General features: G+C 53.9%; 3 protein-coding genes and 1 long non-coding RNA gene across 7 annotated transcripts; 2 read left to right on the forward strand and 2 right to left on the reverse strand.

Annotated features, from left to right (window-relative positions):
- The first annotated feature begins 1,456 nt into the window (after positions 1-1,456).
- Positions 1,457-61,380, forward strand: CAMK2A (calcium/calmodulin dependent protein kinase II alpha). Of its 2 annotated transcripts, XM_017642819.3 has the most exons (19): positions 1,457-1,700; positions 15,919-16,013; positions 22,578-22,637; positions 28,618-28,672; positions 29,523-29,588; positions 29,701-29,773; positions 32,643-32,745; positions 34,050-34,133; positions 34,263-34,357; positions 35,387-35,509; positions 35,869-35,952; positions 37,350-37,392; positions 39,791-39,831; positions 44,358-44,390; positions 45,362-45,410; positions 51,335-51,410; positions 53,978-54,072; positions 57,761-57,989; positions 58,268-61,380. In XM_017642819.3, the coding sequence occupies exons 1-19, from the start codon at positions 1,639-1,641 to the stop codon at positions 58,269-58,271; spliced, it is 1,470 nt and encodes a 489-aa protein (XP_017498308.1). In that variant the 5' UTR covers positions 1,457-1,638; the 3' UTR covers positions 58,272-61,380. The 2 variants fall into 2 exon arrangements, with proteins under 2 accessions (XP_017498308.1, XP_017498309.1); XM_017642820.3 differs by lacking the exon at positions 44,358-44,390 and having other exon boundaries at positions 1,459-1,700.
- Positions 61,381-70,267: 8,887 nt separating this feature from the next.
- SLC6A7 (solute carrier family 6 member 7) lies at positions 70,268-87,778 on the reverse strand. 3 transcript variants are annotated; one of them, XM_017642821.3, is made up of 14 exons: positions 87,570-87,778; positions 82,580-82,763; positions 80,766-80,897; positions 80,368-80,602; positions 79,815-79,953; positions 78,273-78,407; positions 77,391-77,494; positions 77,144-77,309; positions 76,394-76,474; positions 76,008-76,139; positions 75,446-75,545; positions 75,138-75,238; positions 74,510-74,677; positions 70,268-71,217 (listed from the first exon to the last, which is right to left on the reverse strand). In XM_017642821.3, the coding sequence occupies exons 1-14, from the start codon at positions 87,600-87,602 to the stop codon at positions 71,008-71,010; spliced, it is 1,920 nt and encodes a 639-aa protein (XP_017498310.2). In that variant the 5' UTR covers positions 87,603-87,778; the 3' UTR covers positions 70,268-71,007. The 3 variants fall into 3 exon arrangements, with proteins under 3 accessions (XP_017498310.2, XP_017498312.2, XP_017498311.2); XM_017642823.3 differs by having other exon boundaries at positions 70,269-71,217; positions 76,394-76,506; positions 77,144-77,229; positions 87,570-87,777; XM_017642822.3 differs by having other exon boundaries at positions 70,269-71,217; positions 76,394-76,506; positions 77,144-77,268; positions 87,570-87,777.
- LOC140848302 (uncharacterized) lies at positions 85,446-92,720 on the forward strand. The gene is made up of 3 exons (XR_012128887.1): positions 85,446-85,609; positions 86,542-86,659; positions 92,403-92,720. It is a non-coding gene; the product is annotated as an uncharacterized lncRNA (long non-coding RNA).
- Positions 92,721-92,926: 206 nt separating this feature from the next.
- On the reverse strand, positions 92,927-109,380 carry CDX1 (caudal type homeobox 1). Its single transcript, XM_017642809.3, has 3 exons — positions 108,856-109,380; positions 94,463-94,608; positions 92,927-93,915 (listed from the first exon to the last, which is right to left on the reverse strand). The coding sequence occupies exons 1-3, from the start codon at positions 109,298-109,300 to the stop codon at positions 93,712-93,714; spliced, it is 795 nt and encodes a 264-aa protein (XP_017498298.2). The 5' UTR covers positions 109,301-109,380; the 3' UTR covers positions 92,927-93,711.
- Positions 109,381-117,860: the final 8,480 nt, after the last annotated feature.

The following is a 117,860-nucleotide window of genomic DNA, read 5'->3' on the forward strand; positions in this document are numbered from 1 at the left end:
GCATGTTGAGGTGACCACTAAGGCGATCTGGGGGTTCAGAATTCGTGGACTAGGAACCCAGAGCGTTTGGATCCTGGATCCTTTTATCTGACCTGCGCTCATTGTAGGCAAGTGCTGGCTTGAGACCTCAGCCTGGTGTGCTTTGAAATGAGCTTGGGCGGGGGGAGGGTATGATATTCTAAGTCCAGGTTGGAGTGATGGGGGTGGCACAGTCCCACTTAGGACCTTCCTTTTCCTCTTCTGGAAACTAAAAAGAGGCCTAATGTTCACATACTTCCCAAAGGCCTCTGCAGTCCTTAGCCTACTCCCTCTTCACAGTCTTCCTCTGCAGTGGCAACTCTGTTCTGTTTTATAGAAAAGGAGCTGGAGGCTCAGAGAGTGGCAGTGACTTTCCCAGGGTCACACAGCTAATACATGTTAGAGCTGGCATTGAACTCAGCCCCTTAAACTCCAGTCCTTTTCCTTCTTAACCACGCAGGTATTAGGCTGAGATATTGGGGCCATAGATATGGCTGCTGCCCTGAAGGGTTGAAGTAGGTAGGAAAAGTGCCCACAATTTGGGAATGAGGATTTCAGGACAGGTCCATGGCCCTTCCCTTCCTACTGCTGCCTTTGCCTCTTTCACCTTGACTTGAAGCACAAGCAGAAACTGGGACATGAGCCCCAGGGGACCAGATTTCCATGGTCCCTCTGGGAGAATGGGGGTTGGGGGAGGTTGCAGAAGGGGTTTCAGGAACAAACCAGCTGTCATAGCTGTGAGGGCTGGGGGTGAGCCGCAGCCAGGCTGTTCTCTCCAGAATCCTGGTGTCTCCTCTGCACTTCTCCCCAAGCTGGAATGTCAATGCGATGGACAAGGTGGCAAAGAGCAGAGGGACCAAGGGCAAAATAAAGAGGCAGTGGAGAAAAATCCCAGGATACAGAAGGGGCAGAGAGACAGTTACAGAGACTATGGTCATCCACTGAGAGAGAGATCCCAATGAATTAGCCAATGTTTCCCTGTAAACCTTAGATCCCGTTGTTGCCAGGGCAACAGGGCAATACCTGTCTTTCCAGAGGAGATGAAGTTGCCAGGGTAACTGCATTCTGTCTTTCCTGGGGACCATCCTGGAATGTGGCACCCACTGGCCGTTACCATGGCAACTGTTATTTTTTGCCCCACTTAATCCCATCCTGTCTGCTACAGGGGCCCCACAGTTGGAGGTGGGGGAGGTGGGAAGAAAGAAGATCTCTTGTGGACTAAGTTTGTTCTCCTCCCCCTCGGTCCCTCACCTCCGGGGTGCTGGGTCCACTGGCCCCCAGGCCCACACATGCCTGCAGTATTGTGTTCGGTAGGGCCGGGTGTCCTGGAGCAGGTTTTGCAGTGGAAGGCAGGCAGGTGTTGGGGAGGCAGTTACCGGGGCAACGGGAACAGGGCGTTTTGGAGGTGGTTGCCATGGGGACCTGGATGCTGACGAAGGCTCGCGAGGCTGTGAGCAGCTACAGTGCCCTGCTCAGAAGCCCCGGGCTCATCAGTCAAGCCGGTTCTTGGTTTGCACTCAGCAGCACGGGCAGGCGAGTGGCCCCAGTTCCAGGAGCAGAGCAGCAGTGCCCCAGTCCTGTCCTCCAGCCCATAGCCTTGCCTGCCCACCCAGTGCCAGGATGGCCACCATCACTTGCACCCGCTTCACAGAAGAGTACCAGCTCTTCGAGGAACTGGGAAAGTAAGTTGCACCTCAGAGTCCTGGAGGGCACAGGGGGTTGGTGTCACAGGCGGGGTATTTGTACCAGCAGCGCCCCCGGTGCACACACAGGGAGGAAGGCTGCATGTGTTCGAGGGCGCCTGCATCTGCAGAGTGCCCAGAGCCGGGTATGGGCATGTTTGTGGGTACACAGATATGCCAAGGTCAGCAGGGCGAGTGTGTGTGGAGGGGAAGGGTAGATGATGCACACCGGTGCATGCACACACACACATAAGTGTACATGACCCAGGCACACACAGCTTCATAGAAACTTATGCTTAAAAAGGGATTTTCCCAGTCAGCTGAGGCCAAGGCTGCAATCCCCTGTTGAGTTTCTCTTGAGGGGGCCATCTGGCCTCAACTTGGATACTGCTGGTGACAGAGAGCTCACTGCCTCTCAGGTAGCCTTTTCTGACTTTAACCACCTGCAGTGACCGTGCAAAGGGGCCAACTTCTCCCTGTAAGCAATCCCCCTCCTCGCTCCTCTAGGAGTTGGGGCATCAGTACAGCAGGGGTTAGTGCTGATGGCTGGTGAGCCTTCCTGGCTGCTGGGCAGAGGAGGCAATCAGGCAAGTTGTGGGGCACTGCTGCTGCAGGGATTAGTGGCTTGAGGGCGCACCAGCTCTGATCCCTTAGCAAAGTTGTCCCGCCCCAAGGCTCATTTTCTGCCTCTGGTCACTGGTGTGGAGAGAGGGGTGGGAGGATTGGGGAGAGGAGAGCCCCTTGGGATAGCCCAGTGGGCTTGGAGTGTCAGGGAAACATTCTTGACTGTCCCCAGCTAGATTTGTGGAAGATCCAGGGATGGACCCATGGTAAGGGTACCGTTTGGAGATAGAGATTGCCCCGTGGGCAGAGCAGCTCCAGTGCCCTGGATGGTCCCTGCTGTTGCAGCAGGAGCATACGGGAGAGGGGCTCTGTAAGTAGGTGTGTGCTGGTGTGAGGTCTGGATGTTTGCACAGTGTGCATTTAGGTGTGTGTTGTGTGAGGACTGACTCCAGGGTATACTGAAAGGGTATGCAAGTGTTCATGTGTGGCACCAGGAGGAGGTGCTGGTGTGTAATTCCTGCATAAGGCCTGAAAATGCAAATGTGCACTGCAAGGGGGTATGTCTGCAACTGGCACAAGGGGCACCTGTGGCTGATTTGCATGAGAGTGGAGGTGTGAACATGCATCACTGTGGGTGCACATGTATGGCAGGTCAGAGCTGTATGCACATCATTGGGCAAAAGTGTATGAGGTCTGGGCATGTGCAAATATATATATATATGTGTGTAAGGATGCACTGTGGGACTTGGGCACAGTGGTGTCCCTATAAGGTCTGGGCATGTTCATCCATGTGAGGACTAGGGGGCATGCATACGGGAAGGTGTATGAGTGTGCGTGTGAGGTCTGAGTCCACAGGCTCGGTAGGAGTGTGGGTGTTGTAGACATGTGTGAGCTCATGCTGGTGTCTGCATATGTGTGGGAGTTGGGCCTGTGGCTGTGTACAAGTAGACTGCCTGCACACACACACACATACACACTCACACACCAGGCACACACCAGCTCCCTTGTACAGACACATACCCATCTGCAGATGTGTGCTCACTCTCTCCTACAGACTTCCTGTCTTGCTGAGTGTGTTTTTTGGGGGTGAGCAGCAGGAACAAAATGTTTAGGGCTGCTCTGGAGGACTGAGGCTGTCTGCCACACTTGTGCAGAGACCCTTTGTCAGCTGGGCTCGAGTGGGTACTGGAACCCAAGGATTCTCTGATCAGCTGGGAGCTGCCTTTCAGGCTTGGCTCTGGGAGGACTGCGTCACAGAGTGCAGTGAAATGGAGTTGAGATGTGACTCAGGCACTCAGAATGAAAATAAAAGTGGTATTTTGCCCCAAGAGGAGATGGATACCATGAAGACTGGGTGCTGAGGGGCTGACTTGGCAGAGAGAGCCTTTATGAGCCTTCTCAGCCCCACTGCCTGCCAGGGCACGTGGAGGGACTGGGGCAAAGGCAGGATTTCAAGGAACATGGCTGGCATGGCTATAGAAGCAACACTGAGGATGGCAGGCATGGCCAGGCTTTGTCTAATCAAGTTTAGGCCTCTTTCTTCCAGAACCATTGCTCTTAACCTTTTTTAGGTTACATATTCCTGCAGGAATCTGACAAAAGTCTAAATCGACATTCCCAGAAAATGCACAGACCTACAAAATGTTGCATGCAATGTTAGGACACCAGGAAGGCTGTGGCTGGGCCTAAGGTTAGGGATGCTTGTGCTGGAAAGGAGACGAGGCTCCGCACCTCTGATACCTGGGTTAAAAAGGCCAGGGCACATCACTGAGGAGGCAGGCCTACTCTGCATGGCGGCTTCAGCCCAAGTGCCCAGGGGGGCGGGGAGCAGTAGCAGCGGGCACAGAACATAGGCTCTGGCCCTCCCCACTCACAGCTCTGATGCCGGGCTGGCTATGACTCCTCTGCCCTCCTCCCGTAACCTGGGGATAAACAGCGGGTATGAGGATGAAACGAGATGGTGTGTGTGAGGATGTAGTGACAAGACTGGCACACAGTGGGCCTTCAATAAAGGATCCCTGCTGGGATCACCACTGCCCGCAGTCTGGGCAGGCTGAAGCAGTGGACTAGGGCCTACCACATGCCCACCTGTTGTCTGGAGTTTGTCCAGCTTGAGGCAATAGTTCCTCTTCCATCAGAAGAAGCAATAAAGGTCGCTGCAGGGCCCATCATTGCAAACAATGACCTACCCAGCCAGCGGGGACACTGCAGCCACCACCTGGAAGCTGAGCTGCTGTCCCAGGAGCCCCTTTCATATCACTGGCACAGGCAGCTGGGTCAGCCCTACAAGGGCACATGGCAGCCTTTGACCTCCTTCTTCAGGGCTGAAGTGTTCTCTCCTGGGCTGCCCAGCTAGAGACAGGGGCACTTGCCTCTCAAGGGCTTCCTCATGTCCTGTCCAGTGAGGCCTGACTTGTGACTGCAGACCTTTGAGGGGCCCAGGGTAGGGCTGCCTTTGGATGTGAGAGAAGATGCCTCTCTCCTGCCTAGTAGACAGCCAGCTTTGGGATGTGAGCTGCAGTCAGGGCCCGGGCAGGGGCTCCCAGGACCTCCTAATGCCCCTGGACAAAGCCCCAGTGCAGCACATGATTCAGAGAAGCCAGGAACTTGGTTCCAGGTCCCCTAGAGGGTTGAGGTGGAACTGTCTCTTGGAACCTGGAGACTAGCCACCTCCCTTGACCCCAATCCTTCATCCCAGAGGATGAGAGAAATGAAAGCGCAGACCCTAGGAGCACAGAAGCTTGTCCAGAGGCAGCCCGCAGCCCTGCTCCAGGGGCGGGGTGGGCCTGGGCAGTTGGGCCAGCATTCCAGGCAGGCCAGGCCTTCTCAGACCAGGGCTGGGGAAAGGGTTGTGCTCCCAGAGGTGGAGAAGGGCATCACCTCCAGTCTTTGACATTCTCTGGGCTTTGGGGCCTACTTCCGAGAGACTTAAGGAGGCAGAGAATTTTGCCTGCGGCCTGTGTAATCACCAGGCTGTTCAGAGAGAGAGGTTCCGAAGGAGATCTTACCCGAGAGAGGGCGAGGGAGAGGGAAGGGGAGAGACTGGAGAGGGAGCGCAACCCCCGATTTTCCCTCTAGAAACAGGGATCTGGAACTGACTCAGGGGCGGTGCTGGGGCAGGGGAGGGGTTCAGGGGCCAGCAAGGTTGGCAGTGGGGCAGAGAGAGCTGGCTCTGGAGCTCCGGCCCCCTTTTGCGGCTTTGTATCATGAACCAGGCTTGGGCTGGGCTGGTCCATGGGGAACACTGGGGCCCAGAGGCAGCTCCCTGCATTGAGAGGCCCAGGGGCCTGGGTGCTTAGGTTCCCCTTCGGACAGGAGCTCTAATTCCTGCAAAAATGTGTTTAGCAATCCTGCCCTCCCTTGGCCAAGCTGCAAAGAGGGTCGGTGGTGTAATATTGGAGAGGGAGAACTCCTGGGCTTCTGCTCACCATCCAAAGATGGGGATTAGCTTTTACTCTGCACATTCTCTCTCACATTACCTCTCACATTCTCAGCAATTGGGGCCGGTGAAGCACTTCTCCATCTGTTAGCTCATCTCTCAGGGGGCAGAGGGCTTACTCGTCCATCCTGCAGATGAGCATACTGAGGCTGGAGGAGGGAGAACGGCCAGCCGGGGGACTGGAGGCAGCCTGTAGACCTGTGTGCGGTTCTCTAGCACCTGCATGCGGGGAGAAGGTTGATGAGAAGGGCCACTCCTGCTGCTGCATCTGGGGAACACAGGGAAGAAGGCCCGTGGCCTTGTGGGTGAGGGAACTCTGGGCTGTCCCTTATTTTCCAATCATAAGTCTGCCTCTACTGGGCCACCTGGGTGGATCCCTGGGCCTTTGTGTACCTCAGCTTTACCATCTGTAACATGGGGATCAGATGCTGAAATGTCCCATTAGGATGCTACCTTCTTTAGCCTCCCTCTGTGAAAGGCACCCATGGGAAATTCCAGACTCACAGAATATCGAAAGTGGAAAGACCATAAACACGGTCCATTCATAGCATAGATGGCAGAGCCTACACCCGGAGAGAAACAGTTTGCCCAAGGCCACAGGGAAGAATGGTGGCAAAGCCAGGTGTGGGCCCAGAGGCCAAGGACAGGGAGCTGTGGGGCAGGTCCTCAGTGAGGAGGTAGTGGGGATGGGAGGGGACAGCCTTTCCTCCCCACCGTGGCATCAGAGCGGCAGGTCCGCACATGTTCTGGTGCATGCCGCAGCCCTCCACCCCTGCGCCTCTGCCCCCACACAGGCTGAGGCGCACGACACTACTGAGCCTCCCCCTGCCCGCCTGCCTCCCCGCACAAGCACACAATGACACTGTTGCCAGCACCCCTGCAGTTGGCGCCCCAGCCTTTTTGGTGGGTGAGGGCAGAGCCTTGGAAGGCAGTGCCTGCAGCCTGTTGCTGGTGCGTGTATACACACACTCACACACACACATGCTCACGGGCATGTGGACAATCTCACACACGCCAGCTCTAACAGGACATGGAGAGCAAGTCTACCTCCTGTGCAGGGAGAGCAAGACGATGCTGGCTGGGCTTCTGGGCCTGCTCTCTCTCAATCTCTGTTTCTCTCTCCATCTCTCTCGGCCCTCCCCCTTCCTCCTTTCTCTGTGTCTCTGTCTCTCCCCTGCCCTCTCGGTGTGCAGGTCCCCTTGCCACAGGCCACCTCCCTTGCATGCATGCTGCTCATGGCACATTCTCCTTGGGAAGTCTCCCACCCCAGGCAGCCCAGGGCAGCCCCTCAAGCATGTCCCAACCTGCTGCAGCCCAGCCCATTCACTCTAGTTCCCCAAGGGGCCTGGCTGCCTGCTAAAGCATCAGATGGAGCTATGAGGATAGTGGGATTTTCTGTGCTGGAGAAGGTTCAAGGACTTGGTGTCCTGGGTCATGTAAAAGGAGGAACATGTCTGTGACTCTTGCATCCATTCAACAAGTATTTCCTGAGCACGTACTCTGCTCCCTGCTGCAGGCTGAGCCCAGCAGATACCACATGTGAGACTTACACAGTCTCTGCCCCTGTGGTGCTCACCATCTAGTGGGGAGCAGACATTAATTAAATCATTTCAGAAATTATTTTTAAAATGCAATGAGATAAGGGCTGTGAACACAAACATGGATTATGAGCTGCAGAGAACTGTCAACTAGTGGGAATGAGGGCAGTATCAGGGAAGGCCTCTCTGAGGAGGTGACACTGGGAAGCTGGAGGATGTATAAGAGCTTATCAGAGGGAAGAGGGTGGAAGGGTGTTCCTCAGAGTGGGAACAGCACAGGCAAAGGCTCTGAGGAGTGTATTTTGATGAAGCATGTCAGCCCTGGGGGACTGGGAGTCCCACTCTTCTTAGGCCTACCCCACCTGCTCCTTGCTTTTGGATGCCTGAGGTCTAGAAGGAAAATTAAAAACCTCTAGATAGTCTAGGAGATGGAAGCCAGGCAAGGTGGTGAAGGTCTGGGAGCCAAATCAAGTGAGAGAGAGCTGAGGAGCTGTGGGACTTTAGTAGGAAGAAGAGACCTCTTGGGATGTGTGTCCTGCCCCTCACCTCTGCAGGGCTGTCCTGGGGCCTCAGACCAGAGAGCAGACAGGCCAAATGTGTAGAATACATGGGAGTGGATTTAAGCTCAACATAAAGAAGAACTTTTTGATGGTATAAACTGCTCTTCCGTCCCCAAGACGGACACCAGCTCAGGAGACAGCCAGCTCTTTGGTAGCAGAGAGATGCACATTCACAGCCCTCGCCTCACTCCCGTGCTGCCATCTCCCTCCTGCCCTGTGTCTCTGTCTTCACCCAGTGAGACGCTTTGCTGCAAGCACAGAGTGGGAAATAGTTTAGGGGTCAGAATACCACTGGTCCCACTCAGAATGCCTGGGTGAGGAGTACTCCCTTGTCTTACAGGTGGGGAACAAAGGCCTAGAGAGGCCAGGGCCTTGGCTGAGGTCATACATGGGCATTAGGCACTGCAGGCTCTTTCCAGTCCAGTGCTGGGCTCTCTCACTCTCACCCCTTGGAGCCTCTCTCTAGCCTCTGAAAGCCTCTGGGCTCTGCTGGTAGAGGCAGCAGGGCCAGGAGGCCTTCTGAAGCTCGGGAGAAAGCAACCCTTCAGCACCTCCCCTGCTCGGCCTGTTCTGATCCTGTCTCCAAGCTCTGTGAATATTTTTCTATTTTCTTTTTTGTAACCCATTCAAAAACACCCATGCACAGCCCAAACAAGGAATATGTTGGGACTTCTGTTGGTTCAGTGTTTCCTGCAGCAAACAGAATCTTCCGGTTCCCAGACCTTCTGTGTCCCCCACAAGACTTCTGCTGGGTTGGCGCCGGGCAGGCCTGTGGGGTGCAGGACAACTCAGAGACACAGCGTCCCTGCAGGATCTTCTGGAGTCCGGGAGTGGGCAGCTGCCCCAGGGGTGGGAGGGGAGGAGCTGTGCTGTTTCAGTAACAGGTCCTAGGATTTTCCAGCTCTAAGAGGTTGCAGTTTGTGGAGTGCTGGCACAGCTGCTGCAGTGAGCTGGGGAGAAAAAGGAAAAAAACAAGCAAAGTGGGTCCTGAGCCTCCAGCTGCTATTTCCTCTGATCTATTTGCCTTTTGGGGATCTGAATAGCTGTGCTTTGTTATTTGTTGTAAAAAAGGATGTGACTGCTTAGAAAGAAATAGACGGGACTTAAAAATGATGGATCAGCTGTTGATTTCACAGATGGGTAAAGTAAGGCCCCAAAAGGTGAAGGGATTTGTTTAAAGGATGCGAAAATGGGTCTTATGGAAACAGGATATTCCTTTTGTTTCTGAATAAATCTGACTTCAGCTTTTTAGCCATTTTGGAAATTTAGAACTTTTTCTAGATTTCTCGGAGACTCCCCAATGAGCCACAGCCACTCTCCCCAGAAAAAAGTGCACACTTACTCCAACTCAGATTGCTGCATATTATTTTCCACAGATCCTTCTACCCTGAAGCCCATGTGTGGACCCCAAATTAGGGCCCCCTGGATCTCAGAGTATGGGTCATGGGAAAGAGCAGTGGATGATGAGTCAGGAGTCTGAGGTTCAAAGTCTTGGCCTCAGTGTCTTCATCTGTAGGATGGGGAGAGGGAGGGCCTCAGGGTAAGGTATCGCTGGGCCCACCAGCTTCTGAGGCAGCTGCATGGGGCCCACACTCTGGCCTCTTGGATGGAGCTGCTTTGGTGGCCAGCAGCTTTGTCATTTCCCCCAGACATCCCAACCCCTTCTGCTCTGGGTCCCAAGCCCCAGACCTTGCTCCGGGCTGAGTGCTCAGAGTGGCCAGCACGGGCTGTGACTTCCTGGCCACCGAGAGGTTTTAGATGCTGATCCTCTCACAGGGGCTGTCTGCACCTGGCCAGGAACTTTCTGAAATCACCCAGCTCATCTCAGAGAGGTAGCGTACTTAGGAATCTTACCTGAGAGTGGGGAGACTCCTGGGAAGATGACTTTGATTATGAGGGACTGTCCTGTAGCATCCAGGCAAAACGGTGAGTAGCTAGAAATTTGGGACTAGAATTCTGAATGGAAGAAGGGCTCTCTAGAAGCAGATATCAATCTTGGGTGACTGTCAGTAGCTTTCACTATTTAGGGAGAGAGGGGTCACAGAATCCTTTGTGAAGCTGATGAAAATATGTATAATCTCCCCAGAACAATGCCCAGACCTATTTTAATGGTTTTATTTAAATTTTAGGTGTGTTCATGAACTCCCAGAGCCTCTTCAGAGATCCCAGTGCATGTCCCAGGTAGAGGGGACGGAGGGGGACTTGGTAAGAGACCGGGTAGAAAATGGGGGTGAGGCACAGATGTTGGATGGAAGATGAGAAAGTGAAAGCACCATCAGCAAAGGGGGGTTGCTAGGGAGGGGGAGCCCCCAGAAACTAAAGAGATCATGGGCCTGGAAGCTGGGTGCTCTGTGGGTCCCAGTGCCACCACGGCAGGCGGATCAGGCCCGATGGGGTCTGCAGGGGTGGGGGAGCAGTGGGTGGGCAGGCCTGGCACAGCTTTTCTTCCAGGGAGCCCGGGGGTGGGAACCAGATTGCAGTGGGTTCATGGAGCGGGGGAGGTGGGAAGAGGAGGCGGCGGATGTTGGACACTCGTTCTGGGAGTTTGGCAGCAAAGAAGGGAGGAAGGAAGTGGCCCAGGCTGCTAGGTCGAGAGAAAGGTTCTTGGTTTCTAATATTTTTAAATTTGAGGGGGAAGATGGGAAGATGGTTGTTCCAGAATAAGAAGACCTGGGTGTGTTTGCAGAAGTGGCCAGTGGAGGGAAGACCTCATGGATTGTTAGGGCCCCTGACCCTCAGACCTCCAAGTAGTCCGGAGTGGAGGGGGGCCTCAGTAACTATACTGTCTCCAGCAGGCCCCCAGAAACAGTGCTTCTGTCTGCTGATACCATGGCACGCCCTGGGCTCTGGGCCAGTCAGGGTCAAGGTGGGAAGATCCTTTAGAGGAATGGGCAGTGACCAGTCTAGGTAGCAGGGGCCACTTCCCATAGCAGAGACCTCTCGCAAACTGCCTAGGAGGGAGTGGGGCTTTGGCTCCTCATCTCCAGTTTTCAAATGGGGAAACAGGCCCTGAAGGATAAACAGGCTGGCAGCCAAGCTGGGTGAGGACCCGGGCCTTTTGACTGTTCATCTAATGCTTCCGAGCTGCACCGGCTTCCATGACTTCCCAGCATTTGTGATGTCTCAGGCCACTCAGAGCCCTGTGGGCTGGCAGCCAGCAGTTCCCAGGACACCATGCCTGCCAGGCATCCAGAAAGCAATTTCCCAGTGCAAATCTTGTTTTTCATGGCCCATTAGCACATTGCTGCATTCTCAGCCACGCTGGACCCACTGTGCCCTCTCTGTCTCTCTGCCTGGGAGCTGAGTGTGGCCACCCTGACTGCTCACACCCATGCCCTGGGGAGCAGCCCCTTCTCCTCACAGTGGTCCCCCTGTTTCTTCCCCGAGGTTGGCAGACAAGGTCCTTTTTGTTTCCAATGCCTCCAGCTCTCCTCACCACTTCATAGATAATGATGCCTGTACAAGGCATTGTTTCTTGAGCATTTACTATACTCCAGGGATTGTGCTAAGCCCATTGCATACCTTATTATCTCACTGAATCCTTCAAACAACTGCACAGGGTGAGCATTGTTCTTTTCTGTATTTTATAGGGGAGGAAACAGGCTTCCAGAGGTTAAGGAACTTGCTAGTAAGCGGCTGGATGCAATTTGGTGTGGCTCAGGAGTGCCTGTTCTTATCCACATAGAACTTCACTATCCAGTGGGGTGGTCCCTAGCCACAGATAGATATTTAAATTAAATAACATAAAAAATTCAGTTCTTCAGTCTACTAGCCACATTTCAAGTGCTCTATGACGATTTGAGGCTAGCTGCTGCCATATGGGACAACACAGACCCCTGCCCAAGACCTCCCAGTGGGGTTGAGATCTGAGATACCAACTTCCAGCATTTGTCTCACACATACCCCCCACCCTGCCCATATCCAGAGCCCTCTTGCTAACACACTTCACACCCAGGGTGATTCACGTGTGCCTGTCCTGCCCAGAGGCTCATGGCATCACATAGAAGGGCACCAACTGGGCTGACCACACACAGCTGTGGGCAGGCATGCCACCGTGACCCTTTTGCACCCAGAAATGCTTTCACAGGTCCCCCCTGGACCCATCCACAGACATCCACCACCCACCCAGGGCCCTTACATTCAGGCCTCACCCCTTCCTCTCAGGATCCCAGGTCACTGCCTCCCGCCCTGCCCTCCCTACCTGGGTCTCCTCCCCTCTCCTTCCCTGTCCTGCTCCCAAGCTCCTGCCTATCCACCTGCTGGCCTGCAGCTCAGCTCAGGGCCACAGACAGAGTGACCTGGCTCTTTTTGCCAAGGCTGCTCAGGCATGATCTCATGCTCATACAGGACAAGAATACAGAAATATGCCTTTTTAAACAGGAAGTTAGGGCTGCAGGCTTGTGGCCCCTACTCTTATTTTTGGTGCAGATTCTCCTCTCCATGATCCCCAGCACCATGGCAGGCAAGAAAGAGCCTTCCCTGACCTTGAGGCTGTACACGTAGAATGAGAGCTTCCCTGGCCCAGGCCACTGCCTCACCGCATTCAATACTCTAAGTGCCTGGAGCCATGCTGGCATTTTGCACTTTACCTCATCTAATTTCCCCTAGAAATCCAAGGGACAGATGCTTTCATTGGCCCTGTTTTTACAGGATAAAACAGAGAGGTGAAGTGCTGGGTTCAGTACCACACAGTTGGGGGTGAGTCACGCTCAGACCACGGAGCCCAGAGGCCCTCTTGAGAGTCATACTCCTCTGCCTTTGGTGGGGCCAGAAGGGTGTAGGTGCCTTGGACTCTCCTCACAGCCTCACTGGGAATGTGCTTGCTCACTTGACACCTCAGTTTCCTGATTTGTGAAATGGAGGATCATAATTCCAACTTCGCAGGGTTCCTGTGAAAGCCAATAAGTAGCTTACTGGTGAATATGCATTTGAAGGGAGGATGACTTCTGGGTGGAAGGTGGGTGCCCTTTAGATCAGTAGCTCTGACCTGCTTTTGCTGAACTGCTCGCTCTGAGCATAAAGCTATGCATCCTTACCCCAGAAAAAATGCACATACCTCTGCTCAGAGGCAAAGGCTATCCTTCAAGGGGTGTAGGCTTCCCCACCCATGTTAGAACCTAGTTAGAGAGTCTGGGATTCACACAAAAGCCTGGTGCTGTGTTCCGAGGAGTAAGTTCTCTTGCTTCTACAGAGCGGCTCTCAGGTCTCCTCATGCTCCTGGGGCAGAGCCCAGGCTCCTGGGGCTCACTGAGCCTCCCTGCAGAGCCCCACGTGACACACTGTCAGGCCCCCAAGCAGGACAGCCCAGCTGGCTGGGGCCAATCATCTGGATAGCATGTTAAATGAAAATACAGATTCCCTGGACACCCACCCAGAGGTTCGGGTTTAGTAGATCTGGGCAGGGTCTTGGAATATGTATTTTTAAAAGATCCCCAGGAGATTTCTGAAGCAGCCAGTTTGATAACCACTAATCTAAGAGCTTTGCCTAGAATGGAGTTTTGCTTCTCTAGTGGAGAAATAATATCCACTCCTTCCTCTCTCTGCCCTTACTGCCTCCTCTCTCCAGCCCTCCATCCTGCCATTCCGTATTAAATGAACCCCAGCTCTGGACAAAGCATGTGCTGGATGCTATTGAGAGAACCAAGACCCAGCCCCTGCACTTAGGAGCTTATGGCCTCTTTTGTGCTCTTCCTGCATTGAGTTCTCAGAAACTTCCCTAGAAGTGGCCACTTTAAACATTCTTTCCCCTGGGGCCTTTGAGAATCATGGCCTCCAGCTGGACGGGGACCTGAAGTTCTTCTGGTAGGGTGAGCACCTTTGAGAGCCCAGTGACGCCCTACAGCCTTCAGAAGCTGTTCCTAATCCTAACGCGCCTGATGGAAAATCCTCTCCCTGGTCTGGTTCAGGCCCCCTCACTATTGAAGAAATCCACTTTTTGTCCCTGCAAGTAACATTTATGGAGGCCCTGCTGGCCACAGACCTGGGACACCAGGCACAGGGGCATAGAAAGAAAAGGTGAAGTCTTGGCCCTCAGAACTCACTGTTGGGGTGGGAGAGCCAAGCAGAATGAGCAAGCGCAAACCTGGGCTGGTTGGGCAGGTGCACAGCACCCTGGGAGCAGAGACAAGGGGCCTGGAGCTAGAGGTTTCTCAGGGAGGGTGACCTGGGTCTTGCTGCTTTCCTCCAGATCAAGGACAGCAGAGGTGCACAGTCCAGGAAGTCCACTGCTGGGCGGACGATCCGCTTACCCATGAATTCTGGCCTTCTCCTGCTTTCCTATGAGGCCCTATTTCCTGGTCTCTTGCCCCTCCTCATTCTTTTTTCCTCTTCCTTCTCCCCCGTTTCCCCCCTTCTCTCTTCATGCTGCCCAGACATGAAGTCCATGACAAAGTGCCTTGAGGTGTATGCAGAGTGGATATCTGTGCCAGCCTGCAGGCTTCCTAAGTGCCTGCCAGCATCCTCCCCTGCTCCCACCAGCCACCTCTTTGTGGCTTGGACCTGTCTGTATACTTAGAAGTGGGGATCAAAATTTGGAGGGTGTGACAGGGTGTGGCCACATCAGGAACCTAGACATGCAGGCCAGGAAGTGGCAGGCTCACTTGGTAGGCGAGAAGCCAAAAGCCTGGGAATGCAAATATCTGAGTTCTGGATGCACACAGTCTGAACTGTGTGACCTTGAGCTCCACTCCAGACTTAGGGAATCAGAATCTCCACTTTAATAAGATACCCAGGTGATTCCTACACACATCAAAATTAGCCTGTGGTTAGGACAGGAATGCTCGTGATGGGGCTTCTTCTGTGATGTGAAGGGGTTGGGCCAGATTAACTTTGTGGTAGGGGCTACAGCATGGTGCCTAGATGCCAGATCTAGCCCTCAAACTAGTTTTGTTTGGCCCACTACTATGTTTAAAATTTGGGGGGAATAAGTTTCCAGTGTTTAAAAATTGGGAAATTTCATATAAATATCCAGGCTTCTGGCTTTTCTTGAAAAACTGAATAGTTTGGGAAATGGACTGCATGCCACATGGCCCCATGATCCGGCAAGCATGGAGACTCACAGCCTGTGCCCCAAATGCTCTTCCAACTGCAGACACTTTGAAGATCAATCCCAGTAGCTTCTTTGAACATGTGAAAAGATGCTCAGCTTCACTTTTAATGTGAGAATAACAAAGCAAATCTATACCAAGTCACTATTTTCCACCTGCCTCACTAGCAAAGATAAGAAAGTTTGATAAGCCACTGTCTCAACAAGGGCAGAGGAAGGTGGCCCCTCATATGCCGGGGGAAGGCAAGTTGATACAGTCTAAGATGAACACACTGCCAGAGTTGCCAAACAACACCTACCCTTTGACCAATCAATACCCATTCTGGAAGTTTATCCATAGACATTTGACACAGAGGAGACATAATTCTAATCCACACATAGAAGATCAGTTTGTGCAGCACTGTTTGTAATAGCTATAACCTAATGGTCTAACCTAATGGTCCATCAATAGGGGACTGGCTAGGTAATTATAGGACAGCCACAAGATTAAATAGTTAGGGGTGCTTTATGTTACAACATGGAAGGAGGATCTCCAAAATACCCACTGAATAAAGGAGAGTGCAGAACACCATTCAAGGTCAGGCACCCTTTGTGTAGAGGAGAGTATCTGTGCAGAGATGCTCAAGGGCCTGTAATACTGGCTGTCTCTGGGGAGGGGACCTTGGAAACTGGCGTACAGGGAGGGAGACTTTTCACTATCTATACTTTTGTATCTTTCGACCTTTGAACCAGTGTGTCACACTGTCACTGTGTTACCTACTTGAAGAAAATACTAAAAACTTTCAGGGACTTGAAGCCTATGATCTAACACTACACGATTCAGGTGTTTTACCATCTGGTGAGCCTAATTCATTGGGACTTGGGAAGGCTCATCTCTTGTGAGAAGCTACCAGTGGCCCTTCTGGGTTTCTGGTCCTGCTCTGCCCCTGAGTTGAGCTGCAGTGGTTTCTGGGGCTCAAGCAGCCCTGAAGGAGGGCTCCCTACCTAGCTTCGTGTGGCTGCATGGACTTGGGCAGCTCCTGCTGATGCAGCCCTCGGGCTTCCCCTGCCTTCACCCTCTCTGTCTTCCTAGGGGAGCCTTCTCGGTGGTACGCAGGTGCGTGAAGGTGCTGGCTGGCCAGGAGTATGCTGCCAAGATCATCAACACCAAGAAGCTGTCTGCAAGAGGTAAGTGGTGGATCCACACCCTGCCCACCCTCTGGGGCTCTCCTTACCCTCCACCCTCCCTCTACCCCTTGGGCCAGAAGCAGGATGTGGGTCTATCCCCTGGTTGGTGCTGCTGGTGGTGGGGGGGGCTCTTCTTGCTGTGGGCATTTTGACAACAGAGCTCTCCTCCTTCCTTCCTTCCTTGGGGGATGTAGGCTGGAGGCCGCAGACTTCCCTACAGGCCAGGCTCTCTGTCCCTGCACCCAGAGGAGGGCTGATGGGCTGGAGGGACTTCCTTCCCCAACTCCTCCGCACATATCTGCTCTCACCTCCATGTGTCTGCGCCCACCACTCCCTCTGCCTGGGTGCCGTCACCTGGCTCCTTACAACACTGGCTCTTTCTAGACCTTCAGGTCTCAGCTCAAAGTCACATCCTTAGAGAGGCTTCCCTAACCCTCAAATCTGGGGGTCCTATTTTATATCTCTCATTACTGTTTACTTTCTTTGTGGCTTTACCCTAACTAGACTTAGCCCATCCAGTGGCTTGCTTCCTTGTCTGACATCCACCCTCCCTCTTGACTGTAAGCTCCAAGATGGTGGGGATGGGTCTCATCTCTGTTGTATGCCAGTACCCAGGGCTTCACACAGTGGTGCACCTGAAGTGCTCACCAGTGGCCAGGGAACTCCAGGGGCACTCTGAGTCAAATACGCCAGTCCACTGTGATTCCTAAATACTCCCCAGGGGACAATAACACCTGCCTCACACTGGAATCCCCTAGGGAGCTCAGACACTACTGATGCCTGGGCCCCACCCCCAGAGGCTGTGATTTAATTAATATGGGGTGTGGCCTGGGTTTTGGAAGAGATCCCCAGGTAATGCTGATTTGGAAGTGGTCCTAGACCAGCACCCTCCTCACCACCAGGAGATAGAAACACAAGTTCTTGATTCCAGACTTAAGGAAGCAGAACCTGCCGAGGAAGACACCTGGGCGATTCTTGTGGACATTAAAACTTGGGAAACCTGCCCAGGAGCCTTGCTTCTTGCCCTTAGCATGTGCTTAGGGTGGTAATGGAGGTGATCACAGTTGGTGTGTTGGGAAAGGTTATCTTCAAAGGTCCAATCCCTGCCCTGAACAGTGTCTAAGCTGCCCTGGGGCCCGCTGGGGGTGGAGGGAACTCAATTGGTTGAGGCAGGTGCAGGTGCGGGCTATGCAGCCCGTGACCTGTGCAGTGTGACAGGAGTTGTGTGAGGGGCTGGCACAGTGTCCAGGTGTTTGCCTGGCCTCAGCAGCAGCCATGTCCGGGCCCAGGGCCCAGCAGGTATGGGGCTCATGGAGGCTGATCTAGGATGTTCACACTGTCCCCCACTGGCCTCCCAGCAGGCCCTGTGTTGGACTGTGTGTTGCTGCCTTTCATCTCTCTGGCTTAGTGGTGCTGGGAGCCCAGCACTTTCTCCTGATTACTGAACTCCCCCCAGGCAGGCCGGTGTCCTCCAGGCAGAGGAGGCAGGGGGCCCAGGGGGTCTCTGAAGGCCCAGGGCCCGTGATGGCACAGTGAGCATGGAAGTTGGTGTGGAAGGACAAGACCCATGGAGGGTCTGGAGCTAGAGACTAGAGCAGGGGGCCTGGGCAGGCAGGAAGACTGGCAGGACATGAGTGCTGCCTCATGTCCAAATGTGGGGCCTCGCCTTGCTGTGGCTGAGTGGCAGTCTGACACTCCCTCTGTGCTTTGTGATCAAAGAAGATGCCCCAATCCCTGAGACACAGTGGGGACAGGACTAGAGCCACAACTTGGGGTGACAGGTTGAGGTTGGCCCCAAATGAGGGAGGTCAGGGACCAAGGTCCTCCCTGGCTGGGGGGGATCTCGGGCCTGTTGACCATACTCTCAGAGCCCCATCTACACACACACATACACATACACATGCACACACACACCTGCACACACAGACAGAAGGAACAGATGTGTACGGGAGAGAATGGCAGAGCATTGCCTCTTTTGCGGAAGGTGACTAAGCATTCCTGGGGCAGTGCAGACTGTGGGCTATGCCAGGCAGCCGCCACCAAGCCCCCTCTCTGGCAGTTTGCTGAGCCTCTGGCTTCCTGCGAGTGAGGCGGCCCAGGCCCAGGTGCGTGCAGAGGGTGAGAGCTGGGAGGCTCTCCAGGGAGCCTTCCCACAGGAGTCTGCCAGGTGCCCAGCTCCTCTCCCAGCAGGAGGGTGGGGGACAGAGCTGCTTTGAGCAGGGTTCTTGTTTGCCACTCACGGTGCCTGGGGTGGGCAACTCTGGGTGGCGGCTGTGCCCACCGCCGGCTGGCTGCCCCATAGGGAGCTGCACTTCTCTTCCCCAACCGGGCCAGCCCCTTCTGTCCAGTGGTTCCCAAACCCGCGTGATAGTTTTTGTATATATTTTTAAACTAGTCTTTTGAATAAAATGCCCATAGTATAAACAAATCCAAGAAGCCATAAAGACATGAAATGGAATGTAAACATTTTGCTGGTCCAACCCCTGCCACATCCCCTCAGGAACCTTTAAAAAAAATGCAGCTGCTCTAGGTACCCCCCGCCCCGCCCTCGCCCCCACAGAGTTTAATTCATTAGGTGAGGATGAGGCTCCAGCCCTGAGAGACTCCCGGCAGGCAGCGGTGATGAGAGCTGTGCATGCTCAGTGCCAACGCCCTGCTAGGGTATGGTTCCCAGCCACAGGCTTACCACAGCACACACGGAAAGAAGTCGTTCACATTTTAGGGTACGCTGGCGCATGGATGCAGCTGGTGCAGCCAGAGGTGACTACCGGAGCCAAGACCTCCCTATGCCCTGCTGCCCACCAGCGCGCAGAGGAGTCATTTCCTTGCTTCCTGGCGACTGGTCCCAGGACACTGGCTGGGCAGCCGGTGTGAGCTCCTTTAGGCTTCAGGTGCACAAGAGAGAGTCCGAGAGGAGGCCGTAAGACACATTTCTCCAGTCTTCCTCATCTTCCTCCCACCCCTGCCTGGCACTCTTGGTCCTGAGGATTATTTCTCCAACCTCCCAGGATCAGGAGCCCTGTGGAGGCCCTATGGAGGAAGGGGGCATTTCCTGTGCCAAGACTGTTTTCCCCCCTGCTTCCTGTGCCTTGGCCAGAATCCCGCTCCCTGCCTGCTGGAGCCGACCCACTCTGCAGGCAGAGGCCCCAGGCTGCCTGATTGCAGATTCCCCCTGCTCTGCTCTGTCTCACTCCGCTCCGCTGGCACTGTTTGGTCCCAGGAACCTCATCCCAGAGTTCCCACTACCCACACCTGCAGAGCTCTGGACAGGGCCAGCCTCCTTAACCTCAACACCCTGGAAGCCTGCCCCCCAGGGAGGGAGGGAGAAGGTTTACAAAATACCGTAGTGGGCCCTGGGGCCAACCCTTCCAGGTACCCAGGCAGGAGGCTGCAGGCTAGCTTCCCTCAAACCTCTCACCACGGTGGGACTCTACTGAGCTAGATGGACTGATTTGTCAATTTATTGATTATGAGAATGGGAGGCAATATAGTAGAGAAATTATAAACACGGGCTGAAATCCCAGCCCTTCTTAGCTGTGGGAGCTTGGACAAGCTGCTTAGCAGCTCTAGGCCCTGGCAACACAGCAGTGACTGACAGTGTCTTGCTTTCATTGCATTTGTTTTCCGGGAAGGAAGCTGAAAAGAACATTAAACACCCAACTAAGCTAGGTAATTTCAGGTAGCAAGAGTGTTAGAAAGAAAATAAGACAGAGTAATGGGAAGATGATGGGGCAGGAAGGATACTCAGAAAAGGCAGCTGGGGGAGCTCTCTGAGGTGACACTGTGACCTGCCTGAGAAGGAGGCAGCCATAAGAAGACCCAGGAGAAGAGCATTCCAGGCAGAGGGCACAACAAGTGCAAAGGTCCTGAGGCGGGAAGGGATTGGGTATGCCTGAAGCTGGAAAGGAGGCCAGCGTGGCTGAATTCCAAGGCCAAGATGAGGCAGGACGCAGCAAGGTCTGGGTCTTGCTGGCTGTGGTGAGGACTTTGGATTGTATTATAAGTACACTGGGAAGCTGTTGGAGAGTTTGAAGCCAGGGAGTGACAGGATCTAATTTATATTTTAGTAAGGGGTCTGTGGCTGCTGAGGACTTTTGGCTGGGGTGGGGGTAGGGAGGACCATCCTGGAGTGGTTCCTCAGAGCTCTGAGTTCTAATAAGGCTTGACTACACTGATGAGAGATCTTGATAAAGGGATTGCTCCTTTATCACTGGGCCTCAGTTTCCCAATCTGCATAGCCTTAGGTCAAACACAGCCTCAGAGGTCCCTCCATTTCTCGAGGTTTTCTGTAGATTAGCAAAGGAAAACATTTCAGAGTTACAAAAATTACTGTATAATGTATATGTTTACATTCAACAAATTAATGCTTTTAGCACTGAAAGTGGCATTGCAGTGTAATTGTACTATGCACAGGATGATTATAAGATTTATAAAAACAATTAGCTCCTAGCATTTCCAGCAGTGAGGTCTGATAACCAGGCATAAGTTTGAAGCTGTGTGACCAACATATTCTTCTTTCGATCTTATCAGTGTAACTCTGCTCCTGAAGGTCCCCAGTCTGCCTCTGTTAGGCCCCATTTTGACCTGTCTGATTTCTGGTTTTGCCAGGGTTGGGTGGGGTGAGGGACAAAGTGTGGAACCAGGGGAAGGCCCAGCCTTCCTTAGCCTACTGGGGACCCTTGGCCAGCCCTGGATGGGGATCCCCCTCCTGTGCCCAGGAATGGACCTCCCCCTACCATGAAGGATATGGAAGGAGGCAGTAGGGGAGGGGGAACCTGCGTGATACCCCCCAACCAGGGCTAGCCTGCAGCCTGCCTTCAGCTGGGGAGTTGAGCTTATACTCTATGAAAACAGGTTTGGACTTAATTGTTTTACAGATGGAAAAGCCACATTTCAGTATTGATCTTGGCTTCTGTAGCACTTGGAGGATAGCGAGTGATTGCTCTAATGGAGGGTGCTGGGGTCAGGGGTGCTAGCTGCCTGGAGACCAGGGCTGGCACTTTCTCTGTCCTCAGCACCCTCCCTGACATCTGTCTGCTCTGGAGGGGCCTTTCAGGGACCAGGGTTCTAGTCTAGGCTCTGCGTCTGAGTGTCTGTGTGAGTTCCCTCCTCTGGGCCTTGATTTCCCCATCTGGGAATTGGGGACAGGTGGAGGTGGTGGTGATAAGTCAGGGTGTGGATAACAGTACAGCATGGGGTTTTAAAGCTCACCCCTGGATTCTGACTGCCTGGTACAAAGGGTGGCTCCCCTGCTCACCACAGGTACTTAACCTCTCTGAACCTCTGTTTCCTCCTCTGTAAAGCCGGAACAGTGAGAGCACCTCCCTTGAAAGGTTGTTATGAGGACTTGAAATGCATATAACGTCCTCTGCATAGTGCCTGGCATATAGTGAATAGTCTACATTTGCTACCGGGTCCTTTTTTACTGTTTTGTTTTTTAAATTAAGGTATTAACTACCAAATTGTGAGAGAAGCACCAAAAAAGGAATTGAGAAACACATCTAATGGGGACAGTGATATCCACAGCCCCAGGGGGTTGGGAGGACTTCATGGGGTCCTGGGTGCGATCATTCCCAGCAGCCTCGGAGTCAGAGACCAGGCCTCTCTTCCAAGGCCTCCCAAGGTGGGCAGGGAGATTCCAGGGATGTGGATAAAAGTCCTGGGAAGCAGGTCTGAGAGTTCTGGGTAAGCCCCAAGACTGCCACATACCCTGCAGATTCTTTGGGGTTCTCTGTGTCTCTATAAGGAAGGTGGCTTCTGCAAATTAATACAGCTCTTCTACAGAGAATAGCCACTCCCTTAGAAAGCTTCATTCATTCAATCATTTGATGTTACATTCAGTTTTGTGGGGCTTTTATTGAGCACCTACTATGTGCCAAACATTTGGGTAGGTGAGTCTAACAAAGATCAAGTCCTTACCCTCAAGGACAAAGATGTCCATGAGACAGAGTGAGATATGCTGCTCAGAGGCCCTGAGAGCACACAGGAGGCGCCCCTACTGGCCTCGCAGTCAGTCACCCACCAGGAGACGGTGACGTCTGAGGATGGGTAGGCATGAATGATAGCCAGTGAAGGAGGGGGGAGGTTGAGAGGGTTGAGAGGGAGCGTTACACACTGAAAGAAGTGTGTGTGTGAACGCCCCAGTGTGAGAGGGCTGAACAGGGTTTGAATGGAGAAAGGAAATTCCGCAGTTCTACCCGGCTGGAGGAGCAGGGCTGCAGCAGGGACAGCAGGCGCCTGACCTGGCAGGACGGGGGGTGGTCCAGCTCCATGGAGCTTGGGTTTTATATAGGAAGGTGCTCAGGGACACCCCCTCATTTGAAAGCCCTGGAAACTGAGGCCCAGAGAGAGGAAGAAGCTTCTGGGTCACAGCAACCCTAGCCCTACCCTCTTCTACTGCATCCCACTGCCTTCCTGATGAGCCCAGGGGCCCTGTCAGGAAGGAGAGCTTTCCAGGGCCCAGCGGCTACCCTGGGAGGTGGGATTGCAAGAGGCTGTGAGGAGCAATGGAGGGGGCGGGGATTCCTCCCTGTGCTAGGGCTCACCTGGGCATCTGTGTTTCAGACCATCAGAAGCTGGAGCGTGAAGCCCGCATCTGCCGCCTGCTGAAGCACCCCAACATTGGTGAGCTGTGGGGGATGACTGTGGGGTGTGGGTGAGGCCTGGCTCTGCTCCCTGCCCATCCTGGTGGGTGTTTGGGGGTGAGGGGAACTGCTCTCTTTTCTGCGGATGGCAGCAACAGAGATGGGAAAGGGGGTGTCTTTCATGGTTTCCACATTCCTTAGAGACCAGCTTGGTTGTGGGGAAGGTGAAGAAGGGGCCCTTCCTCCCAGCCCACGCTGCCGGCAACCTCCTCCAGAAAAGCTGTTTTCAGGAAAACTCCCAAAGATCTGAGAGAGACAAAAATAGGCCAAGCTTGGCCTTGACCAGCACAGCCCACTCCCCAAACCCACCCCGCGCTGAGTCAGCCTGTTGCCAGGGCCCCGCCCACCTGCCTGGACCAGTGGCCTGCCCGTTGCTCTGAGGCAGGCTCCAAGGCAGCCCCTTGTCTGGGAGAGACAGAGTGCAAGATGGGCCTAGGGCATCAGCATGGTGATGAAACAAGGGGTCACTGCCTGACCTCCCTCCCTGTCCCCTGCACAGCTAGGAGGCTGCCGCTATCAGGGGTCGAAGTCATGGCAGGGAGAAAGTGCAGGTTCTGGATATAGTCTGTCAGTGAATGGCTGTGTGACCTTGGGTAGAGGCACTACCCTCTCTGAGTCACTTTCCCTTCACAGGAGTGAGGAGCAGGCTGGGCATCTTGTTAAATGGTAGATTCTGGTTCAGTGGACCTGGGTGGGGACAGAGATTTCGCGTTTCTAACAGGCCCCAAAGCGGTGCCAAGGCCGCTGTTTTGCCGAGCCCACTTTGGGGAGCAAGGTCCAGGTGTTCCCTAAGGAGTATCCAGACTGCCACAGCCACCACACCCCCTCCCTGGAGAGGGAAGCATCTCTGGGTACACAGGGCCCCAAGGGTTAACTCTCCTGCTGGAGAGAAGTACCTCCATCTGCTATTTATACCCAGCAGGCCACCTCCCCTTCCCTCTGCCTGGGAAGGGAGCAGAGCTGACAAGCAGCAGCCAGAGGCTCCAGGGCCAGAAGCAGAGAGGGAGCAGCAGGGCAGGCGGCAGGGAGCAACCCTGGCTGGCACTGTGCCCGACATGCTGACGGCCTCACTGTGTGGCCATGGGCAGCTCCAGCTCCCTCCGGGCCTCCAACTCCCCAGTAGGCTGGAGGGGGTTGTGAGTGATCTGTAACTATAAAATCCCATGATTCTTATAAAGGCTGTCAGCTCCGGAGGAAGGAGGCAGGGAGTGTGTGTGTGTGTGTGTGTGTGTGTGTGTGTGTGTGTGTGTGTGTGTGTGTGTGTGTGTGTGTGTGTGTGTGCTCGCGCACAATTGCAGCTGTCTCAGGTCAGCGCTGCCTCCTTCCATTTGTGCTGCCCTCTCCCTCTCTTTTCTGGCTATAACGGGGAGCAGTAAGTTACGGGCTCTAGGGCTAACAGACTGCAGCTCAAATCCTGGGTTTGCAGCTCTAATTGCTGTGTGACCCTAGACATGTTGTGTAACCACTCTGAAGCTCAATTTCCTCAATCAGAAAAGGGAAATAATGGCTACCTCATAAGATTGCATGATTAAATAAAGCATAGCACAATGACAGTCCCAAGGTAAGCGCTTTATTGTCATTAAGCTGCCCCACCTTTTCCTCAATCTCCGCCTTTCCACAGAACAAGCTTACCTGAAGACTTATCTCTTGCCCAAAACTCCATATGATTCTCATTCCTCTGAGGCTTCAAGATTTTTGGTCATCAATTTTGTGTACCTGGTGGTTTACATATAGTACATACTGAAGTTTACAGTCAGTCATATCTGGGTTCAAATCCCAGCTCTGCTGTTCACTAGGTGTTTGAACTTGGGCAGTCTATGGACTTTCTAGGCCTCAGTGTCCTCTGCTGTAAAATGAGAATAATCATAGTACCCACCTCCTAGAACTGTTGGGAGGGTTAAGTGAGCTATTGCAAGAAGAGCACTTAGCACAAGTCTGGCGCAAAGTAACATTTCAGAATTGGCAGCTTTCATGTCCACCATCATCATCATCATTAGATTATTTACTCCGTCATTCATTCATTCATTCATTCATTCATTCATTCATTCATTCATTCATTCATGTGTTGTCCACGGCATATAAGGCCCCAGCATATGCCAAGGCCTCTGCTAGGCACTGAGGGTGTGTGGAAGAAACAAAAGTGGGGGATGCAGGGGGACTGGCTGATGCTCAGGGAAGTGGAGAGCAGAGCTGAGATTCAGGAAGAGTCTGAGGAGCTTGAAGCTAATGTTGGGACTGGAAATGTCTTGGGGACACTTCCCGAGCCTCCAAGCATCTCATTTCAAAGTAGATTGCAATCTGCCCAAAGAAGGGCAAAGAGGTGCAAATGCAGATGAAGAACTGAGAGGTGAGTCTGTGCCTGGAGAAACTAGATTGAGTCCTATTCAGGCTGTTTGGTAAATTTAGCCAAGGAAACTGGCTGCAGCCCATGTGTGGCCAATGTCCAGCCCCATGGGGACCAGGTCAGGGAGTTCCCTGGCTCAGCACAGGTGTGCCAACTGTGCTTTGCACAAAGAATTTACCACCCGGATCCTGCTTGGGGGCAGACAGTAACCCACTTTCTGTACCATTACCACCTGCTGATGGGGCAGACCCCCGAAGTCCACTCCAGGGAGCAAGGGGCAACCTGAGAGGTTAGCAGGTGATTTGGGGTAGGCAAGGGAAGTGAGGCTGGTCAGTGATGATGATGACTTCCTCAGTTGTTAAGTTCTTCCTAGTGCCAGGCACTGTGTTGAGTGCTTCAATCCCCTGCATCAGTCCAGTGGTATTGGCACTACTGCTAGGAAAGGAAGTTCAGAGAGGTTATATAATTTGCCCAAAGTTACACAACTTGGAAGAGGTGGAGCTGGGAGATGAGCCCAGCAAGTCTAACTCCCTCCAGAGCCTGTGCTCCCAGTCGTTCTATTTAGCTTCCCAAGTGGACATCATGAGTGTGTTGTCAGGGGGCAGTGGATAGGGTAACAAGTACTACCCTTAAATTCCAAGATGCCAATGATAACTGTTGGCAATATGACAGGAATGCCAGAAATTCATAAGTTTAGCTACATATATGGAAACTAGATTATAGGTTTGTTTGTTCTACGATAACATTTTAAAGTAAAAAAAATGATAGCGTAACTCAATGGGCACAGACCTGTCAATCTTCCCACAGGAGGTGAGACCTTCCCATAGCCCATGGCCCTGGAATCCTGCCTTCCCTCCTTGGCACTGGTCTGAGTTTTTCCTCTGGGAAGCCTTCACTGATGGGAGGGAAGGTTTTTGTGTGTGAAAACAGTGTTGAAAGGAGACCTGTGTCCCAGCTCGGGGCTGTGGTGCAGCCACCTCTCAGGGACTGAAGCATCTCCAGTCCCCTCACGCAGGTGGGGGCTGCAGGCCAGCCTGTGTTCCTCTTAGCCTGTCAGCTCAGAGGGGCAGCCTTTTATGATCAGCACAGAGGCACCATCTGAGCTATAATCAGCTCTGGAGACCTGCCCCCCAATTCCATCCACCTCTCTGAGCCTTGAGGGCCTTCTCTAAAGGGATGGAGGCTCCTGGTCTTCTTGGAGCTCCTCCCAAATGGCTGTTGACCTGATTCTAAAAGCCCTTGCTGAGATGATTTTGGCCATAGTTTAACTTCTCAGAGTTACTCACACTCAGGGAACAGAAGTTTAAAATTCACATGCTTACCTGGAGCAGAGTACATGAAGGAGTCCACTCCCTAAGAGTCAGCTTGGAGAAAAGGATCTTTTTCAAAACCTTATCTTGATACACTAATAATCCAAGTTTATTATAGGTAAATGAGAAGACAATTTTAAAACTGTCTTCTATAACTTCAGCATCTAGTGCTAACATTGATTACCTATGATGTATGATGCCTGCACCTTCTCAAGTATGCCTATGCATATTATCTCAGGTCAGGTTCCTTAGAAGCAGAGCCTGAGGCAGGGATTTGGGTGTTCATGTGTTATTGAGGGTATGCTCCCAGGGGAGACCACTAAGGGATGGGGTGAAACAGGGTGGAGAAAGGGAGGGAACTCAGGAGGGATGGGGCCTCAGGTCAAGTCAAACTTTGACCTGATCCCAGGTTGGGGAGTGCAGTGGGAAGGCCTCTGAAACATAAACCCTGTCTTAGAGTTGCCTCTCCTTATGGTAAGGAGACTGGCCTTTTGCACTAACCCTGACTCCCCACATCAGTCAGTTATTGGCTGAAAGCTGCAGGTAGCCTCATGGGCAAGGTGGTCCAATCAGCAATGGGCAACTCTCCAGGGAAGAAGCAGCTGTGAGCTGTTAGCAGCCAGCCCTCCCGGTAGCTGGTAGCTACGAGATGGTGCACCATCTTACTGGGACCTGGGCAGGGCACCACTGTGGGGTTGCTGGATTCTGCACACAGAAAATGCAGGATGCTCAGTTCAGGACTCACAGACATTTAAAAAATCAAGTCTATCTTTGCTTTGAAATGCATTAACAATTTCAAATAAATTAATGGATAGAAATGTAGTAAAGCAGGTATAAGAAAAGACTAATGATAGAATCCAGGTGGTGAACACATGGGTGTTCACTTGACTGTATGTTTGAAATTTTTAATAATATTATGTTGATTTTAAAAAAGTAAAGGCAGCAGTGTATTACAGGTACTGGGCAACCTGCTTTTTCGTTTTGCTTTAAACTCTATTTCAGACATTTTCCAGTCATTATTCATAAATCTGTATCATCATTTAAGAACTAAAAATGTTTTTAAATTAAATTTGGGTCCCCTCATCCACTATCCTATGGGCCCCATCTTCCCTCCCTTCTAGCAGGCACCTACTCTGGGCTATTTGATGCCTGCTTCTCCAGGCTTTCTGTGAGATAGGAGAGCCATAAGCAATTTGTGGGATTCAATATTGAGTCAAAAATACATGCGCATGGAAGAATTCAGCTGGCACTAGGGTTTAGAGTGAAAGTGAGCCTCACAGACCCATGACCCCTACTCTCCCAGTTCCCTTAACCAAGGCACCCCCAAAGCCCACTGCTCCATATCCTTTCAGAGAGACTTACGCCTTACACAAGCTTAAATATGATATGTCCTTTTAAAAAGCACACATACTCTTTTGTACTTTGCTTTTTTATCAAATGCAATTTAGAGATGATTCTGAACCAGTGGAGACATAACTGCTGCATTATTTGAACAGCTGCGTGATTTTCCACTGTGCAATGTGTCATTATTCTCTGAGCCTGCACCCTGCGCTGTGGACGTTTTTAGGTTATGGCTCATGGAAGGATGTGGCCCTGTCCTGAGAGAACCTGGCCTTGGCTGGCAGGGTGTATGCCCCTGGAGTCAGCCCCATGCCTCAGGCCCTTCCTTTCAGAATCTCAGGGGGTAATTTTGAGAACTCCAGGCTCCTGGGAGCCTTGCCTCTGTTCTTGGTAAATGAGGCATGAAGAGATGACTATTTGTCCCCATCTGAGAACCCAGGGACCAACTGCTGTTACTTCTGTCTCCAACCGCTCTGTTATCTCCTCAGACCTGGAAGCAGAGTGGGGATATTCACTCAGGGCCAGCTTAGAGTGAGCACCAACTGAGGGACTCATGGAATTCTTACAATACACCTGCAAGGCCAGGAGTTTCATGCTCATTGGACAGGCAAGAAAAGAGAGGCTCAGAGAGGTGTAGCAACTTGCCTGAAGTCACACAGCTAGCAAGTGGCAGAGATCTGAATCACAGGCTCATGCCATGACACTGGCCTGCCCAGCAAGGCAACCGAAGGTCGATGGGGAGGAGACCGAACTTTGACCAAAGCAGAGGTCTTTGGTCTTCAAGCCTAGGCCTCTTTTAGTGATGCCCAAGGTCGGTGAGCCCTTGTTCACCTGTGTGTCAAAGCACCTGTCTTGTTCGTGCTGTGACTGAGACATTGGAAGGGTGGTTATATGAGGGGGGAAAGGGAGGCTGGGGATAGGGAGCAGTGTGTCAGGGCTTAACTGCTGCCTCGGCCCCTCCACAGTCCGCCTCCATGACAGCATCTCTGAGGAGGGACACCATTACCTGATCTTCGACCTGTGAGTTGGGGCCATCCTGGGAAATACAGTGGGTGTCAGGGCAGCCTGAGCACCTACCTTCCTGGGTGCCTTGGCCTGATTCCCAGGTTCCTGGCTGGGCTGAATTCCCTCTTCTGATACAAATGTTTCCCGATGTGGTAGGCGTGCTGCCCAAACCGTGAAGGTCAGTTTCCCTCACACACCAACACACACTCTTCACTTTCATTGACAGGTCTTTACTTTTGTTTCCATTTGTAGCCAGGGATGCTGGTTTCCCCTTTCTAGTGGCAATATAAAGTTTCCTTGTGGAATTAATTTAAAGTTTTAAAGCCAGTCAGTTGAACCAAAACAAGCAACAAAATGATGGGCCTTGGTGGTTCTGGCCTGACAGAGGGACTTGTGAGGACTCTGATCTCATCTGTAAAAAACAGTAGACAGTGGCAGAGGCTATGCCTGTGGGGAAGTGTGGGTATATGGGAACCTGTACCTTCTGCTCAATTTTACTGTGAATCTAAAGCTATGCTAAAAAATAAAGTCTATCTAAAAACAAAAATACCCTAAACTATTAGGCTTCCAGGAGCCTAATGACCCTGAGTGATATGTTCTGGGTGTCCCACTCCCAGTCCCAGCTCCAGCCTGGGCCCAGTGAGGGGGTGGGGCAGTGGATGGAGGGGAGGGAAGTCAGCAGAAGGGTGAGCTGCAAGCCAGAAAGGGGGATGCCATAAGGGGGATGCCTGTGGCCCCTGGGCCCCTCCCTTTGCACTGATTTTCCGAAGTCTCCAGGCCCCTGACCTTAGCTTTCTGAAGCCTCCTCCCAAAGAGGCGGCATCCGGGCCTCTGCAGGAGCGTGACTCCATGTCTGTCTCCCCAGGGTCACAGGCGGGGAGCTGTTTGAGGACATTGTGGCCAGGGAGTATTACAGTGAGGCTGATGCCAGGTGAGTGCCAGGTGCAGCCTGGCAATGGCTTTGCGGGCAGGGCGTCTCACCTGCTGGCTGGCTTCCCAGAGGAGGCCACCCTCTCACCATGACCCCTCCCCTCTCTGCCCAGTCACTGTATCCAGCAGATCCTGGAGGCTGTGCTGCATTGCCACCAGATGGGGGTGGTACACCGGGACCTGAAGGTGAGCAACCTGCCCAATGGTGTGGTTCACCCGATGCCTGCGCCTCTGCCCTCTGCCCTCTGCCCTTTCCTCCACCTGCAGAGCAGGGATATTGTCAGAATCCCTGTAATTCCCTGAATTGGGCTTGGAGGGCAGTACTTCCCCCACTGCTCAGATGAGGAGACTGCTCAGGAAGGTGGAGCCTCCAAGCATAGGGCCCAGGGCTCCTGACTCCCAGCTTCACGTTACAGGGCCAGGCCAGGCAAGATGCAGTTAGACTTCCAAGGCTGGCCACGGCAGACTTCAGATCCCAGCCGGGCCACTTTCTAGCTGCATGGACTCAGCTTCTTTACTGGGGGGTTGTCATAGCAACCTCTGCACAGGGTTGGTAGGGATGTCAAAGGAGACAGCAGAGTGCCTGGGACACAGACTCATTGCTTCTCTTGTTTTCTGGTCTCTGGAAGATGAGGGAGAAGGAAACAGGCTTTGAGGCCCTCAGAGTCCTCCCCCTTCCCACCTGAAGAAGGAGAGGGGACAGGAGTACATAGTTGCTGAGTCTAAGGTTGGCACCAGCCACACACCCTTCCTGGTCAGCACAGTCTTCACGGCTCTCGTCTGCCGGGTCTGTAGCTCGTAACATCACCGCCGATTTACAGAGCAAGAAACTAAGGCCTAAATAGAGTTCAAGGGACTTGCCCAGGGGCATGCAGTTCAGCTCTGCTTGAGCTAGGCCTGGAACCCTGGCCTCCTGACCCCAAGATATCATGTCCTCCATGATCTGGGACCAAAGGGCCACACCACCCAGCCCCTGCTTCTGCAGTAGCCCCTTCTAGGTAAGCCTGCTGGGTGTCTATTGAGCCTCTGCTTTTTGCCTTCAGTGACTATAAACTCTTTGCATATGGGCTAGCCCTTTGCCCCACTGGGGAATGCCCCTTCCATCTTACTTGCTGTGGGAGTATCACCTGTGAATGCCAGTTCTACCCTTTGGAGCCACAGAGACCAAGCCCCCAGCTCAGGGCAGTCCCAGGGGCACTTGGGCAGCTTTGTCTTCTGCAGGCTACTCTTCACTGTGCCCACCCAGGACAACATCTCCAGGCCCTCCTCCTCTTGGGCACCCTCCCTGAGCATCCTCCAGTTTGGTTCAGGTCCCTCTTTGGGGTGCAGTGTTCTGGCCAGAACCCTTGCCCACCTCTGACTGTCACAAGCAGTCCATGGCCTCTCACCTGAGCCCAGGTGAGTTCCCTGTGACTCAGTCTAGACCCACAGGCAACTGTGCATTCAAAGAGGTCCTGGCCAGACTGCAGGGCAGCTCTCCCAGAGGGCCTGTCCCCTTTATGGCTAGAGCCCCTGTGTGGGAGGAGGGAGGAGGAGAGGCAGCATAAATTTAGGCCATTCTGGATAGATTAATTAGTAGCATATTCTTCAAACCAGGGCAGGACCGCCACTGAGACCCAGGACTTTGGGAACACAGTCCCCAGAGGACAAAAGAGACCTTAACGAGGGGCAGATGAGCTATATTTGTTTGAGTCCTGCCTAGCTTCGGGCAGTGAAAGGTCAGATGTGGGACCCTTGGAAATCCCAGCAGGGAAGGGGGTTAGAAAAAAACAGCTGTCTCCAGGGACTTTGAGCCCAGCTGCTTCTGAAGCAGAAAATTTAAGTGCTAATGCTTACCAAGCACTTGTGGTGGCTGTGGGAAGTGCTTTACATGGATTATCATAATTAGTCTGTATGCCACCCCATGAGATAAGCATGATCCCCATTTTCCTGGGAGAAAACTAAAGCTCAGAGAAGTGAAATAATTTTCTGAAGTTCCACAGCACAGATGTGGCAGTGCTGGGACCAGAAGCCAGGGCTATATAACTGGAGAGTCCATGCTCTTAACTCCCCCCTGCTCTGAGGAGGGGAATTGCCTGTCCTCCAGACGGGGCAGAAGACTGCAGCCTCAAAGCCCCAGAGGCCAGATGGCTTGTGCGAGGCCCACACCCTCCCTCAGCCTGCAGTGGTGAGGAGCACGGCTCTGAGCCAGGCTTTGCCAATTCCGGCTCTGTCGCCTCCTGTCCATGTGATCATGGTCAAGTTACTTAACCTCTCTGAGCCTCAGTTTCCATGTCTTCATACATGTGACAAATACTTAATAAGTGCCTGCAATATGCTGTCCATGGTTGTGGGTGCTGCTGGTGGTACAGTGGTGGACAGGACAGATAAGAAACTCACAATCTACAGGAGTGACAGATAATGAACAAACACACAGACAGATGCAGAACAACTTTACAAATCGTGATGAGCTCTATGAGGTAACAAGGGGTAACAAGGGGCCAAGACAGCATACCTGGGGGCTTGTCCTTCAGGTGGAGTAGTCATGGAGGGCTTCTTTGAGGGAGTGACATGAAGGTGAGAGAGACCAGGCCTGTGAAGCTCAAAGGGAGAGCAAATTCAGCAGGGGGAGCAGGAAGTGCAAAGGTCTTGAAGTGGGAACAAGCATGCAGAAGGGAATGAAAAAAGGCCACTGTGGAAAGCAGGGATAATAATGCCTACCTCCAAAGGGCCACTGAGAGGACAGACGAGATGGTGCATGCATTTAGCACCTACACAATGATGGTGTCTCTTCCTTACTGTAGTGGCTGTCCCCCACCCCTGCCTCACCCCAGCTCCTGCCCACACCCTGAGGAGGGTGGAAGGAGGGACAGCTCTCAGTAGGGTAGTTGCCTTTCTGGGGCTAAAACTCAGGGCCTGCAGCTGGAGCTGGAGGTGGGGACAGGGCCCCTCTGGATTGCCCAGCTGCTCCTCCTGGAGGCCCAGGCTCCCCGAGGTGAGGTTCTGAATCTGCTCACTGTTCTCTGGCCTTTTCCCCACCCCCTGCCCTCTTCCTCTTCTCTCTGGGCCTGGGAAGCCGGAGAATCTGCTGCTGGCCTCCAAGCTCAAGGGTGCAGCAGTGAAGCTGGCAGACTTCGGCCTGGCCATAGAGGTGGAGGGGGAGCAGCAGGCATGGTTTGGTGAGTGGGGCTGGCGGGTGGCAGGGATGTTGGGGGTCAGACTTGTATTGACACATCATCCTCTAGGAACCCTTTGCTCCAGTAAGGGCGAGTTGGAGATGACTGTTGCACCAGCTAGGGCTCAGGTAGCAGAGGCCCCCACCCAGCCTCAGGTCTGTGGGTGCTGCCCATCCTATCACCTTCGGAGCCAGATGCAGGAACATGGTCATCGTTAAGACCCTCCTGGCTCCTTCCCATGTGCACACGCTGTCACTGTAGGCAGGGGACTGCCATGGATCTTTCCTTAGCTGCCTGAATGTTAAAGATTATCATCCTGGTTTTACAGATGAAGAACAGAGAAGCTAAGAAACTTGGAAAAGGTCAAGGGAGATTGAAAAGGGTAGAGTCAGGGTTTCAACTCAAATGATCTAGCATGCTCCGAGATCCTGGCATAACTGGAACCTTCCATCTATCTGGGGATACTTTGTAGTGAGTGGTAGTGTTCAGTGGTTAAGAGCTAGAGTTCTGGGTTCAGGTCCCAATTCTGTTTCTTATGAGGTGAGTGACTTCGGGCCAGTCATTTCGCCTCTCTGAGCCTTCGTCTCCTCATGTGTAAAATGGGGATAATCATAGTATGTTCCTCCAGGCTGTGTTAGGATTAAATGAGATCAGGTGTGCTCAGCCCCAGGCCTAGCACACACTCAGTAAATTATAACTGTTCTTGTGGTTACTTGTTGAAGAACTTTGGGTGCCTGTTTATTTCAGTTGAGCCTGCCAACAATGCTGGGAGGTAGGTAAGCTAGGAATCTCTCACTCCTCATTTGACAGATGAGAAAACTGAGGCCTGGAAAGAAAAGAGACCCACCCAAGGGACTTACAGCAAAGCCAGAGTTAGGGACAGGCCTCCTGCCACCCCAGGATCAGCTCCGAGAAGCCAGGGGAGTGGGCGAGGGGTCAGCTCGGCTTGGGCTGCTGTGGCAGGGACATTCTGTCTTGATAGGTAATGGCTGCAGGAGGGCTGTGTTAGAAGTTTATGGCTCTGAGTCAGAACCCCACAGGGAGGACTCAGGCTGTTCGGTGACTTCAGACATAGGCTCTGGAACGAGGGTGGTGACAGATGCAGTGTGTGTTTCTCCACCCTAGTCTGGAGGCTTTGCTGGCTTCCCAGGCCAGGGCTTCCTGCCCTCGGCCTGCTCTGGGGGGCAGGGGATGTTTTCCCCATCTCCAGGGCAACCCTTATCCCTCTTCCAGCAGGATCTTGCTCCGGGTTACTTATGTGCCCACCTCTGTGTGTGTGTCTGCCTGTCTGTGTGTCTGGGGAGCAGGGTTCGCAGGGACACCTGGATACCTCTCCCCAGAAGTGCTGCGGAAGGACCCATATGGGAAGCCTGTGGACCTGTGGGCCTGTGGTAAGCCCATCCAAGAGCCCCTTCCCCCTGGCTGCCAGCTCCTCTGGTGCCCTCTCTCCTTCCCAGTCCCTCCCCTGCTTCATGGCTCCTGCTCACAGGGGACTGGAGCCTCTTTGGTTCTCTCCCCAGGGGTTATCCTGTACATCCTGCTGGTTGGGTATCCCCCATTCTGGGATGAGGACCAGCACCGGCTATACCAGCAGATCAAAGCTGGTGCCTATGATGTGAGTGTCGCTCCTCTCTCGGGGTCCCTGTCATCCCCTGGGCCCCTCCAGAGAAAGCCAATACGCAGGAGGTCAGGGACCTGAGGGTGCCTCCCTTCCACCCTGCCTGCCCATTTAGGCCCCCTGCCATTCTGTAGTCCCAGGATGGGTAGAGCTTACTGACTGACAGCTGGGCGATGAGCTGGCCATGCCTGATGATGGGGGCCTCTAAGGGAGGTTTAGTCCCAGGAAGCTCAAGAGACAGAAGCAGCACCAAAGCAAGATGAAAGGTGGGGGCAGGCTGCAGGAGCCACGTGTGCCTGCTCTCTCTCTAGAAATATACAAATGACAATGATATCTAACACTGAGCACTCTCCTAAATGCTTTCCATTTATTATCACAGTTAATCCTTATACCAATCTACGACTTAGGTACTATTATTATGCCCATTTTACAGACAGGGAAGCTGAGGCACCAAGAGATTAAATAACTGTCCAGATCAGGTACCTAAGAAATGGTAGAGCTGAGATTTTAACTCAGTTAGTGCAGCTCTGGTGCCCATGGCGCTTATACCAAGCTATACCGGTTTTCTGCATGGCTATTATCTGTCAAGCTATGTGCCATGTGTTTTATATTACACTTAATCTTCACAACATCTCTAGGGGCAGCTTAAGGGGTCATGTGACTTGCCCAAGTTCACACAGCCCAGGCGGCAGAGCCAGGCCTTGAACCTAGCCTGCTGCTTCTAAAAAGTCTGGGCTCTAATCACTGGCCTGCTTCTCTCCAGATAAGGCATAGCCTCAGAACAGCAGAATGAAGGCCTCCTTTCCCTCTGGCCATTGTTGTGATTCGTCCTGGGGCCAGGGGACTCTGCCCCAGCCCTGGTTCCAGAGGGGTCCCTGTGTTGGGGACCTCCAACTCCTCCTGGTTGTGGACACTGAGTGAATGGGCAATAGGACCCCTGCCTGCTCCCCTGCCAGTCAGGGGCTAGGGGATCGCAGGGGTGGCCTGGGGTAGGCTGGGCAAACCTGGCCCCTCTGCCCCTTCCAGTTCCCATCACCAGAATGGGACACTGTCACTCCAGAAGCCAAGGATCTGATCAATAAGATGCTGACCATCAACCCCTCCAAGCGCATCACGGCTGCTGAGGCCCTCAAGCACCCCTGGATCTCGGTGAGCCTACCTCAACAGGCCCTTCCCAGGAGCCCCTCTAGACCTCAGGATCCAGACCCCCACCAGATCCCGCCTCAGGCCTGGTACCAGCCTGAAGGGGCTCAGTCCAGGAGACTTGGCTCCTGCTGTGGTTCTCAGGGGGAAAGTGGCAATGGGAGGGGCTCTGAGTTGACATTAAGCCTGGGAGTGCCACTGGCATTGAATGATGCCAGGGATGGTGAGCTCCTCCAGTGTTCACAACATCCCTTGGAACAAAGAACTGTTCCCCCCAAGGTGCTAAGCACCCCTCCATAAGACGCCACGCCAGGGGCCCTGGGTGGGCCTGCCTTCCACTCACAGACCTCTTCTTACTTCCCCAGCACCGGTCCACCGTGGCCTCCTGCATGCACAGACAGGAGACCGTGGACTGCCTGAAGAAGTTCAATGCCAGGAGAAAACTGAAGGTAACATGTCCTCGCCCTCCAGAGCCCCAAACGCAGGAAGCTGAGAATCACTCACTAGTTTTTTCCTTCATTGCATCAACAAACAATTAGGAGCACCTACTGGGCTGGGGAGTGAGCAGGGAAAAGGCAGATGGGTCACCAGAACGTTAGGGGGCACGGGTGAGTGCTGTGTCTGGCATGCCCTGAGGCTGCGGGTACACAGCAGACCATGAACCAGGTCTGGAAGGACCAAGGAAGGATCCTGGGAAGGCTTTTTGGGTGAGTGACAGGCTGAGACCTGAAGGGTAAACAGGTATTAGCAATACAGTGTCAGAGTGGGCAGATGTTCCAGAGAGAGAGAACAGCACATGTAGAAGTCTGGAGCGTGAGCTGGTCCACGTAGGGGGACTGCAAGTGTTTCCGTGTGGCCAGGAGAGGTTTCAGGGGATGAGATGTGACTGGAAAGGAGGCTGTGGGTGAGAGGCCCCATCTGCCAGGTGCCAGAGAGGAATGGCTGAGAGAACTGGACAGGGGTCATGGCCCAGAGGAAGCCCAGTGGGACCCGGTGGGCCCTGAACTGGTGGACTCTCAGCCGGGTCTGTGTGCTCTCAGGGCTGTGGCAGCTCCTGGCCTGGACCTTGCCAGGGGCCCCATGAGCAGGGACCCCAACCAGTCATAACAGAGAAGCTACCAGCACACTGGGAGACAGATGCTGAGGCCCTGGCTCATTCAGAACCTCCCCAAGAGCTGCTCCCAGGCCTGACATGGTGGCTCAGGAAGTGGGCATGGGCCAAGGGGGTGGTGGCCAGCATGATGCCAGGAGAACTGAGTCCCACCCCAAGCCCCCAATGGAACCTGTCACCGAGGAAATCCCAAGATGTTGGAACCAGGGATTCTTAAAATCGGGGACTGTCAGAATCAGGGTGTCCAAATCAGTATCAGAACCACAGGGGTCGTTGTTTCTAGCAGCCTCATTGATGGAAGAATATTTCTGCGTATTAGCCCTCCAGGGTTCTGGCCCAGGAACCCCAGACAGAGGAGTCTGTGCTGGAATGAGGGGCTCAGTGCTCCGGCTGGCAGTAGAGAAGGGGAGGGGCGGCAGGGTGCTGGGTCCATCATCCTTGCCCAGGCAGGAATCTTCCTTGGCCTGTAGGAGCCTGCACTGAGAGGTGTTCCCAGGACCTTCCACCAGTGCATGCAGGCCAGTCGCAGGAGCTGTGCCAGCTCAGGCCTGGCTTACCCCAAGCCCCCTGAGGGTATAGGGGTGGTCTCTGGACTGTGGGGGCAGGGAGGAGGGTTCGGCTCTGTGTCTGAGTGCAGTGCCTGCCTCTCCTTCCTCTCTCCCTCCCATTTCTCTGCCTCTCCTTCCCCTGTCACCTCCGGGCCTCCTCTCCCCCATACCCTCTCCTCTGTTGCAGGGGGCCATCCTCACCACTATGCTGGCCACCAGGAACTTCTCTGGTAGGTGGTGGGACCTCAGAGTCCAAATATTTCCTGCACAGGTCTGCTGGGTGCACTGCCCTGTCAGATATTTGGGTGCCTTCAGACCAGGGGACCTGGGGAAAGTGGGGGCTGCAGGGGACCCTGAAACTGGGGGCTTCACCCCAGTGGAGAAGTGGAGAGAGGTGAGAGGTCAGCAAGCCAAGGGCCCACCAGGAAGGGCTGAGGTTTAGTCTGGCTCCCCTCCTCACAGCAGTGCCAGGGTCTCAGGTTGGGCTAGTGGAGAGGAAGCCTTCTCGAATGTTGGAGTGGGGACCCACGCAGGACAGAGCCAGGCCCAGGGAGCAGCTATATTCCTCTTTCTCACCTGCGCTTCATAGTCTCTGTGCTTTCACTCAGGTGGCCTTCATGACAAGTCCATGAGGGGCTGTTGCCATTCCTGTTTTCTGGTTGAGAAAACTGAACTCTAACTTGCCGGTCACACTGCTAGAGAGGGCAGACCAACCTCAGAGCAAGTGCCCTTAGCCAGGCCGAGCCAGGGTACAAGCCTTTGGCCTTGGTCTGTGCTGGGCTGATTAAGGTGGGGAGTGCTCACTGCACATGGCCCCAGAGAGAGAAAGGAAAGGAATTAGCATCAGGGCTTAGCAAGAAGCTCCCCTTGGCACACTGGAGAGGGCCAGGGCCAGTGCCTGCCAGAGGCTTCTCTCTGGGGAGCTTGGAGAGCTGACAGGGCAGCTAAGCAGATATAGCAAAGCTCACCTGATGGGCCCTCTGATGGGGTCTGAGGCCAGCCAGAGAGGGCTGTGGACACGTGGCTGACCCCAGGGCAAGGGGTCAGCTCTGGGAAGCGGCAGCTCCAGCTTTGCTGAGAGGGTCCACCTGCTCACTTAACCAGCTGGAAGAATGAGACCCGGAGATGGGAAGACCCTGGTTCTGCAGATTTGGGCTTTCCACACTGTGCTGAATGGCACTCCTCCTCTCTCCCCAGACACAGGTCCTGCAGTTCCTTAGACTGAAAGATGAGCCGCCCAGACAGTCAGAGTCTTTTTATATCAGCTGAAGCACCTCTAGAAACTCTAGTCCAGAGCTTAGACAATGGCGCTCATGGGTCAGTTCCCATCTCTCAATGTGCTTGAGGGGCAAGTCATGTTTTAAAAACATTTTTTTGAAAGAGTTTCCAGCACTTAAAGCCAGGAGGTTTCATCAAAAAACCTAGATTTCTGTCTTGAAAATCAGAATACATGGACTTGCGGACCCACAGTCCTGCAGTAGCGAGCTGGAGCACAGAGGACCCCCAGTAGATTTAGGGCAAGCATCCCCCTGGCTCCCCCACACACCCCCAGTCCAGCCCACGAAGCCCAGGGAGGACTGAGATCCGGAGGCACCACCCTTGCACTTACTTTGCAAGAGGGAAACTTTGGATGAGAAAGCCTGGGGTGGGTCACGGTAGCCATGCGAGGGTGACTGGGACGCTGGGTAGCCACGAGCCCTGTCTGTCTGAACCTTCGGGGCAGTGACTTCCTGAACTGCTGCCCCTCTTCCTGGCTCACCATCTCCAAGCTACCAGGAGGAGTTGTAGTGGGTAGTATTTACTGAGTACCCACTGCATACAGGTCAAGTGCTATGATAAGCACTTTATAGATATCCTCTCATTTAACTTAAGGCATTTGCTTGAGGTCTAAAGCAACTGGATGCCAAGCTGCACAGGGTTGGGCATTCATGCCATTTCCTGACTGATGGCTTCTTCAATGGCTCTGGCCAAGAGGTGAAGGGGGAAGGGGAATGACAGAGGCAGGGCCTCCTTGAGAGCTGCTGCTTTGCTTTTCCCAGCCACCAGGGACACAGCCAGCCCCAGAGTGGGGCCCTAGGATTTGAGGGTGGGGAGCTTCTGCAGGGCATGGGTGCTGTGGCAGTAATGAGCCCCAGAGGGAGGCATCTGCTTCTTGTCAACGGCAAAATGCAGCTCCCAGCTGTCCAGAGTGAGTAAGCAGGGCTGACACATGACCTCTGCAGCAGCATGGGGCTAAAATTAGAGGCAGGCTAGGGTGGGGAGGGAGCCTCACAGCCCCTGGGGCCGGGCAGCCAGGCCTCCATTGGCCACCAGCAGCTCGAGCAGTGACAGGGATCCAGAGGGAATCCCCAGGCTGAAACAGCAACCCCATGTTCCTGGGATGAGCTGGGCACCTCTCTTGACCCATGGGACCAGAGGGTCACGCTCCAGACTGCTGAGAACCCGGGAAACGCAGGCCCACCTAGAGGGCCACCAGCTGTCCGGGCTGCCTGGGAAGGAGGAGGAGTCCCCCCGACCACTAAGCAGGCTCTGTGCCCTGTGGCTGCCCACGGATGCTGCTCTTCCTCTCCCTGTGGGCCCTGGTGCCCTGCCTGGTGTTGGTAACTCTCTACCTTTTCTCCTCTGCAGGAGGAAAGAGTGGAGGAAACAAGAAGAATGATGGTGTGAAGGTAAGCCCCCCAGGAGCCTGGCAGGGCCTGCCTCTGGCAGGGTTTCTGTCAGCAGGGCCTGACTTTCAGGGCTGGGCCAAGCCCCACACCTCGCTCCTGGTGTTCCGGGCAGATGCGTTCACCAGAGCAGCTGGGCCATCACCAGACCAAGTGGCCTGGGCTTCGGTGCCCACCCTTTCACGGGGATCGGCGGGGGCAGGCTGGGAGGAGGGGCCGGTTGAAAGAGGGTGGGGGAGACAGGTGGCCTGGAGTTGGGGCTGCTCTGGAGGAGGCTTCTGTGGTTCTCCAGGACTGGAGGACTGGTGATGAGACAACGCAAAGCAGGGACAGAGATGATCGTGAGGGGTGACCTCCTCCTTCCAAGTGTGGGCTGGCTGGCTGGGACCTTGGCCCAGTGCGCACCTCAGTCCAGGCCACAAAGCTCATGGAGGATGGACAGCCATTCTTCCAGGCTTTGGGATCCAGAGGCACCCTCTCCCCAGTAGGGCCTGCCAGTTCAGTGCCAAGAATCCCATCTTGCCCCAGCCCAGGCCTGCCTTCTGTCCCCACCCCTAATGCCCGAGCTACTCCCCTCCACACCCGATGACCCCTCCTTCCTTCCTCTCTCTTCTCCCTCTGCTCTCTGGGGCCTGGCCCCCAACTCTCTGCAGCTCCCTCCTCCCCTGCCACCGGCTTGCCTTGTGGTCTCTCTTCTCTTGAGACCCTGCCTCTTTTCTGGGCTAAGAACCCTGCCTGGCAGGGTCCCAGGGCTGGGCTGTGCCCAAGACACTGGAAGGTGTGGGATGCTGTCAAACATAGCCACCCAGGTAGGCTGGTGGCTTCACGGCTTCATCTGGAGTGGCATTTACAGTCTCAGGCCTGAATGGAACGGGATCTGGGATGGCTGTCCAAGAACAGGATTTGGGTCACCCCTTGGCTCTTAGCCCACTGGGGGATGTTGCTCCTTAGGGACAATGTGGGTGTAGAAGGGCTGTGACTCCATGATCTCCAAACTTTAAAAACCGACAAGCAAATAAATGAATAAAAGGCAACAAAACCCCACCTAATCAGTCTCCCTTCTCATCTTGGGTGCTTAAGGAATACATCATTATTTGGTTATCAGCCAAAGTCATTGATTTTCAAACTGAGTTACTTGGAACCCAGAGGTTCTGGGGAGGCTGAGCAGAGAAAGTTCTGGGCTTCTCACACCCACTTCAGCCAGAACAGCTCCCTGTAACAGCCATCACAGCGGTTAGGAGAGCCTGCTTGGGTTTAGCAGCTGAGCCTGTGTTACCTTATTCAAGCAATGGGGGTCAAGGGGTTTCCACCCCCCAGGGCTGTCTGTGAGGCTGAACTGAGATCATGTGCACTGAGGGCTTGGCACAGTACTGGTGTGCGGTACGTGCTCGTGGCTTTTCTGTTTTATATATTGGACTTTGGGGTAAGATTTCTCTTGGGAAGAAAAAAAAAGCTTGGTCAAGAGAATATTTGGAAACCACAGATCCAAAGCCGACCCAATTTATGAAGTTAACTTATAAAGCACCTGTCCATATCCTATAATGGAATCTGGAACTGAACCTTGGCTTCCTTGCTGGTTTGCGATACACACGAGTCAACCCCCTTCCCCACAATTCGAAGGAGTCATAGGGGTATGTGCAATGTGGGTGGTCTGGTTTGGAGCAGCTAGGGCCTCTTTGGCCCTACTGCGTAGCCCCGGGGTGCTGGGGGAAATCACACTTGAGGAATACGGGGCAGAGGCCCAGGTGCTGGTGGGCCATGGCCCACATCAGTGAAGGGGGAGGGGCAGAGGAGGGCTGCCCTGGACTGCGTGGCTCGTGGGTACAGCCCTGGCAAAGGCTGACACAGAGCCAATGGGCATGAGGTCAGGCCCCGCTCAGGCTGATGCTCGGGAGGAAGTTCTAGGCTGGCTGTGCTCTGGGCAAGGCCAGCAGATGGAGGCTGTCTGGAGACAGGGGTATTGTGCAGAAAGGCGGGGGCTCTGGCTGACACTGAAGGGCTTTCCTGTGGGCGCAGCTGACAAAATGCCACCACTTCCTGCAGCACAGGACAGACCCTGAGTGACTTCTCAGGGTGGTCTGGGTGTGGGTGAAGAGAAGCTCAAAGTCTACTCCTGGCAGGACTGCTTCTCTGTAGCTCAACCTCCTTCCCTTTTCTGGGATTAGGAGGGCAAGTGTCCAGCTGGAAGATGAAAGTAATCTAGGGGGCCTTGCCTGGGATTTGGGGAGCCCAGGTTCCACTCATGTTTTCACCATGAATGAAACCCTTGGGTCAGAAGCTGCAGGTTGGAGTCTGAGCACACCGGCTCCTCTCCTGGGATCCTGGTCATCAGTTCTGTCATCTGTGCAGGGGGGGAATGGCAGCTGTTTAAGGGGGCTAGTGAGAGGCCCACCCCAGAGCAGGCCTGGCGGCATTGCCTCGTGTGCTCCTGTAACAGACGCAGCCTCAGTTGGAGCTGGGAAGTGGTACTCTTCCTCCAGCTTGATGGAGTTCATCTGGGGCCTCGCTGAAGAGGTAGTGATCGGCTCCTGTGCTGGAGGGCAACCCAGCTGGTCGGAGCCCAGAGATGTGACGTGATACTGTGCTTTAAGGGCTTTGGGGGCTTTTCAAGGCCAGTGTTGGCCATACTCCATTCCTACCATCCTTGCTAACCTTAGAACCATGGTTCTACAGGTGCTTCTAAGAGATATGACTTTGGATAAAAGCCCTGTAAATTAAACTCTAACATGCTGGTCAGTACGGGGTTGTCATCAGTACCATCATTATCTGTGCTTCCAGGAAATTGAGTCTTTCTCTCCCAGAGTAGTGATGCCCCCTCACACACACCCCTGGGCCTCTACTTCTGTGAGGAGGGGCCAACTGCCCCCACCCCTCAGCCCACTCACCGCCCCATGTTGGTGTCCCATCCGTGCCGTTGTGACCCTCCTCTCCCATGTCCTATCCTGTCACTGTATGTCCAAATCTGATGCAGTCTCTGCTCTGTGTTCCCTCCTCGTGTCCCACCTGGAGTCTCCTGGACCCCACGCCACTCCTCAGGTTGCTGTGGACAGCTGAGCTGTGTGGGCCTGTGCCTGGCCTGGCTCCAGCCATGAGTGAGGCTGACCCTAGGAGGAGGGGTGGGGGCTGTAGCCTGCCAGCTGAGGGAGTCACGCTGTCCGGCCCAGCTGGGGTGATGCAGGGGCCTGTAAGCATTTACTCTAGAAATGCCACGAACCATCCCCACCACACCTACACAGGCCTTGGATGGAGAGCACAGGGTCTTAGGCTCCTGGAACTCAGAGAGATTCCTGGATCTTTGTGTCAGAAAGCCCAGAATTAAGCCTAAGGAGCCTCAGAGAAAATCCACCATCTCCCCGTGGCAAAGGCCTACCCCGAAGGCCGCTCAAGGCCCTCTCTCTACTCCGACACACATAGTGCAGCAGGGAGAGCCACCTCCTGGCCTCTCACGTGTAAGCATGTCCAGGAAGGGGGAGCCTGGCACAGCAGCAGGCCATGGAGGTCTGGACAGGTGAGGGAGGCCGACCAAGGGGATCCAGCCTCTGCTCTGTCAGTGGCAAGCTGAGAGATCTCGGGCGGATCACTGCCCGTCTCTGGGCTCCACTGTCTCATCTGCACAATGCAAGTGTCAGGTTTGACCTGCAACCTTCTATGACTGTGCCTTCAAGACTCCTGGGTTAGAGCTGAGAGGAGGAGGACGTAATCTTTGCGTGTCCTCTCTCTTTCTCTCCTCCCCTTGCTTCCACAACCAATAATACAGGGGAAGCTACAAATGCCCTAGAAGCTAGAAGGGGCCGAATGGCAAGGCCGGAAGGCTCAAATTCTGGGCTCAGCTGTGTGTCTGTCTGTGCCTCAGTTTCCCTGAGGAGCTGAATAGGCCAGTGACTGAGAAGCTGTGGACACAAGCAGGATTTCTGTGGCTTCTTAGAGGACAGGTTCCCACACCTGGCCCTACTTTGGAATCACCTAGGGATACTGTTTCAAGTGGAAAGGCCCAGGCCCCAACCCACACCTTGTTATCAGACTCCTTAGAGGGCACCTGGTTGTGTTTACAAGTTTCCCAAGTCACTCTGCCACTCACCCAAACCAGGAGTGGGGCCCTTGCAGCAGAGATGCATAGGGAGTCTAGGAGCAGACACTGGGCCTCCTCTCCAGACCTCAGCGCCCTTTGTACTGCAAGAGATTTGGATTATGGAGGCCTCAGGCCACAGGCCTTTGAGATCCAGGATCCGCGTCCCCTGTGAGAGCCTGGTATGGAGGGGGCCCTGGTCCAAGGCAGGCTCGGCTGGGAGCTCGGTGGCTGGCTGAGGCCCCGGGCAACTGCGGCGAGGCCCCAGGACTTTAGGCCAAAGGGGACTGGCCCTCAAACAGCTGTTGCTGGTGGCCTGGCCCCGATGCTGTCCCACAGGGACCGCAGAGGATGACCCTGAGGCCCACCCTCCTTCCAACCTCCCCTGTTGTTCGTTCCTCTGCTCCCTGCTGTTTTCACGCTGTGTCTTTTCCTGTCCCATCTCTTCTCCTTGTTTTTCCAGAAAAGAAAGTCCAGTTCCAGCGTTCAGTTAATGGTGAGTGTCTGCCGTCTCCCAAACGCCGGTAAATGCTGGGCCTTGAATCCTCACTCCTGCCTCCCTCCTGCAGGCTGCGCTGGGAACCCGGGGCAGGGAGAGGGTGCTCAGGGCGTGCTTGGTACGTGTGCCTCGTGTGACAATATGTGTGTTGCGTGTGCGTGTTGTTTGCGTGTTTCTGTTGACACTTCAACTCCATGGCCCAGACCAGCAGCCTGACAGTAGGCCTGAGAATCCCCTCGGGTCCGAGGGTAGCTCTGAACCCCATCCTGCGTCCGGCCCTTGGCTTCTCGCTTCTCCCTGCCCTCTGCTCTGGACTCATCTCAGGCCTTGGTTTGTGCCAGTTGCAGCAAGGGTGGGGGACTTGGTTTGGCCAAAGTAGTGGGTGCCGGAAGAGGCCTTCTTGAGGTTCTGCAAAGCTACCCAGGGCCCGCCGGTGGCAGAGGAGCCACCAGCCCCAACCTCTGTCTAGGGCTTCCTGTGGTGGCGTGGTGGCCCACGTCCCTTTTCTTCTGGCCCCATGGCTGTCTCCCTCAGTTGTGTGGTTCTCTGCCCCTGAGAAGCCCAGCCTCTCACGCTGGGCCTCCTTCTCTCTCTCTTCCTCTCCTGCCAGCGTGTGTGCTCCTTCCCCATTCTGTGGCCACCATGTGCCTCTCTGCTCTCCCACACCCCGTCTTTGCTCCCTCAAGCAGCCAGTGCCCAGGAACCCCTCCCAGCCCTTCCAGAAAGGCCAGGGTTCTCCTTGCATCCATCCCTTCATCCACGCCCCCCGCTGCCACCTGCTTAGCCGGGCCCTTCCCTTCCTTAGGCTCAGAGGTCTGACAGGGTTTTCGGTGTGGCACCTGGACGGCAGAGCCGGTGAGGCTTACAGGAACCGGGCCACAGCATCAGGCAGCCGGGGCAGCCTCCAACTGGCTGGGCCTCTTCCTCACTCAGGAAGGCCTCACCACCTCCCGTGTTCTCTCTGGCAGGAATCTTCAGAGAGCACCAACACCACCATCGAGGATGAAGACACCAAAGGTAGGGGGGCCCTGCCTGCAGTGTCTGAGCCCCCCAGGCCTCCCAGAGGCCCCCTTCACTGACATCCCCCAGCCTGAAAGGGCCTCTGGGCCAGCCTTAAGTCCTGCTTTTCCAGAAAGAGCCTGGCATTGGCTCTTAGACTGGGTACCCTGTCGGAGGCCATTTCCCATGTGAGGACCTTGGCCCCAATACTGTTACTGTAGGACTTACATATTTATTTTAGTATGAAATTAACATATTCAAGTCATAAGTGTATTGTATTCCTTTGAAGCAGTTTTGAATTTTTGAAAAATGAATTGATTTTTAAAACATGAAATAATAATAGTAAAGGAGGGTAAAGCAAGAATTCAGAAAGTTCAGTTGACTGGAGCATGGGAAACATGGCCAAAGACCAACCCAAATACAGGGGCTTCTAGATCCAGTGGCTACAGTCTTCTTAGCCCTCAGGTGGAGGAGGGAGCACACCCCAGGTAACTGATGGTGAGAGCAGAGATTAGAAGGACAGGAACAGGAGTGATGGTGCCTTGTTTGGGGGCACTTCTTGTGTGCTAGACCTGTTCCAAGTGCTTTGTATGTTCCGGAGCTTCACGACCACTCTATGAGGTAGCAGTGGGACTGACCCCATGCTACAGCCCAGGAAACAGAGGGCCTGAGTAAATCGGCCCGAGATCCCATAGCTTGTAAGGGTGGAGTATGGATTTTGAACCCAGGCAGCGTGGCTCCTGGGCCTGGCTGGTAACCAGCACACTTGGAGCTCGGGGGAAGGCAGGTGGAGTGCCAGCTCCTGCTCAGGGGAAGCCCAATCCTTGGATGAGTTGGTGACATCCTGCTCTCTGCCTGCACCCAGGTGTCCTGCTTCCCCCAGCACAGGGGGACGGGCAAGGGCAGGGGGCCTCAGCCCAGGGCAGGTGTCAGAGCTACCTGGGGAGTGGCTGAAGCACTGTCGGCCTAGAAAGATGGCAGCTGTAGATATTCTTCAGGAGTTTAGATAATTTGCCTCTAAAAGAATACAATGATGGGAAAAAGAGCATTTAATTAGGTAGGAAATATTTTTGCCCAGTTGCAAGTCAGGGTTTAAGGCAGTCCAGACACACTGAACACCATGACCACCTGTCTCCTCACTCTGAACGGTGCCCTGGTAGAGCAGCTCCATGTGTGTGGCCCTCTTTGGTCCTTCCCAGCTGGGGAGTGGGGGTTGGTCACTCTGTCACCATAGCCTGGCACTAGAGCAAATAATCTTCTACAAAGGTCCTGGGGACAACCTTTAAAAATACACTATCTTGAAGAATTCCCTGTTGGGGTAAAGTCAGCAGTCTAAGTCTCTCAAGTATGATTTTCTAACCATATTCCTGGCCCTTCTCCTGTGGATTCTGAATCCTTACATTTGCGGTGGACTGAGACATGGCGTTTCCAAGACATTCCCCGTATTTGAGACTCTTTGTCCTAGTGGTAAGAGTTAGGTGCTGGGATTTTGAGGAGATTCATTGTGGACTCATAGCCCTGGTCTCAGAGCAGTCAGGGTCTAGGAGGTGACCTGGCTCTGTTCTTTTTTGGTGGAGTCCATTTTCTGTGTGACCTTGGACAACTTGCTCAACCTCTCTGAGCCTCAGGTTCCTTAACAGTGAAGAGATGATGATAATAGTATCAACCTCAGAGGATTTCTGTGCAGATGAAATGAGAGGCTGCATATAAAGTGCTTACACAGTATTTGGCACATGGTAATTGTTTTAAAAATCTTAATTTCTTTTTTCAAAGTGGAGCTTAAGGTTGAATGACAGGAAGCCACATGACATTTTCTTGGAGCACCACCTTTACTAAAAGATTATTTTAAGACAAATGTTTATATGTTAAACAGAGAAATATTTGGAATAGGATGTGAAATTTGTTTGCACTATTAATGTAAAATGTGGCTTGCCATAAACATTCTCCACCTGGGCTACTGGCTCCGGGTCTCACTGCTGAGGCCCCATGTTCGCAGTTACTAACTTCCGCTTCAGAGAGATCAGGATGGGGCATTCTGTGAAGTTCACTTAGGTCCCCTTTACAGAGACGCGTCTAAAGCCCAGAATGGAGAAAGGGCACAACCAAGTCATTAAGGGATGCTCCCTGCCTCCGTTTTCCCTCATGGGAAGGGCCGTGTCCAACGGGAGAGATGCTGGCTCAGCCAATAGCTTCTCCCTGCATTTGGCAGGAAAAGGAACCCTGTGCCTCCCCCAGCTCCTCCAGGCCTCAGAGAAAGTTTCCTGAGAACTATTTTCTGGTGTTAATTTGCTAAATCTTCTTACTAAGTGAGAATAGTAGCTTGTAGGATGGATCCTGACCTAACATTAAAGTTAATTAGAAATGTCATCCTCCAGGGAACATCTTCCCCTGAACAAAGAAAGGGACATTAATATTTCAGAGCCTCTCGAGCTTAACGCATAGGCCTCTGACCCTGTGAGCTTCACAGGGCTCTGCCAGGCTTCCTCCCCACCCACCGGCCTCCTCCTGGTCATCTCCATGAACTATTAATTCCCTCTCCAACCCAAGGAACTGCCTCAGAATCTGGGCAGAGACATTTGGGGACATATCAATCAGGAATGCTGATCATATCTCATCCTCAGCAAGCTGTGTGACCTTCAGAGGGTGCCTTAACTTCTCTGGGGCCTCAGCTTTCCCATTGGCATGGGAGCACACCTAGATTGTCTGGGTGAACACCTGGCAGGTGAGGAATGTCAGAGGTTGCAGCAGTGGAACTGCTGAGGGCACGGGAGGGGCCCAGAACCAGGGTGAATTTCTCCAGGTCTAAGGAGCACCGGACCCCCAGATCTTCTGTTCCAGAGAATGAATCTAGGGAGGTTCCTGTTCACTAGTCTTCACCTGTTGACAAACTTGGTGTCCTGAGTGACTGGAGGCACAAGTGAGGCACCGTCTTGGGCTGCATTAATAGAGGTGTAGTGGCCAGAATTGGGGAGGGGATAAAGAGTGTTACCCAGACTTGATATTCTGCAATATTCAAGCCACACAAGGAATTGTGTGCTCACACTCAGAGAGATATCTAAACAGCTCAAGGACCCTAGGAAAGTAGAAGGCCAGCTTGTGTCAGATCCTGCAAACCACATCTTGGAGAACTTCAGCCTTCAAAAGAGAAGACTGGGGGTTGGGAGGAGGGCATAGAGTCTTGGGGAGCATGTGCACAATGCAGGGGAAGGCAGAAAGGGAACTGGGATGATAACTAGGGGCTTTAAGGGGGAGATCTGGACTTGAAGGAAGAAGGAGGTCGGTACAAAAGGCAAGAATTGTCCGACCGTGCCGTGGGCTGCCCAGCAGGCTGCGAGCCCCGAAGTTCCATCCAAGAGGGAGAAGCATCCCTGCTCTGGCAGAGGCCAGAGACTGTCCCCAGGAGGAACTTCCAATTCAGAGATTTCCAGATGATAATAATCACAGCTCTTATTCATGGAGTGCCAGGCACTGCTCTAAATGCCTTACATAATGCATCATTATTTACGTAAAGGAATTTGATATAAAAGACTTGGAACAGTAGCTGGCTCTCAGTGAGGACTATATATGTATTAGTTATTCTATTGATGTAGTGTTAACTCAATCCTCAGAACCACTATACATAGCTCTTTTATACATATGGGGAAACTGAGGCATGAGGCAGCACTATGCCCAAGTCACACAGTCATTAGCTTGCAAACTCAGGAAGGCTGGCTCCAGAACCCCAGCCCTTGACCACTTTGCTAGCTTCTCTACGACGGCAGTGAGGAACGGCGCACAGGAGGCAGGGCAGTAAGCACAGGCTCATGGGATATCAGGCTGGAAGGAGCTGGTGCAGAGGAGACAAGGGAAGCGGAACAGGCCCCGTGTTCTGTCAGGAGCTCAGGGATTGGCTCTGGCCTGTCACCCCGATTCTGGTGGGAGTGGCTGGAATGGGCAGGTGTGGGCTGCTTCCCTTCCTCAGTCTAGCTTCCACAAAGGAGGGCAGAGTTGACTGGGAGGCCAGACTCTTGAGCTCTTAGGGACAGGGCCACCAAGTGACTTGGGTGATTCCAGGGATCAGGGTAAAGACATCTGCTGCAGACCCTAGTTTGGTCCATTCTGTTCGTTCATTCAGTCATGCCACTTCTGCCCCATTCCAGGCAAGGCCCTGGAGTGACCCAGCAAGCTCACAGTCTAAGACGGACTCATTCCCAGTCGTGATGACTCTTAGCGGAGCTGGGAGCCAAAGCATCAGTGACTCACTGTGGTGAAGATGATCACTGTCACATCTACTTAGCACCTGCTGTGTGCCAAGAGCTGTGCTCGGAGCAGGGCCCCTGCCCTCAGGGCATGTGGTGTGGGGGAGTGTGTGATGGGCTTTGAGCTGCAGACTCTGGCTGGAACCTGTTTCATCTCTCTCACCATGTCTGACATGGAGGTGATGGCCACATGAAGTCATGCTGTGAGGCTTCAAGAGTTTGTAGGTCGAGCATGTAGCACAATGCCTGGGGCATTTATTCATTCAATAGTAAATGCTTTGGGAGCCAGGCCTGTTCCAGGCTCCAGGGGTCCAGGAGGCCAAGGGCAGCCACCAGGCAGCAGCCTCCACAGAGTGCATATTTGAGAGGGGGATGGACAAGCACACGGGCCAGTGTGCCAGGGCGTGGGTGGGGCATGGAGGTCCTGTAGAAAAGGCCCTGGGCCTGGAGCCAAAGTCTGCAACTGGTATGTTCTATGTCCTTGGCCAAGTCAACCCCTTACTGGGCCTCCATTTCCCCAAAGTTTGGTAAGGAGGCTGGGTCCCTGGTCTCCAAGGGTTCTTCCAGCCTCCTTCTGTGGTTGTGTGTCCCCTGGGCGTGAGGTGAGCTCCCAGTGTGAGATGGGCATGGGGGATGGCATGGGCAGTGGCAGGAGAAGGAGCAGGCACGGCCTCCTGCCCAGGCTCCTAGACTGCGATCACCTGAGGCTGCTGCACTTGGCTTTGTCTACCTCCCAGGGTGTCTCTGAGGCACAGATCCAGCACCTGTGTGGAAGGGTGTGGGAAACGGCGCTCACAGTGCATACCTGCTGTGTACCAGGCTCGGGGCCAAATGCATCTCGCACATCACCTCATCCCACCTCACGACAGTCCTGGGAGGAGGGCACTGCCATCTCAGCTGTCAGACCAGGAAACAACCCTGGGGCCTGTGATTGCACAGCTTTTAAGGACCAGGGCTGGGATTCACAAGAGGCCTGTTCAGTACCAAAGACTGGGTTATTTCCATGATATGTTTGGCACTAATGAAACAAGGGGTGGTATTCCCATTTTACAGATGGGAAAACTGGGACTCAGAACATCACACAGCTAATAAAAAAATTGATGTCTAACCCTCTACCAGAAAGACAGCAGCTATTCATGGTGTTTCAGTGGCAGACAGGGAGGCCAGGTCTCAGGAGCTGGGATTCATTATTCCTAGAAGGTTCTGGATAGCTCAGTGCTTGACTCATACAGGGACCCAAATGGAGCACAAAGTTCACCCAGACCTAAGGGATGACTTAGCCCTAAAACCTTCCTCACTGGTCCTAATTTGGGTCACTGGGGGAACCCTGGTTTGTGGCAAAGCAAGGTGATAGGAAAGCATATTTTGGAGTTAAAACCTGGGTTCAAAGCAGGCCTAGAGTCAGAATGTCCACCATGCAAGCATTTTGGAGGCAAAGGCTGCGGCTGAGACACTGGCTCTGCCCTCTGTAGTGGGGGGGACTTTCATACGTTTTTCACTTTCCCGGGCCCTGGTTTATTCTGTGAAAGGGGAGTAATGACACTTACCTCTCAGGGTCCACAGGGGATAAAGGAGACAGTCTGTGTGAGGCCCCCAGGGCCCAGCCCAGGGTCTGACACACAACAGGGACTCAGAAAACAGGAGTTGGCGCCTCACTACCATCACAGTCACTATTTTCTCTCTGTGTCCCTCCCTGCCTTACAGTGCGGAAACAGGAAATTATCAAAGTGACAGAGCAACTGATTGAAGCCATAAGCAATGGAGATTTTGAGTCCTACACGTGAGTTGGCCAGGCCCGTTCTGCATGTGCTGCCCGGATTGTTCCGGGGAGCTGACTGCTGACTTTGAGAGGTTCTCGCCTCTGACCTTCATTCGGCATGGCTGTGAATCACCCTGAATCTACATCTATTCTGCATTTAAATTTTACACTTTCATTAAGTTTTTTGTTCACAGTACTGTGTATCTCAGTCCTGCTCCTCCTCCTGCTCTTCAGACCTTGTTCCCCGGGAGGAACTCCAACAAGACCCCTTTGCTACCCCAGGGAAGGAAGAGTCCTCTCCACCACACACGGGTCTCCTCAGGAGATGAGCTGGGAAGGAGGGGAGGGAGGCAGGCTCCCGGCCCCCCCACCCCCCGACCTCCTCCCCAGTCCTGCTGACATGGATCCTCCGCAGGGGCCTCCTCAGACCTCTGAGCTTGGATGGGCAGGAGCAGGCAGGAATTCTAGAGTGTGTACATCCAGTGAGCAGGGCTGAGCAAAAGAGCCTCAAATAGAGCCTTAAGTCCTCTGGGGACTAAGGCACTGTGCACAAAAATAACGTACACTGAGGCAGGTCATGGGACACATCCCCTGCACACCTGGACGCGCCCTCAGGAGCGCAGCCTTGCGCAAGGGCTGAGCTGGAGCTCCCCCTGGCGGTCGCCCGCATGCTTCCTGGTCTGGCCAGCAGCTGGGCCCCAGGGAGCCCTCAGCCAGCCCCAGGGAGAGCAGGGGTGCTGGGCTGAGGCCTTGTATCCCAGCCGGGGCTAACAACGCTTGTGCCTGGAGACCCCGTATATGTTTTTTCACGGACAAAAGCTGTCAACAAAAGGTAGAGAACGACTCTTCCCTGTTGGGTTCACCTGAGGTGGGAATAACCTGGCCAGGGTTTGCTGCTTGGGCCACCTGTCCCTGGTTCCCACTGTGCCCAGGAGCTGACGTTTGTCTCCCAGAGGCTTGGCAGGCCACCTACATTCCAACTGCACAAGGGTCTCAGCAGCACAGGGCAAAGTCCCAGCAATCGACTATCTCTGGAGGAGCAATGACCTCAGAAGGCGCAGGTGTGAGACAGAGGCAGCACATACGAGTGTGTGTGCGTGCCCTGCTCCGTGTGCATGACCTGCTCCGTGCACTCAGACCTGAGACTGTGTGCACAAGCAGTCTGCAAAGCTGTGTGTGTGCACATTGCATCTGGGTGTTGCATAAACCACAAAAACGTGCTGTTAAATGGGTCTTGCAGCTAGCCCTAGAAAGTGGCTAGGAGGATACAGGCAGGGAGGTGGAGAGAGGTGTTACCTTAGACCCCCCAGCCCCCAGTGCTGTGTCTGGGGTCCCCTTTCCACCTCTGGGATATCATGTCCTCTGGCATCTGCAGCCTACTCTAGGTTCCGACTTCTTGCCATGACCTCTGGGGCTCATGGCGCCCTGAGTCTTACAACTTGTAACCCTGAATAAGCCCCTTCATCTCCATGAGCCTTACTTAGTACAAAGGAGTTGGAGCAGCTGAGTCCCTTGGGAGGCAGGGATGCCCAAACACCTCCTGGAGATGGGCTTCTCCAGTGGGGGTGCTCAGTCTCCTGGAGGCTCAAACTCAGACCCCCACCAGGCTTGGAAGGACCTGGAGATGGGAGGGTCCTGAGCACCCCATGTGATCTGAGCATTGCCCCCCAGCCCAGGCCTACTCCATCTGGAGAATTTGAGGTCCTGAGTGGAGAAGCAAGCTGTCTAGTCCCACAGAGCAGGGTCAGGCCAGGCGGAGCAGGGGCAGAGCACGCTGCACCCGCCCTGGTGTCTCCCCGCCTCCAGGGCCTCCCCAGGCTGAGATCTGTGCTTGTCCTGGGGTGCTTCCTTCCCCTGGCTTCATTGTCACAGGGGTCTTTGTCATGCCACAGAAAATCCCAGAGAATGGGGAGTGGGGAGACAGTTTTTCCTCCCCTCAACTTGCTGTTGGGACGTCCCCAGACACAGACCTGGGAGGAGCCACCCTGCTGCAAAGACAGCCGCAGGAGCCTCCTCAGCAGCCCCTGGGCTCCAGTCCTGAGTGTTCCGGGGGAAAGCTATTTCCTCACCCCACCGAAGTGAAGCTGCTGCTAACCATGGGGCACTGTTGTATGAAGTAGCAAATGCACCCCCTTTGGGGATGTATCTGCTTGGTGAGAAGTCACTTTGCTGTGAAGGAAAGGGTCTCCCCTCAGGAAGACAAAGGAGGAAGAGCCTCCTCAGGAGCTGCTGCCCTGGGGGCAGGGGTGCAGAGGCTGAATTCTCCCTGCCTGTGCAGCACGTAACTGTGTTACCATTCATGGTGTTGGGCTTAGAGAGGCTAAGCCACCTTTCTGAGGGTCTCATAACCAATAAGCGGCAGGGCCAGGGCCTGAGCCCAGTCTTCCCGGTTCTAAATGGCACCAACTAGCTATGATGCCCTGCACTGTAGGGGCTGCAGGCCCTTCCCCACCGCAAGCTGATCCCACGAGGTGAGTGCAAGCACTTGACTTCCACAGACCCGCCCCTCTCACCTCTAGGCCTCTGGAATTAGAGGGTGGCCCCAGAGGCCACTTCAGCCCATCTTTTCTCTGGTTTCCTCCCCCCAGGAAGATGTGTGACCCCGGAATGACAGCCTTTGAACCTGAGGCCCTGGGAAACCTGGTCGAGGGCCTGGACTTCCATCGATTCTATTTTGAAAACCGTGAGCAGTCCCTTCCTCTGGGTGCCTGGTGTCTGCTCTCCTTCCATGTCCTGGCCAATGGCACAGCAGGGTGACGGGCAGGCCCCAGGGTGGGGCAGGGGCCAGCGAAGAGGAAGATCCTGTGCCTGTGTGGGCAGGGGTTGGTGCCATCTTGCTTCACTCTCCCAACCCTGGCCCATCTGACTGCATCTGCCCCTCTTGTGACAGGACAGGATCTGGGGACAGCATGACAAGCCCTCCCAGCCCTCCCCTGCCCATGACCCTGGGAGGGCCTGGGGAGGGCCTTATTCCTGTTTTGCAGATAAGGGAGCCTTCCTACCAGGGTGCACACCCAAGTTACAGTCATTTTGACACCTGGGCCACCTGGTCCCAGGTTGTTATTACAAGTGCCCCCTGTGGGTGGGCAGTCTGGGGAAGAGGAGAGGACCTCAGAGCTCACACTGCTGTGCCCCTGCCTGTTTGTCTAGGTCTCTGTCTGCATGTCTGTCCTTCCTGGGCCTCTCTTCTGCAGGAGAGATCCTGACAGCTTTGCAACTGTCAGGGGGCTGTCAGGAGGCTGCGGCCGGGCCTGACCTAGGCTGCTTTCTGCCTGTGTCCGTGTCTCACCTTGTCCAGGGGCCAGACAGGGATAATCCAAAGCCCCTGCAGGTCAGAATCCTACAGCTCAGGACTTGGAGGAACACCCTGGGAGGTAGCATACCCAGGGTCCCCCAGGGGAAGGCCCCTACCACTGAAGCTATGCAAGATGATTTCCAGTGTATGTGGGCACCGTGTGAGACAGCATTGGTGCACACAGTGAGAAAGTTGGTCTCTTTCCAAGTTCTCTTCCAATACGTCTGGCTCCATCAAGGGAGAGGCTCCGTTAGGTACTAGTCTCTCTTGAACACCTCTCTAACACTTTCTAATTCACCTCTTTATCAAAGAGAGAACAGTCCCAGGCTCAAATACCTTGCAGACAAGAGCATGGAGCTAGGACTACATAACTTTCATTTTTTTCACTGGACTTACTAAAATTGTATTCTGTAACACTAGTTGTTCATTAATGATTGTGCTAGAAAGTTTTCTTTTAAAATAAATATATAAATTAATAAAGTGAATCAGTCTAAGGAAACATTTTACTGAAGTAAGTGCAGGTGGCACGTGTAGATAAAAATAAAGGTGGTATTTAAGTGACTGAAGTAGGATCTGGTCCAACTCTTTTTAACAGAAAAGGAAGCTGAGGCCCAGAGGGGGGAACTAATTTGTCCAGCGGAACCCAGAGAGCCAGTGGCAGAGCCCAGGGCTTCCAGTGCCCTCCCCTCCCCATGTGCCCTCTGATTGGTGGGTCAGGCCCCCAGCTGGCTGTTCCTCTCTGCCTGCACCCGATCTGACCAAATATTGTAGAATACAGGGACTCAAGAGCACCCTCAAAAAGCTTTGAAGAAGGAAATTGCATTTTCTCTTGATAATCAAACTCGGGTTCTCTGAGGCTAGCGGCGGAGGTTGAATTCTCATGAGCAGAGAGGTGGCTGGACCCCCAACAGTCCCTGTCACCCGGAGCTCCCTGGCTGGTCGCTGCAGCCACTTCTGTATTGGTCTGTGCTCTGGGGGCGGTGGTTCCCCAGAGTGAGCTCCCCACCCCCCACAGAGCAGAGCAGGGACCAGGCTGAACTGGCTCTAAAGGCTCAGGAAAGGCCAAAGGGAGATAAGCAGAGAGAAGGCTGTGCCAGCCCTTGGCCTGCATCCAGGCGGGGCCTTGTCCCAGCACTGGCCCTCTAGACTCTAGGCCTGACCATCTGGTCACATCAAAGGGCCTGTGAAAGCAAACCCCAGAGTAACTACCTGCCCCAGGCCAAGTTCTTGCACCTGCTTTTCCCTGCTGGGGGACCCGGCCCTTTCTCCCGTGCAATCTGGTCTGTTCAAGGATCACCACATTCGGGTGGTTGTTTCCTTACGAATGCCTCTCAGGACCCCAGCACCCTCCAACAACAGCAAGGCCCAGTGACCTAAACAGTACTAAGCTCTGTGTCCCTTCTGGGGTTGTTCTAGATTGTCCTAGTTTAGTTCTACCGGGAGACTGACTTTCTTAGGTTCTACTGCATTCCTTTCAGAAACTGGCCCAGGTTGGGACAAGTCAGATTGCTTCTCTGGACCTCAGTTTCCAGATCTGCTAAATGGATACATTGAATTAGTCTTGAGGGCCTCCATCCCTGAATGCTGTTGGAGGCCTCTTTGCATTTTGTAGGAGGACCACTGGGTGACCTCTGATCTCTGAGGTCACTCCTATGCTTGTATGCAAAAGCTCTATATTCTGTCTAAGAGCTCAGAATTATAAAAGTCTGTTAGTCTACATATCTAACACTCAGTGATTTTGACCCCTAAGCCTGAGCATACTGTGATCATAGTTAGGGGTTAGGTACTCTTAGATACTTTCTGCAGTTCTGAATAAAAAAGGACAATTTTACATTTTTTAGGAAATCAGTGGCTTACAAACCTGGCTGGGCATCAGATTCAGAGGGTAGGGAAAGGGAAAGGGCTTTTTAATATGACAGATTCTTGAATTGGCATCTCCCAGGGTGGAGATGGGCAGTGTGTATTTTCTGTAGACTGAATCTACAGGATTCAGACCTACATTTCAGCTGCTTTAAGGGAAGGCATGAGGATTTCCCTGAAGCCCAAGATCCTGGTGACCCCTGTCCAGATCCTCCCTAGGTCTTCGTCTTTCTGTGCTTTTGTTCTTTTGTATCTTGCTGAAAAAAATTGAGAGTTCCTAGAACAAAAATGATAAATACTACTACTACTAATAATAATGGTGGTGGTTCCTATTTCACATAGAGAGAGCTGATTTCAGATGCTTTTGTCAGTTCTGTCACGATTACAAGAGCTATGAATTCCCCCAACTCTGGAAAGCTCCAGCACTTTACTCCATAACCACCAATTCCATCCTTACAATTCTAAGATTCTAAGATTCTATGTTATCCCCCAAGATTCCTTCATTCTGTAGGTTGAGAGCAGGGGTGGTGAATGAGGAGCCCACAGGCCGTATCTGGATGGCACATGTGTTCATGTGGTCTGCATGATTTTTAAAATTTGCATTAGATGCCAATAAATAAAAATTAGTCATTTTTACATAAAAATTCAGATTTATAGATTCTAGTGAAAATCCATGTGGAAACATGGTCCCACTTATTCACATAGCAAGCCCCAGGAAAGCTTGTACAAGGCACCCTCTGTAGATGGGACATGATGTGCTATGCACCACAGTCTCCAGCACTCCCTTTCGTCTCCTTGGCCCAGAGGCAAAGGGTCAATATTGTCATTTAGCATCTTATACCCAGCTCAATCCCCTTGTTTAGGTACTTGTCTGGTCTCTGCAGTGATCTGAGTTTGAGGCTCTGGTCTAAGCACATCTGACTCTACAACTGTAGAGTCAGATGTGTCTGACCCTATGATTCTGAAATTCCACACCCCTGTGTCTGAAGAATTGGCATGTCTGAGCGTCATTGTAGCTAAGCTGGATATGACCTAGTCATCTAGAAGTTCTGCCTTGACTCCCAGGCAGCTGAGCCCTGTCACAGAGTCCCCTCCTCTGGAAATGAAGGCAGGCTGAGGTGCCTCTGTTGAGAGGCTTGCTGGGGATCTGGGAAGTCAAGGAAGTGAGGCGGGAGACTCCCCTGTGCATCTCCTCTGCCACCCCCCCTGTCTCCAGTGTGGTCCCGGAACAGCAAGCCCGTGCACACCACCATCCTGAATCCCCACATCCATCTAATGGGCGACGAGTCGGCCTGCATCGCCTACATCCGCATCACACAGTACCTGGACACGGGCGGCATTCCCCGCACAGCCCAGTCAGAGGAGACCCGTGTCTGGCACCGCCGGGATGGCAAATGGCAGATTGTTCACTTCCACAGATCTGGGGCACCCTCCGTCCTGCCCCAGTAAGCACCCCTCCTTTCTGCCATCTGTCCTTTAGGCTGATCTAAAGGGATGGGGTGGTGTCCTTCTGGAGGGGTCTGTGGTGGGGACCCAGGCTGCCAGAAGGCCATGGGAGTTAGGGGTCAGGAGGACCACAGGGGGGAAGCCAGGCCTGCAGGTCCTGGGGAGGGCTCGGGGGGGGGGGACCCAAGGGAGGCAATTCGAGCTCCACCTAAGGAGGGGACAGGGTGGTTGCCTGGGCAAACATGGCTCCCCCAGAAGCACACACTGTGTCTTACAGTTGAAGGACCAGGCTGGGGGCACTGTGCCGCAGAGATCCACTCTCCGTCCATGGATGTGGCTGCTGGTTCTCCCCCCTGGACTTTGCTGGAATTCCCCCAATCATGTCACCCTACTACCGCCACCATCAGCATCACCTTCATACCTGTGTCAAGAAAACCTGCCTGTTTGCAAAAGCCACCACGACTTCAGAATGAATGGCCACACCTCCCTGCTCCTGCCCGTCCCTCTTGCTCTTTGCCCCCGCCCGGGCAGGGCTTCTTCAGGCCTGGGTGCCCTGGGTGCTGCCCAAGGACCCCCCTCCTGGCTGTCACTGGCTTGAGCTTGCCCTGGCTGTAGGCCAGAAAGCCCAGCTGTGCTCCGCTAGGGGCTGGGGCGGAGGGCAGGACCAGGAGGAATGTGGGGTTGCCCCCTCTCCCTGATCCCCCTCTTCCGGGATTCCCTGAGGAAGAGCAGACAAGCCCCCAGTTCCCTGAGCCAGTCTCCCCTGCAGGGGAAGGGAGAGAGGAGCACACCCCAGGACCCCCCGCTTCACACTCCTCCCTAGCCTCTCTCCCACCCTGTCCTGGCCCCCAGGCCTCTGACTGACACATGGGGAGCAGGAGCCTCTCAGGGCGCCCCACTGCTTGCCTCCGACATAAACAGCCCGTTCCACCCTTCCATCAGTCCTGGAGAATTCCAGCTTCGTCACATCTGAAGGAGAGAATCTCATTTCTATTTTGGGGGCAAAGAAAGCAACGCTTAGGTGTCACTTCTACTTGGACCGCATGCCTTTTTATAGCCAAACTTCTGTGTGTTTCGTAAGCAGATTCCACGTTAATGGGTATTTATGTAATAACTAGACCTCACAGTAATTTACTGTGAGGTGGGCTGGGAAGGGAGCTGGGAAGAGGGGTGAGGGTAGTTTTTTTCTGTTCTAGGTCTTTTTTTTTTAATGTTATCTCTGAGATGAACTTTGTTACCTGTGGTTGTCTGGGGCTGAGGCGGACCCAGCCCCAGGGAAAGGCCTCTCTGACATTTTGGTCCCAAGGTTCCTTTTGGGCCTGTGGAAGCATCTGATGTTAGTGCTGACTAGGAAACAGCGGATTAGGGCAGAGAGTTGGGGAGGTTTTCCAGGTGGAAACACAGGGACTTGACTTTGCTTGCTTTTCACACTGGGGACTTTACTGCCATGCTTCCCAGGATTTCATCCCACCACATCCGTGTGCCATCCCCAGCACCCCTACTTCTGGGGACTTCACTGCCTCTGCCCTCGGCATCGGCTGGTTAAAGCAGGGCACTGAATGTCTGCTCTTCACGCCTCGTCCTGTAGCCATGGGTTCGCATCTCTCCCTCTTCCTTCCTTTCTCTTTCCCTCTTCCCCGGAGATTGACTGATGTGGAATGCTTTGGCACATCCACTGGGATCTACTGTCTGCACTGTTTTTTTGCATGACTTTATATGCAGTAAGTATGTTTAAAAAAAAAGAAAAAAGGAAAAAACACTCAGCAAAACCAACCTACATGTTTTGAACAAAACAAAACAAAACAAAATAGAGGTTGTATTCTCAGTGTCTGACTCGGAATTATGTTGCTGCCTCTCTGTGCTTTTGGCCTCTGTGTGGCCGTGTTTTGCCAGCATGACACACTGTCCCCTCTGGAGGATTAAGGGGAGGGAGAGCCACATCCCCAGGGATTTGGAGGCTCTGGTTCCCCTGAACCTCTGGGAGTCCTGGATGCATGGCGGAGCAGGGCTGATGGGGATGTTTGAGCTGGGACTTTCTGAGTTCTTCCCTATCATTATATGTCTGCTGCACCCTTTTCTCAACTGCTGCTGCCCCTGGGACAGGTGAGGCAGGCTGGGTGGGGCTGCAGGCCAGGAAAGAGGCTGCTCAGGCCTCCTGGTCACCAAACTGGTCGATCACTGGCCTCTATCCTTGGCAGAGACCCTGCTGCTGAGGCCGAGGAGCAGGCACTTGGCACTTGGCCTGCCCAGGTCCAGAGGTCTTCCCAGCAAGGCCCAGTGATCCCAGAGTCCCTACAGCAAAGCTACCTGCCTCCCTTGGGAGCTACCAGCTCTCATAGTTCGCCCTAAGCCAAAGGGGAGGGTGTGGCCTTTACCAGGGGATGCTGCAATTGCCATGGCAACATCCAGTCCCTTCTTCAGCCTCGGTTTCTCCATCAGTTACAGAGTTAAATATTCCTGCCCAGCCCATGTTGCAGGGCTGATGGGGAATCTCAGTACTGTGACAGCTGGTGGGCTTCGCCCCCAGAGGGGCTCCTGCTCCATTCTGGGCCTGGCCAGTTCCCTCTCATCCCCATCTGCCCCTCATTCCCCTCTTTGGTGTCTGTCAACTGCTTATCAGCAGTGGACTGTGGGGAAAGAGCCATGGTTTAGGGGTTAGTAGGATTCCATTCCATTCCACAGCAAGCTAGAACCAGACTTGCTGTGTGACCCTGGGCAAATCCTTTCCCTGCTCTGGCCTAGGGTTTCCTGGTCAGAGGAAACTGGGCTGGAAGATCCCAATGTCCTGATTTTCATTTGCTGACATACCTCCTGTCCACTCTGTTCCTCTCCAAGTGCCAGAGAAACGGAGGCAGGTCTCTACCCCAGGCTGAGATGGCCCCACTGGGAAGGCCACACCTGTGGGTGAGCAGTCCATCAGGGTGGACCACAGGGTACCAGTGTGATCCTGGGGCAGCATGCAGGGAAGACTGGCAGACAAAATGGCCCAGATCCCATCCCCACCAGAAAGTGAAACTCTGTGCTCCTCCAAAACATCCTGTAGATGCAAAAAATCCAGGCCTGAGATAGGACCTAGGCTCCAGCATGTGAACACATTTCCAGGAATGTATCCTCCCAGGTTTGTGTCCATAGGGCACTAATCCTGACACTGGCCTCCCGTCTCCCTTCAAGGGGAGACCCTTTAGGGGATGTGTTTGCCAGACTCCCCGTGCTGGTTTCTTTGTTACTATTTGTTTGGGGGTTTGTTTTAGTTTTTTCCTTTTTTTTAAATATGTGGCTCTGAACTTGAATGACCACCGCTCAAATTTTTTGCTGTTGGGGGGCAGGGGGGAGAAGTGGGTGTCTGTTTTATTCTTGGTGTTTTCAGTGCAATAAATAGCTACAAACTTCTGTGCACTCACTTTTCCCTGTCTTGGCCAAGCATGGGCACTGGGGGGCTTTTTATTTGTTTCCTGTTCTAGAGTCCCCTGTTGTAAAATAAAACCGCAGGTCTTCATTCTGATTGGACTGACTTGGTCACATGCTCCAGGCTGAGCCAGTCACTGTGGGATCCTGCCTGGACCGCATGCCCCAGCCTGGGATGGGACCGGCCTCCTCTCAGGCACATGGCAAGGGGTTTGCCACTAACAGCCAACAGCAAAGTCTCCCTCGGTGGGGTGTCGGCTGGGGTGTTGCCTGGGGCAAGGCTCTTCCCTTGGCCTTGGGTTCCTTGTATAATGAAGAGGTTGGCCCAGGGGTCCCTCCGTGCCCATTCTCTTCCCTCAGCCCAACCTCACAGACAAGCCCCCAGGCTTCAGAGCCCCTGAAGACTGGCTTGGAAAACAGAGTAAAAGGAGGAAGAGTCTCTTACCACACACTCTCTGTGGGCTGGGGCTGGTCCTGGGGGCTGGAGAGAAGGATGGCATGAGAAGCTCCATGGGCTGGAGGGAGGCCCCTGCCCCACCGGAGGCTGGTTTGGCTGAGTGCAAGCTGCTTCGGCTGAGCCGGGGTGGTGAGTCAGTGGCTTTGGCCTAACAGGGCACCCAGCCCTTCTAGGTGGCTGACACGGGATTTTCAGTGCTGATCCCAGGACAGTCAGAGCAAACCGACCAGACGGGTCACTCCAAGCCATGCCCCTGCCTGAGAGGCCTGGATTCCACAGGACCAGGCAGCTATGCCTTCTGGAGCCCATGGTCTGCTCTAGACCATGCGTGGGGGTGTCTTGGGCCCCAGAATTCCTGCACTAGCTGCTTTCCAGGTCTATCCTCACTGCTGGTTTTGCAGGGTAGCCAGATGTGTGCCCCGTGAACACATGTGAGGGCTCTTACAGTGAGGGCAGAGGCCAAGGCTGAGAAGGGCAAAGGAGTGGATTCAAAGGGACCAGGGGCCTTCATTTTCACTCTTGCCCTGTAGCCTGCCCAGGTCGGCAACAGGGCTTCTCCCAGCTCCGCCTTCATGGTCCCTGGGATGGACTCTCCAGGCCGGCGGCAGAAGGGCTTGAGGGCTTAGGCTGCCATTTCAGACACATTCCAGCAGGTGGCAGCACAGGAGCAGGTTACAGGAGGTCCCGGACCCTGAGTGGCCTGCAAGCTCCAGCAGCGCCCAGTTGACCTCAAGAGGTTTGTTTCAACCCTCAGAAGTAGCAACTCCACCAAAAACACTATTCTCTCACAAGCACATGACCCTTTATAGTTCACAAAGTGCTTTCATAACTCCTCTGGTTTCACTTAGAACAGCCTGCTTCTGAAGATGAAGACAATGAGGTTCATGGCAAAAGAGGCCTCTTGTAAGACAGGCAGGGCTCATGCCCCGGAGCTCAGGTCCCTCCAGGGCCTCCTACGTCCTGGTCTGTGTTTCCCGTCCCTGAACAGCCAGAAAACAGTGAAATCCTCTCTTTGACCCTCTGACCCTTCCAGCCACTGCCTCGGTTTCCTCCGTCTGCAGCCCCTGCCTCCTCGCTGCCCATTTACTCCAACATCTGCTGCAGAGGGCCGGTTCCCTCTCATTCTCTTGATCAGCCCACAGCAGTGCCTCCCTGCCCTTCAGGACACAGCTGCTCCAGTATCGTCTCTTCTGAGAAGCCTCCATCACACTTCCCCAGCACACGCTGGGTTAGGTCCCTCGGTGTGTTTCCACAACCCATGTCACCCTGGTGCTCGGGATGGAGGTCGCCTAAGCGAGCATCTGCAAAACTGTGTTTCAAGGCAGGACAGCCTTGTCCTCACTCGGCATGCACACAGCAGTCATGCTCACAGGGGCCAGCCCTGGCAAAGGGGTGCTGCCGGGATGAAGGGGGAGAGGGCACTGCGGAGCCTGGAGCAGTCGGCCCCCAGCCCCGTGCAAGAACCATGGCGCACCCTGCCTAACACTGAAGGCCAGGCATGCCCTACGTCCTTTATATGAACTCTCACCATCCTCAGTTCGCCCCTCTACTGGGCACAAACTTTCTCTTCATTCCATGAACAAGGGACTGCAATTTGGGAGGGGAGGAACCTGCCCAAGGTGCCGGGGTGTGAGGGAAGCTGCTGAGATCCTTGGTCTCAGCACTCTGAGCACCGGCTGGGGCATGCTGTAGCCCTCTGGACTCAGAGCCAGACCTGTCTCCAGTCCCCAGGAGTCCCAGATGCCACTCCAGAGAATACGAGACATGCAGAGAACCAGAACTCGGGGCAGGGGCTGGGAGAGAGGCTGGGCCTAGAGGGGCAGGGCGTGCGGGATCCTGGAGGAGGAGCAGGAGCATGGCGGCTGCTGGGGGTGTCGGTGAGGCTTCACGCTCACTGGGGGCTGGAGGTGGGAGGTGCAGGGTGGAGGAAGAGCAAAGGCCAAGGGCCCAGGAACCAGAACTGTGGGTCATTGGAGTGGGGGAGAGGGGGCTGGGAGGAAGCTGTGGGGGCGACTTGTCAGTGGGCCGGGCGGGCCCTAACCTACCTCGCTGTGGGCGAACCCTTCCAGGGCAGGAGCAGGTCCCAGCCCAGAGCCACAGTGAATCTTTCAGGAAATACCCCAGGTACAGAGCATGTTTGCCCAGAGCAAGGGGGGCAGGTCCTGTCCTGTGGATCGGCCCTCTCTGCCTGTGCTTCCTCCTGGGGTGAGCCCCACCCTCACCGCTCCACCTGGGCCTGTCAGGGTCTCAGAGGCCACTTCCCGTGGGCAGCCTGGCCCCACCATCCCTTCCTGGGCCCTGGCTCACAGCCGGGGTATCTAGAAGTAGACTAGCCCCTCCTCCCAAAAATGGGGGAATTATCATCATTCTCTCCGTGTGTGACCTTCAATGAGGTACTTTCCCTCCCTGGACCTCAGTTTCCTCATTATTATGACAGGATTGAATTTATGGTCCCCAAATATGGGAACTGAGCTGGCTGCTGCCCAATCAGCCAGGGAGTTTGTTAAGAATACAGATGTTTCAGGCTTTACACTCAGAGAATAGGATACAGTGGGCCTGGGCAGGGCTCCAGGCAGCTGTATTTTTAGTAAGTTCCCAGTTTGGAAACCCTGCCTCAAGCACCCCCTTCCCCAGTTCCCACAGTCACAGTGACACTGGGAGCTGAAGGTCAGTTACCGGTGAGCTCTGCCCAGCCTTCCTGCTTCCCCACCCTGCCCCCCTGACTCAGGTAGATCAATATTGACCAGGGGCCCCTCCCCTGCCTCTGACTCCTGCCACCCCAAGTCCCGAAACATTCTGAGACCCTGGCCCTGGGTCAGCAGAGTCAATGCCAGAGCAAGGCTTGGGGCCCAGAGGATTTTATTGCTGCCCAACTCCTACCCAACATGTCCTCCCCTCCTGCTAGTGAGACTCCCGGCTCACTGGAGAAACCACCAGGGCTCCTGATCACTGACTCCACTCTACACAACGGGCCAATCCCCAAATTCACCGTGAAGAAGGGGCACTGTGCCACCCTATGGCTCTCCGTGGAAGGCATGTTTCCTAGCAAAAGGCTGAATTAGTTGGGCAGGGGTACAGAGCTCCCTTTGGCCCATGGCTCTCCCCTGAGGCACCTCACAGGACACACTGCTCCTGTCCAACCACTCACTTTACAGATGGGGACGCCGAGGCCCAGCCTCCAAGGTGCCTTGTCATGGAGCGGGAAGGTGCCAGCAAACCCTGGGCCTCCATCTTGGCTAGATGCTGGCACACAGACCTCACTCTCCTTCTTCCTGGGCTATTTGGAGGCAAGAGCTGGCTTATTTCTTTATCTATACAAAAGATAGAAAGCCCGTGAACGCCATCGCACCTGGAGGCCCCTATACGCCATGTTTCGCACTATGCACTCTGATCATTTTTTTTCAAATACGCATCGAGTATCTATATTACCTCACTTAATCCCCTGCAGAGGGAAAACTATTCTCCCCCATTTCACATCTGAGGACACTGGCAGTCAGAAAGGTGAAGCAGCCGAGTCAGCCGGGCCGCACAGCCAGTGAGGGATGGAGTTGGAACCAGGCTTTGATCATCAGATGTCCGAGTCTGCCTCGGCTCCTTCTGGCCACAATTCTCAAAGGGATGAAGCTCACAGATGCTGTGGACTTTAGTAGGAAAAGGTTTTATTTCCCTTAAATTAAAAGTGATCCTGGATGGGGTGTTGGCGGGCAGCCACCATGCGGCGAGAGGGCGGGATGCTGTTCTGTCCTGGGGAGGAGGTCAGGCAGCAGGAAGTCAGGAGGAGACAGCAGGGGGCAGCTGGCCCAGGATCCTCAGGCGGGCGGGTGGCCCTGCATGCCCTTCCAGGGCAGAACCAGCGTCAGCAAGGCCTCGAGCTCCATAGGGGGCGGCTTCATGCTCAAGGAGCCAAACTTTCCATGAGCCACCAGCAAAAAATGAGTCTGGGGAAGAATGTCCACCACAGACCCAGAGTTCAGCCGCCTGGGGTCACGTGGAACTGAGGGGCAGGGACCGGGACTGCCTTAACTCTTTGCTGGCTGTCCCCAGAGCCACCAACAAACCTGCTTCTGTCTGATGCTACACCATGTAGAGCTGTGAACTGGCACTGTGGGCACCCCAGGCCACAGAGCAAGGGCGGGGAGGAGCTGGCAGTGACCCCAGATCTGTGGTCAAGCACCCCACTTCCTGCCAAGATGCCCTGTTGCCACCTCAAGCACTCTGGGATCCAAGGTGTGTGATGTAAGAGTTTTAACTGCATGGAAGGGAGACAGGTTGTCTCAGAAGCCCATGAACCCCTGTGCAGGCTGGCATGGGCTGTCAGGGCTCACCAGATGGAGCGCTGAGCCAGCCCCCTGGACTCTAGGTGACCACACGTGGGGGAGGGGAGGGTGTATGGAGGAGGGACCTAGCGGATGGGTAGGTTTGCCCTGGGTGGATCGGAAGGCACCAGGCCTGGGCCTACTCCAGGTGCCACACAGAGAGGAACTTGGCTTGAGGAGGTAGAGGTGAGCACAGGGTCAGAGTTCACTGAGGACCAAACACCAAGGTAAGCAATGTGACCTCCAGTGTTGTCTGACCCTCACCTGACCTTGGGAATATGATTGACTCTAATGGTATGGAGCCCCCAAGCCCCTGACATTTACTCTCACAGATCATATGCTGGAGGTGACTATAGGTGGCCCAGTGCCCCATCTCAGCACCTCCTTGTGCCATCCAAGAGATGTGTCCCAGAACAGGGATGAAGGTCCCCAGGACACCCTCCACTGCACCCCAGCCAGGCATATGCTGCTTCCCAGAACCCCCACCAACCTCCCAAGCTCAGGGGCCCATGCAAAGATCAGCTGAGAAGTGACCAGAGCACTGGGAGTGGGGTCAGGGGTATGGCCTGGGCCTGGGCCCAGCTCCAGCACATTCTCAAACTGGGCCCTAAACTGCTAATCCCCTTGGCCTACAGAGCTGTCAGTCTGTCAGTCTGCCCTAATTAAACCTTGTTGTTTTATATCTTTTGAATCAATTGCCCTTGTTTAAAACGGCAAATTTATTATAAAAAGTCAGACTTCTAACTTCTTTTAAAAAGTCAGTGTGTCGGGCAACCTAGGCTGATACTTCTGAGGGATTGCTTCCGCCTTAAGAGAGGCATACTTCCGCCTCTGGCTTACCGCAGTCCCCACTATTCCCTCTTGTCTCTGCAACACTCGCTAAGGGTCAGCGGCCACTTAGTCTCCTGCTCATACCTACAGTTTTGCTCTTGCCTGGCTTTGTAGGCACATAGGTTTGTCACCTGCTAGGACATTCTAGGATTCCAGGCTGGGGTTCTACTCCAGACAGGGCTGATGTCTCCTCTTAGAGGCCTACTAGCTGCATGGTTTCCTCCAGCTAGGGGTCCCTGGTCCCCAGTCAGCTCCCAATGCAGTCAGGCCCTGGCTGGGGCCTGTTCTGAGCCAGGAAGACATGAAGTCAATAAGGGGACTGGGATGGGAGCGGTTGGGAGATGGCCCAGGTGGAAGAGGGAGGAGAAGGGTGATGTGGCAGGAGGGGCCACCTGGGAGCAGAGGAAATTGGAAAAGCAGGGTAGACTGGAAGACTGGGTCAGGGAGGACACTCCAGGAACTGCAGGCCCAGCAGCAGGGTGCTGAGCAGGGGCAAGGGGAGGTAGGGGAGATGAGGCAGGAGGAGTCGAAGCTCCTGGGGAGTCCACACACTCAGTGCCCCCCATTCCCAGTGTGGGTAAAATTGAAACATTTACTTATGTCAGACGCGATGACTTGTGTGGACACAGCTACTGGACTTCTGGTTGCTTTTCCTACCTGTTACGCAGCAAGGATGGGTGCAGCAATTAGGAGTAAAATGGACATGGCCCTGGACATTTCAACACATGGACCGGCAATGGCTGGCTTTTCTGGCACCTTGGGGAAAAGGCCTGGAAGCTGGCCTCCTGTGAATTCCTGTAATAACAGCAAATTGGCCCTGGACAATCACGGTTATTTCCTTCTACAGTCTTTGTATCCTGGATGCACCCCCTGGCTGCAGCTGCCACGTGATGGCTGGAAGGGGCGAGGTTTGGACTTGATCTGCATGGGACTTGGAACCTAGCTGAATCCTCTGGCTTGAGAATTATGATTATGTTGCTGTTGTCAAGAAAATAATGTTTAAAGAGAGGTTTGACTTTGTTCTAATGTTTGGTAGAAGTTTTGTGAGCAATCTAGTATGTTAGGAATGAGTAAACAAGTGTAGAAACGTGCTTTGTGCTTAGTGAGAGATTGTGCTGTGAAGCACATTTACTTAATCTGTATAGGCTGAATCCTCTGGTTTGAGGATTATCAAGATTTTATTGCTGTTGCTATTGCATGTTACTAGATTGGTCGGAAGAGGGGGATCGAGTAAATTGTAAGGCGAGATTTCTGGAAGGGTAGATTGTGGGTAAAATTGAAACATTTCCAGAATATCTCGCCTAGCTTTAGTATATCTGCATATCAATAGGTGTTCAGAGGTGGAAAGAAGTATGGCTTTAGTGCATTTGCATCTTTCCTCAGGGGTGGAGAAGTTCATCGCCATGTCAGTGAGTAATTACCTGGGCAACAGAGGGCTTATCTGTACCTGAGAGGTGGGGGCGGGGGGGCAGTGTGGTTGCTGCTTGAGCAAGAGAGATGGGCCAGATGGCAGTTTTGTAAGACCCTTTCACCCCAAAGAGCGTTTTGCGGTCAATTTCTTTGGTCACACTGAATCCATAGCAAACTTGCCCAGGCTGAAACCCATTGGCAAGATACTCAGACTTGGAATCTGGGAGACAAGAAGCCTAGACTCCTAGTATTGTCCATTCCTAACTCTCAGGACACCAGGCTGCAGCCCAGAGGTTGGGTGAGGGACTACTCATGAGACCACAGCCCAGGCTGGGGTCTGTCCTAGAGCAGCAGGGAGAGCGCCTCGTCCTGGGGCAGAGGTGCAGGGGACAGGGCCACTCTGTGAGGGATGGCGCCAGGGACTCTGTTAGCAAGGCTGGAGCCTGCTCCCGTGGTGTGGGAAGAAGCCCCCCTGAATTGTGAAAGCTGTTCTTGCATCCTCTGCAAATTAGCAAACCCATTTCTCTTTCTCCACCTAGAGCCCAAAACAAAGAGGGGCAGGAGGGGGCTTGGCCCTTTGTTAGGGGAAATTTATTAATATCCGAAATATGCAGCAGCCCTTCCCCTTCCCCCCCAATCAAAGCCTTTGCAAATACCTAGGCCTCGCATTTGAAAGGCCCTGGAGCTCTTTCATATGGCAAGGTCCTGCCCGGAGGGAGTAAAACTAGAGAATTCTTCCAGCCTGGGAAGCTCTTGGCTCCTCCCAAATCTGGTCCTCCAGCTCCACTTCGCCTGCAGGGGAGGCTGGGGAGTGGCTGGAGAGCAAAGGAGAATGCTGGTGTGTCCCTCTGTCCCAGGCCCTGCGTGCCTGGCTGGGTGACCTTGAGCGGCAAGTCTCTTCCCCTTGGTGGGTCTCAGTTTGTCCATGTGTAGAATGGGGGACTAGGAGGACTTTAAAGCCTTCCTCATCGTCGTCATCCTTCCTTAGCCATGCTGGCCCCCTCTGCCACACAGAAACGGCAGGGTAAGCGTCAGAAGCCAGGCAGAGGCAGGAGACTCAGTCTCCTCCGTCCAGTGGGAGCTGGAGAGCCCTGTGCTGCCCGCATCGCGGCTCTCAGAGGTAAGAAGACAGGGGAAGGAGGGTGACCTCATTGGAATTTATTAACAAACCAACAGAACACGGATAGGCTGGGAGACACCAGGAGAGAGATGGGGTGCAGAGGGTGGCACAGCAGCGCGAGGGTGCCCTGCCCCTGGGGGGAGTGCCGCGCAGACCTGACCTGGCAGTTTCAATCTGCACCCTCATCTCTCAGGAGAGGAGGGCTCCAGGGCTGCCCCTTCTGTGCCTGGGACTGAAGGTGCCGCCGCCCTTGCCCTGCCTCCACCCTGTGCCGGGCCCAGGGTCCTACGTCCTGGCGCAGAGTGGGTGGCATCGGGAGCCGACGGCCCTCAGCGTGGATCGCCTCTGAGGCTCTTAGCTGCCCGGGCTGCCCACAGCCAAGGTAGGTTTTCCAGCAGGGCCCGGAGTGGGAGGAGACAAGGAGGCCAGGACCAGGCAGAAGGGTCCTGAGTGCGGCCCCTTGCCCCTGACGGCCAGGCCTCCCTGCACATCAGCTGTGCACAGGGCTCCCTGCACCCACGGGAATGGGTCCAGAGAGGGAATTCATGGGCGCTTCCCAGAAAGGGGGGGTCCTCCCTCTTCTCCCTTACCCTGCACTGCCCTAGTTCTTGCCCATCCTCCACCCTGTCCCCTCTAATCCATCCTGCCCACTGACCCAAAGCCATAGTCTATGTAAAGTGCAACCAGATCATGCAGGTCCCCTGCCCACCCCATATCCCCCTCCCCTCCCCTCACTCTTCATTCCCACCTGGACCCTGTTGTGACCTGGTGACCCCAGCTTCTCCCACCACTCTCCCTGCTTCCAAGCATGTGTCCTCTGCCCAAGGCAGCCACCCCAGGGGAGGAGCAGGAGCTCTGACTTCCACACCTTGGCCAGGTCAGCTCCTGGCCCAGAGGCCCCCACCATGCCCTCTCTTCCTCTTGTCTCTCCAGATCTGCCCATCTTCCAGGGCCTTGGGGTCCCACCTCCTTCAGGAAACCCACAGGTTCTTCCCCCCACTTGCCTTGAGCCCTCCGTGCCCAGGGCCTCGCTAGCCTCGAGGGCCTTGAGACACCCTGAGTGTCCCTGCTCAGCCCAAGAGTCTGGCTTCAGTGCGGTGTGTGGAGCAGGTTCCCAGAGGGCAGGGAGGGGACCGGGCCCTGAACAGAGATGGGAGGTGGTGCCAGCTGGTCAGGAGCCTGGGGTCAGTCCCTTATGACGTGTGACCCTGGGAAGTCCCTCCTCCCTGGCCTCAGTCTATCCATGTGCAAAGCGAGGGCTGAACTAGGTGATTCTTAGCTTTGAGTGGGTCTGTGTGTATGAGTGTGAGGGGTGGGCAGACAGAGGTTTCAGGAGAAGCAGAGCCACAAAGAGGGACTTGCACTGGGCACCGGCATCACCACGGCAACCTCCCACAGCCTTGGGCTTCCCAGAACCCCAGAAGGCAAGGCTGTCCTCTGTGGCTGGAGCAGGGCCTTCTGTCCACCTGCCTCCTGTCTCACATCATGGACTCCTCCTCCTCAGCGATCTCGCGGTCCACTTCGATAGCAGTGTTCTCAAAGCTGGTGATGCCCCCGTACTTGCGCATGTGCACCATCAGTGGTTTGGGTGACTGGCTCCCGGCGAGGGTGGCCACGTACGTGCCCGTCCGGTTCTCTTCCAGGGACGGGCCCCAGTCCATGGCCGGCCGGCTGGCCTGCTGGAGCCGCTGCAGCAGAGCAACGACAGCAGTGAGGATGGCCAGAGCCGTGGAGTGCTTCTGGGGCCAGATGCTCAGCCAGGGCACTTCTACATCACCTGGGTTGGTCCTGCAACAAGCCCGGGGATGGGGCCCTAGGATGTCCCCAAGGGAGTGAACCACAAGCCTGGATGAGAATCCTGCTCTGCCTCTCACCAGCTGGGTGGCCTTTGGGCACAGAATTTAAGTTCCTGCTCTCTGCTTCCTCAGCTGTGACTTGGGAATCCTGATGCCCTCACAGGGTCACTGTGAGGCACTGAGGTGGGCCACTTAACAGAGTGCTGGGACCAGGAGAAGCCCCCGAGGTGGTGGCTATTGTTACGATTACATGACAGCCAATCCAGGAGCCCACCCAAGTCCCTTTCTTCAATGCCAAGTCCTGAGGAGCCCAGAGCTTTGGGAAAGAGCCAGGAGCCGGGAGAACTGAGGTGGGGACTGTCGGTGACCTCCCAGGCATCCGATGTTCAGCCTCGCTCTGACTCTGACCTTCCCCTCTCCAGGCCCCAGTTCCCATGGGAGGAGGGAGCTGACTAAGGGAATGACGGAGCCTGTGCATTCCAGAGCTCCCTCTTTCTCACACCGCACTCCCAGCACCCCCTGCCTGCCCTGCCCATGAGAGGAGGCCTCACCCTTCAGGGAGGAAAGATGGCCAGCACTCAGTGGAGCTCTCCGGGTGCAGAGTTAAGGGGGGTAATGTGTGCACTGCCCCGGCCCAGGGCCTGGTGGGGTCCCATACTCAAGAGGGGGGTCACTTACTGAACTATACTGAAAGCATGCTACCCCACTGCTCAGAAACCTGCCCCTGGGAATGAGATTCAAGTGCTCACCATGGCCTCCACGCCTGGCTACTGTCTGCCCCCCTGAGGTCAGCTCCAGCCACTCTCCCTCCACCCACCCAGTCTCATACCTCCTTGCTGTCCTCAAACATGACAGCTCCTCTGCCTCAGGGCCTTTGCCCTGATTGTTCTTCTGCTTGGAATGTCCTTGCTTAGATACAAATAAGCCTGGCCAGGTCTCTGTCATCTCCTCAGGCCTTCTGTGGCCACGCTGGCTAAAAAACTATCCTTCATCACTATTCCTACAGTCTTGGTTTCTGTTGTTTTTTAGAAGTATAGCACTTACCACTATCTTTATGGGTTTTGTTTCTCTCATTAAAATACAAGCTCTCTGAGAGCAAGGACTTAGATTTGTTTCTAGCTTAACACTGGCACCTAATCTAGTTCTTCTCAATCTGAGAGCTGTCGATGTTGTGGTCTGGAGAGTCCCTGTGTGGGAGCGTTGTGAATGCTGGAGGAAGCCCAGCAGCATCCCTGACCTCTCCCCACCAGATGCCTGCAGCATGGTCCCAGCAACCCTCTCTTCTTGTGACAATCAAAAATGTCACCAGACAATGCCAAGTGTCCTCTGAGGGCAAAACACCCCAGTGAGAGCTCCTGGCCTGGACCCGAGCATGCATCCATGTTCCCCTCTGTGCTAAGTGAGGCTTAGTTAATCCTTACAGGATCCCTGTAAGAGGCGTATTCCTATGTTTAGTAATGACCTGAAAAGTAGATGATCACAGACATGATCTGAAAGTAAAGTTCAGGGAGATTAGGTAAATTGGCCTAGGTCACACAGGTGGAAAGTGGTGGTGCTGGAGTTTGAGCCCAAACAGTCCGACTCCACCCTAAACTTTAAAAATACTCCACTTTCTACCTCTTACTGTAGTGACTATATTAACGAGCTTCTTTTCTGCTCACAGCTGCCCTGTGGATCAGTATCACTGTCCTCACTTAAAGGACAGAGAAAGCAAGATACAGAGATATGTGTTAACTTGCTTAGGGTCACACAGCCAGCCAGTGGCAGACCCAGCTTCCGACCCTCATGTGTCAGTGCTGGAAGCCCTGGGCTCTGAAGGTGCACTCCGGAGCTGGGCAGTGAGTCCTCGGCAGTGCTCACACCCCCTGCTCCTGGGCGTGGGCAGCTGCCTAGCAGGGCCGGAGGAAGGTGGAGCAAGGCTTGGTGGGGAGGAGCTTCTGGGGGCTGTAGCCCCACCTCTGAGCACCCACCCTCTCCTCCTTTCCCTTGCAGACATCCTGGCTCTCAAGCAAGGAGACATTTCCTTTTTGTAGCACAGGTAGGGGTTCCTGAGGTTCAGAGAAGGCAAGGGGTTTGACCCCAGACACACAGCAGTTGGAGGTAGAACAGTGAGTGGACTCCAGGACTTCCCCGCGGTCTGGGCAGTGTAGCCACACCCACTTCTGCCAGGAAAGCACTCTGAGCCTTTCTCGGCCTGTAGTCATGAAGGTGGAATGGGGGACAGTGGGGCTGTATGCCAAGTGGGGACAGCAGTGTGCTAGTGGGCGGGGTGGAGCAGTGCAGCAGGTCCAGTTTGCAGCCAGTTTCAGTGGTGTAAATATTCCCACTCATGTCAAGTTCAAGCTATCAATGGTTTACCCACTGGCTCACAACATTGCTGAATATTTAGCAACTAGCTCTCATGAGTCAGCACTAGCTGGCTCCAGCATGTCTCTGCTGGGAGGTGTAGGGTGTGGGGGTGGGGGTCCCCAGGCTCTCTTTAGCCCTCGCACGCCCCCTTAGCCTCACCCACTCTGACAGCTGCTTGTCACCAGAGGACTCCACAACCACAGCCTCAGAAGTGGAGAGCTCAATGTACAGAAGGCACCCAGGCCAAGGAAGGAGCAGGACCTTACGTGCTCACACAGCGCCACAGCATGTGCACTGGCCCACAGAGGGTCCCTACTCTCCTCTTGAGGCCTGGAGAGTCCCACGCTATTCCCAGATCACCCACAGGCCACAGAAGGGCTCCCGGGTGCAGGAGGAGGGTGGTAGCCTACTTTCAGAGGTCCCTCAATGCTGCTTTCTGACACTGAGCTCCAAGGGGAGCTCTGGGCTAGTGACCCTAGTTCAAGTGCTGACCCCTGCCAGACTCACTGTGGGACCTTGGGCAAGTCTTTGTCCTTTCCCCAAGATACGTGGGCACTGGCCAACATCGGTGGTCTTTAGATTATGCTCCCCTCTCCATGTGGTATGAGGGGCCACAGGACAGGACGGTAGCCTCCGGAGCCCGCCTCAACCCAAGCAGGTCTGAGCTGATTCACAGTTCAGGTGGCCAGTTAGAAAAACTGTTCCTTAGGGCAAAAGGAAGCTGCACACTGCTGGATAAGGTGTTGCAGCAGCTGTCTCCTCTTACACCAGGTAGACCTGGGGCAGGGCCACAGGTCAGGAAGGCTGGGGGTAGACAGGGGTTGGGCAGACTCACCTCCCAGAGCGAGCCCTCCTCTCGGAGCACAGCCACCAGCATGCCAGCTGGGATCATGAGGCAGGACAGCAGGCCCATCAGGATGCCCAGCAGCTCTGCCCAGGCTGGGAAGCGGTAGCTGCCATACTCAGAGGGCTGGTACTTGACGATGCTGTACACCAGCAAGGCCTGCAGGTGGGGGGCTCCCGGCATCACTGTGGGCCTTGAGCAGGCCTCAGGGCTTTGGATAGCCCAGGTCTGAGCTACCTGAAGGCCTGAGATGCCCAGCCCAGAGCCACCCGGTGTCTCAGACAGCCCAGTCCTAGGCTGTACGAACTTGAGATGGTCCACCTTTGGAGCCTCTGCAGGCCTGGGACAGTCCTGCTCTGAAGCACCCTAATCACTGCGATGACCTATCCCTCAACTATTCCAACCCCAAGGCTGGGAAAGACAGCCTCAAGGCCCCAGCCCTAAGGACCTGAGCCCTGAGAAAGCCCCATCCATTGTGCCAACCAAACACAGGGCTAGCCTAGCACAGCTACAAAAGCTGGAGGTACCATGGGGGAGGGGAGGGGACCAGGATCCTGGTTCCCACCCAACCCCTCAGTCCTGAGCCCAGCCAGCAGCCCTCCCTCCCAGGCTCGGTTACCAGGAGTGTGGCCGGGGACAGGAACAGCCAGCAGGTCCTGAAGTAGAGGCCCGGCTTGAAGCCCAGCATCATGTGGATGTCCCGGCAGAACCTCTGGATGCCTGCACAGTGGAGGGGAGCAGAATAGTCCCACCCACAGGCCCCACAAGCACCAACAGCCCCTCCTCCACCCCAGCTGTCCCCTCCAGAAACCCTGGGCCTTGGGACCAGGGACCCAGTGCAGGGGCCTCCAGGAGAGACTCCCGTTTTCCCCCCAACCCCCTACTCCCATGGGGAGCCATGACTCTGCCTCCCATGGCCGGTCTCACCATACACCCGGGTGACAGCGAGGCACGTGGTGATCACCACCACCATTAGCCCGAAGCTGGCACTGTAGTCATCCAGGAGGACCAGCCAGTACATGCCTCCCTGGAACACAAGTCGCAGCTCTGAGGCCCCTCACCCAGGCCTCGCTTCCTGCTGCAGGAGGTGAGCAGGAAGCAGCCAGGCCAGCAGGGGGAGCCACATGATGACGGGGTGACCTCTGTCTGCCTGATAAGCCCTTGACAGATGTCATCTCATTTGAGTCTTATGACAATCTTAGATACAGACTCCATTTTATTGGTGAGCAAATAGGCCTGGGGAGGTGAAACTACCTGTCCTGAGGTCACTTAGCAAGTACAGGAGCAAGGCTTGAACCCAGGTCTTTTGGACTCCAAAGCCAGGACTCTGGGTCATAGGCCCAGCTGCCCTTGAAGGCCTGGGGTGGCTGAATTCTTCCCAAAGGGGAGCAAGGGGTGGCTCGGGGAGCGCTCAGCCTAGCCACAGTCACTACCGGCTGCTGCTTCAGCCTTGCCCGCCAACTACCTGCCACCCTGCAGTGCCACTCACGTCGGTGGTGAGCACCAGCCCCATCAGGTACATGGCCACACAGATCAGCCCCGAGAACACAGCCTTCTTGGGACGCAGGTAGTATGGAAACTCATCCGTCACAGCTGTCACAATGGTCTCCAGGAAGGCAAACTGTGGCGAGGAAAGGACAAGAGGGGTCAGGGTTCTGTCCCCACCACACACATGCACAAACACACACAGAGATGCACACACATACACGCTACACACCCACACACCCAGTCACCCACCTCACACATCAGACGCTCATCACATACATACATCACACACAGAAACCCAGACACATATACAGACACACAGAGGCATGTGCACAAATACATCACACACATAGACTCCACTAGGCCCCCAGCGACACGAACGAGGCTCACCTGGCTGTCCAAGCCAAGGGTCAGCAGCATGAAGAAGAAAAGGAAGGACCAGAAGGGCGCCAGGGGCAGCATGGTCATGGCCTGTGGGTAGACAACAAAGGCCAGGCCGGGGCCTGGGCAGGGGCACGCAGGGTCAGCGGCCTGGGGCACAAGACAGCCCCCACACACAGACGCAAATGCACACAGTCGCTTATACCTACTTGGGCATGTTAATTTAGCCAAATGCAGAGGTGTGCGTTAACTGCACACTTCCGACCCTTTCTCAACTCCTAGGACATAGGCTGGCATGTTGTCAGTGCTCGAACATAAGCTGATAAATGAGTTACTAATGAGTACAGGAATAAACATCAGACCAAATATAAATCTCATTTGAATACACTTCCGTACACAATCATTTGCATAATCCCCCTAACACACATACTGGACACACATTGTCCCAAGACACATATTCACAGCATCATTTGAACCCTCAATTCATTTGCACGCAAGGCAAGGTACTAAGACGTGGCGAAACATGAGACAGTCTCATATAGGAATCTTGATCTCCACACACGGGGTAACACATGCTCCTTTGCACACCCATCCCTTTGCATCTGGACATCCAGAGACAGCGAAGACACATTCACTTGTAGGGGCACACACTTGGCATATCCACCTATAACCTTGCCGGCCCACACATATGCTGGCTCGCCCAGTCTCAGCTGTGCCCGACACACACCCTCACCCGCCAGGGCCAGGCAGCCTGCCCACCTGCTTTGGCGACCTGGTCCACAGGCACACCCAGCTCCTGAGACATGTAGCCCAGCACAGAGAAGATGGCGAAGCCAGCCAGGATGCTGGTGATGGCATTGCCCAGGGTGACGATAAAGGTGTCCCTGCCGGGAGAAGTCCAGACGCAGGCCAGGGCGAGCTGGCCCTGGCGTCACTCCGTGAGGCCCACCCAGCCAGCCACTCCCCTCCCAGCTCTGGCCCCCAGGGTCTGGGAGGCTATACTGACCTGTAGATGTTCTGGTGAAATGTGTTGTAGGAAGCAAATGTGAGGAGACCCCCGAAGCCCACACCAAGGGAGTAGAAGATCTGAAGGGCAGCTTCGATCCACACCTGCGGCAGGGAGCAAACCCTGCTCCAGAACTTACACCGTGGTACTTGGGCAAGTCCCTTCCCCTTTCTGGACCTCAGTTTCCCCATCCAGGATCTAGATGGTCTCTAAGCTTGGTCCAGTTCTGAAGGAAGTAGTGTCTCATGTAAACTCCAGTAGATTCTCCTATTGACAGTAAGCCCATGAATGCCCTTTACTCCCTCCCTGGAGTCAGCGGGACCTGGCTTTGGACCCCAGCTCCACCACTTTCCAGCCGTATGGCTGAGCCAAGCTACCACATTGGTCTGCCCTCAGGTCCCTCATTTGTAGTGAGGGCACACTTGTAGGGTGGTGGTAAGGATTAAATGGCTGCATATATGCAGAGTGTCAGAGGACAGTCAGGCATAGTCCTCCATGAATAGGTAAGAAACGGGAGCTGTAGCATGGTTGCTTCTATTATTATTACTAATGCCCTCTTTGGAGTTTGGAGTCAAACAGAAGCAGGTTAGAATCCCAGGTCTGCCACTCCCTAGCCTCATGACCTTAAGCTTATCACTAACTCTTTTGGGCCTCAGTTTCTTCATCTGTATATAAAATGGGAGGATAATGTCTATTTCATAGGATTGTGAAGAATAATGAAAAGACAATGTTGAGCGCTGTGTCGAACACAATGCCTGGTACTGGGGGCTCACCATGTGGAAGATTCCTACCCCTGCCCTCTCTTTTTCCTGGGGAGCCTTATTTCCACTCTCTGGCTCTGGCCTGACCCCTCCTTCTACACCTCAACCCTGAGGGCCTCACCTTGGAAGACAGTAGGTGGTGGAACTGGGGGGTGAGATAGAACTGGATGCCCTTCCAGGCCCCAGGGAGGGTGACTCCACGGACCAGCAGCATGAGCAGGATGAGGTAGGGGAACGTGGCCGTGAAATACACCACCTGGGAGATGGTAAACGGGGACGAGAGGCAGGGGTGGCCTTCTTTCTACCCTGTACCTCTTCCAGAAATCCCCGTGCTAGTAACTTGCCTCCCCAACCTTCAGGTAGCCCAGGCTGGGAACAGCCATCATCCGTGATGGTTCTCTTTCCCTCTCTCCCTCCCCCCGTCCAGACACCAATCCCATTAGCAAAGTCCTGTCACTGCTTCCCAAGACCATCCCCAATCCATCCACTCTCTCCAGATCCACTGGTGTGGTGCGGCCACCGCTGCCCCCTGCCTGGAGGTCATGACAGTCCCTGCGCACTCCCCTGCCCACTTCCCCCCACTCCCCAGGGCTGACCTCAACGGACACTCCCACACTCCCCTCGCCAGCCGCTCCACACCCCTTCCCGCAGCAAACACCCCCAAGCCTCAAGCTCCTCACTGCCCAGGCCCGCACCCTGGACACTTCTCTTTCAAAAGGGTTTCTACCCTGTCTTTTTTAAAAAACTCTTTTCTTTCATGGTGCTGTTCCTTGTGGACAACACTTCTCAGCACTTTGCAGAGGAATGGGCTTTAATTTATAAACAATTGAGTAAACCCCTCAGAAGGTTTCCAAGTCCTTCATAACCTAAAGTGGGCATCTGCGGCTTTGTCTTCCCAGCACCTAGCTGGCCTTCAGGTCACAGTTCCCTGGCTTTCCCCAGCTGGGACTGACTCCATTCCCAGCTCCAGCAGTGGGCACATCACTTCAAGCAGAGCATTTCAAGAGCCAAGGACAGCATTCACTCTCCTGGCCACAGTGACTAGTATGTGAACCAGCTTACCCAGTGAGACTCAATTATAGGATTTTTGGTTGAAAACAGGGGCAAGGGAGAACCCTTCACTAAGTATGTAAGCTGTAAGCCTAGAGCTGCTAGGGGCAACCTCATGAAGAATGAAGCCTTAAAAGGAAAGCAATCTGGAGCAAAACATCGCTGAGACACCGAGAGAACCACATTTCTGACATCGGCAGAACCCCTAGATCCAGCCATGCCTGAAGCACACATGGACTTTCCATTAAGTGTGACAGCTGGGTTTTGCATCTCAAAGAGCCCTGACTCATACACACACCCTCTGAGCATTCAACAGACACTGCTGAGCCTCTTAAAAGTACCAAGCACTGGGCAAGGATACAAACTTAAAGAACAGGTATGTTTTGTCCTTGGCAAGTTTCTAGTCTAGTGACCCAGCCTAGCCACTGTCCATCCTTACTGCCACACCTTTTTCAGGCAGTGCTCCCCACTTCCCAATCCCCATGTCCTCTCCAGTCACCTTTCCCAGTTGATGTCTATTCATTCTCTCAGTCAGTCTGTGCCCTGCCTCCTCCAGGAAGCCCTCCACCCCTCCCAGCCACAGGCCTCTACTCTAGGGCCTCCCAGGCTTCACCTTGCCCGAGGACTTCACACCCTTGAGGATACAGAGGAACACAATGACCCAGGCAAGCAGCAGGCAGAGGCAGAGGTTCCAGCGGATGTCCCCAGGGCTGCCGATACCCTGGCTGCCTTGGATGTGGAGAACGTAGCGGCTGTGGAAGATGAAGGTCTGAGTGTCCTCTGGTTACTCTGCCACACTTCCCAGACATGCAGGAAAGCCATGGCTAGCAAGGAAGCAATTACTGTTATCATCAGCATCGCTGTTGACAGCTAGCATTTACTGAGCACTTCCTATTACCCACTGGGCTGGACAACACAATTCATATACTTCTTTCCTTGAATCCTCACAGCAAGCCTCAGAAATACTATTATCATGCCCATTTCAAAGGAAAAGCATCAGAAGCCAAATCACTTGTTCAAGGTCACATGGCCGGTCAGGTGAAGAGCTGAGGCCAGAATACAGAGTTCCCCTAACACTAGCACCCTCAGGATGCTGGCACATCCTGCCCCCTGCCCCCTCAGAGGCCTGGGGCCCTCCCAGACAGCTGCTGGCCCCGGGGCCTGACCTCCAGTACTCCTCGCTGGGGCTGACAGTGCTGGTGAGGTTGTGGGGCAGGGCCCCGTTGCCATCCTTGGAGCCTCTGTGCTCAAGGCAGAGGCCTGTGTTCCACCAGTTGCCACAGTGCTCCCAGGGCAGGTTGCTGGTGAGGGAGGCGAAGAGGTAGAAGAGGACGTAGGCGATGATCATGTTGTAGTAGACGGCCACCAGGCCTACGATAAGCAGCATGGCCGCACCGGCACCTGGGCGTGGGGGCAGGGGACTGCCCTCAGGCCGAGCCCTCCTGGAGGCCAGGCTGTGTGGCCTCCGGGAAGCCACCCCCTTTCTGGGCTTCACTTCCCTCTCCACCAAGAGGTTCCGGGTAGGGGATGATCCAGACCACCCCAGCGACCATCGAGGCCTCACCTTTGAAGAGGGGGCTGATTTTCCATACGGCCAGGGGTCCCAGGCTGGAGAACTGGCCCAGAGAGAGCTCCAGGAAGAAGAGGGGGATGCCACAGATGGTCAGCATGAGGAAGTAGGGCACAAGGAAGGCACCTGCAAGAAGGGAGGGTGAGGAACATCCCAGGTGGGTCAGCTCCTCCTAAAGCCCAGCTCTGTTCCAGCCTGGCAGTCCCCGCTGGCAGATGCCACCACCACCACCCTTGGAATATGTGTCATGTGGAGTGGGACTGTGCACTGCAGGAATGTCTTCTTTTGTGCCAGGAGATCACTGAGGGCCACAGGGCAGGCGGGGATTTACTCACCTCTGTAGCCCCAGTGCCCAGTCCAGGGCTGAACTCAAAGCAGACACTGAGTCAGTGAATTAATAAATGAGTGAATAAATGAATGGGTGAATTCCCTGCCAAAGAAAGTGCAAACTCCTCAGTACAGAAATCAACATGTTTCAGAATCTGGTGCCAATCTACCTGCCTCTCCCCTCTCCACCATGCCACCTCAGAGGCCTGTGGCTGCCACCTATGGTCTCATGTGCCCAGCAGCTCTTTCTTGGTCTTCTCACATGGGCAATCTGCTCCTTCAGAGAGCTACCCACCAGCATATGGCTCTGGAAGGGCTGCCAGTCTCACCAGCCAAGCCCTGCCCACCCCCTCATGGGCACATATCCCAGGCCAGGCCAGTTAGACACCTTCTCTGCAATTCTATATAGATCCATTCAGAGAGAGCAGTTCTGAGGATGACGTCATTCTGGAGTTGTCTGTGGCCACCCCCGACCCAGCTGCGAGGAGGAAGCCTGTCTCAGGAAAAATGAGGCTGGCACACGGAGAGAGAAAGAGTCAGGAGCTCGGGAGCGGGAGACAGAACTGCGCACATGAGCAAGTTCCTGGGGTTTCCGAGGCCAGCCCCTGTCCTGCATGTCCCAGTCATGTCGGTTTGTCTCTTCCTGGCTCCATCTAGTTGCATTTGAACTTCTACTGTTCTGCCAATATGTGCTTCTTTAATAAGTTTGGTAGAGATAGAGGACAGAGAGATGCTGGTGGGAGCGCACTGGCTCTGGAGAAGGTAGTCTAGGGGTGGAATGCTGGGTCAGCCACTGTGCGACTTTGGACAAGGAACCCGGCATCTCCACGCCCCTCTGCATCATCAGGCAAGACGCCCATCCAAAAGGGTGATTGGTGGTCAGGGTTAAATGACACAGGCATGGGGAGCACCAAGCCCAGGGCCTGGCAGGGGGTGGGCGCTCAACCCCAGCTATTGTTAATGAGACTTAGGACCATCACTTGTTGGAGAATCAAGGACAACAGAGCATTTGTTTAAGATGGGAGAGACTGTTTTCAGTCTGGATAGAAGGAAGCAAGAGAGGAGGACAGACTGAAGATTCACGGGCAGGAGTGATTGACGGGACGAGGGCCTGGAGGAGTTGGGGCGTGGGGGAGACAGGACAACACTGGGAGCATAGTGGCCACTGACAGGAAGATACACCCCTTTATCATGAAGCTGAGGCAGCCCCCTCGGCCCCTCACTCAGGGCTGGGAAGTGCCAGGACTCAGGGAGAGAGCTGTATGAGCTCCACGCTGGGGGTGAGAGAGAGAGAGAGGCAGGGTGTGGGTGAACAGAAAGGGATGGGAGGGTGAGCTCCCTCCTCCCAGCCCCAGGTCACCGCGCGTTCAACTAATTCTGCCCAAGGTCACACAGGAGACAGTGGCCAAAGCCACGTAAAACCTCACTCCACCCTGAGCCTTGGCCTAGATGTCCCGCAAACAGGATCCCCAAGCACATACCTCCTCCGTTGGTGTAGGCTCGGTACGGGAACCGCCAGACGTTCCCCAGGCCCACGCAGTAGCCGATGCAGGACAGCAGGAAGTCCAGCTTGCCCGTCCAGTTCCCCCGGTCTGCAGCAAAGTCCGTGTCCAGGTCTACATCACCCTGGTCACTGGGGGTCATCAGCAGGTCAGGGGTGGTGGGCTGCCAGTAAGAAAGATCGAAGGGGTGAGGGAGAAAGGTGAGGCCAGCTTGGGACTGTGACCCCCAAAACAAGAATATGGAATCAAATAGGGCTTAACGCAGAGATACTCCACTGGTTCAGATAACCCACTGAACTCGTCTGGGCTAATGCAGTCACGCACAGAAGCTCCAGGGTTTCAGGTAACTACAAATTATGAGACCAGCAGGGTAGCCCAGGCACTGAGAAAACCACCTTGATCCTCATTTGGCTAACACAGGTCAAATCAAAGGACAGTCCTATTTTTATGACAAGGACCAGAAAGAGGATAATGAGGATGATCTTAATAACAGTGACCATGTAGGGAGCACTTGCTATGTGCTGCTTACTGCACTAAACATTTTATGCACATCACCCTGATTTCATTCACAAAACAGCTCTGTGAGCTAAATACTCATCTGGGCTCCATTTTGAGTGATGAGGACAACTAAGGCTTAGAGTCATCAAGTACCCAAGGTTTTTCCAAGCTAGTAGGGGCATTAGGTCTTGAGCCCAGAGCTCCCCAGTGCTGACATCCATGTCTTCCACCAGTGCTGGATTTGCCACTCCATTCTGGGCACCATAATTTAAGAAAGACATAGTTTGGAACATGTCCACAGGGCAGTTGGCCAGACTGGAGGGTGTTCAGGAAAAGTGGTTACAGGACAAAGCAGGAGCCCTTAGCATAGAAAGAAGAGGACCTGGCGGGAATGTGGCTCCCCTAAAGGAGGGATTAGATTTATGCTCTTTGGTCAAGGAGGCTTACCAGGACTCTGAGTTTTAATTCTCAAGTAGGAAGAAGCTACTTAAACCCTGATCTGTCTTAGAGAGTTGTAATTTTCCTGGCATTGGAGGAGAGACGCATGCACAGAAACCAGCTGTCCCTAAGGTCCCCTCCTGTAATTCAAGGAGGGCGGGGAAGTCCACTGCGCATTCTCTCTTCAGGCTGGAGTTGGGAGATGGAGGCCTCCTCCGGATGCCTGGAATCCAGGCCTGAGGGACATGAGCTAGTGTGTGCACGGCTCCCTGGGCTTAGGGCCTGGAAGGAAGCCTGGAGATACCAGAATAACTGTCTAAAATTCAGAGAGCAGTTCTTAGAAGTGACTCCTAGAATGCATCAGGAGAAAGGTGCAGCCACACCTTTCCTGCTTGCCTCTGAAATTCACAACCCATGGCAGAGAAGGCTGCAACTGCAAAGAAGGCTGATTAGCAACTTGTATCCATGGTGTTCAGAGAGGAGAAAGGACCTTCTCCTTTCTCCTGAGGAATGATTGTGGGAAAACAGTGACACCACTCAGCTAGGAGTCAGGAGACCATAATTCTAGTCCCTGGTCTGTGCCAATTCACTATGTGACTTTAGGAAAGAGTTTTCTGAGCTTCAGTTTCCCCATTTTGATACTGAGGGGATTGGATAGATCAGTGTTTCCAAAAATACATCCTTTTGGAACATCCTTTGGGATGTTCATAGGTGCTCGGTGAACAAAAGGATTCTTGAGTCAAACAAGTTTGGAAAAAGCTGGGTGAACACAAAGGAAAACAGTCTTCTTCGCTGCAGGACTGGTCAGATCCTCTAATGGGTCAACATGCAACATGGCTCTCCAACTAGGAGCTAGAACAGACAGTATTCCCCAATTCTATTTAAGAGAAGAGTTGTAAGGGGCTAGCACACTGAGATTTACTTGGGGAAATGCAGGTCCAGACAATCTCTACCTAATAGTTCCAGCTCTGATGGTTTGGGAGGCAAGATTCACCAAAGAGACTTCACTGGAGACACCTGCTGTGGTTGAAGACCAGATTGGATCCGAGCACAGGGACTCAGTAATTCGTTACTGACGAGATTTTTGCTTTTCCCCTAAAATTGCCCTGCCTGGCCCCAGCCCAAGTACGTGTCTACACACAAATTGGGTGGTGACAGAGGAGCCTTGCCGGATGTTTGCCACATGAGCGCTGCTAGGGTGAAGATGGTGGAAGGAGAGTGCGAGGGCCACAGGACCGGGGGTGTCCGGCTGCGGTTCCAGGGTAGGGCAGTGAGCTCTGGTGGCAGAACGGGGGTAGCAGCAGTGGGGTGACTCTCGATGACAGTGATGCCATGGTAATGACTCTGCCTGAGGCTGGCTATTGGCAGAGGGGCAGTGGTGCCAGGAGCGGCCTGGCATGATTATGGGTGATGGTAACAAGGATGAAGAACATGAAAAAGCTGCTTATCAAGTAACTGGTCTCCAAGGGTTGAAACAAATATGTGCTTGGCGGTTCTTTAGCTGCACTCTCAGGCACGGTGAGTTGAGGGTGGCAGCAGTGCCCAGACCTGTCTGACACCTGCCCCTTCTCTCTGAAGCCACTTTCCCCTCAGCTTCCTCCCCAGGGGTGAGCATCAGCCCTTTGGGACCGCCCCCTCCCAGGTGAGCTCCGGGAGGGCTGGGGTAGCAGCCAGTTGACATGCGCACTGGGTATTGGGTGGCATGGGGGCCCTGTCATCCCGTGGCCCCCACCCCCAAGGCCTGCTCAGGCCAACTGGCAGGAGGGCCCAGTAATGAGGGTCCTCTGATCCCTCCTGAGAAGCTGCTGCCCTTTCTATGCTCACAGAGTGGTGCTGGCTGTTTCCATGGTGACAAGAGTTCCAAGAGCTGCCAGCCCTTCTGTCCCCCTCCTCCCCAATCAGAGGGAAGCCTACTCCAACTCCAGGAACAGGGGATGGGGTCCCCCAGAGCCAAGCCAAGCTGAAGACCACCTAGAGCCCTCAACCCCACCAGGGGGTGAATCCCAGGAGGCTGGCACAGAGAGGATGGGACTGACTGGGAGACACAGAAAGCAACCATATCAATGGGACAAGGTTGGAAGCTTAATAAGCCACTTCACACTTCCCTCTGGGATCCCAGAACCCCCCACTCCCCACCAGAGCACGTGGGAACACACACCTGAGTTTGCCAGACCCACACCCCCTCTTTTAGGGTCCAGCAGATGTAGGTCACCAGAGCAGCGGCAGGGGCTCAGAGGAGAGGGACTGCCCAAGCCAGGGCTCTCCTCCTTCTTCAGGGTGAGAGAGACAATAGGAATCTGGAGTCCAGCTTCATCATTGTGCAGATGAGGAAACTGGGTTTCAGGGAGGGGAAGGGGTGAGCTCAAAGTCAAACAGCAAGTGAAAGGCGGAGAAAGACCAGGACCCAGACAGACCCCCTTACTCTGGGCGCAGCACTCATCTCTGAGCAGCACTGCTCCGTTGCTGAGACTGGCATTTCCTCATGTCCTGCCTCTTCTCCTTGAGACCAATGCAGGGGACCTGAAGCCAGTGGCCCCACCCCTGCCCTGTTGGTCCTACGTTTCTAGCTCACCTTCAGAAAAGCTACAAGGGGCACACTTCTGTGCCTCAGTTTCCTTGTCTATAAAATGGGGATAACAAGACCTAGCCCCCAGAATTGTTCAAGGGTTACAAACCCTTTACAAAAACCATGGCCATTTCCATAATGTGTGGCCCTATGGCAGTGAGGCACAGTAGGGCAGGAGCTCTCGCGGGGAGGGAGGGGACAGGGAAGAGAACAGGAGAATGAGAATGGGAAAGGATGGGGGCAGGACCAAGAAGACCCAAGAGACCCACAAATGGCCCCAAGAAGTTACTCAGGTCAGAAAATAAAAAAGGCCAACTTAACACAGTGGTTCTACAGCCCACTGACCAAGGGCAGAGAACGTGAATGGGGGTAGGCGGGGCTTGGGGGAGGAGAATGGTCAATAACACCAGCCCCTGAACAGTCCTTTCACATCTACCAGCCCCGTGAGTGCAGCACATCGCCCCCGCCCAGGGCCAGTGGGCCTGCTTTGGTGACCTGACACTGGAGATGGAGCAGCAGTGGCCCAGGTTGGAGAGTGGAGTTGCCCAAAGCCATGAGTAAGTGCCATCTGCAAAAACAATGCCCAGGAGTTCTGACTCCTTGGCTAGGACTGGTACTTTTGAGTCAAAAGCCAGAAAATGTGCCCCAGTAATCTCCCTTCATGTGCAAACACACTACTTGGCTGGGAGGTCCAAGCACACAGGACAGGGTGGGAAGAGGCTGAGGTCTGGGCCTGGGCTCCCAGTAGCACATGATTTGGCCACCTCTCTCATGCCAGCCTCCCCCCAACCCCCCAACGCCCCTTGGGTCTCCCGTTGCCTCCCTCCCTGCCATTGCCTCCTGGCACCCCTGCCGAGACGCAGCCTGGGGTCTCAGCAGGGGAGCAAAGGTTGTCAGGAGAGGGAGGTGGACAAGGAGGAAGCAGGTGGGGGGCCCCCGCAGGGCAAGAGCAGGGCCAAGAACAACAGGGTCCCCCTGCTGCTCTGGAGGCTGCTTCAGTGCAGAGTGCACAGAGGGGGTCCAGGTCAATGATCGCAGCCCCCCACTTCTGAAGTTAGTCTAGCTGAAGACTGGCACTCAGCTATTCTATCATCCCCACCCCCAATCAGCCCCTGAGAAAATGAAGGGGTGGGTCTGGAGAGGGTAGGGTGTCCCGCCCCAGGTGCCCCCACCCTATGCCTCCTAGGGCTGCAGACACCTGTTCACGGGACCTCGCCCAAACGAGCCGGACCCCCAGTCACATAACATCTCGACCCCCAGATGGGGAAAGCCACCTCCCCACCCTCCCCCGCAGACCGTGACCCTGGCCCTCCCTGCGACCTAGAGCAGCCAGCCCCCAATCCCCGAGAGCTCTGAGCCGGTCCGGGTGCCCTGTCCGACCCTCCAGGGGCCTCGAGGAGGGAGCGCCTCTGCACCCCTCCTTCAGGTGCACCTCCGCTCCCAATGAGCCCATGCACTCGTCCCTACCTTGTGGAGGTGAGCTCCCTGGAGCTTCTTCATCTTGCAGGGAGAGTTGTTAGGGTGCCCGGCTCACCAACCCCTGAGGGCAGAGAGCAGCGCGGGAGCAGGACAGCTGGCTGTCGACTGGCAGCCGCGCCTTCGCTCCCGCGCACCGGCTGGGGGTGGGGCGGGCGCAGGCGCTGCCGCTGTTGGCTGCGGGGAGAGGCGCGGGCCTGCGCAGCGCCAGAGGCTGGGGGTGGGGGCCCCTCTGCGCCCGCGTAGACACCCAGACAGGCGGGCTGACGGAGGACAGCGTGGGGGATGCACGCGCCCCCGCACGCCGAGCTGCGGGGTGCAGGGGCCCAGCGCGGGAGAAAGGGATCTGTGAGGGACACCCTCCGAGGTCTGGAGGCCTAGGCTGCGCTCTCCTGCGTGACCTTGGGCAAGTAACCTGCCCTCTCGGGGTCTCCCTGTCCCCAGCTGGGCAGTGCGGGGGGCAGGCCATGCGCACGGACACCAACAACCAGGCCTTGGGTCCCAGCATCCCAGGGCCCTCTCCTTTTGGCAGTGTGACCTCCTCACATTACTTTAGCACTCTGAGATGCCTCTTTTTCACCGGAAAATGGGGATATGAGTCTTACCTGCCCTACAAGGTTGTGAGGAATCCCGGGAGATCATTCACAGAAAACATTTAGCACGGGGCCTGGCACGTAGTAGGGGCTCAGTTAACATTTATTGACTGAATGTGGATTGCCCACTCCTGCCAACAAAAGAAAAACGAGCCATTAGTCAGATATTTAGCCAATCATCCAATCCACCAATATTTATCAAGCACCTAAATTGTGCCAGATCATGGGCTAGGTCTTATTTTCTCCACACAGTGACCTGTAGAGGTGGATGATATTACCCCTTTGCTACAGATGAAGAAACTGAAGCACAGAGAAAGTTAGTCACTCAAGGTCACAGAGCTAGTGAGTGACACCAGTAACAGAGTGAGGCCTCATGGACCTTCTGGGCTGGTGGTGGTCCTGAACACTCCTCATTCCCTTGGGATGGAAGCCAAACAGGGAGGTTTGGTGAGCAGAAGGGACAGGCCAGCCACCATCGTGCTGTGATGGCTTATTACTCAGGTCCTGAGCACCTCAGATCATGAGGACACTGTCCACCAGCTGTATGACCTGAGGAATGGTACGATTTCCCATCTGTCAAGAGAGCTATCAGCCAGTCCATGCTTGGCTGACCTCTCGGAGCGTTCTCAGGGTCTGGTGTGCCCATGGCTAGGATGGAAATTATTAGCTAGAATGGTCATATGCACTGGTTTGTGGGACTAAACCAGTATATGCTAAGGGACCTGGCATACACATCACAAACCATGCTCCTCTCACCCTCTACAGTTCCCAGTGCAGGCACTAAGTCACAGGGCCACCCCACCATCAGCTGACGTGAAGAGGCCTTGGGGAGGGTGGGGGTAAGTGTCTGTTGCCTCTCACACTCCTGGACACTGGAAAGAGGCAGAAAGAGTTTAACACGCAGCACAGGCTTGGGTAAAGGGTCTGGCTGGTCCTGGCCCACCCCTCTTCCCAGGTCCCTCCCAGACACAGGAGGCAGGAGCCCTTCGGTCATGAATATGAAGAGAAGGAGCACTCACTGAGTTTAGCTGAATCTTATATACAGAACCTTATTTTTAATTCTTTCCAGCAGCCTGGGAAGATAGGTTTGTGCATGCCCACTTTGCACCTGTGGAAACTGTCTCAGAAGAGCAGAGCCATGTGCCCAAGGTCACACAGAGCATTGACTCTCTGGGCTTTGGAGATAAACCCAGGAGGGCAAAAGCCAGTGGCTCCTGAATCCAAGGTGGCCCAGGCAGCACCCACCCCCACCCTCCCCCAGGGCCTGCCACCAGGATGGGTGGCAGATTTGCTGAACCATCCCCTCCTGTTGGTGCATGGGTTCATTAGAACTGATGGAAAGTACAGAGAAGTGCAGGAACAGGGAGAAGAGGTTAGGCATGGGCTCAGAAGCCCTGGAAGACTGACCTTTTTATGGCCCCTTCCCAGTAGCATCTGCTCCCTCCAGATTCAGCCCTGAGGAGAGCCAGCTCTGGAATAGGGGGAGTGAACAGGCCTGGGACTTCAGCCTTCCTCACGCAAACACATCATGGGGTGACTACTGAATGCCAGTGGCAGTTACTGGGGGTATGCAAATGGACCCAGGCCCACACCTTTCAGATGGGGAAATTGAGGCCCAGAAGAGGCAGGACTTGGAAAAACACTCTGTGAAGTAGAGGCAGGGTCAAGCCTGGAGTCTAGCAACCTGATCCAACCGAGGCTCTGCCCTCCAGACCACCGTTCTGCCATTCTCTCCCCATCACCATAGCCTTGTTTGAAAAGTCTGTACTTCATAAAACAGGCAAAACCCCAACATTTTCTAGAAGATATTGTCCATAGCTCCATGTCCCCCATGAAGCCCCAGCTTCATGATCACACAGCGTCCATGAGTTCAGCTACTGAACATGTTTGACAATTGCTGCCACCTTCCCCTACCCCATCCCAGCCAAGGCCCGGGTAAATAACCCCGAAGCAAGCTGGACCAGTTAACACTCAATCCGGCTCCCTTTCCGCCTTCCCTCTGCTCTTCCTGTCTCTCCTTCTTTCTCCTGGTCTCACATCAAACCAGAAATGAAAAGGAGATGTGTGCTGATTTAAGGAAAGTGTTAGATGAAAATGTACTTCCTTTTATTATATAGGGAGATATTTTTAAATGCATATAAATAAACATTTTTAATTTGCTTAAACCTTCAGACTTTATCACCAGAGAGCATGTGTTTTGCTACACAAGAGAGTGGTGACTGTGAAAAATGAGGATCCAGGCTGCTAGCCCATCTGGTACAATTCAGAGAAAGTGGCCCTGGAGCAGCCACGCTGGGACAGGATTGCTCTCCAAAGCCACCCCATCCTAGGCCTGCTGCTCCCAGACTCTGCACTCCACTGGCTAGGCCTCTTCCACCCAAAGCAGGCTGGTGTCCTTGGAGCCTCACCATCCTCCCAGCCCCTCACAACCCATTGTACATATACACGCACACCCTGAGCTGCTGGAGACCTCTGTGAGAGCACTCCATGCCCAACCTGGAGCCGGAGTCCTTCCCTAGGGCTGAGCTGGGGTCTCCTGGCAATCAATACTGGACTGGTTTCTCCACAGACCAAGGTTCTCAACATGGTTCTAGGGCCTACAGGGGAAATTATATACCAAACACAGTGTAGATGTGCATGTTTCTCATTCTCTAGAGGCTGAGACCAGGCCATGGGTCTTTAGGTGACAAGCCAGGCCAGATTTGACTTGTGTCTGGACACCTGGTCTTCAGCACCAGCTCAGGGTGAAGCATAAAATTGCTCTGTGCAAAGCAGCAGCAGCAGTAGCTATTACTGATAGAAAGTTGGAATATCTCTTAGTGCTGGGGTGGCTGCAGAGTTTGACAGAACAGAAAGGATCCCTTTTCTAAGCCATTAATATACCCCAGACACTGGTGGAACTTTCTGGGTGACAGGGCTCTTACTACCTTGCAAGGCAGCCCATGGCACTGTTTGGAAGTTGTCTTAGATAAAATACTTCTTTTTCATGGAGCTTAAACACCAACTGACAGGGGTGGGTCCCACCCAGCCTCTTGACCTCCTATATGGGCAGCAGCTGCCAGGCCTGGCTACTGACCTCCTGCCTGGCAGAGGTCTTTCTATAGCTGGGGATAGGCTTGTCTTGCCTCACATCTTCCCAGCCACCATCTGTCCTCAGCACTGGGGGTGGAAGTAGTTAAAGCACCTGTCAGGCCTGCCAGGATCTCACCTTAGGATGCAACAGCCCCGTGAGCAGGTGGCTGAAACACAGTACTTACTACTCTGTGCTAGGCCCTGTGCTAAACACCATCCTGAGATAGGTTAGATCACTTTATTTCCATTTGACAAACGAGGAAGCTGAGACTCAGAGAAGGTAAGTAATTGGCCTGAAGTCTCACAGCTTAGCAACAGTCCCAGGCCATCTGACAATGAAACCTGCTACTAAGCACTGAGTCACAGCCAACACGGGGCCTTCCAGCTTACAGCATCCCCACTCTCCAGGTTGTGTGGAGTTCAGTGGGGTGCTGGGAGGTGCTAGTAGGAGGCTCCTGGGGAGTGAAGCCTGGGAAATGCTGGGTTACAGAAAATTCCAGGTGGTTCTTTGCTGGAGTCTGTGCTGTGCTGTGCGCCCTGTGACTCTCTCAGAGGGCTGAATCTGAACGACTCCCCAAACTTGCTTGGCCAGAACCATTTCTTTTTGGTGAATGAGACCCCCAGTTCTACCTATGGGGAAATGAGGCCCAGAGAGGGGAGCAGTTACCCCAGGGTCTCCCAACAAATGCTGAAGATCAGAAAACTGGATTCTTTCACTGCCAATCTTCCACCGACTCTCCCTCTGCTCTTGGCACCCTGGCCCTTTCCTCTGGTACCACCTGGTTCCCATGCCTTAAATGTCCACTGTCCTCAGTGAAGCCACAGTGTCTCCCAGGCCACCAGTAAGAGGAGAGACAGAAGTGCATGCTGCTCTTCAGGGGCTTGAATGGGGACCAGCTCCACCTCGTGTACTGTCACATGTCCCAGGAGCAAAGGGTGGGCAGGCAGGATGCACACACTGTTTATGGCTGGGCCACCACCCAGAACAGTGGAAAGACAGGCAGCTGGCATTGGAGCCTTCAAGGGAATGAAAGCCCCAGGTGGGCAGACCCCTGTCCACTTCTGGAACACAGTTAAGAAACAGCAGTTTTTCTTAGGAGTTTTTAAGTTCTGTTCAAAAAAATTTTTTTTTCCATTCCTTCCTTCCTTGTCCTGACAGCACCCACTAGTCCTTTAGCACTCAGCTCAAATATCACCTCCTCCAGGAAGCCTTCTAGACCTTCCAGGATAAGCTGGGAGCCTGCTCTGGATTCCCTGGATGCTCAGCTCCTGAGGCCCAGACCATTGCTTGGACTGGGAACTTCTGTGGGGCAAGTACTGTGCCATGCCTTGCATGTGGGGGTGCCCAACAAATGTTATCTGTTGAAAGAAAAATCCGAGCTGAAAGCATGCAAAAAATTCAAAAGACTGATATGTTGAGTCTGATGATTCTGCTTACAAAATGGACTTAAAATTTTACCTAGTTTCATAGACTTATTCTTACAGTGTTCTGTTTTGACCTTAAAATTCTAATGCATTTTAAAGATGACCGTGCTGTAGGCCTACAGAGACTAGAAGCGTCTACTCAATGGCTAGGGAAGGGTGAGGATAATTTATACTTCTGTTACATTTTCCTTTAATGCTGTGCATAATGATTTTTATACATTTTTAAATAGAGAAAAAATTTATTCTTGAAACTGCATCCAAGGGTTTCCACTCTATAAACAATACTTGACCAGCCATGAGCTCTGCTTGGTCCACAGAAAGCCTGTAAGGGGTTCCCTGGGGCCTGGGACAGCCTGGTGGGGTGGCAGAAACTTGGCAGGGTGGACTCCACCCCTCTGTGCCCCTCCAGGGGCCTCTCCCCATCTGGAGGCCCCACTGAGAACGCTTGTGAGGGTATGTGGCTCTGCAACCAGAAAGGGACGGGTATCAGAGCCTGTCACTCAGGCCCAGTCCTGTGAGCTCTGTGCTTTGCATCCAGGCTGGAGAGGGTTCAGGTCCTGTTAGGATGGGGGCAGGTAGAGGTGAGGCTGCAGGAGGAGGAGGCAGGTGTGAGCTCGCCACATTCCTCCTCCTTGGGGCACGGTCCCCAAGCATTCCATCCTCTCTAAGCTCCATCACCTTTCTCAACAGGCAGTCCTGTGCCTACAGCATCCCAGCAACCTCCCACCCTTGAACCTGTGGAGGAGGAGGTGGTGCCTGGGGATTTATCTTGGCCCCCTCACCCAGTCCTCTGGAGATTGAAACCTCTAACCCTGAGCTCTCTTATTCCCCTGAGGCCTAGAACACAGGGGCTGGAGAAGGTCCTTCTTTAAAGGCTCACTGCATAGGCCAAAGGATGCAGGGGCCGGGTGGCTTTGTCCAAGGTTACCCAGAAGGTCAGTGGTGGAACTGAGACTTAGATGAGGCTTCCTGGGCTCCAGTGGGAACCACATATCCAGCATCCGAGGCCTCCAGGCCCCCAGCTCACAAGGCTGGGCAGGCAGCTATGGCAGGTACTCCTCCTTGACAGGCATTGGGGAGGTGGCACCCAGGAGGCTGGCAGAGCTGGGGCACAGGCCCCCAAGGGGAGGCCCTGCTGGGGCAGGCGTGACTTGATGGGCTGGTGGCAGTGGCTGTGGCGGCTGCTGCTGCTTCTTCTTATTCACTTTGCGCTCCTTTGCCCGCCGATTTTGGAACCAGATCTTCACCTGTGGTGTTGGAGAACAGAGATGGGGGAGGTGATAGAGAGACAGAATGATGGGGCAGGAGGAAGAGAGGGAGGACAGTCAAGCTCTTAGTTGGTGTGGCGTCTGGGCCTGCCTCCCACTCTACCCACCCAGAGTACTAGGGGCCCTGAGCACGTTCCCCCTCTGGGACATGCTTGCCTACTCCTCTCTGACCTTCCTCCTCTCCATCTCCCAAGGCCATACTCCAGCACCACGCTCTGGAAGCCCTCCAGAGCTCCGTGTGGCTCCTCCTCCTCTGGATTCAAGCAGCACAGATCGTGGCCTGCTGTAGCAGCTAACTGGGTCCCCCATCCCCTTACTAGGGGCCAGGGATATTGGGTTTTGTGGTGGGGGGTCAGGATTTGGCAGCAGCTCAGTCTCTGCCGGGCTGTGTGACCATAGCCAGGAGACTCAACCTCTGTTTTCCTCCCTTGACTGAGCTCTGTAACCTGCCTGGCAGCCAGACTCCCAGTACTGCTCCCATAGCTGAGGTGGGTGGGATCAGGGGGGACCCGGAGGACCCACCCACCTGCCGTTCTGTGAGACCCAGGTTGGCAGCCAGCTCTGATTTCCGCCGGATGGTGATGTAACGGCTATAGTGGAACTCCTTTTCCAGCTCCAGGCGCTGGTGGTCAGTGTAGACCACACGGTACTTGTCCTTGGTCCGGGTCTTGCCTGAGAAGCAGAGGGGACAGGAGGGGAGGTGAGTTGGGAGGGGGAGCCTACAAAAGGTGCAGGCTAGGCCCCCAGGGGGAAGAGCACTCCAGGAGCCCTGAAGCAGGACCCTGAGGTGGGAGGGACACACAGCCAAGTCCTGGGGGTGATCATCCTTCCCCGAGGCTCAGCCTTGGAGACTCCCAACCTGAGAGGCGAGCGCTGCTCTCGTGCCCATTTGGGGAGCCACTGAGGCTCAGAGAGGGAAGCAACTTGCTCAGGGCTAAACAACAAGCTGCTGGTGGAGTTGGAGTTTCAGTCCAGGTCCCTGACCAAGAGCCCTACTCTGATCACCAGCTCCACCAGCTTTAAGCCAGCAGTTTGCAGATGTGGCTGCACACAGACACTTGGGAGGACTTGTGGAAAACAGCTTCCGGGACACCCCTGACAGTGTGAATCGGAAAGCCTGGGCATGCAATCTGCATTTTGAACAAGCTCCCCAGGTGGTTCTGATCCAGGGTCCTCAGACCACAGGTATGAATGACTGGAGACGTGGGGGACACCTGGCAGATGAGAGCAGATTGAGACTCACGGGCTGCCGGCTGCTCTTTTCTCCTGCGCTTGAGAGCACAGGGAAGAGCCACCACAGGCAGGGGGAAAGCTTGCCCACCTGTCCTGGGGTGTATGTCCCTGAGATCCTGCTGAATGCCTGGCAGCTGCTGGCCCCAAAACCAAACAGAAAGGACTAAGACCACCAGCAGCCCTGAGGACCTGTCAGAACCTCGAAAGGCCCAGGTCACCAGGCCCTGAGGTGGGGCTGCCCCTGGGGCTGCGGGCTAGTGTGCCTGGTCTGCTCTCATACCAGTGCCTGCCTGGGCTCAGCCTGCAGATATCTCCTGAGCTCCTGCTGTGGGCCAAGCACTGGAGAACACCAGTAAACTGGAGGTATTCCTGCCTCAGTGAAGCTTTGGTTTTCATAGGAGACAGACCCCCAAAATTCAATATGTTAATAAGTTAGGTAGTGACTAAAAGAAGGCAGGGGAGGAGGACTGAGAATTTAGGGAAGAGAGAGTTTGTGATTTTAAATAGAGTGGCCATGAAGGCCTCATTGAGAAGGGAAATTTAAGCAAAGATCTAAAGTAGGTGAGGGAAGCAGTCATGCAGGTATCTGGGGAAGAGGGCTCCAGGTGGCGGGAACACAAGTGCACAGGCCCTGAGCTGGGAGCATGCCTGACATCTGACATGTACGAGCAACAGTGAGAAGGCTGATGCAGCTGGGGTGCAGTGAGCAAGTGCGAGGGACAGGGCGCACAGGGCCTTGTAGACCACAGAAGGACTCCGGGTTTCACTTAGTCTGGGATGGGGGCCATTGCAAGGCTCTGAGCACAGGAGACATGAAGTCTCATGTAGGTTTTAGTATGATTCCCACTGCTGCACAGAGAACAGACTGGCAAGAGAACGGGAAGCACAGAGGCCTGCAATAGCCTAGGAGAGAGAGGCAGTGGCTTGTCTTCTATGCAGGGACTGGATTTGAGGACTTATGGGGATTAATGTCAGCGCTTTCTTTGGGGCTGGTATCAGAGGTCTGTTTGAAGACAATATTAAGAATCATGCTTGACCTGGATTGGGGGCCTAACTAAACACCGTTTCCCTTGTAAAAGTTGAGCACGTGGCTATAAACAGGAAACACACCCAAGCACATTCAGACCCATACATGCATCCCACCAGGGCGTGGTGGTTCTCTAAATAACCATCAGCCGCCTCCCACTGCACCCAAATGCCACACGATAGTTGGGCCTTCACTTCCCTGGGTCCTGGCTCTGGCTTTGCCTGTGCCTCAGCGCCACAGTGCTAAGTTCCACCCCCCACCCCAGCACCAAGCCCACGCAGCTTGGCAGGACAGCCACTGGGCTCCTCAGGAGCCAAATGGTTTTGTGGAGAACAGAGGCAGCAGATGTTCTGGGCTCTTTTCCGTGGGTTTCATGCCAGAGCGGCAGAACTGCACTGGACGCTTCCTATCCACTGACCTCAGCCACTGCCGACGCAGCACGGGACAGCCTCAGCCCTCTGCCAGGCCTGGCCCAGGAAGGGGACAAGGGTGTGGCTGCTAAGTCCTTGCCTCCAGATGGGGTCCCTCCTTGGCCTAGAAGATTCAGTGCGGCTCGAAAGCAGTTCTGCCTCATGCCACCATCACCAGAGCCCAGCAGAACTCTGAACCCACAGCCCCACTGGATTCATTGGGCTAAAGCCAGAGGGGTCATGAGAGTTAGTCTCCTCCCATTTTATAGATGAAGAGGCTGAGGTTCAGGACGGTCATAAAGCTGCTGGAGACCCAAGTAAGAGAGGCCTTGTGAGTCTCTGGGTCACTGGAGCTCAGGCAAACACAGCCTTGCCCAAGGCCCTGTCACCTGGTCTAGAGCACTCCATCCCTGCTCTCATGCACAAGTCCTCACCCCCTCAGGCCCAGGGTCCACAGAGTCAAAGGGGCCCCTGTAAGCCCTGGCACCAGGAACCCCAAGAGCAGACTCACCTACTTGTATTTCTGGGAAAGGCAGGCCCCTGAGAACTCTGGTCTGGGTCTGGATGGTCTGAAGGCCAGGGGTCCTTGAAAATACCCAGGAGCCTCAGCCTAAGGCAGGGAGATGAGGCTCTTGGCCCATTCAGACCTCAGCCTGAGAGCTGAGAGCCTACAAGCAACAATAATGAAGACACCTTTCTTTCAGGTACCCAGCTGTTCACTCCCATCCTTTCTGACGAGCAAGTGGGGATCCATCATACCCATTCCATAGAGTGGGGAAAATCAAGGCTCAGAAGGGGCCCTTGCTCAGGGCCATCCTGCCTAGTAGTGGTATGAACCCGGGCTCAGGTGCCCTGACCTCCAGCCTGGCTCTTACCAGCAGTGGGGATGGGGCATCAATGGAGATAAGGCTCTTGCCGTGTAATAATTCTTCCTCTTTGTACTAGCACGGCTGCCAGTGAAGACCCAGCCTATAGGCCCTGTCACCCCCTCTCTGGGCCCAGAGGAGAAACTGATGGGCTCAGGAAACCATTGGCCAGCATCTATCTGCTGGAGCTGCTCAAAGCACACAATTTTATTCCTAAAAAAATGTCTCTGCCAAAGAACAAAATGTTTGATATCACACTGTGTCCAGAACCTAGGGGATCCCATATGTTGTCCAAGGAGTGATGACTAGAACAACCTCCTTGGAGCCTAACTTGTTTATATCTAGCTTCATTTAACATGACATACCCATCAATCCCACTTCCAGGGATTGATTTCACAGATAAATGCCCCAAACTGTAGCTGATCTGAATAGCACAAGATGAAAAGCCATGTACATTTCTACAAGAAGAGAACTGGTTAAATAAAAATTGGTACATCCACATAAAGGATCATTATGCAGTCTTTAAAAAGAAATTATAAAGCTCCATACATATCAGTTGGAGCAATTTCTAAGATATGTTGTTAACAAAAGCAAAAGCAAGATGTGGAATGTTGGAAATAGTATATTTCTGTCTGAATAAAAATGGAGGGATACATACACATTTGTGTACCCTCAGAATTTTTTCTGAAAATATATACAGAGGCTGCCTATGGATTGGGAACTGGAGGCTGCGAGGCCACAGGTAGGAAGGAGTCTTTGGGATATTTAAATTTTTACTAGGTGGAAATGTGAACTTGTATTTTTCATGACAGGAGCCGTAGGCTCCAGTCTCCACTCTGGAACAGACCTCCTGACTGCCCCAAGCCAAGGTTCCTTCCCCCTCCTGTGAGCACCTGTGCCACCCTGGGAGCCCAGGGGGAGGGGGCAGGGAGATGCGTGAGAGCAGTGGGGCAGAGGGAGGACCCAGGATGAATGATTTACAGGCCCCTGGGACACTGGGGCAAAGGCAGAAGTCAGGGCTCCTGTAACAGGTGTCGGATGGGGGCCAGCCACTCCCAGCCACCTAATGAATAACGCTTTGGGCCAGATGCCAGCACGAGTGGATAGGAAGGAGGGAGTGGGAGGGAGTCCCCCAGCTCCTCAGGGATGAGCACAGTGGGCAAGAGCCTTGGATAACTCACCTGAAAGAGATGCTTTCTCTCTGCTCAGGCATGGGACACAAGGAAAGGCCCATTCACATGCAACAGGCTGTCATGGTGGTAGTAAATTCTCCACCCACTAAAGAATGCACAGTGGAGGCTCTGGGAAGCTACAGACTAATGGTTCCAAATGCCTAACCATCAGCCTCAGAAATGCCTGGCGCACAAAGATTCTAGCCAGAAATTCAGATTCAGTGGGGCTAAAGTGGGCTCAGGGGTTTAATACTTGAATAGCTCTCAGGTGACCCTGACATGTGGTTGTTGTTTGGGCAAGCAGAGCTCTAGGATTGTGTGTACAGCTTTTCACAAGCTGGGTGATCTAGGACAATCACTTCACCCCTCTGAGCCTCATTTTCCGTATCTGTTTATTATTTTAATAATGTCCATGTGTCAGGCATTTTGTATACATCTCTCAACAACCTATGAAGTTGTACAACTGTTATCCCTACTTTATAGATGAAAACTGAGGCTCAAAGAGATCCACATCGGGCAGGTAGGATTTAAATCCAGGTCTGTCCAGCCTAAGCAGCAGCACTAACACAGTATAAGGTTTCCACAGTCATCTTCAATCCTCAGGTGTACAGGGGAACACTTGAGATGGATGGATGCATAGTACTTGGCACTTAGTAGGTGCACATGGGTTCATTTCCAGTAGTAGTAGGAGAGCCGTATAGCAGGAATTCTGGGAAATGGATCTGGGCAATGATAGTGTGTTGGACGAGACTTTATTTATAAGGTCCCTTCCAACTTGGCAACGTGAAGCTCCCAATGTTTGTTGATTATCTAATTGTGTTTGTTATTATTGCTGAAGGAATTCTAAGATTGAATTCCCTGTCTGAGAGTCTAAATACTGGGCCTGCCCATTTGGAGGATAGGGGGCAGGGGCCCTGGCAGCCTGCACTGGGGCCTCCCCATCCAGCCTGGGCCCTACAAGGACAGAGTTCAGCATCTGCCCCCAGGGGTGGATGGCTCCAGGAAAATCAAATGGCCTCTGGGTCAGCACTTCCTTTGCCCTTTTCCTGCTGGGTTTGTGGCCCTCAGGGATGATACTGCCATCTCTAGTCCTCAGGTCCTAGAACACAAATCCAGCCCCAAATCCTCTATGAGCCCTCCTTGTGTGGTCCAGCCCCAATTGGCTGTACATCAAAATTCCCCCAAAACACATACACATACACACATGTATGTACACATGCATGCATGGAAGCTTGTTAGATACATATTCCAAACTCCACCCCAGATCTACTGCATCCTGGTCTCCCTGTCCTCTTTTAACAAGCCCACAGGGGGATTCTGAACCACTAGCTGGAGTCAGTAGGTCCTGGTCCCAGTTCTGTGCTGTGTGGCCTTGACTAAGTCCCTTCTCTTCTCTGGGTCTCAGTGTCTGCTGTGCATCAGAAAAGGGCTGGGGTGTTAGCTCTGAGGGCCCTGTTGATTCTGAGGTTCTGTGCAGCTCTGAGACCTTCCTTACTGGCCTGGGCCCAGATCTGACCAACCTTAGCTGGAGGACTTGACACGTGACTGAACTTCTTGGATGTGAGAGCAGTTTGAAAAGGGCAAAGAGCTATGGAGATGCCAAGGAGAACCAGGCTATTTGCAGAAGCGGATATTGGATCCCTCGGGAGAGGGAAGGATGCTGTGTGACGAGGAGCTGCAAGGAAAAGAACACACCAGCCCAGGGGTGGGGGGATATGGCCCGGCTACCAGCTGGACATATGACTCTCAGTTGGCGCCTGTTTCCACATCTGAACCACGAGGCGTGGGGCCTTAGCTGCAGCAATCCTAAGCTGGCCAGTTCCATGATGGATGGTGTCCTTTCTAAGCATGAGGCTTTCTGTTGGCCTGCCCACAACTGGGTCCTTGTTTCAGCAGATTTGCCTGTCCCAGGCCACTCCACCATGGTCCCTCATTCAGGCCCGGCAGCAGGCATGAGGCTGGCATGGGAGTGAGGGTAGGGTGGCCTGGCCAACCACAAACTGGAGCCTAGCAGCTTCAGGCAAGCTTCCCTTCCAGACTGAGCCTCATTTTCTATGTCTATAAAGTGGGGATAGAGTAATTATAATTCTAGTAATGGCCATGTGTCAGGCACTTTGTATACATCTCCCGACAACCTATGAAGCTCCTCGCCACAGTGCTGTCCGCACACACCTCCTCCTCCCAGGCCGCCTCTGCATCACCCTCTGCCCTACCTTCTTCATGGAGATTTGCAGTCTGACTAGGATATGGGAGGCAGAGAAGCCGGCAGACACTTCAGTCTGATGACCCAATAGTTCTAACTCAGCCCGGTCACGTGCCAGTGGTGGGAACCCAGGCAAGTCACTGAACCTCTCTGAGTCCCCATTTATTCATCTGTAAAAAGATGACATGAATTCCTCTTTTATACATGGTAATTGTGGAGATTAGATGTGCTCATCTATTTAACAAGGTATTAATAAAAACTAGCTGTAACAACACTGCCCTAGACAACAACGAAGATGAAGATGGCTGCAGAGACAGTATTCTCAATGGAGAATAAGGAGCCCTTCTGGCATGAATTACCATTCTAGGAACTCTGGAGAGGGATTTTCTGATGCTGCGCCAGGCGACAGCTCTCAGCCACCTGTGGCTATTTACATTTAAATTAATTAAATAGAATTAAACATTCAGGTCTTTAGTCATTAGCCTTATCTCAAGTGCTTGATAGACACATGCAGGTAGTGGCTAGCATACTGGACAGCACAGATATAGAGCATTTCCACCCTCACAGGAAGTTCTATTGCACAGCTTTGCTAGACCAAACTCCTGCCAAGATGCCCACACCTGTATGGCATACCCCACCAGGCTGTGCCTGTATTATCTGCAAAGCAGCCTGGTCTTGTGTCTACCACCCATTTATATTCCTCCTTCATTTTTCCATAGGGATACCAAAACTAAGGGGTGCTGTTGGCCCAGAACCACCATTCTAAGATGCATACAGCAGCTGTGTTCCTTCAGGTTGTCTTCCCCTAGCCTGAACAGCCTGAGGTCTTTCTGAGCTGTTTTCTGGTGGAGTTTGCAGGCCTTTGCCCTACCCTGGCCATCCACCTCTGTCTGGAAGTGGGGTCCCTGCCTAATGTCTGCAGGCATGGGCTCTGGAGTGCTGCATTCTGGGTGGAGTTGCAGGAAGGGGCTCTGGACTCTAGCCCTTTTCTAGCTCACTGTATGACCTTGGCAGGTGCCCCCACCTCAGTGCCTGGCGATGCTATGTTGCTCACCCAGTCCTATAACAGTGTCTGACATACAGTGAGTACTTGGTGAATCCTTGTGGAACACGTAACAGAAACCTACTGCTTCCTGGTCTTCCTCATCTCAGTAAGTGGCCCCCATCCCCCAGCCACTCTGGCCAAAAGCCTAGGTGGCACTTCCCTGTACCTCACATCCAATCTGTCAGCTGGGCAGCTCAGCTTCCAAAGGACATCCTTCTGTCCAGCTCCACTGCTGTTTCAGCCTTAGTCAAAGCCACTAATCTTAATAGAGAAACATGCAGTTCTGGGGTCAGAAATACCTGCATTTGAAAAAAATATTAAGTGCATGCTGAGCAGTCAGTAGATGCTAGTTCATATTATTACTACAGTAGATGCTCAATACTTCCTTGTTAAATAGTTCGTTTCCCTCTTTCATGGGGTGGTGGTGGTGGTGCACATTAAGAACAAGCAGTCACATAACTGTGTTCATGTTACTCCTCCCAATTTTACATGTCTGATGTGGGGGAAAAGGCATGGGTTTTAAGTCTGAGACCCAGCTTTTCAATTTATCTTTGTGATCTAGGCAGCTACTTAACCTCTCTGCAAACTAGTTCTTTTCATCTGTAAAATGGACAACAACTAAAACCATAGGATTATTATGAATGTGAAATAAGAAAATATGTAAACCATCTAGCATGGTACCAGTATATAATGAGTACTCAGTAAATTTTAATTCCCTAATATCTCTTACTCCTCCCTTTTGAGGCTTATCATCGGAAAAAAATTATTTACACACACACACACACACACACACACACACACACACACACACACACACACACAAGAACAAGCAGTCACACAAATGAAATAATTATAAACTATGATTAGGGTGAAGGAAAGCAAGCCGAAAGCTGAGAGTTAGGTTAAGTGGTGGGGTGGGTGGAGGGCAGCTACTTTATTTAGCTTAGAGGAGGTCTCCTGGAGGAGGTGACATTTAAGTGAAGACCTGAAGGCTGAGAAAGAGGAATGATGGAGAAGTCACCAATGGGGCAGAATATTCCAGAAAGAACAGCATGTGCAAAGGTCCTAAGGCAGAGAGTGACAGAGTAAGGGGAAGACAGTGCCAGTTCTCTAAGAAGACCCCTCTGCCCTTTTCTGGCCAGAATCCCTAGCACCTAGAAAAATGCTGGGCATAGAAGACACACACAGAGAATATCACTGCCTGCCTGAATGAATGAATGTGAGGCACATGACGAGGCTGGGGAGGCTAGCAGAGCTCAGCTCTTGGGTGAGGAGTTTGCATTTGATTTCAAGAGCAATTGGAAGTCACTGGAGGGCGTTAGCCTGGAGTGGCTTTCACTACCACCTGCTCCCTTTCTCTGTTGATGCAGAAGGATCTATGTGCCCCCTCCCAGTTTGAGGGGTGTGTGTGGCCTGGTGAGGGTTTAGCATGTAAACATGATGATAGACCTGACTCCAGACACAGATGTTGTTTCCGAATTCCAGCAGCTCCAGGACAGAAATCTGAGGGGCCAGCCCATTAAGATAACTTTCTACTGACAAGCCAGCCCCTGCTGCTCACAAAGCCATTATGGACCTTCAGAATGATTTTTCAAGCTCTCAGCAGTGATATCTGCCAAAGCGGGAGAAAAAAACACCCAACCAAAAAAGGCCTTGTGCCACCTTCTAACTGGGTCATCCCCCTTCCCAGTTACATCTGAGAAATTAGGTGTCAAATGTAGCTTCTGCCTTGAGAACCAGATTTAAACAGCCTGGCCCCTGCGGTGCCAACCCTCCCCCTCCAGCCTCTTAGTGCTCTTCCCTGACTGACCTCTTTTGCCCCACCTAGGCTGGGACACACATGGGGAGAGGGGCTGGGCCGAACTGAGCATGTTGCTGCATTTGACCAGCACTCCTCAGGCTACAGAGCCTGGGTGTCCTGGAGCCCGTGCTACTGCGCCCTAGCCATGTGAGCTTGGGCAGCCACCTTCCCCTCTCTGAGCCTCATCGACTTTACCTGTAAAATGAGGCTAACAATAGATCCTCACACCTCTTAGGGTTGTTATGAAGCTTAAGTGAGAACACCCACGCAAAATTCTTGGCACAGTGCCTGGCACACAGTTAGGACTCAGTCTGTGCCAGTTATCTGCTTTACTGTGAGCGCCTACTACGGGCAAGGCCTTGTGACAAGGATGGAACTGATTAGGAGTGGTCCTCAAGGGGATCACAGATGGTGGATAAATAAAACAGTCAGTGCAAGTGCTGTTAAAACAAGGGCCAGATGCACTGCTTGGGGAGAGGGAGCCAACAGGGAGGGCTTTCTGGAGAAGGTGGCCTTGGAGAAGGAGGAGCATTTGAATTAGTGAAGACGTAGGAGGGAAGGAGGGGCAGTTCAGACTGGGGACCCAGACTGGAGAGGCAGGGCGTGTGAGGTGTGCGCTCTTGGGCACCTGCCAGGGAGCGGCAGAGATGACCGTAGGCACCGATGCGCTGAGCACTTTTTGTGTGCCAAGCACAGTAGGTGCACTTTACAGGCACCATCGCTTCAAAGTGTGATCCTCTCATTATCTTAATGCTACTTTGGAAGAAACTGATGCTCAGAGAAATGATCGAAGTTAACTTGCCTGAGGTTACACAGCTTCTAGAAGAAATGCAATCCCAGGCCTGAGGCTCCCACACCTGGCTCTCAACTGTCTCCACTAAGCATCTCTGTTTCTAGGCAAACTAGCAGGGGAGTGGCTTCAACAAAGGGTTGGAGCCAGGTCTGAAGAGGGCTCTAATGCCACAGAAATGGGCCTGGATTTTAGAACACTGAAATGGCATAAAGTGAAATGGCAATTCCATTGCAGTGGGGAGCTGTGGAATGCTCTTGAGCAGGGGATGTGCCTTGAAAAGGTTTGGAAGACAGGTGGGGCATAAGAGAGAGGCTGAAGGTGAGGGACCGGGTTGGTGGCTGTGGCAACGGGTCCAAGGGAGAGGGTCTGGAACGTGGTGGGGAGAAGGGTGTTCATCCCTTTCAAGGGCCTCATTTTCTCCAACTGAAAACTTGAAGGGCTTGGAACAAGATTCAAATCCTGCTGCAACAGTCTCATCCACTGAGCAAACATCTCCCTAGTTGTGTGGGGAATTCAGCCACCCCAATGGGCTGTTCATCTTGAAGTACTGTTTATTTACGAGGAATGGAGGCTGAACTTTTAAGAAAGAGAAGATTTATAACCCTCTTTATGAAAATGCTGATATTAATAGATGCAAAGTGAGAAGACAAAAATACAGTATCTCTTGCTGTGATTTCCTAGCTTGGCCTCAGTCAAGAGACAGTGATCACTCAGAACTGGTTAATATTTTGATTATGGAATGAAGGCCAACAGCCTCTCCCTCACCTTGCACATTTTCTCTGCCTGTTCCTTAGATTCAAGATGGGGTCTTAGTCCCAGCCTCACCCCCAGGCGAGGCTGGCACACTGTCCCAGTGCGGAGAGGGAAGCAGCCAGCCTTCTACCTTTGGCAGGAGCTGATCAGCTGGACAGTTGTGGAGCCATCTCCAGAGTTGAGACCTCAGAAACCTGGGTCAAAGCTGAGATCTCATCTCTTCCCACTTCTCCCAGAGTTTGGCTTACTGTTCCTCACTTGTCCTATTCATTCACTCAGCAAAATGTATACTAAAGATCATGCTTACAACGTTGGAATGTAGAGATGGGTCAAAGAGATGTGGCTCTGGATCTCATGGGTGTTTGTCTAGGTGGGTGGGTGGCAGAACAGACAACACACAAATAAGTAAATGAGTAAACTGAAATCAGGGTTAGTGCTTTGAAGGAAACATGGCAAAGATTTTTTTTTTGGTTTAGAACAAAAGAAATGTATTCTCTCACAATTCTAGAGGCCAGAAACCTTAAATCAAGGTGCCAGTAAGGCACCAAGAGGTTTACATTCGCTCAGGAGGCTGTGCATTTCACATCACTTCCTCTGTGTTTCTGGAAACATGGCGAAGATTTTTGATGGGTAGAGGGGCAGCCTTCCTTGGGTAGTCATGGAGGACCTCTCTAAGGAGAACCCCCACTAAGCCAAGACCCAAAGGGTGAGGAGGTAGGCCTGCAAAGAGGGAGAAGGAGGAGCATATATCTAAGACCTACACTAGGATGTGGCACATCTAAGAAACTCAGAGGTTGGTGTGGCTAGAGCTCAGTGGCCTGGGGTAAGGTCAGGGAGGTGTGCAGGGACCAGCCTGGGGCTCTATCATCTTGCAGACTTCAGGAAGCAATGTAGATTTTGCCTAACATGGTGAGAAACCATTGGAAAATTGTGACTTATCCAACAACCAGCCCAACACAGGCTCCACTTGTGTGAAACTAGAATATCCCTTCTCTGGGCTTTAGTTCTCCATCTGTATGTTTGGTTCTTAACAGTCCAGTTCAGATACCCTAGAATGCTAAAAGCTCAGAAGAGGGTCAGAAGGGGCTGGCCAAGAAGGGTACCCTAAGACCTGATGGCCAACCACATGTGCTGGGGTGGGGAGGGAGGGTTGGCATGCACTGACCTTCCCTCTGCCATCCCAGAGAATAGATTCACACAAGGAATATGCCTGCAGACCCTGTATCTTCACTAATCAGAAGGTGAAATGGAAGCCAAAGAGGGAGGCACATGGCCTTTCTCTCAGGGAGGGTCTCTAACCCCACTCCAATTCTTTTCCCATCTCAGGTGCACTGGTCAGAGCCAAATGTCCCCTGGGCAGAGAGGCAACAGCTTCTAGCTTACAGAAGGCCAAGGCTCTTGCATCCTTGGTAGAATGGGCCTAACCTAGCTTCTGGGGAACCACTTTCCTTGGGAGCCCCCAAACCTCCTTTGGCCCTTCCTTCTACTTTCTGGGAGTAAAGGGGGAAAAGTCTTTTGCCTTTGGGCAGAGTTACTCCTAGGCACCTATCTGCCTGGGGACAATCGTTTCCAAATGACTTTGAAGACCTGAGGCTGACCTGGGTCCATAGCTCCAGTGCCCAGAGAAAAGAGGTGATTTGCCTCACATTACAGCTTGGAAGCTCCTCCAGGCCTCCTGCCAGTCCTCTGACCCCAACTAGCCTACTCTCTCTCCCCATCACATGGTGATGGCCTTTCTCCAAGTACCCAAGTGGGGAACCTCCCCCTGCATCTCAAACTCCCCATCTATCTCCAAGTCACATGATCAGCACGAAGCAACAACTGGAATAGAGAAGCAAGAAAATACTCTTCCTTCTCCAAGGAACAGACACAGAACAGCAGGCCTCTGAGGGCCAGGTGCCTCCTCTCAGATAATCGAATGTAGGATCTCAGCCAGGGTTTATGGATATAGCTTCTGGGAGCTTTAAGAACCCTTGAAACTGTTTGCCAATTCAGGCAACATTTTTTTTCTAGGGAGAAGATTTGTACCTTCCACCAGATTCTTCAAAGGGGTCTTTTTGTAACTCCAACAAAGGTAAAAAAGCCTTCCCTCTCATGTCACAGATGGTAAAACTGAGACCCAAAAAAGATGACTAACTCAAGAGAAGATTGTTTAGAGGATTAGAGCACAAGTCTGGTAGCCAGTCTGTCAGGGTTCAAGTCCCTAACCACGTACTTGGTTATATAGGCTTATGTTAAGCATTTAACCAGTCTATGCCAGAGTGCCTTCATCTTAAAAATAGGGGTGATAATAGTACCTAGGATAATATTGTAAGAATTAAATGAATTAATATATGTAAGACCTTAAGTCAGCGCCTGGTCCACTAGTAAGTGTTCCATAAAAGTTAGCTGATACCGTTTAGAGAAGGTCACAGAAGCAAGTGGCAGAGCTGGGGTGTGCACACCAGTCCTCTGAGGCCTCTGGAGGCAGAGTGGAGGTTCTGTGTCCCTGGGAGTGCCAAGAAGGTGGGCTGATTGTAGCCAGACCTGTAGCTACTGGTCAGTCCTTCCCCAGTGTCTGCCCCTGGAGCAAGCTGGGTGAGTGTGGGGATATGGGGGCTGAATTGAGAGAGAAGGTAGGGGAAGTCCCAGGCTCCTGCCCAACTGGAGGAAGAGGAGGAGGGGCTGGGCATCAAAGGGTGGGCAAGCCAACTTCCCGCCCCCAAGGCCAGGTGGCCTTTGTCAGGGCAGGCCTGACACATTCGGGACAATGGGGTGTGGTGTTCACTTTCCGGCCAACAGGAGTCACTGCTGAGCCAGGGAACAGCCTGTTACATGACAAAGGGGGGACCTATGAAGGAAGTCAGGCCGCCCCTCATTAAAGCTGGGCCTTTGTCCTGCCCCCTCCCCTGCCTTTGAAGAGGGTGGATCAGAGAGGCCTGCCTGGGGGCAGGAGGTTCTCAGGCTCAGGAGCCAAACAGTAGCCACCTTCCCAACTGCTCTGCTTTCCCCTCCCCTGGGGTCAAGAGTTCAGGGAGGGCCCTGGGATGGTAAGGTAGGGACGTCCCCACCCCAGTCTAACCAAAGAGGGCCCTTTTTTAGTCCAAAGGATATGACCCACCAGTCTCTTCACTACACTGTACGGATGGGGTGGTGTGCGTGTGTTGGGGGGAGGGGCTGGGGAGTTGCTCCTGAGACCTGGAGAAGAAAGTGAGCTGCCCGCTGTTCACACAGTCAGCACCCTCCTTTCTGGCGGGTTTGCAGCTTCTGCTTGGGGCTGGGATGGGGTGGAAAAAACCGGATGGCGACGGGCGTCAGGGCTGGGAAAAGAGCCCTGCGATGAAGCTGGGGGACCCGTGTTCTAGTTCTGGCTTTGCCCTGCAACCGCAACTAGGGCTTCTTCACTCAGTGGGCTCTCGGTTTCCCCATCCTCACAGAAAGGCAGGTTGTTTTTCTGAGGCTGCCGGCAGGCTGGGATTCAAAAGGCGGAAGCCGAGAGAACAGCCCTCCAGGCGAGAGTGGTCAGGGAGGCCACACTCGGGCAACCCAAACAGGGCCAGGGGCAGAGGTCACACTCGGGGCGGCTGGGGCCTCGCCCTAGCACCTGCCGGTGCCCGAGGGGGGGAGGGGGCCTTACCGCTGCCACCGGCGCCTCCGGCCACCACGCTGCGCCGCATCCACTCGTAGGGCGTCCGTCTTTGCGCTCCGGGTGAGGACGGCGCGCTCGGGCCGCCAAGGGGCTGCCCCAGGAGACCCGAACCGGGCCCAGGGGGCGCGGGCACCGGGCTAAAGTCCGGGGAGAGTCCGAAAGCCAGCGGGGCTGTGCTGGAGGCGGGGGCCGAGGGGCCCGGGCCGTAGGCGGTGGCCCAGTCGTCCCTGGGCGCAGAGAAGGGTCCGCTCCAGGCCGCAGGGGGCGCGGGGGCCGGCTCCACGTGCGGGCAGCCGGTGAGGTCGGGGTACTGCGGGGGCCCTGGGGGCGGGGGCGGGGGGCCGTAGGCCTGCGGGCCCAGGCCGAGACCCGGCGGCCTGGCGGGGCCGGCGTACACGGGAGAGCCCTTCTCCAGCACATAGCCCACGTACATGGTGGCCGCGGGCCTCCCCGCGCATACTGGGCCCTGGAGCTGCCGCTGCCGGCCGCCCCGACGAGCGCGGCTCACCTGAACCCGTCTGCCCAGCCTCCACGCCCGCCCCACCCAGGCCTTTTATAGCTCCAGGCAGCCTGCGGCCCCAGTCACGGCGGGTTTGCATTTCAAAGCGGGGGGGAACCTCCGGGCTGCGAATCAAAGGGGGAAACCCGTCGGGGGCGGGGGTTCAAAAGGAGACAAATTGCCACCCCAAGCGGGAGACGGACGGACCAGGGCCTGGAGCGTCGAGGAATCATTAGGTGTGGGAGTCTCTTGCGAGGCCGGTGGCTCAGCGCCCTAAACGCGTCGTTCTCTCCGGGGCCGCGTGGGTAGCGCTGCGACCCCAATTTACAGTTGGAGAAAACACTGCAACGTCGGCGGGGGAACCCCAGGCCAGTGTCACACAGCCACAGTAGGCCTGTGGCCCACTACACAGTGACAGCCTTGAGATGAGGGGGGCAATCTCACTTCAAACGGGGTTCCTGTCAGTAAGGTAGCGGGACCTTAATCTTTTGGGAGGAGGGGTCGTGATCCCTCTGAGTAGCTGCTGAAAGCTTTGGATGTTTTTCCCGGGGAAATGCACATATGCACGTATATGAGTCTGCATACAACTGGTAGTTGGTCTGAGTTGGTTCTCAAGAGAAAGTTCTTAAAGAGGCAGGGTAGGGGTATCTTTGGGGGACATTCTACCAAACTTTTGCAGTTCTCTTGATCACCTGTTCACCTTCATTTTAATGAAAAATTTCAAACATATGGAAAAGTAGAATTATATAGTGAACTGCTATATACCCATCACCCACTTCAACCATTAAGATTTTGTCACACTTGTTTAATCTACTCTCCTCCTATTTTTGCTAAAGTATTTTAAAACAAATTTCAAACATCATGTCATTTTTACCCCTACCTACTTCAGCATACATCTCTAAAATGCATGGATATTTTTTTACATAATATGTCATTATAACATCCAACAAAATTAACACAAATTCCTGGATATTATCCAGCACTGAGCTCATGCAAAATACTCCAGTTGATTCAAAAGTACATTTTTAATTGTTGGTTTGTGTAAATCAGGATCTAAAAGCCTTGATCCATTTATTATAGCTGGGACCCTGTTGGTATATATATATATATATATTGACCCTATTGTTATTTTTTTTTATTATGGTATTGATACACAACCTATGAAGGTGTCACATGAGCAACATTGTGGTTACTACATTCCCCTATTATCAAGTCCCCACCACATACCCCATTACAGTCACTGACCCTGTTGGTATTTTAAATGTACCAGGCACCTCTCCCCTCACCCTCAATTAAAGATTGGGAAATCTTTCACAGCTACCCGAGGGAAAGGGGTGGGTAAAAACAGTTGAGCCATCAGTGAACTGGATGTGGGAAACAAGGTTGAGGGCTTTGGGAAAGGGTTCATGAAGGACAGGGCTCTGGGTCAGGAAGCTTGGGGAGACAGTCTCCCTCTTCACAGAGGGGTTCAGTGCCAAGCTGTGCAGAAGACCCCAATGGGGCTTGGTCTTCCAACATTTCCTGGGGGCTCCCTAAATGTGTGAGGACATGTGGCCCCCAGAGATACTCATGTGTGAAATAACTCTCAGAATTAGGGTCTTATCAGTTCCACCTGTCCCTCCCTTGGGTCACCACATTAGCCAGGGCAGGTCAGAATCATCTCAGGGGTCAGGATCAGGACATGATTTACAGTGGCTGGTGCAAAATGACAGTGTGAGATCCCTTGTTCAAAAATTAAGTATTTCAAAGTGACAGCAGAGCATTCAACCAAGCATGAGGCCCTTCCAAACACTGGTCTATGTGTGACTGTACAGGTGAACCATCCATGAAGCTGGCCTTGGTCAGAATCTTGCTCTTCTGGGGTTCTGACGGGTACCGTAACACAGCAGGAGGTGGTAAGCTCAGGGCTCCCCTTCCTGATCAAAGGAACTCTTCCCATTGTGTAGGTGCAACCACTGAGGCCCAGAGAGTAAAGGAGCCCTAGGCAAGTTTATGCAGCAAAATGGGGGCTGCTCATGGGAGAGAGAAAAGGGGTCTGCCTGAGCTGTTGCTGACGTGGAGGAGCACATGGCTGCCTTGGCACAAAAGTCCCCCTTTCAAAGGTGAGAAAGCAGATGTGTTGGTGGAATTTTGCTCAGAAGTCACCTGGAGTGCTGGGACCCCGCTCAGGACCCAATCTTTCAAGGGTTCAGTGAGAAACTGGGAAGTATGCAGAGATAGGTAAAGAGGCCCAGGAGGACTGGGCTCTGTGCTCTGAGCTGTTGTAGCTGAGATGGCTCAGACGGGAGAAAGAGAAAACTTGAAGGGGGCTTGAAAGTCTGAGTTTGGTAAGAGTGGCAGGCAGACTTGGGACCTGAGACAAAAAGCTGCAGTCACAGGCACAGATCTCCACCCACCGGTCATCTCTGATGGGCCACCCATCTTGAGGTGGGCTGTCATGTGAGAGAGTGAGTGCACCAGCGGGAAGTGTCCAGGTGCCTGTTGGAGCGCCCTGGTCAGGGCTGCGGCAGGAGGCATGCTTAACCTGGGGGGTGGGCAGGTAGGTGTCCTCAAGCTCGGGCATGCTAAATCAGACCTAGATGGAAGGCTTAACAGCTGGGGGGAGGTATAGGACTTCATTTGCTCATGTGTTCCCTCGTTAGACAGATTAGTATTTCGCACTCTTCCCTCGTGCTGACAGTGTGCGGTACTGAATGAGGTCCTGTCCTTGGGATGCTTACGGTTAGGTTGGGAGGGGGGTATGGGGAGAAGCAGATATGGATCAAAAAACACAAACAAAGGTAAAATGACATCTTTGCGAGGGCCAGGAACTGGGAGATGTGACCCACAGGGAGGAGATGTGGGGGTCTCGCAAGAGGAAATGACACGTGAGCTGAGGCCCCGAGGAGCAGGGTGGGGGTGCTGTGGGCAGAGCTACAGTGGATGGGGTGAGGCCTGAGTGGACATGTAGCCCCCTGGCACTGAAAGGCTAGTTTGGAGCTCATGATGGGGGCTAGGGGAGGAGTCCGGTGAGGGGCAGGGCAAAGCCGCTTCGCACAGGCCTGATGAGGGAAGTGGTTGCCAAGGGTTTTGAGTGGTGGGGAGGCAGGTGTGGGAAGATGGCTGTGGCCAGTGTGCAGAGGCAGGGAGCCTGTGAGCAGCAAGGAAGCCGGGCAGGGGTCCAGGAGTGATGAAGATGGTGTTCAGGGCTTGGGTGGTAGCTGAGAAACAGGGGACTTTACAGGCAAAGCTGGAAATATTTCCCTGATGAGGGACAAAGCAGAGCCGGGGGCAGGGCAGGGGGTGGGAGCTGAAGCCTGGGGTCCATCCCAGCTGCTCCATGGGCCCCCAGTGCTGTCCTCTCCCAGGGTGGATGCTGAACATGCCTCCCACTCCACAGACACATCCTGGGGTGGGGCCTGAGGGGACATGTAGCTCCCTGGCACTGAAAGGGAAGAGATCTATCCCCCATCTCTTCTGGGGACTGCGTTCCTGCACCCTGGGTACCAGGGAGGCTAGAGGAACTGGTCGTATTTGTCAAATGAGGAGAGGAGGCACAGAGAGGTCCAGGTGTCTGAATAAGCTCCACAAATGCAGGCTGGGCACAGAAGTTGGGCCTCTTGACCCCACTGGCCTTTCTTGCTACCCAGCCAGAGTGCCTGAGTGGCTCTCAGCCAAGCCCTGCTGACCCTGCAAACATCACCCCTGCCTCTGAGGGTAGGAGATCAGAGGGTCCTAGATTTCATAGCATCCTAACCATGGAAGACCCTTCGAGAGTCAACCCACTTATTTTACAGATGGTATTAAGGCTCAGAAGCCTAAAGAAATAGGGGATTTTTGCTGAATTCCCACATCATGTCAGTGCTGTATTGGAAATAGACCCAGATCTTCTGAGCCCTAGCTCAGTGCCCTATCACTGCAGGCTCTAAGACTGCAGGATTTAACCATTTATCTGGTGCTGGAGTAATAATAGCATCACTATTTATTGAGCATTTACTAAGTGCCAGGCATCATGCTGAGTCATTTGCATGTATCATTTCAGGTCATCTTCAGTGAAGTAAAGTTGATTGTTATCCCCATTTCTCAAGTGAAGCAGCTGGAGCTCAGAGAAGTGACGTCACCTGCCTTAGGCCACTCAGCAAGTCAGTGGCCTATCTGGAAGATTTTCTTTCCTCTCCAGCCGAGCCAGCCTGGGAGTATTGGAAGCCTGCGTGTGCTTCTCCCCACCCTGGGGTTTTGCTTAAACAAATCCCTGGTTCCTCTTCCTTCTCTGGTTCGTCAGCAAAAGAGCCTCAGCTCTCCCCTTACCCTCACCCCTAGGTAGACCCCCAGTCAGAGAGCTGAGCCAACCCTGATGTGATGCCTCCAGCTTCCCCCTACGAAGGACTGTAACCTTACTTAAAAGTCTCAGGCTGGGCACCTGAAATCTCAGGTACTGCTCCACTTTGGCGTCTGACTCAACATATGACCGTGAGCCCTAGCCTCCCTGGGCCTCAGTGTCCCCATGTGCCTACTCTGGTCCAGCAGGGCGCTGCAGCTGTGTGTGTGGAGAAGCCCCATCCACCACATGGTCTTCCTCTTCCTCTCTGACAGCCCCTTATCTCTGGGAGCGGCTGTTTACTGGGCCCCTCCTTCCCTCCACCCCCCCCCCCCATGGCCCCTCTTCCCTCTGGGTGGCTCCCACACACCCAACCTGGGCCTCCTGGCGTGGGGCCCAGAGACACGGCCTCATAAAGATCTTGGTGATAACTTGGTTTTTAAACCAGGTTTATGGCCCTGGAAGAGAGAAGGTTCTTGGCTCAGCTTTCTGTTGGAAGTGGTTTGCTTAAGAGAAGCTGCTGGGCACCATTAGGCCTACCTGCCTGGGGGCTGGTCCTAGTGAAGTCTCAGCCTCTCTGTGACTTTGCGCAGGGGATTCTCCCTCTCTGAGTGGCTGCTGAGCTGGAACCAGGAATGGTAATTCCTGCCTTGCCCACCTCCAGGGGCAGATACGAGGCTCACAGTGGGTGCTGGGGCTCCTGTGCCGTGTCTGCCTGCAGAGCCCTCTCCCAGCCGCTTCCTCCCAGTCTCCTACCTCCTCCAGAAGCTGGGCGCCACCTGCTGGCGCTGAGGGGAAACACCACAAGGCTCCCTGGCTGCCTGGTCTGTCAGACCCGGGTTGTGCTGATTCACCGGCCACTCGGAGGGAGGAAGTCCCCCAGTACACTGCCCCTTAGGGAGCAGAGGGGACGCTAGAATCAGAGGCCCAGGAGCAGAATGTCCTCATCTTAAGGAGCCCTGGGCCTGAGCTGTTGTTCAGAGGGGATACAGAGTCCAGGGAAGGAAAGGAAGGTCGCACTGTGAGTCAGTGGTCAGGCACAGACGTGAACCCAGAAGTCCCAACTCTGTTGGGTACATTGCTGTAGCCTCTGGGATGGGTAGAGTGGGCTGGGAGGGCAGTCAGCCTATGGACGACTGCAAGAGCCTCCATACTAGCCCCTGCCTCTGCTCTTGCCCTTGCTAGCCCATCTTCTGCAGTGCACCATAGTGACCTGATCTCATCAGCACCCTATTTAAAACCCTTCTAGCCCTTAGGATAAAAGCCAGACTCCTCTCAGGCCCATGAGGCCCTGACACCAGGCCATGACTACCTCTCCAGCCTATACTCCACCATGTTCCCTCTCTGTGCCTCAAGCATCCTTTTCTGCTCAAGCACACCAAGCTCTTTCTGGCCTCCAAGCTTTTATACTTGCTGTTCCCACTGCCTAGAAGACTGTTCCCATCCCTGCATTGAGCATGGCCTCTTAACTTCATGTCTCAGTTGAAATGCTTCTTCCCCAGAGAAGCCTTAATCTACCTAAACAAGAACCCCCACTTACCCAGTGCATTATTCTCTGTCTCTTTCATCACACTTATCACAGTTTGATATTATTCATGTGTGGTTTCTTTGGTGTTTGTTTGTGAGCACTACGCAGGCAGGGCACATAGTAGGTGCTCGATTTACTTCTATTGCATAGATAAATAGTGGGAGGAACAAAGTCAGAGGCCCTGTTCCAGACTTGGGTGTGCCCTCAGGCAGCTTCTGGCCTTCTCGGAGACCCAGTGTGTATGGTGAGGGGGAGATATGTGGCCTCTGGGCGCCTGCTCCTCTAATGACCCTTGACCTCTGTGTGTGTGAGGAGGACAGCCCTAGCTTCCTAGGGCACTGAGACGGAGGTCATCTGGAGGCTGGGAGAGGCTAGGTAGGCAGGGTCTTGAAGGCCTTATCTTCTGGGACCCTATCAGACCTTGAAAGGGCCAGTAAAAGCAGTCCTAGTTCCCATCTAGGCAGTGGGAATGTGGTCCAAAGTTGCCACCAGTCCCTCTGCCCAACAGACAGTCACCATGCTGAGTTTCCAGGAGGGGAAAGGGCAGTTGCGACTGTGTTCCTATGCTGGCTCCCAGCTGTAGGTACAAGGATCTACCTGCTCCTTGGCATGTGCAAGGTGGAAGGACACTGAGATGGAGGTTAGGAGTCCTGCATTCCAGGCCCTTTCTTCTCTGTTAAACTTGGGCAAGTTCCCTCCACTTTCTGAGCCTCAATTTCTACACCTGTACAATGGCTACACTCTTAGGACTCTTAGAGCCCTGACATCCCAGGTGACTGTGCTAATGCCTGGGACCTGTGTGCTGCTTCCTGGCCCCAGGGCTGCGGAGATGCAGGGTGGCACGGGGAGTGTGGGAGAGCCGGATGTGGTGGCCGCCGGCCTGCCGAGTGAGTGACAGGCTGGCCTCCTGGGAGTTCTTCCACTTAGGCACCCTTTCCGGTAACCCCACCCCAGCCCCACTGAGTGCTGGGGCTTCTGCTCTGAGCGTGGGTGGGGGTCTGAGGGAGGGGTCAGACCTCCTTCTGGTTGCCTCCTTCAGAGAAGAGTATGGGCCTGGGAGTCTAGACAAAAACCTCAGCTCCGGTCCTGGGCTTACGCATTACAAAGCCTTGCTCACTCACTTCTCATCACTGGCCTCAGTCATCTCACTGCAAATGAGCAGTTGGACAGGCTTCCCTCCAGCCCTGATGCTGGACTTCTACGACAGCAACTCCCAGAGGCACCGGAGAACCCTTTCCCTTTTGAGGGGCTTTCTTGCTGTGCTTTAGTGCTTGCACAAAATGCCATCTGCATCAACAACTCTGTGAGGTATGTCATGTGTCCCAAATTTACAGCTGAAAACATGGAGGCTTGGAGAGCTCAGATAATGCAGTTTGCGCGCCATCCACCTCCACCTCAGGTATGACTCCCCATACCCCACACTCTGCCCATCCACTCTCAGCCCAGCCTCCCCCAAGGCAGGATGGCCCCGGCTGTACAGAGCTCCCAAAATCTGGCCAGGTGAGCTACTATTCATGGCCCAGCCCATCCACAGTGGGGATGGGAGCCATGCTGACCACCCAGCACCACCCCTTCAGAGTGCAGAGGGGAAACTGAGGCCAGAGAAGGGAGAGCTCAGTTCATGGCGATGGGCTCAAATACTGTCCCAAGACTGTAGTGCATCACAAATTGCAACAATCTTTCAAATTATTTTTTGAATTATCTCCGTTTTCCAAAGAAGACTGAGACTCAGAAGTTTAAGTGACATGCCCAATATCATGCAGCTTGGAACTTCAGAAGCTCGGATTTGAACCCAGCTGTCTATGGTTCCAGAACCTGCCCTATCAATCATGACACTTCAGTCTCAACTGTCCTGCTCTGTAGTGTTCCATGGGCTCTGCATCCCCCAACCCAATCTCAGCAGAGAGGAGGCACAGCAGCCTTGGTGCCTGCCAAGGGTTAATGATGGTAGGGGCTAAGTGATTCCAGATGGGCCCGCTGGATGGCTGGGCTGGCCGGAAAAACGGCAGCCGCCAGCTTCCCGGGAGAGCCGCCCCCAAGCCACCCCCTCCCCTCTGTGCTGCATCTCTGGCCCCTAGCTGTCCCCTTGCCCTGGGGCCCAGCAGTCTCCTCTCCTTAGCCAGAGTCCAAATCTAAGGACCACGTAGACAGTACACCAAAGGCTTCCAACATGGTGAATCCCCACCCCTGTTATGTACAGATGGGGAAAACTGAGGGTCAGAGAGGACAAGGTACCTATACAACAAATCCAAATTTGGGCCTCCTGACTCCCAGACTAGCCTTTTGGGGGACTAGGGGTTGAAATGCCTCCTTACTTGCCTGAGCTGCCCTGGTCCCAGGAGTTTGGCCAAGGCTTTGGAGGTGAACGGCCAAGGTAAATGCTAGGAGAGGAATTGTTAAGACTGGCAGAGTCTTTGGGCACAAGAAATCCTCTGCAGCCTGACCCTGTGGTCTTTGGGATCTCCTTGTATTCCTTGGAGCCCACTGCCACCAACCTGGACCAGGCTCCTATCTTGGGAGGGTCTCACAGGCCCCACAACGTGGCCTGGAGCCAGTCTGGGAACCCTTCTCCTCTGTGTGGTCTGGTCCAGATGCTCTGCTGGAAAACCCCTACAAAATGACCAGACTAACAATGGCCACAAGGTAGGTCACCATGGTAGGCATGAAAT

The sequence above is a fragment of the Manis javanica genome, chromosome 1, assembly GCF_040802235.1.
Source record: "Manis javanica isolate MJ-LG chromosome 1, MJ_LKY, whole genome shotgun sequence".
Taxonomy (NCBI): domain Eukaryota; kingdom Metazoa; phylum Chordata; class Mammalia; order Pholidota; family Manidae; genus Manis; species Manis javanica.

What these genes read in the sequence shown, in the direction of transcription:
- CAMK2A (XM_017642819.3), top strand. Translation starts at nt 1,639, where the DNA reads ATGGCCACCATCACTTGCACCCGCTTCACAGAAGAGTACCAGCTCTTC. An exon ending in TGTGGACCTGTGGGCCTGTG is followed by an intron (nt 34,134 to 34,262) that starts GTAAGCCCATCC and finishes TTCTCTCCCCAG; the next exon opens with GGGTTATCCTGTACATCCTG. An exon ending in TCAAGCACCCCTGGATCTCG is followed by an intron (nt 35,510 to 35,868) that starts GTGAGCCTACCT and finishes TTACTTCCCCAG; the next exon opens with CACCGGTCCACCGTGGCCTC.
- SLC6A7 (XM_017642821.3), bottom strand. Translation starts at nt 87,602, where the DNA reads ATGAAGAAGCTCCAGGGAGCTCACCTCCACAAG. An exon ending in CCCAGCGAGGAGTACTGGAG is followed by an intron (nt 79,954 to 80,367) that starts GTCAGGCCCCGG and finishes CATCTTCCACAG; the next exon opens with CCGCTACGTTCTCCACATCC. An exon ending in CCCTTGGCTTGGACAGCCAG is followed by an intron (nt 76,140 to 76,393) that starts GTGAGCCTCGTT and finishes TCCTCGCCACAG; the next exon opens with TTTGCCTTCCTGGAGACCAT.
- CDX1 (XM_017642809.3), bottom strand. Translation starts at nt 109,300, where the DNA reads ATGTACGTGGGCTATGTGCTGGAGAAGGGCTCTCCCGTGTACGCCGGC. An exon ending in CGGAGGCGCCGGTGGCAGCG is followed by an intron (nt 94,609 to 108,855) that starts GTAAGGCCCCCT and finishes TCTGCTTCTCAG; the next exon opens with GCAAGACCCGGACCAAGGAC. An exon ending in TGGGTCTCACAGAACGGCAG is followed by an intron (nt 93,916 to 94,462) that starts GTGGGTGGGTCC and finishes CCAACACCACAG; the next exon opens with GTGAAGATCTGGTTCCAAAA.